This window comes from Panthera leo, chromosome A2 (assembly GCF_018350215.1).
Source record: "Panthera leo isolate Ple1 chromosome A2, P.leo_Ple1_pat1.1, whole genome shotgun sequence".
Taxonomy (NCBI): Eukaryota; Metazoa; Chordata; class Mammalia; order Carnivora; family Felidae; genus Panthera; species Panthera leo.
Genome location: NC_056680.1, coordinates 92,811,642 through 92,934,749, shown reverse-complemented (window position 1 = coordinate 92,934,749; position 123,108 = coordinate 92,811,642). Strand labels below are relative to the sequence as shown.

The 123,108-nt window shown below is 36.8% G+C and overlaps 2 protein-coding genes and 1 long non-coding RNA gene across 9 annotated transcripts; 1 reads left to right on the top strand and 2 right to left on the bottom strand.

Annotated features, from left to right (window-relative positions):
- Positions 1-4,373: 4,373 nt before the first annotated feature.
- CFAP69 (cilia and flagella associated protein 69) lies at positions 4,374-66,069 on the bottom strand. Of its 7 annotated transcripts, XM_042917312.1 has the most exons (24): positions 66,054-66,069; positions 65,593-65,714; positions 54,679-54,738; positions 52,793-52,858; positions 50,324-50,433; positions 47,610-47,686; positions 45,150-45,248; positions 41,611-41,760; positions 41,329-41,506; positions 39,137-39,260; positions 36,025-36,073; positions 35,812-35,933; positions 32,668-32,884; positions 29,651-29,815; positions 26,190-26,305; positions 20,898-21,016; positions 17,105-17,186; positions 14,002-14,194; positions 10,914-11,051; positions 10,212-10,288; positions 8,684-8,881; positions 6,895-6,981; positions 4,904-5,008; positions 4,374-4,591 (listed from the first exon to the last, which is right to left on the bottom strand). In XM_042917312.1, the coding sequence occupies exons 2-24, from the start codon at positions 65,710-65,712 to the stop codon at positions 4,421-4,423; spliced, it is 2,823 nt and encodes a 940-aa protein (XP_042773246.1). In that variant the 5' UTR covers positions 65,713-65,714; positions 66,054-66,069; the 3' UTR covers positions 4,374-4,420. The 7 variants fall into 7 exon arrangements, with proteins under 7 accessions (XP_042773246.1, XP_042773226.1, XP_042773235.1 ...); XM_042917292.1 differs by lacking the exons at positions 65,593-65,714; positions 66,054-66,069 and adding an exon at positions 65,331-65,528; XM_042917301.1 differs by lacking the exons at positions 65,593-65,714; positions 66,054-66,069 and adding an exon at positions 65,331-65,528 and having other exon boundaries at positions 41,329-41,503.
- On the top strand, positions 66,032-84,398 carry LOC122207341. The gene is made up of 3 exons (XR_006196781.1): positions 66,032-66,116; positions 66,492-66,557; positions 84,043-84,398. It is a non-coding gene; the product is annotated as an uncharacterized LOC122207341 (long non-coding RNA).
- STEAP2 (STEAP2 metalloreductase) lies at positions 78,548-93,865 on the bottom strand. The gene is made up of 5 exons (XM_042917359.1): positions 93,788-93,865; positions 86,885-87,409; positions 83,348-83,875; positions 80,767-80,931; positions 78,548-78,835 (listed from the first exon to the last, which is right to left on the bottom strand). The coding sequence occupies exons 2-5, from the start codon at positions 87,374-87,376 to the stop codon at positions 78,548-78,550; spliced, it is 1,473 nt and encodes a 490-aa protein (XP_042773293.1). The 5' UTR covers positions 87,377-87,409; positions 93,788-93,865.
- Positions 93,866-123,108: the final 29,243 nt, after the last annotated feature.

Sequence of the window (123,108 nt, the reverse complement as noted above, 5' to 3'; positions counted from 1 at the left end):
TCCTCACCTATTTTTTTCCTATTGTTAACTTTTTACATTAGTATGGTATATTTGTCATAACTAATGGTCCATTACTGATACATTATTAACCAAACTTCATATTTTATTTGGATTTCACTAGTTTTTCCCTGATATCCTTTTTCTGTTCCAGGATCCCATCCAGGACTCCATAATATATTAAGATATCATGTCTCCTTAGGCTCTAAGAAGGTGTTTTCATTCAACGACCTTGACAGTTTTGAGTGCTGATAAGGTATGTTACAGAATATCCAATTTGGGTTTGCTTGATTGTTTTTCTTACAGTTAGACTGAATTTATAGGTTTTTTGGGTGAAGACCACAAAAATAAAGTACTGTTCTCAGTACTTCAGATCAAGGGTATATGCTATCAACATAAGTTATCATTGATGATGTTTAACCTTGGCTAAGGTAGTGTATCCCAGGTTTCTCCGCTATCATGTTACTTTCTCTTCTGTTTCTATATTGTATTCTTTGGAAGCAAGTCACTAAGTATAACCCACATGTAAGAGAATGGGAAGTTATGTTCCACATGCTGAAGGAGGGAATATCTACATAAATTATCTGTAGATAATTTATATGGGAGATTTGTCTGCCCTCACTCCCCCCCCTTCTTCTTCCTTCATTCCTTTTCTTTCACCATTTATCATATCATTCGTCATCATATCAGTAGGAACTTAACAGGCATTTATTTATACTTTGGGTTATAATCCAGTACTACTACATTACTTATTTTGTTGCTGAAATTGTTCCATCTTTGGTCATTGGGAGCTCTATAGGATGTTCCAGACTCATCTTGTGTATTTCTGCCCCATCCCCAGAACCAGCCATTTCTCCAAGGAGCCCTGGTTTCTTTTATTGGAGAATATTATCAGAAATCAATATCTAGGCACTAGGTGTATCTATAGAATTTTGACTTGATAGTACCAGGCCAATTCCTGACTGTCAGGGGCTGCTTTTCTCTTTCTCAGAAAGCATCTTTGACTGTAAACTCAATATAAGCAACTATGAAACATAACTGCTAATGAAACTAATGTAAGCTTAGGTTCTGTTGGCAGAAAGTATGTAAAAATGAGGAATACTGTTTTCATTATAACCTCCATGGGACCTACAACACCTGGAAATCTTTGTTTAGTTTGTCTGGTCACAGTTTAAAGGAAAATTAATAAATGGTGGCACTTCAGAAGGGGCTAGCCAGATTCATAAAGTCTGGAATGATTAAATAAGAATGATTACAGAAGGGGCACCTAGGTGGCTCAGTCGGTTAAGCATCCAACTTTGGCTCAGGTCTTGATCTTATGGTTTATGGGTTTGAGCCCCATGTCAAGCTCTATGCTGACAGCTTAGAGCAGCTTACAGCCTGGAGCCTACTTTGGATTCTGTGTCTCCCTCTCTCTCTGCCTGCTCACACTCTGTCTCTCTATCTCTCCAAAAATAAACATTAAAAAAAAGAGGAATGATTACAGAAAATAGATATTTGACCGGAAAAGACTTAGGCTGAACACAATAGTTTTTTTCCTGTGATATGAAACATATCTTGTGCTCCAGAAGACAGAGGAAGAGATGAGTTATTCACCTAATTATTCACTGGTTTTCATCCAATATAAGCAAGAACTGGCTAATAGAGTTTAACCATGGGATGAGCTCCCTCATGTGGTAAAAATCTCATTATTGAAGCATGTTGAAACCATTTCATCTGTATTCACTAAACTCCATTTTTATTCTTTTGACTCTCTTTGAATTTAGTTTATTAGCAAAAGTTTCAGTTTGAGAGCTTGAAATTTTGTCTCAACTGACTCATGGAAGAAAATATATTGTCTGCCTTTCAGCCAGGCTGGATGGACTAGAGGGCTCAAGATTGGTGTAGGAGCACAGGATGTGAGGAGAGACAGAGACCTATTATAGTTAGTGACATTGTCATACTGGTTCACTTGCTTACTACAAAGGTGGCTGGAATTGTAATATGCAAACACAATGCACATCTGTCTACCAAGGTTAAGTGTCTGTATGAAGCAACACTATCCTCCATCCACCTACATTTATTTAGCTGTTAAATGGCTGCTAGGTAACAACCTGCCCTATTTTACCTTTCCTCTTCCTGATGGGTAAGATCTACACAGCAGAGGGGAAAGGTCCAGCGATATCACAGACTACTTTGTAGTCTGTCCTAATCAGTTTGGAGATATCGCATTGTACTAGATACAAAAAATTATATTCAACCAAGTAATATCAATTCTATTTCTACACATTGTTTGTGTAATCAGTTAATGTAATAGTATTTATGTCTTAAATACTTAAAATTCATTTTGGATAAAGTCTATCACTGTTATGGAGTAAATACATGTGAACTACCTTAATATACCTGTGTTTAGCATTACCTGTATTTTGTTGGCTGAATCTTCCTTTTGAGCTCAGAACTTTGCTGCATTTGCAGAGCTCAAGGGAAAGGCTGTCAGGAGCTGGGGCCACCATTACACTGATTTAATGATTTATTTACTGAAGTGTTGGTTTCAATAATGAATGAAATGTAGTTTCTACCTTGTGCTTAGGGAGCTTAGCATCTGAGGAAGAAGCATATAGTCTACAAAATGAGGCAAGATTTGTTGTTCTTAGCCATGAACACTTCATTTTGATTGTGTGTGTATCTGACATACTTGAGGTGTATCTGTTGCTTTTTTGTATGGACATCTCATCATTGCGTGTTCTTATCCACATCTTTTCTTGACCCAGTAACTACTCTTTCATGGACTCTTTGTGCTTAGGGCTTCCTGTCAAGAAGAGGAACAAATTATGATTTCTAATATCTTGGTGGTGGTGGTGGTGGTGGTGGTAATAAAGAAAAGGATTCGGGAGAGACAAAGCTGCATGGTAAGCTGATGCATGTTATCTATTCTTGTGGGCCACAAGGAGAATAGACAGCTGGGCCAGGATTAGAAGCTGCTGGCCAATGGTATACTGTCAACTCATTTTAATTAGAACATGAAAAACGTTGCACTTTCTCTCCTTTTTGCAGATGCTACTACCTTCACATGGGGATAATGGAAAGTTTCTGGTGGAATGTGAGATGAGGTAAGAGGAGGAGAAGGGAGGAGGAAGTTGGAGGAGGTGGGTCCAGTGGGGTGATGGAGCCTTCTCTTATTTGATAACATGGACTCTATGCAGGTCTTCCCAACTTTGGATTCAGTAGCATCATGTTGGTAGCTTGTAACTGGTCACAGTGGGAGTATTTACACCATGCAAATTGGCAAACACTACAAATAAGGGCTATTTCCTCTTGAAGAACCAGTTGCTACACAATTACCAGTATATTGCTGAGTGTGCCTATGGGCCTAGAATCTAGACTCAAATACCAGCATATTTTCCTATTAAAGAAAACAGGTTCTTGTCTCTCCATATCCTGGACATGAATTCAACTTTGTGGCTTCCCTGGAGTTGATGGGAATGGAGACAGTCTATGGAAACCTCATAATTGCATACATACATGGACACTCTGTTCCACATCCAGCATTAAGGCATCTATCTCCTGTTTTTTGGAAAGATATCTCCACCACCAAAGGAGGGAAAACACTTCCCAACTCTCCCCTTCCCTTCCCCATTAAAGAAGAAAATAGCATTAGAATTAACTTTGCATATTTATATATTAAGAGTAAAACCATCTGTATTTTTATTTTTATTGTTTAGCTCATGAATAACACTTGCTTTTTATAACAGACATAATTTATTTTACTTTGACCAACAAATTGTTGCAAATGTTTTTTCTGCCCAGTACTTACATGTACATATGATAACAATATCCTGATTTTCCAGTCCATCTCTATATTTTGTTTGGAGTTGGCCTGCTTCTGGCTCTGGGAGTAGGCAGTACTTAGATCTGGCCAAAGTCATGGTGGATGGCTCAGTGGGCATGTGACCAATCAAGGGTCCCAACATGTGGAGGCAGTTGCAGACATTGTGGAGAGACAGGCATGTATTTTTCTGTACTGGGTATCAATTTGGGAAAATATAATCCAGTAGCTGCTAGGGAAGGAGATTCTACTCAGAGCTTTAGTCCCTGGATCCAACAATGCCTGCAGTCTTATTTACTCCTAGATTTGATAGCTACAGAGTGCCTGTAAAAGTTTTTATTGGCTTAAACCAGATGGAGTAGTCATGCAACCAAAGGAGTTTTAACTGATACTATATGTTTTACAATTAAGAGAATTAGCAATCTTTCAAAAGAAATTGATGACAGCTCTTCTGATGCCAAATGTTGATATTTTCAGTACAAATAAATTGTGTGCTTACTTTTATTTTTTCTTAGTATTTCCTACAAAAATATTCCAAAATATTTGCTTTATAATTATAAATAAACATGTATTTAACTAAAATAAACAGACTTTATTTCAGACAGTCTGTATACTGTCTTATGTAGGAGCGATCTTCTTTGGCTCATTCACAGTTTTGGCTGCTCTCACCCTTTGTAAGGCTCCTCCTCGAATAGGCAGTTTTTTAAGAGCAATGTCTGTATCAGCCAGAGGTCCTCCCAGTAATCGGGCAGGAGTGCTTTCCACTGTTACTACCCGACCAGAAGGCACCTGGAAAAGCAAAAGGTATATATCTAAGAGTTCATTTGCAAAATTTCCCAATAAGAGAGAAACCCATTCATCCTTTAGCTGACTTTGGAAAAGATACCAAATTATAGCAGTTTCTTGGAAATCCTGGAAGGCTGATCTGGTCTAAACCAGTACTGGGTGAGAGTGGAGGTACTTTAGAGATAAATATGCCTTAACTATGGGAAATGTGACCAGTGAAAAGAACAAATATGAGACAAAACCCCATGGAAATAACATTCTATGGAGACTAAATTCAGTATCTACTAAGAAAAGTCATGAAGCAAAAACCCTTACCGTTGTGTTAAGGCCTTTAATATCTGTCCTATGAAATATTGCATTTGGAGGTTGCCCACTGTATCTAGAGGATTCTATAGCTTTTTCCTGAAGCCTCTTTGCTTTCTGAAGATTTTTAAATTAGAAAGAAAGTAGTATTAATTTCTATTAAAGCATTAACTATTGTACTTAGAATGAAGTATATGAAGTACATTTAATTGTGCCTGGCTTATACTTAGACTGTTCATTAAGTAGCCCTGTAACCTACACTTACTCCCTTAGGCTAAAAAGATCATTATTAGTAAGTTATATCTTTTATACAATGCAGAAGACACCAGTCACCTAAAACCATTACTGAAATTTCCAGAGGTACCAGTCATATATGACCAAGGAATAAGGCGGTCCTAAGGAAATCATGTTCAATTTTTAGCACATAATTTAATAAGCTACTAACTTGGGTGATGCATATTTTCAAAATATTTTTCATAAATTAAACTAATCAGAACACTTAAATGCTTCAAACAGAATAATATAAATTGTATAATTTGTTGCACTTATATTAAAAAATTTTTAAGTTTATTTATTTATTTTTGGGGGGTGGGGGAGAGACAGAGAGAGAGAGAGCGAGCAAGCGAGCATGCACACACAAGAACCATGGAGGGGCAGAAAGAGAGGAAGAGAGAATCCCAAGCAGGCTCTGCCCTACCAGCACAGAGCCTAATGTGGGACTCAAACCCATGTACTGCGAGATCATGACCTGAGCCAAAATCAAGAGTTGGACACTTAATCACTGAGCCACCCAGGTGCCCCTGTTGCACCTATAGTTAAACTCAATAGTTGAAGCACTGCCACAGGTGAAATTCAAGGTAACAAATGATCTGCATTCTTAAACAAATGAGGGGATGATTTTCATTAATTATTCCTTAAAAGTACAGATAGTTGTGAGGATGTTTTATAAGTTGGGAAGAATTTTTATTGAGAAGGGGGAGACATGGTACCTCAAGTGAGCTTTTGTTCTTAACTTTGGTTTTGCTACCTTAATGTGGTTTCACTATTTTCAGGGCCTAACTTAACATTCAACAATTTCATATCTAGTGGAAGAACTGTAACATTACATAAAAGCATATCCAAAGTATTAATGGAAAAAGTGGGAAAAGTTTATATATAAAAAAAGTTTACATAAAAGTATATCCAAAAGTATTAATAGAAAAAGGAGGTTTTGGAAATACTTGCTGCTTCTCACATATCTCAAGTAAACATTCAACATTATAAACTTTTTAGATTAGTTTCTAACTTATTCCTGAAACAGCTTACCACATTTTTCCAAAGGGATGTTTCTTCTCAATTCTCATTTAAGCTTTAATATAACGTTACTTTTGACAGTCATGGAAGGGAAATACCCTTAGGGGAGAGAGTACAGACAATTATTTTTTCTGTCCTTCACTCTACTTCTTAAAGAAATGACCAATGAATAAGAAGACTCAAAGTGGAAAGTAGGAGCACATTTCTCCTGCTCATTGCTGGCTAACTATCATCTCCTTTATGCAATCCAGGAAATCATCCTTGATTCCCATTGCTAGATCAAATAAAACTCCAAGTAGCGTCTTCTGTAATATGAAAATGCATAGTTTCACTTATTATGCTACATTGCGTGTGAGGATCTAACAGTGTTGGTATTCTATAGAAAGGTCAGCAGAAGGGGTACCTGGGGGGCTCAGTCAGTTAAGCGTCTGACTTCGGCTCAGGTCATGATCTCGTGGTCTGTGAGTTTGACCCCTGCATCAGGCTCTGTGCTGACAGCTCAGAGCCTGGAGCCTGCTTCGGATTCTGTGTCTCCCTCTCTCTCTGCTCCTCCCCCACTCATGCTCTGTCTCTCTCTCTAAAAAAAATGAATAAACATTAAAAAAAAAAAAAAAAAGATCAGCAGAAGGGCCAAATGAATATTCCTGAAAAAGTCTGTTTGTCTGAGTTGACTATTTGTTGTGGATATCACAAGATTTTAAAAGTCCTACCTTTAAAGTTTTAGCATTTGATGTTCTGGCCAAGAAATTTTCCCATGATTTACTAGCCAGTTCTCTTTGCTTGTGTGTGGCTTGTATCTGAAATGAGAAAGATAAGTAAGAATTCCAGTTTCTATGGAAGAATACCAAAGCGCTTTTTTAAAGCCATTACTTTGAAGGAAGACCTAGATTTTGCCAATGTAAATTTTAGAATGACTAGCACAGGATTAGAATATTCAGAGTTCAGCAAAAGTCTAAATATGGAGGAAAAATCCTTCCTTCACTATGTGGCTAAGGTTTGAACTGCTTTCCATGAAACGTAATATAAAACTGTTGTTATAAAAATATAAAATATAAAATAACAATAATCATTCTCCAAAGACTGATTGCTTTATGTGATTATCACTTGTGAAGACACATCATAATCCAGAACAAGCTAAGTAAATGACCCAACGGCAAATTCACGGGAGAAAATAGATTCCTACTGCCATTGATAATAGTTTACGCGAGGTTACTTCAGGAAAACTACTAATTTGTGACTGTAGCAATTTAACACAAGCAGTTTTGTGAGAGTGCCATGTTGGTTGTGGTGATGCAGTCTAGGGAGGTAACCACTAACTGCAGGCTACTTCTAAATTATAGAAACAATTCTCAACAGGCTATTTACTAAATTATAATCAGAGGACACATGCCCTTAGCATATATTATTAAATTTACGAATTATGAACCTAAGAGTATTTAATTAAACAACTACTTAAAAATAAATGGGGTCAAAGCCATGATAACACATCAAAAATAACCAACAAATCAACAGTTGTTAGTCCACACAGCAGACGTTCTACCATTCTACAGAACTAATGAGGCAGCAGGACTTCCAAGAGGGCTCTCCCGCTTAAGAGAAATAAATTACTTAAATGGCAACATCTATGCAATAAAACCTCTTAAAACTTTCAAGCAAATTGGTGTCTAAGATGGAGCAGAATTCACAGGTGGATGCAGACAGAATTCCTACTAGGCTGTAGATACAAACGTTTAATAGACTATGTGAAAGATCAGACAATAGAAAACTTTGGAAATCACCTTAAAGAGTTGTAAACATTTAATTGTAATCATAAAGGGTCACCAACCAGAAGTGGGGAATCTGCATCACCTTTGTATCTGGAGACAAGCTAAATAGCTACTTAACCTATTTGTTCAAAACTTCTGTTGTATTCAGTTTCTGACTGAACACAAAGCTTTAGGAGAATGGTTTATATTTTCCTGGAAGGTTTTTCTGATTAAAGTCAGAGGCCAGCTTACCTCTGGATTTTTAGATAGAACATTCATTGTAAGTTTTATGGTACTGAAATGAGGATGAAGCTTTATGGATATGCCTATGGTTGGCATGCCAGTAAGGGCCTATCACAGAGGGATGGATGAGGGCCAACTTTCCCAGTGAGGTTAAATGTACAGTCACAGAGATACACTATCAGACACAATTTGCCAAGTGTATACCCTTAAATAGACCACAATTTTTGGAACTGACATTTCAAAAAATGTATCTCAGTTGTCTATTTTTTAAAATGTAAGCCTGTAGAAATCAAATTACAATGCCATAAATTCATACTGAATATAGTAATTGAATCTCAGGCTCTTAACTCCATGGTTTCTTTAAAAATTTCACAAGAACACTGAAAATAACTATAAGAAAAAACTACACAATAACTCTAAGTGCTGAAACACAAATCAGGCAAATATATCCTCTGGTCAACTAGCTTATACAATGAAATTATCTTCTGCCTTAAAAGTATATGTGACTTACTTTTGCATATACTTTTTGTTCATTTTGCACATCTTGGTGTGCTTGGCTTTCAATCATCTCACTTTGAAGAGAAGCAACCATCTTTCCAATATTTTCTGATGCTGTTGTAATAGCTTCCAAAATTTTTTTATCTGTAGTGACTGGTCTTAACTTTTCTAATTTTATTTCTTCATAGATTTCATTCCATATTTCTCCAATCTGTTATAATAAAGTTTAAGTTTAAAAAGTTAAATTAACCAAAAATAAATGATATAATTTTAGGTAATCCTTTATTTGGGTGGTTGTTCCAAAGTTAACATCTACTGAACCACCCTTTCCCATCTTACTACTTGGGAATAAGTGCATTGGGAATAATTTGAGGCAATAGTTACATTTGAGTATTCAGAAGTAATTTATTAAATATTTTATAGTGATAAGGTATTTGTGGATGAGGCTCTACTATCTAAGTCTAGTTCACTGTCATTTTCACTGCCCTCTGGTTTATAGTCACACTGTTTTCATAGTTGCAGAAACTGCTGCTTTAGTCTCATCCTCTGGAACTACTGATGTTTTCCTCCCCAAACCCATGTATTAAAAAATGAGTTAAGGAGTGCTTGGCTGGCTCAGTCCATAGAGCATGAGACTTTTGATCTCAAGAGTCGTGAGTTCAAGTCACACACTAGGTATGGAGCCTACTTAAATAAAACAATAAAGAATATAAATTGCTTGAAAGAAAAAAAAATCTAAGTCAGGCTGAACTTGTAGGACATTGAGCATGGGGATTCCTGAGAATCTAGAGTCCTGTCTCTTGCCCCTTATTTTCTACCTAAGACTGAATCGTAAGCTGTTAAAACTCCACGGTTTCATCATACTGACAGCTCATATTCTAGGTTGTCTGGAAATTAATGTGCTTGAGTATGCTTATATTTGCAGAAAATTTATATATCCAGGATTGGGAAGAAAAGGAGCTTAGTTTTCATTTGAAAATAGGTTTATTCATTGGCAACATTCAAATATATAATACTAATATTAGTAGAAGAAAATGTACTTAAAAAGACGTTGCTGACACTTCAAAAGCATTTATTTGCCAATAAAGATATAACCATCAGGGTGAGCAACCTAATATCCTTTAACTGATATTTGATTACCATATAAACTAATAATAAAATCTTTAATAAATATTAATTGATTTTAATAAGCAATAATTCATTAATAATTCAATTAATTATAGCTCCTAATGCTCTATAAACAGAAGAAATTATATTTTAAAAATTCTGTAAAACTTCTGAATGCCTCTGTCAGTAACATCCATCTTCTTTTATAAATAGTTAGATGAAATCATATCCTATGGAAAATAGCCAGTTAATTAATTGCATGTTTCTGGAACAGTATCAGATGCAAAATGGAAAATAAAAACTATACAGTACATGGTTGACTGCTTACAATACATGGTTGACTGCTTACAACTATGAATATAGATCTTTTATTTCCCAATTGATTTTTTTTGTCATATCAGAGTGTAATAACAAGATTATAAGAAAGTACTCACTTTAAAATCAAGGTATCTATGTATGATACAAAGAGTGACAAAATCTTCAGCAGATAGGCCAGGTAAATTTTCAAAATCTAAACAAAGTTTATAAAGAAAGAATTACTGTAACAAAGCAAGTAATTCCAAAAAAAAAAAATAATAACCCCATATATCTATCATAAAAACTAATGCAAACAGTTATTTTTGTTTCATCTTGATTATGGAAAAGTTAGTTTTGTGAGCTTTTGGCTTCCTCCTATAAGAAACCTCTGCCAGGTCATCCTTATTGAGTCACTGCTGTGGTCAAGACAATGATACTGTATTTTCAGAGACTGAATAATGTTTGAGTACCTTTTCCCTTAATAGGAAGCAAGGACTAGAAAAAAAAAGAAAAGGGAAAAAAAGAAGGACTTTAAAAATGCAAGTATTTCAGAATTCTTGTGTTTAAGCCTAATCATCTAAACTAACCACTTGTAATCCTGGCTGCACCTAGAACTGCCTGGGGAGCTTTGAAAAATGCTGATGCCTGGGCTCCATACCCAGAGATTCTGATTCTAATTCATCAAGGGTGTAGGCTGGACATTAGAGTAACAATGAAACATGCATTTATCTGTATCAGGGGACTTTTTGATCATGTCTGAAAAATAGACTCCAAAGCAAAATGAACTTGCACACTCTGCAAAACAGAGGCTCTTATGAATGTGACAAGTAGCTTCTTACCTAGTTTGCCCAGCACAGCATAAATTTTTGCTCTGATATTCTCGGCAACATCCATAATTGCAATAGTTGGGCAGTTTGCAGGCAGTGGCATGATTTTTTGCTCTTCTTGGAAACTAGTAAATAGAGGTTTCTTTGTATCTACTCATTGCATATCATGAAAACACAGAAAGGACAGGTAAAAACATTAGTAAATTAATTTAATTTGAAATTTTACTCCAGACATAGAATATATATTATAAAATAGTGCATTGTATATGGTTATTCTTGTGAAAGCATAAGTAATCCAGTTATTCCCCATTCTATGGCAAAATTTAAAGCTTTTTTATTATTTACGTACAATATGAAAATTTCACAAAATAACTATTTTAGGGGTGCCTGGGTGGCTCAGTCAGTTAAGTGTCTGACTCTTGATTTTGGCTCAGGTCATGATCTCAAGGTTCATGGGTTTGAGCCCTGAATCGGGCTCTGTGCTGACAGGGCAGAGCCTGCTTGGAATTCTGTCTTCCTCTCTCTGCCCCTCTCACGCTCTTCTCTCTCAAAATAAATAAATAAACATTAAAAAATTACTTTTGGGGTGCCTGGGTGGCTTAGTCAGTTAAGCATCTGACTCTTGATTTCAACTCAGGTCAAGATCTCACAGTTCGGGGTTCAAGCCCTACGTCGGCCTCTACAGTGGTGGCGTGGAGGCTGCTTGGGATCCTCTCTCTCCCTTTCTCTGCCCCTCCCCTGCTCATGCTCTCTCTCACTCTCAAAATATATAAATACACTTAAAAAAATAAAAGTGATTCATCCTTATATACAACACCCAGCGCTTCTCTAAGTGCCCTCCTTAATAGCCATCACTCATCTAGCCCATTCCCCCCACCTCCCTCCATCAACTCTCAGTTTGTTCTCTATCATTAAGAGTCTCTTGTGGTTTGTTTCCCTCTCTTCTCTTCCCCCACCCCTTTCCATATGTTTGTTTGTTTTGTTTCTTAAGTTCCACATATGGGTGAAATCATATAGTATTTGTCTTTCTGTGATTGACTTATTTTGCTTATTGGTACAATGTATTTTTACTCCACGTCATTGCAAATGATATTTCATTCTTTTTGATGGCTGAGTAATATTTCACTGTATATATATACATACTACCTCTTCTTTATCCATTCATCAGTTGATGGACATTTGGGCTCTTTCCATAGTTTGGCTATTATTGAGCATACTGCTGTAAACATTGGGGAGCACATACCCCTTCAAATCTGTATTTTTGTATCCTTTGGGTAAACACCTAATAGTGAAATTGCTGGATTGTAGGGTAGATCTATTCTCAGTTTTTTTGAGGAATCTCCATACTGTTCTACAGAGTAGCTATACCAGTTTGCATTCCCACTAACAGTGCAAGAGGGTTCCTGTTTCTCTGCATCCTCACAAACACCTGTTTCTTGTGTTGTTAATTTTAGCCATTCTCACAGGTGGGAAGTGATATCTCATTGTGGTTTTGATTTGTATTTCCCTGATGATGAGGGATATTGAGCAACATTTCATGTGTCTGTTGGCCATCTGGATGTCTTCTTTGGGAAAGTGTCTATTCATGTCTTCTGCCTATTTTTCAACTGGATTATTTGTTTTTTGGGTGTTGGGTTTTATAAATTCTGTATACATTCTAGATACTAACCCTTTATCAGATATGTCATTTGCAAATTATCTTCTTCCATTCAGTCAGTTGCCGTTTAGTTTTGATTGTTTCCTTCGCTGTACAGAAGGTTTTTATCTTGATGAAGTGCACGTTTGCTTTTTGTCCCTTGCCTTCAGCCACGTGTCTACTAAGAAGTTGCTGTGGCCAAGGTCAAAGAGGTTGCTGCCTGTGTTCTCCTCTAGGATTTTGATGGTTTTCTGTCTCACATTTAGGTATTACATCCATTTTGAGTTTATTTTTGTGTGTGGCGTAAGCATGTGTATGGTGTATGCATGTCACTGTCTGGTTTTCCCAACACCATTTGCTGAATATACTGTCTTTTTTTCCATTGGGTATTCTTTTCTACTTCGTTGAAGATGAACTAACCATATAGTTCAGTGCATTTCTGAGTTTTCTCCTCTGTCCCATTGATCTATGTATCTGTTTTTGTGCCAGTACCATAGTGTCTTGATGACCACAGCTTTGTAATACAGCTTTAAATCTAATGTGGATGAATCTTAAGAACAATATTGAATAGAAGAGATCCAGTTGTGCTTGGAAAGGGTCTATGAGTAGGGTCTTTCTGGGGTGTTTACAATAGATCATTTCTCTTTGTTTTTCCTTTAAAAATCATTCCTATTGTGGTTTAACTTACATGCAACAAAATAATTGTAACATTTTATATATGTATTACATATACATATGCAATGTATAATGTAAACTGTGTATTAGTCACATAGATGTTGACTTTATAATAATTCATTAGACTATTCATTTGTAAAAAAAAAAAAGTAAACTGCATGAATATGAATCAACAGAAATGTGCAAAATACTATACAGACACTCTATTTATATCCCCAATTTTATCAGTAAATGAAATGGGTTGAATCTATTTGTAAAAGCAGGTAACTCAAAGGAACTTCTTTAGGACATGGTGTTAGGTTTTGTTTTGTTTTGAGTTAAACAATATAATCAAATACCACTTCCTGAAAATATCTATAAAAATATGAATCTGCTGATAATATACTTTTCTTCCATTCATTCAGAATTTATGATAGCAAGTTCTTCAAACTCTTGTGAAAAGAACCTTAAACAAAGGGGTGAAAGTTCTCATACTTCCCTCATATCTTAAAGATCTCTTTCTAAAAATATGGGTGAAAGATGATGAAGTCCTATGGATGTAATTAACAGGGTGGTGGCTATTCTAACAATATTTTATTATATATTTGAAAGTTGCTGAGAGTAGTTCTTAAAAGTTCCATCACAAGAAAAAGATTGTAACTGTGTGGTGACGGATGTTAACTAAACTTATTGTAGTAGTAATTTTGTAATGTATAAAAAACTAAAAAACTAATGCAATGTAAAATTCAATTATATCTCAATTAAAAATATGCATCTAATTGCTATTATAACAGTTATAAATACACTTACCAATGATCATCCCATGTTTATCACGTTTTACTCCTAGTTCTTTTTCTTCCTTTCTCCATAATTTAATTAAAAGACTAGCAGCTGTCTGGTCCTTCTTCCCTCGCCAAGCATTAACATGAGCCGTAGTTTTGGGATTATCACAAAATTCAACCATTATTCCAAGTACTAGATTACAGAATTTTTTTTGGTTCAACTTTTGCAAGGAAACAGGAAAGAAAAAAAATGCAATAAATTTTAAAAATTATTACCTTCAAAAAAGAAAACAAACATTTGTATTACTGATCAGTAACTTTCTTCTAAATGACTGCCTTAAAATTCAGACTGAAGTATGATTTGGGACAATCTCCTATTAAAAAGTATGTTTTCAAACATTAAGAATTAGAAAATATAAAAAGAAAAAGATTCAATATAATTCTCATATAGTCATGAATATATGTCATGACCAAAATGTAATGATTAGGTTCAGTCAGAAAAAGAGAGATTATAAAAATAAATGAAAATGTTCATTTTAGGTAGAGCAATGGCAACAGTACTATACATAGTTCACTGTATTTATAGGATCTTTCCAATTTACATGATTTATTAAGGTTTATAAAGACTCATATTAACTATAATCTCATTGTGATTAAGAAAATAACTGATGGTAATTGCAAGTGGAAGTCATATATGAAAATAGATACAAATGAGATGTAATTTTGTATTTTGAAAATCAGCATCCAAAACAGTAAGCATTTAAGAAAAATCATCAAGCTATTCCTTTGTTTTGCTACTAGTTTTCAGCAAACCAAAATTTAGGTATAGAAAAGTCCATCCACAATAATAGCCTCCTCCACACAATAATTTGTGTCTGAAATATTTTTTGTTGATTAACTCATAGTATACCACTAATAGAATATAGCAAAGGAAACATGTAACCTGTTGTTTGAACTGCAAACATTATCAGTTTCCTCTTTTATAAAATGAAAGATTATAATATTACCTGCTTTAAAGAGTTATTATGATGAATTATACAAGACTGCCTGGCACATAGAAAGTTCTAAATAATATGTAACATAATTAGCAATTATTGCATACTGAATAAATATTTTAGCAGATTGTATTAAGCAGAACTCTCAACTGAGTTTTTTATTCCTATACATCACTTTCAGGAAAAAGGGGCAAATGTCAAAGGTTGGAGTTGATCTAAAAATTTCATTAAAGAATATTTTTTATCTGTAATTAACTTGATTGGTTTGATCCACATTAAGTACAATCTAATAATTATATTCATAATAATAGAAAACACTTACATGGTAAAAATATGTCAGGCACTATTCCAAACAAGTGTGTATGTGTGTGTATGTGTCTGTCTGTCTATACACACACACACACGTGCACACGCATATATAATCACTCATATAAATCTCCCAACAGTGCACGGGGTAGATACTGTTATCTCTTTTATAGATGAAGAAACATATTACAGAGATGTTAAATACTTGTCCAAGGTACACAGCTAACAAGTATTGGAGGCCTCAATCAGACTGATTGCAGCCTATGCTCATAACCATTGTGCTATATATGGCTTCTCCTAGCAGTCTTCTTCATGCCTTTCCATCAGAGAAACCCTAGTGGTGAAGGAGAGTGAACACAATTGAGAAATGTCTGTGAAGTCTTTTATATAATCTTAAATATTCCTATAGAATTTATTATTTTATAATTATTTTTAATGTTGATTTTTGGGAGAGAGAGAGAACACAAGCGAGATCATGACCTGAGGCTTCACCAACTGAGCCACCCAGGTGCCCCTATTATATAACTCCCTACTTTTGAGTCTTTAAATAAAAAGATTCTAGGAAGATATGCCAAATTAATTCTGTGACTTTGAGAATCTCCTGACACATCACCATGTGTCTCTGGGCACACCTGTACTCTCATCAGAGAAGCATGGTGAGGTATACATCATTTAGTAGAGCCACACATATATTCTTCCATATTATGTCCAATATCTCTGAATTTTCCAAGGGTTTCTGGTCATGATTCATTCCTGTTTATCAAAGTTTATCATTATTTATGTTTTGTATGTAATTTTTTATATCTAATGAGTTTGCTCTCCTATCTGTAATGCCAGCTAATTTTCTTTCAGAGAGATGAAGGGACACAAATAACTGTAGTACATTTGCTAAATCCAATTAAGTTCATTATTCTGTTAATAAAATCATGAATGGTGGCAATCACAGGCAGGGACAGAATATCTCTCAAAGTTTTGCTGAAACCAAAATAACTTTTCCTCCCACATTGTCTTGACTATGGACTTACTTAGAATTCAGGCCAGTAGAAAATGACTTTGAGGATAATTGAGGGTCTTTGCCATTCTTAATTGGTATTAGATGGCAACTATATTTCCTGACAGGCTTAATATATCCATTCCTGTTCATTCTGTGAAATGGTCTATGACATACTAATTCCTCGCATAACCTACAAACTATACACAATTCTTAAAAAATACTGATCTTTACTCCTTTGTGTAATGTAGCCCTTAACTTTTAATACTAAAAGAAGCTAGAAGTTATCAATAATGATTATACATTTTGATATTGTCTAGCACTTCACACACTATTTCCTTAAAGGTTGGTGGGGAAAAGAAATCCCATAAAACAAATTATCTTTTGTTATGTGTTTGTGAGTTCTGACCTAAGTACACTGGTTTCTTCAGAGGAGGGATTTTCAGAGCTTTTACCTATACAAATGCAAATTATGATCTCCAGGTGAGATTTTGTTTAATGTTTACTTCTTTATTTTTGAGAGACTGGGAGAGTGAGCACAACTGGGGGAAGGATGGAGAGAGGGAGGGAGACACAGAATCTAAAGCAGGCTCCAGGCTCCGAGCTGTCAGTTCAGAGCCTAACGCAGGGCTTGAACCCATGAACCGTGAGATCATGACCTGAGCCAAGTCAGACACTTAACTGACTGAGCCACCAAGATTTTATTTAAAACAAACATTTAAACATGATTTGGGGACACATTTAATTACAGAATAGTGTTCTGTGGCACTTAGCTTTGGAAAGCTTTAATAAAGACATATTATTATTAGTATTTTATAATTGTTAACAATCATACTTACTGCCAGTAAATCCAAAAGGAGAAAAATGCCTTCCTTTTCAAGAAAATAATCCTCTAAGGGATAACATCCCAAAATACAGCACCTTAAATAAAAAGGAAGTTATTCCTTTAACAAGGATTCTACTATCTATATATATTGTCTACTTCTATGCTTTGACTATGTTAGATGCCTCATTTAAGAGAAATCATGTATAAGAGTTTTCTGTGACTGACTTATTTCACTTAGCATAGTGTCTTCCAGGTCCATCCATGTTGCTATAAATAGGATCTTCTTTTTTTTAAGGCTGAGTAATATTCCATGGTGTGTATATATACCATATTTTCTTATCCATTCATCTATTGATGGAACATTTGGGTTGTTTCCATATCCTGGTTATTGTGAATAGTGCTGCAATGAACATGGGACTGCAGCTATTTCTTTAAGATCCTGATTTCAATTCTCTTGGATATATACGTAGAAGAGGGATTACTGGATCAGGTGGTAGTTCTATTTTTAATTTTGTGAGGAACCTCCATGCTCTTTTCCATAGTGGCTGCACCACTTGGCATTCCTAACAATGTCAAGAGAGTCTCTTTTCTCCATATTCTTGCCAACATTTCTATATCTATATATCTCTATATATATCTACCTACCTGTCTATCTATTTACCTATTTTTGTTTTGAATAACCACCCTAGCAGGTATAAGGTGATATCTCATTGTGGTTTTGATTTGCATTTTCCTGATGATTAGTTGTTCCATATGAATTTTTAGGATTGTGTTTTCTATTTCTGTAAAAAATATCTTTAGGATTTAATAGGGATTACATGGAGCTATACATCACTTTGACTAGTATGACATTTAAACAATATTAATTATCCCAATCCATGAACACAAGAAGTCCTTCCATTTATTTGTATCTGCTTTCATTTCTTTCATCAGTGCTTTATAGTATTCAGGGTTTAAGTCTTTTACTTCCTTGGTTATGTTTTTTCCTAAGTACTTTATTCTTTTTGGTGCTATTCTCTTTGATGCTATTTACTTAATTTTCTTTTTGCATGGTTTATTATTGGTGTAAAGAAATGCAACTGATTTTTGTAGATGATTTTGTATCTTGAAACTTTATAAGCTCATGTAAGCTCATGTAAGCTCATCAAGAGATAATTTTACTTTTTTTCTGATTTAGATGCCTTTTATTTCTTTTTCTTGCCTAATTGCTCTGGCTAGTACTTACAGTATTGAGTAGAAATAGTGAGAGTGGGTATCTTTGCCTGGTTACAGATCTTAGAGGAAAAGCTTTTAGCTTTCCACCATTGAGTATAATGTGGGTTTTTCATTTATGGCCTTTATTGTGTTAAGGCAAGTTCCTTCTCTACCTAATTTGTTGAGAGTTTGTTTTTATCATGAAAGGGTGTTGAATTTTGTCACATGCATTTTTTCTAGAACTGAGATGATTGTGATTTTTGTTCTTCATTGTGTTAATGTGGTATATCACACTGATTGATTTGCTTGTATTGAGCAATTCTTGCATGCCAAGGATAAATCCCACTTGGTAATGGTGTATGATCCTTTTAATTTGTTGTTGAATTCAGTTTGTTAATATTTTCTATAGGACTTTTGCTTCTATGTTCCTCAGGAATATTGCTCTGTAGTTTTTCTTTTCTTATAGTATCTTTGTGTGGCTTTGGTATCATAGTGATGCTGGCCTCATAAAATGATTTTGGAAGTGTTCCCTTTTCTATATTTTGGAAGAATTTAAGGATTGTATTAATTCTTCTTTAAATGTTTGGTAAATTTCAACTGTGAAGCTCTCAAGTCCTGAGCTGTTTTTGTTAGGAGGTTTGTTTTTTGTTTTTTAGAGAGGGAGAGAGAGCACAAGCTGGGGAGAGGGGCAGAGGAAGAGAGAGAAAGAGAGAGACAGAGAGAGAGAGAATCTTGAGCAGACTTCACGCTGAGCACAGAGCCCACACAGGCTTAGTTTCACTATTGGGAGATTATAACCTGAGCCAAAATCAAGAGTCAGACACTTAACTGACTTAGCCACCCAGGTGTTCCAGGAGGTTTTTGATTACTGAGGCTCAGGCTTTCTAATTCTTCTTGATTCAGTCTTGGTGGGTTGTATGTTTCTAGGAATTTTACCTATTTCTTCTATATTGTCCAATTTGTTGGCATAGAGTTGTTCATAATAATCCCTTATGATCTTTTTTATTTCTATGGCATCTGTTGTGATATGTTGTTTCATTTACATCATTTATTTTGAATCATCTTCCTTCTTTTTCTTCGTCTAGTTAGTGCTTTGCAGACTTTGATATGTTTTCAAAACAAACCAGCTCTTATTTTTCTGGATTTCTTCCCAATCCCTCATTTATTTCTGTTCTAATCTTTATTATTTTCTTTATTCTGCCAACTTTGAGCTTAGTTTGTTCTTCCTTTACTAGTTCCTTTATGTGTAAAGTTAGGTTGTTTGAATCATTCTTCTTTTCTATCTAGGTATTTATCCCCATAAACTTCCCTCTTAGCACTGCTGTTGCTGTATCACATAAGTTTTGTTATGCTATACTTTCATTTTAGTTTGTCTTGAGAAATTTCTAATTTTCCTTTTGCTTTTGTCTTTGACCCAGTGGTAGTTCAAGGGTGTGTTAATCCCCATGCATTTGTGAATTTTCCTAACTTCCATTTGGTATTGATTTCTAGTTTTCTTCCATTGTGGTCAGAAAAGATATTTTGAATGATTTAAGTCTTCTTAAATTTGTTAAGACTTGTCTGTGACCTTGTAGGCAGAACCAGCCCCCCATCCTGTGGTTATCTAGGCGCTCTCCAAAAACTACCTCATTGACATAAACTCAGATGTGGTTGAAAGGGGCTTGTTATATATAACAAAAGACACAGCCTTCAAAAATTATTACTCTGGAGCTATTACAGGAACTGAGAATAAAAGACCAAATATTGTAACAAAACATGTTCTCATTGCTCTTTGTGTTAGATCTATAGTCAGTTTTTCCCCCCAGATATGCCGCAGTGGGGCTGTCATGAATCCCACCCAAGCAGAAAAAAAGAAATATGTTAAGTGTTAATGATATTTGAAACTCAAGTAATTTTCTCCAAGACAAAATTTCATAAATTAATGTTAAGAAAAGCAATATTTATTTATTTATTGCTATTTAGGAATGCTAAGACATTTGGGGAAAAATATTGGTTAGGAAATACCTAATCAATTGGTTTTTGACTCTTCAAAGAGGAAATGAGTGAGGAACTGTATGAGTAAAAGTAGATGCTTGTGTTTTTCCAGACCAGGCCAAAATGGAATGGATTCAAATCACAAAAACAAGAATTTAAGTTTATATACAAACTTGTATCCTGAGTTACAGACAAGATTGCTTTCCAAAGGATGTTAGTAAATATCATTTCTGGACTATTGAAAAAAGAAAAAGGCAAAAAGGCAAAAAAAAAAAGGGGGGGCATTGGAAGAGTTATCTTTATGGTGTGATTTTAAGGGAAGAAAAATTTTTTATGAATTTAGCAAAACTTTTATTGAAGCTTAAATTGTGGTACAAAAATACATTTCAACTGATTTAAGAGAGAAATTATTGCAACAAAATTTTCCCTCCTCTATCATACACACTAGAGTTAATTTCAATTATTATCCAATCTATAGTTTTAATTGTTCTAGGCTTTTATTCCATACAAATTTGTGCAGTTTTAAAAAATTAGATAGAAATCTTAAATCTATTTAAAAAAATCAGACCTCAAGCCAACAAATGTCATGAGGTAATTTTCTTGTATTACAGTTCTAACTTGGTTACAGTAATACTCACCAAATGCTGTCCAGTGTACTAAAAAGAAGTACATTATAGCCTAATCCACTCTGAAACTTCATGGGGTCGGTTTTCATTACATGAAGAATTATATCCACTCCTTCTGTTCCGAAAATTTCCTAAGAGATTTATTTAAAATTATGTTTTGAAATAATCTCATCCTTTTCTATTTCATTTTGTCCCCTAAAACTTTTTTTACCAGAGAAGCAGAAAACACTGTTACTTTATTACACAATTTTTTGAATTAATACTCAGTCTCAGGAGTTTAGGACAAATTATTATAAAGCTAATCATTTTAAGAAAGGGCATCAATCACTATGCTAGCTTAATGTCTCTTTATAATTTTTATTTTTCCCTTTCTTTAAAAAAAAAAAATAAACCATAAGCTTGCCCCATGATTTTCTTCCACATTATAATGAATGTAGTCCAATATCCTGTCAGATGAATGCTAGATAGCAAAAACTAATTTAAGAGGCTAAAATTCTATCATGGAAGATTTTTTAATGCTCCCAAGAGAGAAATATACATACATATATGTATACATATATATATTTCTCTCATATATATATATGAGACTCATATAAGGTTTTGTAAAACCTTTAATAATTTATATCAAGTTATTAACAGTTAATATTTCTCCCTTAACAATTACCTTTCCCATTGCTTTGTTGTTCATTTCTGCTACCCAGTAAGCAAGACTATGAGCATTTTTCCAGAAGAACACAGGCACAGGATGACAGAATACAAGGAAAAATTGCACCAAAGCTCAGAGCGAGGTGTGGATTTACTGTTCTTGCTGGCTTTCCCTAAAACCCCTCTATTGAAAACTTCATAATCTTTAATTTTTATCTTTCCAATTCTATCTTTTGCTATTTATCAATCTTAGAGACTCAGAGTTTATTATAGAGTTTAAAAAGATCAAAGGGAATTAAGCTCTTTTTTTCTAATTTTTAATTCTAGTTATGAATTCAATTTTCTCCAAGTTTTTATTTAAATTCCACTTAGTAACACAGTGTAATATTAGTTTAAGGTGTAGAATTCAGTGATTCATCACTTACATACAGCACCCAGGGTTTCACACAAGTGCTCCTTAAAGCCCATCACCCTGAATCAAATGTAAACTCAAAAAAACATTTATAATGCTACAGCCACTTTGGAAGAACTGTTTTCCAGTTTCTTAAAAACAGACACCTATTTTATGAACCATTAATTGCACTCCTAGGTATTTAGGAGAAATGAAAGAATGATGTCCACAAAAAACTACTATAAAAATGTTCACTGAAGCTTTCTACATAATAGTCCCAAATGGAAACAACCTAAGTGTTTATCAATAGGGGAATGGATAAAAAAATTTGGTATATTCAGAGTGAAATACTATTCAGCAATAAAAAGGAATGAACTGCTGATACCTGCAACAATATCAATATATTTCAGAAATATAATGCTGGATGACAGAAACCAGTTATAAAACAGTAAATACTATGTGGTTCCATTCATGTAAAGTAAATAAATAGGCAATATTAACTTAAGGGGATAGAAATCAGAATAGTGGTTACCTGAAGGCAAGTGGGGGGATGGCTGCTAAGGGGCATGAAAGAATTTTATAGGGATGGGGCACCTGGGTGGCTTAGTCAGTTAAGCATTTAACTCTTGATTTTGGCTCAGGTCATGATCTCACAGATGTGGGATCAAGCCCCACGTCAGGCTCTGTGGAGAGCATGGAGCCTGCTTGGAATTCTCCCTCTCTGTCCCTCCCCTGCTAGTGCTTGCTCTCTCTCGCTCTCTCTCTCTCTCCCTCTGTCTCTCAAAAATAAATAAATTAAAAAAAAAGAATTTTATAGTGAGATAACAATAGTCTGTTTTAATTGGGGAACTGGTTAAATGGGTATATACATTCATCAAAACCTATCAAAATATACACAAAATTATATATTTTATCGTATATAAGAATACTCTAATTACAAAAAAGAATATTAAAACTTCACAGGATTAAAAAAACACCAACATTTATGAACACCAAGAAAAAGTTTAGAGGGAGGACTTAAGGTGGCAGACGAGTAGGGGGACCAGGATTTCCCTCCTCCCTCAAACACAGCTCTATTGAGGTTAGAGCATTTGGAACACCAGGAAATAAATCTGGTGGGGGGGCGGGGGGGGGGGTTAGCAGAAGGATCTCCACGGGTTGAGGGAGACAGCTTAGTGGGTCAGAGGTGCATGTATGCAAACTGGGGGAGATAAAACAGTGTAGGCATGGAGGGGAAGGAACCTCTTCTTTGGAGAGACAAAAGGGAAAGACAGAGGCTGTGGAATTGTGGTATTGTGTTAGTACAAGAGTAAAACCTCTCCAGACCACGGACTGGGGAGTGAGAAATATGGAGAGTGCCAGTTTCTACCTTGCAAACAGCGCCAGGAGCTGAGGATCGGAGTTTTAAAAATTGTGTGGCTTTCTTCAGACTGACAAATTCCTGGACACTCACACACTACCAAAACTCAAACAGGAAGAAATAGAAAATTGGATCAGACCCATAACCAGCAAAGAAACTAAATTGGTTATCAAACATCTCCTAACAAGTAAGAGTCCTGGGCTAGATGGCTTCCCAAGGGAATTATGCCAGCTATTTAAAGCAGAGTTAATACCTATTCTCAAACTGTTCCAAAAAATAAAAATGGAAGGAAAGCTTCCAGACTCATTCTAGGAAGCCAGCATTACCTTGATTCCCAAATCAAACAAAGACCCTACTAGAAAGGAGAATTACAGGCCAATATCCTTGATGAACATGGATGCAAAAATTCTCAACAAGATACTAGCAAATCAAATTCAATAGCATATAGAAAGAATTATTCACCATGATCAAGTGGGATTCGTTCCTGGGCTGCAGGGCTGGTTCAATATTCACAAATCAATCAATGTGATACATCACATTAACAGAAGAAAGGATAAGAACCATATGGTCCTGTCAATAGATGCATAAAAAGCATTTGACAAAATACAGCATCCTTTCTTAATAAAAACCCTCAAGAAGTCAGGATAGAAGGAATATACCATAACATCATAAAAGCCATATTATATGTTATAATATAACATAACATCATGAAAGGCCCTAATACCATCCTCAATGGGGAAAAACTGAGAGCTTTCCTCATGAGATCAGGAATACAACAGGGATGTCCACTCTCACCATTGTTGCTTAACCTGGTGTTGGAAGTTCTAGCTTCAGCAATCAGACAACAAAATGAAATAAAAGGCATCCAAATTGGCAAAGAAGTGAAACTTCCACTCTTTGCAGATGACACGATACTCTATGTGGAAAACCCAGAAGACTCTACCAAAAACTACTAGAACTGATACAGGAATTCAGCCAAGTCTTAGGATATAAAATCAATGTACAGAAATCGGTTATATTTATATACATCAATAATGTAGCAACAGAAAGAGATATCAGGGAATCAATCCTATTTACAATTGCACCAAAACCCATAAAATACCTAGGAATAAACCTAACCAAAGAGATGAAAAATCTATACACTGAAAACTATGAAAAGCTTATGAAAGAAATTGAAGACACAAAAAAAATGGAAAAATATTCCATGCTCATGGACTAGAAGAATAAATATTGTTAAAATGTCAATACTACCCAAAGCAGTCTACGTATTCAGTGCAATCCCTATCAAAGCATTCTTCACAGAGCTAGAACAAACAATCCTAAAATTTGTATGGAACCACAAAAGTACCTGAATAATCAAAGTAATGTTGAAAAAGAAAACCAAAGGTAGAGGCATCACAATCCTGGACTTTCTCCTGTTTATTACAAAGCTGTAACCATCAACACAGTACGGTATTGGCACAAAAACAGACACATCGACCATGAATAGAGAATCCAGAAATGGACACACAAATCCTTTGTCCTTTGACAAAGCAGGAAAGGGTATCCAATGGAAAAAAGACAGTGTCTTTAGCAAATGGTGAGGGGAGAACTGGACAGCAACATACAGAAGGAAGCTGGACCACTTTCTTACACCATACACAAAATAAATTCAGAATAGATAAAAGACCTAAATGTGAGACAGGCAACCATTAAAGTCCTACAGTAGAAAACAGGCAGCAACTTCTTTGATATCGGGCACGGCAACTTCTTACTTACATGTCTCTGAATGCAAGGGAAGTAAAAGCAAAAATGAATTATTGGTACCTCATCAAGACAAAAAGCTTCTGCACTGCAAAGGAAATGATCAACAAAACTAAAAGGCAACCAACAGAATGGGAGAAGATATTTGCAAGTGGCCAATCAGATAAAGGGTTAGTATCCAAAATCTATAAAGAACTTACCAAACTCAACACATGAAAAACAGATAATCCAGTGAAGAAATAGGCAGAAGACATCAATAGACACTTTTCCAAAGAAGACATCCACATGGCTAATATGCATATGAAAAAGATGCTCAACATCACATATCATCAGGGAAATAGAAACCAAAACCATAATGAGATACCACCTCATACCAGTCAGAATGGCTAAAATTAACAACTCAGGAAACAACAGATGTTGGCAAGGATGTGGAGAAAGGAGAACCCTCTTGCACTATTGGTGGGAATGCAAACTGGTGCAGCCACTCTGGAAAACAGTGTGGAGTTTCTTCAAAAAATTAAAAATAGAATTACCCTACATCCCAGCAATTGCACTACTAGGATTTTTTCCAAAGGATACAGGAGTGCTGACTTGAAGGGGCACATGCACCCCAATGTTTATAGCAGTGAAATTAACAATAGCCAAATTGTGGAAGAGCCCAAATGTCCATCAACTGATGAATGAATTAAGAAGATGTGGTATATATACATATAATGGAATACTACTCTGTGATGAAAAAGAATGAAATCCTGCAACAACACAGATGGAACTGGAGGGTATTATGCTAACTGAAATAAGTCAGTTAGAGAAAGGCAGATATATGATTTCATTTATATGTGGTATTTGAGAAACTTAACAGATGATCATAGGGGAAGGATAGGAAAAATAAGATAAAAACAGGGAGGCAAACCATAAGAGACTCTTAAATACAGAACAAACTGAGGGTTGATGGAGGTGGGTAAAATGGGTGATGGGCTTTAAGGAGGTCACTTGTTGGGATGAGCACTGGGTATATATGGGAGTAATGAATCACTGGAATCTACTCCTGAAGCCAAGATTACACTCTGTGTTAGCTAACTTGAGATTAAAAAAAAAAAAAAAAAAAGTTCATAGTGCTAGGTGATTGGGAGATCTGAACAAAACTTGGATTCATAGGCATACTTACCTTTCTAGGAATATGATGTTCACAAAGACCAGATAAGATAAGTAATATATCAGATTGAATTTCCAAAACAATGGCTTCTTCTTTGTCATGAGACTTGATTATATTTTTAAAAATGCCTGGTATGAAAAAAATCGAAAGAATGTAAACTTACTGGACATTGTATTTTTATTTTGATCAATTACTGTTTTGAAATCTCTTCTTAAAAAAAGAAAAAAAAGAAACTCCTTATAAAATTTCAGCTAGAGCAACTATTTTAAAAGGGGCTGTTTTCATTGCACAGTTACTTAGAAGCTGTAGACAGATGATGATAAAGGGACTCTTTGAACACTGACTACAGTCAGTAGCCCCATATGTAGAGCATGTCTAGTACAGAATTAATGGAGTGACATTAAAAGATGCCCTAACAACCTGATACTTTGCCCAGCAAACAAAACTCTTTAGAAATATACAGAGTGCCATGAGGCAGAGATGAGTGCTGCTGCAAATATATGACTAAAATGCCTGATCCCAACTTGCTCATCTCCTTATGGTTAACAGGGTCAATTTTAGGCAAAGGTAGATCTCTCTAAATGTTTTATTTCTCTGTTACTTCTTTCTGCATTTTCTCCTTATGTCTACCTGGAGGTGTCTTCAACAACTTTAGATAGCAGTATTCCCATGTCCTTTGAAATCTCTCCCCTGCTTTTAATAAAAAATTAGAAAGATTGGAAAAGAGCCACTTACACTGATGGAATGACAATCACAATAAAATTTTGCCTCAAAAAGAAGTTTTCCTTCAAGCTTTAAATGAGGAACAAAAGTCATTGCTTCTCTGTTAAAGAAGTCCTTGGCATTAGCAGGAAGGGGTGGAGTTATGTTCCAAACAAAGTAAGAGGGCCACAGAAATCACAGCTTATTTCCATAGCTAGCCCTGAAGGGATGATTTTTGGTCCCATTAGAACGAAGGACAGGTGCTGGATCAATCTCTAGGGGGCTAGTTGAGCATGCTGGAGGCCCGGTTTAGGAGCATGCCAGGGACAGATGGGCCAATGCTCCTTTATTAGGAACACCTAGGAATTCAATCTCATTAGCCAGGGGTCAGATTCTCCTTTCTAGAGGATTTCATTTTCCTTCCTACTTGAGTGCAGGTATGTTACTTTTCATGTTGTCTATCCCACATGTTATGTTAATATTGAATTATTTCCTTCATATTTCAGTATCTTTTAGCTCCTTGCCTTTATCCTCTCCTTGTTCTATTCTTTTTTTTTTTAATGTCTATTTTTGACAGAGAGAGAGAGCGAGCGAGCGCATGGGGGGGAGGGGCGGGGGTGCAGAGAGAGGGAGACACAGAATCTGAAACAGACTCCAGGCTCTGAGCTGTCAGCACAGAGCCTGATGTGGGGCTCGAATTCATGGACTGTGAGATCATGACCTGAGCCGAAGTCGGATGCTCAACCGACAGAGTCACCCAGGCGCCCTCTCCTTTTTCTAAGTCATCAGATATATTTATTCCAGGTTCCTTTTCCTAATACATCATTATACTTAACTTCCCTAATCAAAACCACTAATGGCTCCCCATGCCTAAAGACAATGCTATTCAAAACTCTTTCTAGCTTGGCTCCTAACTAGACATATTATATCTCATATTATTTGTTTTCATAAAACACTTATTTTCAATTTCTGTTTTTTATTACTTTTAAATTGAAGTATAGTTGATGCATATGTTCAGTTTTATGAAGACTTCACTTAAGCTAGTTCAGCACACATTATCATACATATTTTGACACCATGTCTCTGCCCCTGCTCTTCCCTTGCTTGAAAAACCATCTCCTTTATTTTTCTGTTTCAAAACTAGCTTTACCCTCCTACCCAAGCTCAATAAAGCTTCCGGCTTAATCCTGCCAAGATTACCCAGCCTTAAAAACTATTGATAACCTCTTAGTTTCTGTGGTATTTACTCTCTGTATTACTCATTAGGGGCCTTACTGATGGTGTTAGGTAACACATGCTATTTTTCTATGATAGACATCTTTTCTTTTGTTCTCATTAAGGCCAAGGTCCTGTGCCTGCACAAAGAGTATTATAAACATTTGCATTTACAATGCAATTACTATTTGTTGAACAAACTATTTGTTGAGCCTTCTGTTGGATTGAGTAAGGGAAGGCCACTACTGCCTCTAAGAACTCACATGATAAAGATCAGCTTCTTTCAAGTTAAAGGGAAAGGATTTTAAGAAGAAAAGAATCCTTCTACATTTGTTTTCCCTTGTCTCTACCCCACTTCCTACACAAGTAAGATTAATACTCCTTCCTGGACATATGAAAAATTGTATTTTCTAGACTCCATCCAGTTAGGCTGGTACTGAGTTCTGTACAATGGAATGTGCATAGAAGTGATAATATCTACTTTTGGGTTTGGTCATCCTGAGTAAAGTCATCAAGACAGTGAGTGTTTTTGCTTAGCACCCTTCTCAATATCCTCATTTTAAAAGGCACCGCTATTAAAGGGTACCACTCTACTCCACTAATGATGGAAGAGTAGGCACTTTAACTTAACATTGAGAAGAGTTTTTGAGTAGGCATTTGTAATTAATTGACATCCAACAAATTATCTCTTACTCATGAGGCAATTACTGAATTTGAATATAACCAAAATAGCTCTTTTCAAAGTCAGGAAAGGTTAGGGCCAGAGGACTATTTATTTCTTAACTAGAAAAAGGTAAAAAGCTTTTAAGGTGTTCTGAGTTTATACTGAGCTCACATGTATGTACTTTGGGGTAAGGTGATTCAACAGTCAAATCTAAGTTGAAAATCAAGGATATGGGGCACGTGGGTGGCTCAGTCAGTTAAGCATCTGACTGGCTCAGATTATGATCTCATAGTTCATGGGTTCTAGCCCCATGTCAGGGGTTCTAAGCTGACAGCTCAGAACCTGGGGCCTGCTTCAGATTCTGTGTGTGTCTCTCTCTCTCCCTCTCCCTCTCCCCTGCACGCTCTCTCTCTCCCTCAAAATAGCCCCCTCAAAAATGAACATTGTTTTTTTTTTAAATCAAGGATATCCTGATATTTCATAACAGAAAAGAATATCCTATGTACATATCTGTATATCCCAGCATACCAGTGTTCTGGTATGTCAGATACACTGGAAAATGGAATGTTATCCTCTTCCTGGCCAAAAAGTAGTGATCATATTACTAGAAAAATGAAACAGTAGCCCATTACAAAAAAAAAAAAAAAAAAAAAGATAATCCTAAATGAAATAGTATCTGAATTGAGTAAACAGATGTTTACAGAATGAGTGATCATGATGTTTTAGTAAAGACAAACTGTCTTATATAGCAACAATATGAAACAAAAATCAAGAGAGTATTCAGGGGTTTTTAAGCTATAAAGACAAAATAAATTTGTAAGAAATATTTCAAACAAAACCTCTAGTTTATAAATATTCTACTTTCATAAGTATACAAACATGTTATGTTTACCTATCAGTTGCTGAATTGTTCCCTTTTCACAAAGATCATTGTTTATAGTCTCATCCTCAAGATAGACCATGGCTCTCAAGAGTCTTAAACTGTAACGCATCTGGGCAAACTTGTTGCCACGGCCGCCTGTACCATGATAACTATTACCATGACTAAAGAAGGAATCTGTGGAGAAATATTAATAATTTAATACTTTGTATCAACTTACAGCATAAAACATTTCAAATAAAATAGAATACATCAAATACCGTATATATGTATGCTTAATTTTAAAAAGATGTTAAAATTTTGTCATACTTGTTTTTTTTAGAGAAATAAATAGTATCCCTTCCCCCTTCTCCTTCTCTTCCCAGAATGGAAATATGCTTTAAAATTTTACTCAAATGTATCATATTGTGTGTATCTGTGGTAACTTGCTACTATTCTTCAGCATTACGGTTTTTAAAGTAGTCACACTCTTACAGACTGAAATATTTAATTGCTTTCAACATTCATTTTATAAATAAATCACAGTTTATCCATTCAGTAGTACAAACTGCTACAGTGAACATTCTGGTTCATGTCTCTTATTCCCACTGAGAAAGGTTTTGCCACGTGACACCAGAATCATATAGGATATACCCACATTGAATTTTACTTAAATTCCTAAATTGCTTCCCAAAGTGGTTATATGGATACAATGTATAAGACCAATAGATTTTCCCCAATCTGTTAAATGGAAAATGATAGTTTGTTGTTATTTGAATTTGCATTTCTCTGAGAGTACCAATAGGGTTGAATATCTTTTAATGTTTTTTTTCCTTTTTTTTAAATTTGAGATTTTGTCTGTGATTTGGCAGTCACTATTCTTTGTCACCTTCTCTACAGAGTTATTTTCTTCTTGAGTTCTTTATGAGCCAGGACTCTAATCTTTTATTATTCACAGAAGTGATAAATGTATTCTCTCAATTTGTAGATTGTTACTTTATTCAGATTTAGTCACACAGGCAATTCTAAATTTTACATGCATTCATCTTAAATTTATTATTAAATGCATTCATCTTCTGTATAGTTTAGGCTCTTCTGGTTTTTAAGTCTTTCCCTACCCTGTTATCATGAAGATATTTTCCCATGTTTTCTTCTAAGATTTTTACAGTTTAACTTTTCACATTTTGGGCTTTAATTTATTTTGCATTTCATTTTTTTTAACAAGGTGAAAGAACCTAATTTTTATTTTCACTGAAAGCAATATCATCTCTGATAATGCCAACCTCCCATATATTCTATTTTCATTGATCTATTCCTTGTCTAATACCGTACAGTTTAAATCACTATAGCTTTATGGTAGGTCTTGGTAAATAGCAAGGCTAGTTCTCCTTTCTTTTTTACAATAATATGCATTCTTTAAGAGGTTCTTTAGGGGTACCTGTGTGGCCCAGTCAGTTAATTGTCCATCTCTCGATTTTGGCTCAGGTTGTGATCTCACAGTTGTGAGATCGAGCCCCATGTTGGGCGCGCACCTAGTGTTAGGACTGCTTGGGATTCTCTCCCTCTCTCTCTCTGCCCCTCTCCTGCTTGTGCGTGCTCTCTCTCTCAAAATAAATAAACAAACAATTTAAAAAATAAAAGTGTCTTTAGAAGTAGCATTTTGTTTAAAGCTAAAATAACGTTCAAAAAAGTACTGTTGTGAGTATTGTGTATAGGTTAAAAATGGGTTTCTGGAGCTAGAATGCCTGCATTAAATCCTGGATGTGCCACTTCCTGTGTGACCAAGAACATGTTATTTTTTTTAAATTTATTTAAAAAAATTTTTTTAAATGTTTATTTATTTTTGACAGAGAGAAACAGAGCGTGAGCAGGGGAGGGGCAGAGAGAGAGGGAGACACAGAATCCAAGGCAGGCTCCAGGCTCTGATCTGTCAGCACAGAGCCTGACGCGTGGCTCAAACCCACAGATTGTGAGATCATGACCTCAGCTGAAGTCGGACACTCAACCGACTTAGCCACCCAGGCACCCCTGTTGTTTAACTTTTTTGATTAAGTTCTACCCATCTGACCAACAGGGATAGAAATAGTACCTATAACCCCTAGATTTGTTGTGAAGACTAAATGAGTTAATACTTGTTAGGTGTTTAAGGCCTTCCACACAGTAGGTACTCAATAACTGTTAGCTCTAAGTCTTCCTCATATTAGGCAGCATTTCCTCTTTTTCCTTATAATCTTTTGTAAACATAAATGATATAAAGAATAGACCGAAGAATTGTTTTATTTAATGCACAGCAGTTTACCAAGAAAAAAATTAGTAACTCAGCATATTAGAAAATAGAGGATAAAAAAAATCAGCTATAATTTTTTCCCTCTCTCATGGATATATGATTTTCTTGATCTACTGAAAATGTATCATACCAAATTATTTCTAGAGCAAAACTACTACAAGAATTCAGTATCTTCCTTATAAACGTTTTTTTTTTTTTTTAAAGAAAGTCATTTCTCATTTCCTTTCTGAGAATGATGAGAATTGAAATAAAGTATTTGTATAAATTGGGAGTTTGCTAATTTGGTAGGCTATTTGTGGAGTCATTACTTCTGGCTGGAGATTTTAAGCTCCATGAAGGTAGAGATTTTATTTTTTTGAACATAAATGTATCTTTAGCAGCTAAAACAATATCTATACCCAGTAAGTATTCGACAAATATTTGTTGAATAATTAAAATATTTCCAGGACTTAGTATAATTGTTGGATAAGCCTAATGATACAAAAATTTAAATCAGGTTATATGAATGATTTCTTTTACTGAGAGGTACGCGTTACCTATAGTTAGGATATTTACTAATGTGTCAGACTTTAAATGAAATCTCAGATTTTTTTCCCTTAAAACAACATGTAAACACATGAATATATTTACATGAATATAAATCACAAGAAACCAGATATATATTTTTATTTCTTTGCTTTAATTAATTTTATTTCTTTTTCTATGCATATATTGAGAGTTCCGTTGAAATTTGTAAATTAGAATTTTCACAGGGATCACTCACCTTCACTCTCACACCATTGTAAGAATGCAAGGACTCGAGCATTTCCCTGACACAACATATACTCTTCTGTTAGTAAAGGAGCCACTGATGACAAAGTGGCAATTGCGTGCAGTTGTAATTCTTCATACTGTGCTGCAGACCATTCAATTGTTTTCTGTTTCTCAGGTTTTTTAACATAGGTAAACAAAGCCAAGATAACTTTGCCATCAATTAATAGCTATGAGAAAGGGCAAAAAGTACTTTATTAGAAGCATAATTAAAACAGTTTTATTTAATCTAAGAAAATTAAAAATTTCCAATATTATGTTTTATTATGATCATTAAAAAATTATTTCCTTCCTAAAGATCCCAGCCTATGTTAAATAGCAAAACAAAAAACAAAAACAAAAACAAAAACAGCAATCGGCTATGATCCCCTTTATCTGGGATATGCCCTCTCTAGCTGACAATTGTATAAAGCAAGTATTAACGTTTTCATATATGCTGCTTATATATGTAATTTAGCTTCTGCCTATTATTAAACCACAGTAGCAGAAAATTTGGAGCAAACAAACTGCTGCCATTTCTCTCTTCCCTTCACTTTTTGAAAAAGAAACACTTCACAGACTCAATTGTATACTATAAAGAAATCAATTTTATCCAAAATAACGACTATGGCTAACTTTTAAGCACCTGCAATATAACTTATATAAATTTTCTATTCAATGAATTCCACTCAGGTCACAAGCCATATTTATAATTACATGTCTAGAATTTTAAAATGGTACTGAATCCATTATTTCACTAAAACAGAACAAAAATGTATAGGTATTAGAATAGGACAATGTTGACAGTTGACAATTGTCAATGTTATAGCTAATTCTTTTTCTTTTCTTTTCTTTTTTCTTTTCTGTTTTGAGAGAGAGTGTGTGCCAGCAGAGGAGAGGGGCAGAGGTGGGGGGAGAGAGAATCTCAAGCAGGCTCCACACTCAGCTCAGAGTCCAACATAGGGCATGATCCCACAACCCTGGGATCATGACCTGAGCTGAAATCAAGAGTTGGACACACAACTGACTGAGCCACCCAGGTGCCCCACGGCTAATTCTGATTGATGCTTATATATGGTTCACAAGATAGCAACACATGATATGCTATATTCTATTCAATTTTCTTTTCATTTGGTATTCTTTTTTATTTAATTTTTTTTAATTTGTTTTTAACATTTATTTATTTTTGAGACAGAGAGAGACAGAGCATGAACAGGGGAGGGGCAGAGAGAGAGGGAGACACAGAATCTGAAACAGGCTCCAGGCTCTGAGCGGTCAGCACAGAGCCCGACGCGGGGCTAGAACTCACGGACCGCGAGATCATGACCTGAGCCGAAGTCGGACGCTTAACCGACCGAGCCACCCAGGCGCCCCTATTTAAATTTTTTTTAACATTTATTCATTTTTTGATAGAGACAGAGCATGAGTGGGAGAGGGGCAGAGAGAGGGAGACACAGAATCTGAAGCAGGCTCCAGGCTCTGAACTGACAGCACAGAGCCTGACGCGGGGCTCGAACTCACGGACCATGAGATCATGACCTGAGCCAAAGTTGGATGCCCAACCAACTGAGCCACCCAGGCGCCCCTTCATTTGGTATTATTCTATAAAGATTTTTTCACAATAACATCTATGATTATTTTCTAAATTTTCTACTAGTCCATGTGGAATGAACACAAGATATAGATGTGAGAAAATAGGAATAAGAACAACGGCTAGTTCTAGCATTACTATAAGTACTAAGTAGATAATGTTTTCTTAATTTTTTCAATGTTTATGTATTTTTGAGAGAGAGAGAGAGCGCGAGCGCAATTGGGGGAGGTGCAGAGAGAGAGAGGGACACAGGATCCGAAGCAGGCTCCAGGTTCTGAGTTGTCAGCACAGAGCCAGACGTGGGACTGAAACTCACAGACCCTGAGATCATGACCTGAGCCAAAGTGGGGAGCTTAGCCGACTGAGCCACGCAGGTGCCCCTAAGTGGATGTTTTCAAAATACTCCATGAACTTCAAATAATAGGACATATATTTATCATCATTACTATTAATGGACCACAAACTTACGACATAAAACAAATTAGTTGATTCCACTGCTTACATACTGTATTAAGAATCTCACCACAGTTGTTATGCTATTTGACTCTGTTGTCAATTAAAATTGGTTTGTAAATTGTAGTGTACATTTTGTCTCCATAGCTATCATTTTAATAGTTATAGAAGACTCCACTGTACTAATAAAACCATATTTTATGGAATGATTTTCTATTTGGCAATTCAGAAAATACACTTAGTTTCTATAGAGTATATATTTTTGATGTAAATAATAAAGCTATGGGACACCTGGGTGGCTCAGTCAGTTAAGCGTCTGACTTCAGCTCAGGTCATGATCTCATGGCTGGTGGGTTCAAGCCCCATGTCAGGTTCTGTGCTGACAGCTCAGAGCGTGGAGTCTGCTTTGGATTCTGTGTCTACCTCTCTCTCTGCCCCTCCCTCATTTGTTCTCTGTCGCTCTTTCTCTCAAAAATAAGTAAAACATTAAAAAATTTTAAAAAAAGCCATAACTTTAAAGACAATTTTTCTTTCTCTGGGCTTTTTTAGTGTGTGTGTATGTTTTTCAAAGTTGTAATACCGAAAAATCCTGAGCTCCTTTAACCCTCATAATAATTCCATGAGGTAGGTGTTATACCCATTTTGAAATTAAGATATCTGGGATTTTTAGAAACTAGACAGCCTATGTGGGATCACGTTGCTAGAAAATGGCAGCAATGCATTCTGCCTGACTAAAGCCTTAGTCATAATATGATCAGAGACAGACTATTAGGCTGGATGGGCCTATATGGATTTTCTTTAATTTTTTTTTCTTATTCAAGAGATCTAAATACATAAATAAATCAGTAAGGTTCTCCTGCTTTTATTTGGTTTATGTGGTTTAAATTTAGGTAAATTCACTGTTTATTAAACAGGTAATCAAAAGAAATTTTGCAAAGATGAAATTCTGCCCAATAAAAGTTACTTTCTATAGTAAACCTATGTGTTGATAAAAGATTTGCAGTCATGAGTTTTAAAAAGTTACACTACAAAGTGAGGCAATTTTAGCTTTGTTTTGATTGTTTTTCTTTTTACCTGTATAGTAGGTAAATCTTTACATAAGATCACAATTATATTGAATAGCAGTTTCTTCAACTCAAAATCTTCATAGGAATTAGAAAGCTTAAGACCTTTTACCAAAGGATTTTGACTTTTAACTGTTAGGAGAAAAAAAAAAGAAAATAACAGCTAAAATAATGTATAAAACTCATCAGGATAATTATAGGTTGAAAGCTTTATAGTTTTTACCTTCATTAAAAGTTGCAAATAGTATCAAATCCCTGGTAAAGCCACATTCCTAATAATAAATACACAGAAGGATGATTTAATTAGATGGAAGTTACAGATGTCTATATTTACTTAATATTTAACTATCTTTATCAGATTCCCTTTGTCATTTATTTGACTTCATAAACTACTCATAATAGAAAGGGATGAAAGCAAGAAATGTGAAGCCAGATAAACTTGTAATTTATTTAATATAAACTTCCTTCTATTGGTTCTAAGAAATATTTTTAGATTATTCTATATCTTATAGGATGCTATTTAAAATTTGGTAAGAACCCAAAATGTATTAAGACTATAAATTACTCATGTAATTTATTATTTATACCCTTAAGTGACAAAATGAGGGAGAAAGATGTTATTTTCGACAGCTTTTCTTCTTAAACAACCCTGCTTCCCACCTTTACCCCAACCAATCTCATTATGTCAAAGGTTTGGTCAAGAGATAACATAACATTTCCTAGTTAACATTAAAAGCCCTGAAGAATAAACAGAATTGCAAACATTTCAGCATGAGGTAACTCATTACAGACAGAGATATCCTAATTGGACTTTGTAATTAGGGAGAGTTTACAGGGACAAACCCTGGGCTTTAGAGCTTGCAGCATTTCATTTGTACTGCTTTAGGATCCATACAGTTTCTTTAAAAAAAACTTTTTTTAATGTTTATTTTTGACAGAGAAAGAGACAGAGTACGAGCCGGGGAGGAGCAGAGAGAGAGGGAGACACAGAATCTGGAGTGGAGTCCAGGCTCTGAGCTGTCAGCACAGAGCCTGATGTGGGGCTCGAACTCACAAGCTATGAGATCATGACCTGAGTCAAAGTCGGATGCTTAACTGACTGAGCCACCCAGATGTCCCCCTATAGTTTGTTTAAATGTGAAGATGTTATATGACTCATAAAATGCACCTGGATGTTTGCAAAGATGCTAATGAGAACTTATTAACTAACCAGGGGCTTCCAGAGAAACATACAGGTCTACCCATACATTGCAGCCTTGAGTAGGAAGCTATGGAGGATTGTTGCCCCATTTGCACATTATAAATTCCATGACTGTTCTTTGTTGGGATCATTTGATAACCATTGATATGAGACTGAGGCCTTCGCTCCCAAATTTCCTTTAAGCACAACTTAGAAAGTGTGTAGCTGATATGTGAATGTCATTGCCAAAGATCTCTACTCTGGGATGTCAATCATTCAGTGAGGTTTACATTATAAAATGTGGGAAGGCTCAGCTTCTGGGATGGCAGAGTAGCTCCTATAAAAAACCTTTCTTCAGGTAACAATCATAAACCCTGACCAAAATATAAAAACAATGGTTTTGTGACCAAAACCAAGCAGACGCTGGAAGGGACTCAGAACTTTGAAGAAAGAAATGGATTTCCCATTTTTTAAAAAATGCAAACTGCATGGGTTTCCCTTTTTTAAAAAAATGGCTTTTAGGGGCGCCTGGGTGGCGCAGTCGGTTAAGCGTCCGACTTCAGCCAGGTCACGATCTCGCGGCCCGTGAGTTCGAGCCCCGCGTCAGGCTCTGGGCTGATGGCTCGGAGCCTGGAGCTTGTTTCCGATTCTGTGTCTCCCTCTCTCTCTGCCCCTCCCCCGTTCATGCTCTGTCTCTCTCTGTCCCAAAAATAAATAAAATAAAAAAAAAAAAAAAAAAAAAAAAAACGTTGAAAAAAAATGGCTTTTAGACTGAGGCCAGGCCCTAGTCTACACCTTGTATGGATGATACAACTCAGAGTAAAGCTGTAATCTTAGTGGTTTGAAGACTCAGAGGGCAGAGGTAATCTCAGGGCAACTGCTACTACTGGAATGTGAAGAGAGAAATCCCACATAAAGGAGAGAGCCACAGAAAGGGAACCTCAACTTCTGTGTATAAACTCCCAAATCTCTGGCTAATGCCTGAATCATGCCAGGGCAGGGAATTCTCAAGCATCCCAAGTGAGGCCAAAAGAAATGAACTCAGATTTGACCTGTCATCCACCATAGGGATGAGTAGCCAAACTAAATGCCTATTAATACAAAAAAAGTATATATTTGTCAGAGGAGTACACCAGAATCCATGGTATAGATGCTCATAATAAACCAAAAGACAGGAACTCTCAGCAGAGAAATATAAACTATAAAAAAGGAAACAAAAATTTTTTTAAAAATCCCAAAAATGTAACATCTGAAATAAAAATGTACTGGATGGAATTAATAACAGAATGAAGAGGATAAAAAAAAAAGTCAGTGAATTTACATATATAGACCAATACAAATTATTGAATTTTAAGAATAGAAAAATTATTGAAAAAAGTGAACAGAGCCTCATGACAAACATACATGTAATCTGAATTACAGAAGAAGAGGAGAGAGAGAGGGGCTGAAAAAATACTTGAATAATGGCCCAAAATTCTCCCAATTTAGTAAAATTAAATACTCAGGAAGCTCTATGAATGAACCTCAAGCAGGATAAACAAACACAAAACCAAATCTTGGCACATCATAGTGAAACTTTTGAAGACCAAAGATAGAGTGAAAATCTTGAAAAACAGCCAGAAAGAAATGTGATACACTGTCCATGGGGAAACAAGTTGAAATAATAAATATTTCTTATCAGAAACAATGGAAACCAGAAGATGCTAAAAGATAAAAATGTTCAACTTAAGAATTCTATATTCTGTGAACACAAACCTCAATAATTAAGCTGAATTAAGGATATTCTCAGATAAAAGAAACTAAGGGAATTTACTGCCAGCAGCCAGCAGATCTCCATCACAAGAAATGGCAAAGTAAATTCTTTAGGTGAAAGAGAAATGATGCCAGATATAAACTCATATTATCAGAAAGCAAAGTAACGTATCATAAATGGTAAATATGTAAGTAAATTATAAAATATTAAGAGAATCTCAGGTTTCCAAAAGGTTGCAAAGAAGAACTGGCAGAGTGCAAGGGTATTGGTGACCATAATGACATTACAATATACCTGGGCATCACAACAAAGTTCATAACTATTACAACATAGTTTAGGACTCCTTCCCCCCATACCAACTACTTCCACAATTAAAATTAATGCAATTTGATTCATACTTACAATCATTGGTGCTCCAGGATTTTGAGCTATAATTGTAGTGATTACTAATATATCATTTCTAAGCTGACGATCATAATGACTAAAACCTCTCATAAACAGATTTTTAAATACTTCCTTCAAAGTCCTAGAAAGCAAAATCATATCTTTAAAACCATATTTTTGTAAATGCTACTTAAGTGTCTACCAACAAAAACCCCCTTTTTATTTTTATTTTTTAATGCTTATTTATTTTTGAGAGATAGAACACAATCAGGGGAAGGGCAGAGAGAGGAAGACAGCGGATCCGAAGTGGGCTATGCATTGTTAGCACAGAGCCTGATGCAGTGCTCAAACTTACAAACCCCAAGATCATGACCTGAGCTGAAGTCTGAGGCTTAACAGACTAAGCCACCCAGGCACCTCCCCCATTTTCATATTATGCTATTCATTTCAAAGTATTTGTAATCTTTTCTACATTTCCAAATCTGCCTCTACATAGGATTCAAATCTCTATCACATAAGAATCCATCAATCCAAATCTATACAAGGTGGGTACAGTGCTCTAAAATAAAGATTAATTCATATCATTTTCCTTTGTAAACTACTTAAAGGCTTTTCTTTGTCATTAATATTAAAAAGTCCTACACCTCCTTACCAAGGCTAATCAAGCCTTTCATGTTATGGTCCCTGCTAATTAGCTTCATCTCTCCCTATTCTACTATTTTCTGCTCTCGATATATTGAATTTCTTTCAGTTTTTTGTTTTTTTTTTTTTTTTTTTTTTAATGTTGCTAGGTTCTATTTTCACTTCTGTTCCCGTCTAGGACGCAAAACTCTTCTCTGTTGCCAATTCACATTTATCATTCAGATACCAAATTAAGGTTCATCAGGAAATATTTATTAACTCTCTAAATCTACATCAGGTTTCCTGTACAATGGGCATTTGTTGCTTTGTCTTCTAGCACTCACTTGTCCTTCTTCTTCTTTCTCTTCTTTCTTTCCTCTTTCTTCTCTTTCTTTTGTTCTCCTTTCTTCTTCCTCCTCCTCCTTCTTCTTCTCATTATTATTATTACTATTGAAAGATTTTATTTTTTAAAGTAATCTCTACACCCAATGTGGGGCTTGAACTCACAACCATGAGATCAAGAGTCTCATGATGTACCGAATGACCCAGCCAGGTGCCCCTCACTTGCCCTTCTTATGATAACACTACCCTTATTTTTATTTGGGCATTTACTCTTTCCCCATTTTTGGTCTTGCAAAGATGCCTTCAGCTTCCTTTTAGCCAGAACATTTCTTTGTCACTAGTAATTCATTCTGGAATGGCATATAGCCAATCCAGACTACACAGGGCCTACAGGGACTCAATTCGAAATATTTTCTTTGGACTTTCAGAACAGCAAGTCTTTTCTGCTTCATTTGGGGTTGTGACGATATGAACGTACACTTCCTAGGTCTCACCATGTGGATCTTGGGAATAAAGACAACACACTGGAAGACTGCAAAGGGATGACGAGGGCCCAACTCCTTTTATTTGCTGAGCCTTGACTACAACTGCCCACGAAACAAGTTTTATCCTTGACTTTGTAGTTACATAAGCCCATAAATATCCTAAATGGTTTAAATCTGTTGGTCTGGGTGTGCTGATTCACTCTTTTCTAAAGAACATGTAGCACCTTGTGATAATGTCTTTCATAACATTTAGTTGCTATTGACTTGTCCATCTCCTAACATCATGCAAATTCCATGAAAGCAGAGACCATGTCTGCATTGCTTTCATTTGTATTTCTATGGCCTAGTAGTGAAGTTGGCACAGAGAAGACAATTACTTGATGAATAAATGAATAAGTAACTTAAAGGCTCACTTATATTTCTTGTTAATGCTTATTGCAACATCTGGAAGACAGTAAGTACTCAAAAATAAGTTTAGTGAATGAACAAATGAAGTAGTTCTTTTAAATGTCTAATTTTACTTTATACTTATTCAGAGACATAACTTAGTTTTAATTAATCTACTTTAAAAGCTTTCCAAATAGAAAAAAAATGGCTTGATGTGCAGATGCATTTATACCACAGCATAAAAGTGATGTCCTGAAACATAGCCATTACATGACTCAAAAGCCTAATTAAATACATATTCAAACAAGGATGTTAGTGATGTCACTGGCTATCATTTTAAGGTTAAAAAGCATTCCTATCTAACTACATACTTACAGCAAACATTCCAAGTTACTAAGCTGTTGTATGATTTCTTCCTTTGAAGATTTTTCCAATAAGTTCCAAAGTATTTCTGATGAACGAAACAGAAGCTGTCCAGAGGGATCTGGGTCATTGAGGTGGGCACAGATTCCACTGGCTGCTTGGGCTTTCATCATTAAAGTACAATTAACTTCTTAAAATAAATTTAAAAGTTATTTATGTTGTATAGTTTTGGCATTATTAAATAAAAACAAAAATAGTTGAGAATGAAGTATTTAAATTTAATAATATACAAACCAGAAGTTGAAAGATGTTGCAGAGCTTTAAGTACCCAAAGCTTCTCAACAAGTTGATTTTCAAGTAAGGCCAATGACTGGACCATTTTTTTTGCCAATCCTCCAACTTCAGCCATCTTAATCTTGTATGATGAACTTGCTTGCTGGTAACCTAAAAACAATTAGTTAAAAAATATGTACAGTTATTTCACATAGTAATCATCTATGTTCAGACAAAGGAATGAGTAATTTATTATTATAAACAACAGCAATAACAACTTAAAAAGTGTATGGCATTTTAAAATGGTATAGCACAAGGACAGGAAAACTTTTTCTGTAAAAGGCCAAGTAATAAGTATTTTAGGTTTTGCAAGTTATAAGGTTTCTGTCTCAAATACTCAACTCTGCTACCATAGCACAAAAACAAGCATAAGTAATGCAGAAAATAAATGGATGTAGCTGTGTTCCAATAAACCTTTATTTACAGTGGGCTGATTTTAGCTTTGGGGTCCATAGTTTGCTGGTCCCTGGTGTAAAATTTGAAATAGGACCGCAGATCCGAGGGGGCACATCTTGAATTCTAAAAAAGAGCAAAATATTTCTTATTTGTCCATAGATATGCCTCCCCATAAAGAAAAGTGGTATGATTACAAATACTAAATGTTTTCACTATTTAAGTCAATGCATTACTTCAGTTGCTTTCAAGGAAAAATGATGATGTGACATGACAATGACATAAGTGAAAATATAATGCTGTTTTGATAAATGCTAGTGAATAGAATGGTATTTTAGGGAAGTGTGATTCTTGGCAACGCATAAGAATTTCCTTCTGCCTTAGTTCCTATGAGAAACATTACCTCCTCTTTTGACATAATTGCACAGGTGCCTGCCTGACTACATTCAATGAGAAACATTAAATAAACATTAGAGGGTACTTGCTCACTTGATGCAGCTATTTCCTCTCTTGGTGCTGTGAATTATCTAGCTCCCTGACTTCTTCACTTTTGAAACCAATGAAGTTCTTTGACTTTGCCATAGTTCTGAGAGGTCTGTCAGTTTGTGTTATCTTTCTGAATCTCATCTTTGGCAATGGACAAGGCCCTGTTCATTTCTGGGATGGGTTCTCTACGGTATACCCTAGTTACTTACTTTAGGAATTTAAAAAGTATGGAGAAGAAAAAAAAAAAGAGTATGGAGAGGAAAGCAAAAATTGCCTGTAATTTCACTATCAAGAGATAGCAACATTAAGATTTTGGTATATTTCTTGCTAATATTTTTAATGTACGCATATAATTTTAACAATATACTTATATGTGGAATTTTATATTCGATTGCAGCCACTAAACATTTTTTAAGATTCTCCCCATTCTGTAAAATATTTTCCCAAATCATGATTTTTAATTCCATACTAATCTATCATATGGATGGACCAAAATGTACTTTCAAACTCCCTATATCTTTTTCTATTGAGTTCTAGTTCTATGGAAGCATACAGTAATATTAAGGCTCATGGACTGGATTCCTGTCTCCAGGGCTGTCTCTTAAATTGTTCTACTGAGGACTTTTCTCTGTGGTTCCAGATGTCCAGCCATGCCTACCACTAAAAACCAACTGTGTGACAGTAAGAGCATTGCCTAGGGCTCCTAAATTTTGGAGCCTGATTAAATTAAGGTCAGCCTCACCACACTTTAACTACTCTGTTTTATCTTAGACATCATTTGTCACCCTTTCTTTCCATCTTAAAGGGTGCCTGTCTCTTGCCAAGGTTAACCCTATCCCTGTGCTCTTAATTCCATCCTCTTCATGCTTTCTTTGGGACTTTCACCCTCCCATTTTTGAGTTACTAGCTTCTTGTTCTGTCTACAAACCTCATTTTCCCCTCTCCTATAAACAAATAAAAAACAGTAAAACCCAAATATCCCTCTTTGATCTTCCTACCAGCTCAGCTCTTCTCCATCTTCTTCTTTTTTCTTCACCACCTGATCTCACAATTTAAGTAAGCATTCACTGCCTCTACTCCCTTACTCCCCCTGCCTCTCTTCTGACAATCCTGTACCTGCCCTGACCACCTCATGGCAATACATCCACCAAAGGCTAGCTACAACTTTTCAGGTACCATATTAATTTGGCCTTTTCATTCATCAATCGCCGAAGCCTTTACTACAGTATTTGATGCTAAAACCACTTCTTCCTTCATCAAATTTTTCATTCATTGGCGCCTAAGACATAACAGTCCTGAGGTTTTCTTTCTCCTCATTGAGCCTTTCACTGCTGATTTCTTTGGGTCATTTTTTTCCACATGTCAATATGGGCACTGTCCATGCTGCCATTCTTGCTCCTTGGCTATTCATATGCTTTATCTCCAGGCAAACTGAACTATCCTGATGGCTTCAACTTTCATCTCTATTTGTATAAATTTCAAACCTGTATTTCTGGTCTATTCTAAGTATCCACTGTCTACTATCTACCAAACACTTCTACCTGTCTATATCACCAATAATTCAAATGTGACATTTAATAATCTCCTTACTCTGTGCTTCAGAGGTCTTTCCATTTTCCTTAGTCATAAGTAATCTTTCTTTACTACCATAGCTTATTTCCTCATCTCTTAAGAAACATATCACTTAAATTATTTATGTCTTCTCTCCCTTCCTATACTGATTATAAATTATAGAAACTATGAAGGTAGGAACTATGTCCTAAATAATATCATCCACAATGCAAGTGCCCCCTGGCTTGATACCACCCATTTCAGTGTGACTCATTTTACCATTATATATTAAGATCCCTTAGCTATAATATACAGAACTTTCTTCCCAAAGATGAGTGAGAATGTTATTAGCATTTAGAATTTAACATCTAATTGGGTGGAAAAGATATTGTGAATAATTATAGAAGGGTTAGAAAAACAATAAATAATATCATTAACAGTATTAAATAACATTAATAATAATAATTACAATTAAACTAATTTAGGCATTACTTTTAAAACTGTATCCTAAATATTTAGTATTAGAATAAAAATATCATGCAAATAATTACATATATATGTGTATATATATACATGTGTGTATCTATCTATCTATATCTATATACATATACACATACATACATACATATATATCCTTCTTATAAAGGTCATGGATTTAATGATTTCTTTGGAGTCTTCCAGAACAACAGACAATATCTTAAGAGTAATTGGGTGAGGTTTTCCAAGAACCACTGACTCATCAAGACCCCTGGCTCTAGGGTGTAAGTGACTTATGGAGATGTGCACAGGACCACAATCCTCAATAAAAACCACAGGCCCCAAGCAAAGACAAGACTCATTCTTCTTTCCTTTATGAGTCTCCCAGATGCTCTATCCATATTTACACTCTATGTCTTCAATAAACTCTGCTCTTACTACCTCTCAGCTTGTGTTTGAGTCCTGTGGGAATACCTCTGGGTCCTTGGATCCCACTAGCTTGCATCAATCCCACCATGTCTTTGTAGGTTCAAAGAGACAGAAGAATGTTTTGTAGACGTAAGTTGTTACTAAAAGACCATTGAAAACTTCACCTGTAATATGCTTCTTTGGTGGTTCTGCATGATAGAAGTCAACAATACACTTACAAATTTGTATCCTCAATTCAGAATTTGGTATTTTCATTAATTCACCTGCCAGAAAGATAAATGAATGCTATTTAATAACACTGTCATAAGTTTATTTGCAAATTTAAATGTGTGAGTAATATGATTAAAAATATCCTCACTGGAAATTCAAGCTGGATCATGTATTTTATACATGCACACACATACACAACATCCATACATGAAATACCTTGGGTCTATCCTTATAACATTTGGCCCCTCAATCAACTCAACCTCTTCTTCCCAAGGAGAAAGGAATGGTGATTAATAGCATAAATGCTGGAACCAGATGGTTTTAAGATTAAATACTGGCTCTGCCGTTTACTACCTATGTAAACTTGTATGTTTTCTCATCTATAAAATTTGTATAACAACAGTTTCCACTTTAAAGATTGCTGTGGGGATTAAATGAGTTAATATGAGAAAAAGATGAGAATAGAGTCTGGCATATAATAAGTTACTATTATTATTTTGGCAAGATATAGGTTATACACACACACACACACACACACACACACACACACACACACACACACATATATATGCACATGTGTTCGTGTGTGTGTCCCAACTGGAGACTGGAGTTGGGAGAATCAACTTCAGGGCTGAACCAGATCTTGGTGGAATCTGTGAGGGAAACAGATAATGAGGTGTTCCTGGAAAATCTGTGATTTGCATTAGGATTTGCACAATGTTCACCTCTGGGAGTGGTCAGTGAGTAGGGACACAAATGGACCAAAGGAGAAAGCACATAGGAAAGCTTCACACTTGCTTTAGGAGTATCTATCTGCAAAAAATACCACTAAAATAAAAAAAAGAAGAAGAAGAAGAAGAAAAGAAGACAATTTCCAGATGATTCCCTTAATTTTTTGAACACTTCCTTTTATGTTGAAAAATCATTACATTTTGGAAAAACTTAGTCAACAGAAACAACTAAACTTTTCCAACAAAACTAAACAAGTTTACGGGAAATTCTAAGGTTTCTCATCTGCTCCCCACCCTTTTAGTTCTTGTAAGTTTAGATCATTTCTCACGGTTTCCTGTTTTATCTCAGGACAGAGTACCAACATTTTCCCTCATACGTTTCCAAAATCCTGCTCTTGAATCAGAAATAATTATCACTTAGAAGAAAAAAGTAATATGACTTACTACTAGGAAGAAGCTGGAAGTTATTAGTAAAAATGAACATTTGTTCAACCCCTTATACTCTATATAATTATTTTAGCTTAAAACTCATCTTTTCAGCAATTAAAAAATAAGGGACAGGACAGTAGTATTTGCAGTCAATAATCAGTGAAGGGAGCTCATTTTAAGCAAAGAGTTCATACTTCCTTCACTCTTCTATAGGCAGGCAAGCAGTTATTCAGCAAAGACCAGACTGACACAGTAATAAAGAGACATGTATTTATCATACAAATGCCTGCCAACACTCTTATGGAGGCAACATTTAAAAACAATAAGGGCAATAGAGGCATTTTTTAATGTTATCATCCAAACATGCATCTTTTTTTTTTAATGTTTATTTATTTATTTTGAGAAAGAGAGAGAAAGGGAAAGGGGCAAAGAGATAGGGAAAGAGAGTATCCCAAGCAGGCTCTGTGCTTGGGCCCAGTCCCACAAACCATGAGATCATGACCTGATCTGAAATCACGAGTCAGATGCTTAACTGACTGAGTCACCCAGGTGCCCCCAAACCTACATATTTTATGTATTAATGTTATCATGTCCTCCTTTGGGTTGGCTTCCCATTGTAAATTTCCACTGATGGTAGAGATTCACAGAGTTCAAGTTTCCTATTAGTTTCCAACCTGCCTGCTCCTTAAGGTCATCTTATCTAACTCCCCACATTTATTCTAATTTCCTCGACACCCTTACTCCATTCTAGCCCATAATAATTTCTCCCAGAATCTACCATAGAAGACTAATGAAACTTATTTAGATATAAAAGGATGTCTCACCATTTTATGATTTTATATAAAATTTTAGATTATTTAATGAACAATTTGGATCCCAATGATTCTAGCAATCAATTAGACTAGCAATTATGAGAGTTTAACATTGAAAACATTTTTGTGATTACTGAGAGGAACACATGTCTGATTTACAAAAAAAGTTAAATATTTCAACAAACTAAATAACATCAAGACAAATAAACATCTGCCAGTCCTTAAATTAAGGAACACAGAATCTTGTTGGTATTATAAAATGCCTAAGTGGATAATGATAACAAAAATTATCATCAAGCATGCTATGATTAATTCCCAACCAAAAACAAGAAAAGAACCTACATTTGAGGGACTCTAAGACTTAGTATATAAGACACTTTTTTCTTGACAGTAGGGCCTGTCATATGTTACACCCCTCTACCTTAAGCAAATCTTAACTTACCCAGAAGAGCGATTGAATTAGCAGTATCTTCAGCATATGTTATTTCATCCGATACTTTCTTTTTCAAAAATGGCAAGCTTCAATAAGAATGAAGAACAAATGAATTATGTTTAATAAAGTCTGTAATTGAGCCATTTGTAAAGTATGAGAAATTTTCCTTTCTAAAGGAAACAATGAAAATAATATCCTATTCTGTAGCCCTGGGAGAATTGGCAACTATCAAAAAAATTTTTGTTTCTAACTAAGTGACCAAAAGGAAAATAGGTTTATAAAAATAAAGAGAGATGGACATAAAAGGCAAAGGTTAAGAAAGCCATCTTGCAACACTGTATAAATAAAAACCTTAAGAATCCTCTTTTCTCTCTGAAGGCAAAGTAATAATGGATTACACGTATACCTCTATCAAAATTAGGAAGACACTGAATAATCAGATACAAATCACAGACCTCGGCTTACCTAGAACTTGAAAACTGCTCTGCTCAGGGGCTTTTAAAGTTCTGAAAATCTGATAGATGAATGGTCTATTTGTTCTCAAAGGTTAGTGACCTTTTCCTTATTAACTGGATTTTCCTTATTAACTGGATTAACTGGATCCTTGTTACCATCCACAAAATAACAAATACACTTTTTAAGACTCTAAAGAATCCAAGTTAACAAATATTAATTATATTAGACTTCTATTTCACAGCTACTATAGCAAAGCTATTTGAAAATAGTTTATTTAAAAATCATAAAAAGCAGGGCATTCAAACCTAAGTCATTAGTCTAAATGTGAAAGGAGAGATAAAAGTTATTTCTTAAATACAAAATATTAACTATTTTGGCATTTCATGAGTTCAAAATTTGAATCTCCTGTACTATATAAAGTATAATATATCCTCTCTATAGGACTTTTAATTCATGCTTGTCAAGAAAAATTTAAAGGTATTTCAAGGGAAATCTTTGAAAAGCACAATTTTATAAATGCCACAGAGATTCATTTTTAGTGTTTGTTAGAACTTTTCATTTGAAACCAATAACTTATTACTTGTTATCCAGCTCGTTGTTGAATCTCTAAAGTGAAGAACTCTAAAATTACTTTTTGTCCTCAAACTTTTCTACCAAAGAAAACAACCTAAAAGATAAAGCTAGAAAAGTTCCCCCCAAAAGGTTATGAAAATAATATGCATTATATCTCTGATGTAGTGAGAAAAACATAGGCACCAAAAACAGAAAGGCTAGGTTTTATTTTTTATTTTCAATGTTTTTACCTCCCAAAAATGTCTTGAGGAAAGAATCAATCATGTGAGGGTGAGGTATGGAGAAATGCAGGATGAAAGCAGAAATTATGAAAGAAAACTATTAAATAATTTGAATAATTATGAAATATGAGGGAAAGTGAAGAGTGCAATTCAAGTCTGTCATATTATGTAAGGAAATATTCAGTTGCAGCTTTCACACAGAACCAGTTCTTGGTCAAGCTCCATAAGAGCATTGCTGTTGAAAGTAATGCTTATAAACCTGGTATTCTAGGACTTGCAGAGCCTCAGAATTTGAAATGATAACAATATAATCCACATCAATATCATAATTTGCAATTAGTACATTAAAAAAAAGAGAGAGAGGGAGGGAGCCAAACCATAAGAGACTCTTAACAACTGAGAATAAACTGAGGGTTGATGGGGGGTGGGAGGGAAGGGAAAGTGGGTGATGGGCACTGAGGAGGGCACCTGTTGAGATGAGCACTGGGTGTTGTATGGAAACCAATTTGACAATAAATTTCATATTAAAAAAAAAAAAAGTTCTTTAAAAGCACCAGAGTAATAATTTACTTCTTTTTTTTTTCATGGTCTGTATTAAAAAGTAAGGTATGGTAAAGGTATTCAATAAATGATTTTTGGTTATTTTATTCAGATATCAAAGAAATTAAATGTAGATAGTTATAACATTTTAAAATATTATTGCTACTAAACCTAAAAGTGAGAGTTAAAACTACCATATATATATGCTCCTACTAGTGTTATTTGTGTATTAAAAGAAACATGCTATTTAAAAAGTTGAATTGTTAGAAAGATTTAGAAGGTTAAATTATCAGAAAGGTTTATTGCTACTTTGAGAAATCTCCTCTACTATATTATATTGAAACCTAAAAATGGATGTCTTGATTAGCTACTATGTGGCAGCAAGGAAGCAGAAGATATTCCTAGTTGCCCCAAATGGGTGAAGAAACAATAGTATGGAGGATAGAATATATTAATTTTATAATGCTGACCTCTAATTTACATTTAAAATATACATAGAAAAATAACTGGTGACATTTTATTCTTCATTGGAATTTGAAAAATCAATAAAACATGACTCAGAAGTTAATATATCTTTGAGAGCCAAATTTTCTAAACAGAGAAAAAAATACTAGGCAAACTATTTAGTATTGTTCATAAATTTTCTCAAAAATTCTCTAAAAAAATCATAATTTCTTGCTTTCATCTCACATTTATCATTCACTTGAGAGCAACTTATTGTGAGAAAAAATTTTATTATAGTTTAATCTCTTGTGGCTAGAATCTCCCATTACAATAAAATTGACCACCTCTGAAATATCAACTGGAATCAAGTGATCCAGTGAAGTTTTGAGTTCTTTATCACATACTATACCATGATGCATATCTTTGTAATATAAAATAAAATAATATGCTACATGCTAATGTAAAATAAAGTTAAAGAAAAAAACTTACCCACATAATTTTAGGATATTAAATGCAGATTCTATAAAGTGGGGCTGGTTTTCAATTTTTTCTGCACACAGATTCAGAATTTTAAATATTTGTGCTAAATCCCTTAGGGGCTTTAATATTTTTAGTTAAGAAATAAAATTAAGATTAATATTTTTATTAACATACTCTATAGCACTTCTCTCAAGAAAGTCTATAGAATTCCATCTATTTTGTTAAATGTGGTTGACACTTTTATTTTTTATTTTTTGACACTTTTAATTATACTAATTTTGAAGTCTAAAGAGGAAAACTTGGAACCATATATTTTTTAGGAATATTATTTAATTTTTGTCTCAGTAATCGCTTATTCAAAATATCATTTTCCCTTACCACACCTTTAGAATTTGATTACCAACTACTACACCATGGATTCAGCTGATCAATAACTTACTATTGGCAATAAGAAATAACACATAGAAAAAAACAATAGCTCAATTTTATACTTTGTTTTTCCCCCACCCACACACAAAACATACACTGCTCCAGAATAAGCAACCCAAACCTACCTTATTTATTTTATTAACATTATTCAGATGCATGTTCTTATTTTTATGTTGTAAATTGGCTGAGATTTTATTTCATTTAAAACTCATGAAATGAGAGGCACCTGGGTGGCTCAGTCAGTTAAGCATCCAGCTTCAGCTCAGGTCATGATCCCATGGTTAGTGAGTTCGATCCCTGCATGGGGCTCTGTGCTGACAGTGGGGAGCCTGGAGCCTGCTTCAAGTTCTGTGTCTCCCTCTCTGTCTGCCCCTTGCCCACTCATTCTGTCTCTCTCTCAAAAATGAATAAACATTAAGAAAAAACTAATGAAATAAAAATTTTGCTTTTATATTAGTCTAAAAGCAAAATTTATCTTCTCTAAATCTTGAGGTAACAGCACCTTTTATCTATTTAAAAACCCCAATTGGTGGGTGCCTGGGTGGCTCAGTCAGTTAAGCATCCAACTTTGGTTCGGGTCATGACCTCATGGTTGGTGGGTTTGAGCCCCACATCAGGCTCTCTGCTGTCAGCACAAAGCTTGCTTTGGATCCTCTGTCCTCTTTCTTTACCCCTACCTGGCTCTGCTCCCACTCTCTCCCTTTCAAAAATAGATGAACATTAAAAACAAACAAACAAACAAACAAAACCCCACCTGGTGCATAACAGCCAGTTCTGGAACTCTCTGTTACCAATCTGGTAAGATGACTACAGGGAGTGAGTTTCCTGTGACAATTGCATTGCCTTTTATAATAGCTAATATATGCAAAGGTTAAAACAGTAACAACAACAACAACAACAACCCAACAATAAACTGGTTCTTAAACACAGTTTTGAGCTGCACTGGTTTCCACATATTCTGATCAGGGTGGTATATACAGTGGGAATAATATATTTATACAATGTTTTGCAGGTTATCAAGCACCTGCATGTACATTATCTAGCCTTCCTAACAACATGATGAGGTGCTGTTATCCCGATTTTCTTAAGAGGTGGAGAAGTTAATACATTTATCAACAGTACAAATAATCAGGTAAGTTGGTAAAAATAAGACTTTGACTTGACCCTCCTAACTACATCCACTGGGGCACCTGTAAAGTGACTCTTTTGGCACAGGTCATAATCTCACAGTTGTGAGATCAAGCCCTGCATTGGGCTCAGTGTGGAGCACAGAGCCTACTTGGGATTTTCTCTCTCTCCCTCTCTCACTGCCTCTCTCCCCTGCTTGTGCTCCTTCTCTCTCAAAATAAATAAATATACTTTCTAAAAATTGCCACTATCTGTGCAGAGTTAATCGCATTATAGTGTTTCTTCAATTTTATATTCCCTGGTAAACAAAACATATAATTCTGTGAAAAATACAAAATGTTAGATATTTTCTGTGGTAGACAGGATAATGGATTGCCCAAAGTTGTCCATACCTTAATTCCTAGAACTTGCAAATGTTACCTTACATGGCAAAGGGACTTTTCAGATGTGATTACGTTAAAAGCCTTGAGATGGGACTGTTATCCAAGATTATCCAGGTAGGCCCAAAGTAATCACAGGGGTTCTACATGGGAAAGAGAGAGGCAGGAGAGGATCACAAAAGATGTGACCACAGAAGCAGAGATGAGAGTGGTGCTACTCTGAGGAAGGGGCCATGAGCCAAGGAATACCGGCCACCTTAAAAGCTGGGAAAAGCAAAGACAGGAATTCACATCTAGAGCCTTCAGAAGGAACCAGCCCTGCCAACACCTGACGTCAGCCCAGTGAGGCTGATTTTGGACTTGTGACCTCAAGAACTGTAAGAAAAAGCTTTAGTATGTTTGGTGACACTAAGTTTGGGGTAATTTGTTATAGCAGCAAGAGGAAATGAATACATTTTCTAATAAAAATTCTCCCATTTCAGGATAAATGAAACAAACACGTAAAGATCTAGATACAGATATAGATATATGTAAAGGATACAAGTCCATTCTGATAACACTGCACCAGTTTCTTGACAGATTTAAGTTGTTCTTCTTCTAAATCATCCTAAAACAAGTTATCTATTTTAGTTCTTTTGTACTGTTAAATATGTTGAGATATTAAAAATTTTCCTGAATATAAAAAGTAAATTGAAACTGTTAATTATTAAATTCCTATATTATAATGCAAGCATTATAAAATACTTCCTCAAACAGTGAAGGTAAAAATAAATATATCATTTAAATTTGATTAGGAAGGGGCACCTGGGTGGCTCAGTCGGTTAAGTGTCTGACTTCAGCTCAGGTCATGATCTCACAGTTCGTGGATCTGAGCCCTGTGTTGGGCTGGGCTCTGGGCTGACAGCTCAGAGCCTGGAGCCTGCTTCAGATTCCATATTTCCCTCTCTCTCTGTCCCTCCCCTGTTCGCACTTTCTCTCAAAAATGAATAAACGTTAAAAATATTTTTTTTAATTTGATTAGGAAATTGAGAATCAAAACTAGATTAATATAAAAGCAGCATTTGTTTCCATTAATAATATTAACAATACTTGAATTCACTGAGCATTTTTCTATGCCATGCACCATTATGCTCTATTGATGCATGTCATTTAATTAATTTTTAAAATAACCCTATTAGGAAGGTACCATTACTATCTCTATTTTCCAGAATAGGAAACTCAAGTGGAAACGCTAATTTGTCCAAAATCACCTAGCTAGTAACTGGAGGTGTTAGGAGTCAAAGTTGGCTATCTGACTGTAGAAATTGTATTTTTAACTTCTAAACCAAGCCCAGTGTAATGGCTCAAACATCTTCAGCAAATTAAAACAAAACTCAAAAAACAAAACAAAACAAAGAAACAAAAACAAAACTCAATACAGTGATATGTTTGTTTTCACAACTGAATCACACTGTCCTTTTAAAGTTCTTAAATTGTTCATAAGAAGCTGTGGCATTTTCTATACATTTTTTTTTTTTTTTTGGTCTGCCTTTATTTAAAAACTAGTTGGAACTTTATGTAGTTGGGTTTTCTTTTTTTTAATGAAGGCACATTCAAAATTAAAAATAACTTTCACAACAAACACAGCCAGCAAGAGATAAATTATTCTTATAAGGGCCATTATTATTATTGTGCTTTTTCTCTATGTGAAAATGTGAGACTAAAAAATGCTAACACAGTAACTAAATTTTTGGCCTACTAATCACTAGACACTTTTTTTGATTGGCTCTACCATGATCAACCCATTTTCCACATATTAAAAGCATGAAATCTTCATCCTGTAGTCATGTTATAGTGTGTGCTGGCTTTTAGGCATGCAATCGATTCTTAGGTAATGTCAGGAGAGTGTGGTGTGTGAGCATGCATAAAATGCATTTATTATCCTTCCTCCCAATGCCTACACTCTCCACTTTGAGGCTCAGATCTGAAATAATTTTATTTCCATTCCATTCTGTATAAGATCCCTCTCAAAGTAGATTAACTTATGAATATGTCTGAGTGTGTATATATCCAGATTTCATGTCAGGAAATTTTAAGTAGTACATCATGAATCACTTTTTCTACTCTTGTTCCCCACATCCTTTTTGGTAACAAGCAATTAATAGAGGCTGGAGGAGTCTTCCTGTACTCTTGATACCTTCTGTTTATATCTACCATGGATTTGTCCATCCCACAAAACCAAATGAAATCTCCTCCTCCAGCCTCCATACCAGGTAAAACACATTCATACTAAATTCAAACAGTCCTTGAATATGAGAAATGTTCCTATTTGAAATGTTTTCAACAAAAAGGAATAAACAAGACTTATTTTGGGGGAATACATGTTACCTTTCAGGGAAATCATAGTTTATAAGTGATACAGTAGAGAAATTTTCTCTCAAAGCTTACTTTATCAGTTTCTTCAAGGAGTTTGATGACACGATTTAGGTCCATGGTCTTGAAAGCACCCTAAAAAACATACAACTCTTACAATTCTGTGTCATGAGAGTCAAGAAATCACATCAAGCACACTATTTTCCTATGATATTATCCCTCAGCAACTTAAAAGTATCTTATGACAAAAAGATAGTGAGGAGAAAGGGATAATGGAGGGATGGGCAAAATGGGTGAAGGGGAGTTAGAGATAGAGACCTCCAGCTATGGAATAAGTTACAGGGATGAAAAGTACATACAGCATAAGAAATAGAGTGAATGGTATTCTAACAGTATTGCATGGTGACAGACAATAGCTACACTTGTGATGAGCATAGCATTAACTATACACTTGTGGAATGACTATGTTGTACACCTGAAACTAATGCAACATTACATGTCAACTATACTTCAATTTCTATAAAAGATATGGAGGGAAGAATGAAAAGCAGATGAGACCTTATAGGAGTAAATAAATTTTGGAGTTGAAAAAAATAATAAAAATGCCTCTTGAATTCTAGTATTATCTTATAATCTTATGGTCTTTAAATTTCAAAACACCTGTAATAATCGCACTTCCATGCTTTGGAAAATGAAATGATCTGGTACATACATATTCCACATCCCACACATGCACAATACGTTGAGTTTGTCTATGCAGATATACATAAGACTCGCTTCTAAACTACAGGTAGGAGATCATCTTCCTGAACTAGGTATCCCCTTTCTCAGTTGGTATCAGCATTCTTACAGTCATCAACATTAGAAAACAGAATGTCCAAGTTCTATAGATTTTACATTTTAAATATTTCTTTTTTTTTTTTCTTTTTTTTTTTTTAACGTTTATTTATTTTTGAGACAGAGAGAGACAGAGCATGAACGGGGGAGGGTCAGAGAGAGGGAGACACAGAATCTGAAACAGGCTCCAGGCTCTGAGCTGTCAGCACAGAGCCCGACGCGGGGCTCGAACTCACGGACCGCGAGATCATGACCCGAGCTGAAGTCGGCCGCTTAACCGACTGAGCCACCCAGGCGCCCCATTTTAAATATTTCTTGAGCGCAACTGATTTATTGACAGAGTTGTGAAGGTATCCTGCTGTTCTCAGTGCCTCTACTCTCCCACCCTTCATGGTCCTCTACTCTATGGTGAATAATAAAACTCAATTCTGAACATAACCCATCTAAATCATTCAGTTACTCTCCATTAGTGCCCCTCACCCCTCCTCTATTTTCCTTCCCTTGGTTAAACCCCACGGGTGCTTCAAAACTCAGCTCAGGTGTTGCCTCCTCAAGGGAAGGAAAAAGAACAAATGTCCTTCCTTTGTGCTCCCATAGCACCCTAAGTTCCTTATCCACTACAATTCCCATTATGGTTCTAGAATGGTTTGCATGTTTATCCCCCGCCACACCCTACCCAAAGCTCACTCAAGGCAAAGACTTTTGTTTTCTGGCACCCCAGCTCCAGAAACTGGGCCTGGCATATGAAGTTATTTGTAGGTAAGCGGAGAAGGAAACAGGAAGTGCTATCATCCCAAATTTAAGTACTTATACAAAAATCTCCACATTTTAAATTCAGTTTTGGGGATTAATGCTTTGTTGCATGACGTTTTCTTCCCTTTTTTTTAACCTTTTTTAAGTTTATTAATTTATTTTGAGAGAGAGAGAGCACGCACATCAGCACAGAGACCACTTCAGATCCTCTGTCCCCCTCTCTCTGCCCCTTCCCTGCTCATGTGGGCTTTCTCTCTCTCAAAAATAAATAAACATTAAAAAATTTTTTAAATAAAAAAATAACTTCAAAAAAATTATATAAAAGATGATGATATAAAAAAATTCAAAAGGGAAGAAAATCCTACTTATTCCTATCATCTAAATACATCTACTTTTATATATAATTTTGTTTTTATATGTTTATTTTTATATGCTACTTTTTGTTTACATGTATAAATATATAATTTAACTTAGTGTTAACACCATTGTATTTTGATTTCTAAATCTATAATACATATCTTTCCCTATGTCTACATAGATATTATTCTATTGCCTCTTAAGTCTAGAATTTCCTTTCCTTTCACAATTACAAACTCATATATTCTAATCTCAGGCAATGTCTTTCAAAAACAATTTTCAGGGGTGCCTGTGTGGCTCAGTTGGTCAGGTGTCCTGCTCTTGGTTTCGGCTTAGGTTGTGAACTCATGGCTCGAGTTCGAGCCCCACATCCGGCTCCACAATATCAGTGCAGAGACCTGCTTAAGATTCTCTCTTTTTCAAATAAATAAACTTAAAAACAAACAAACAAACAAAAAAACAATTTTCAGTAAAGTGCTCTAATTTTAAGTTTGTAGGGTATCTGAGTGAGTTTAACTCCAAATGCTTTTTACCAAAAAAATTAATAATCAAAAAAGATTTTCTAAATACTGATCTTTACCTGGTATTATGGTTATCCTTAAAAACTGTTATATTTTACTGTTAAATTGTTTAAATTATTAAATTTACTGTTACCAAAAAACTTGATAAATAGAATTTTGTCTTTTAAGATTTGAGTTCAGTGCCATCTGCCACTACCTCAGTTGTCTTCTTTCTTCCTCTTGGAAAAAATAGGTTTTTGTTTTAAGATTTTCTGCAATATTGTTTTTGAAGGCTGGAAAGCATATTGAAATGAAAGTCAATGCAACATTTTCTTTTTAATACCTGCATGTATTATCAGAATTGTTTTTCCCAAATGAGCAGGTATAACTTTTATTAAGAAACAGAGAGTAGTAAAGGTTAAAGCATAGATTCCTTTCAGATTTATGTTGATTACTTCATGCTACTCTGTGTGTTACTTGCTTAGCATATATTATATTTTTAAGATTTCTCCTGCCCTCCCTCCTTTAGCCCGTTCCTCCTTCCATCAATATTTAGAAGCAGCTTCTATGTTTCAGAAACTGTGCTAAGTGTGGGGAACAACACTGCTCTGACCTCAAGTAGCTATCAGTCTGGCATGGAATACAAGTAACACAGATAAAAAGCTACAAAATGCTCCCTGGATGCTGAAAGGCGTGCTCTGGAAGCACACAGACTGGAAGCACAGAAGGCATGACACAGTTGCTGTAAAAAGTAATTGGCAGGGAGAGGTGAGAAGGAGTAGGATCTGTGAGATGAACTGAAGGTTTGAGAGGTGGAGACAGGGAGTAGCATATGTGAAGGCCTGGAGGCAAAAGAAAAGGCATTTTGAGGATGGGGAGGAAAATATAGTACAAAGGATAGTGGCTACAGATGATGCTAATTGGGTAAGTAGAGGTCAAATCATGAATAATAACAATAATGATCATAACAATGATGGTGATGTCTATTTCCAGGTACAGTTGTACTTTCCACGTATTTGCTAATTGAATTGTATGAGGTAGATACTATTATTAACCCCACTTTACAGAATGCCTTGTACGTATCCTATGCTAAAGATCTTCAAAAATATTGAATGGTTTGAGAGACTGGATATATAAACAGACAATGGCCAGACTACATATGGCAACAGAACTCTAGCCTGTAATCTCTGCAGCAACCAAACCCAGGAGCTATTTGCTCAGGAAAGTCAGAATTTGGCAATGATTGCCAGATTCCCTATTTTTTGCCCCTCATATTGCTATGTAGGACCACCAGAGAAACCCAAATATGCTTCCCAAATCAATCACATAGAATGCCCTGTTTGTAGCTAGCCCACCTCCAGCTTCCCCATGGCAACAACCTCCAAACAGAGCATACCAGAAGCTTTCCCTTTTTTCACTACAAAGCTTCCCTGCCTGCCTTAGAGTCTCTGCCAAATGTAAGTAATGTTAGCTGACTTCCTATATAGCAAGCTCTGTATATTAAATAGTGCCTGCTTATTCTCATCAGGGTGGTCTTTATTTCCACAGGCTTTAACCAGAGGAGTGAAACAATAAAAAGGCAATTTTGTTTGCTGAGTAGAGACTGAACTGGAAAGGTCTAGGCTGAACTGGAAAGGAGGTAGGAGACATCTGTAACTTGAGGCCTTGACTAAGGTACTGGCAACCCAGGCCGACAACAGGGAATGGAATGAAAAACATCAAGGAGGTAGAGTCTGTGGGACTTAAAGAGTGATTTGATTTGGTGGGAGAGAGAGGAAAAGGTGATGATGCTCCTGGGCTTGGGCAATTATAGAAGTAGTGTCACCCTTTGCTGAGACAGGGAAGGCTGGAAGAAGAGGCCTGTGTTGAGGCTGGAGATAAGTTAAATTGGGGGGCAGAGATTTCCAAATCAGAGACTTAAAGTAATAATTGGAAGAGTTTGGGTAAATGAGATCACACAGCAGAATGAAGCAAAAGAGGACATACAGATGTAAACATGAAAATAATTGCTGTTAACATAAGATGTTTATAGAGAATTGTAAAAACATTTAACAAAACATTTTAAGATCAAGTCTAATAAACTGTTTTGAAGAAAATTAAACCTTTACTTACAGTTACAGGATAAATTTATTTTCCCATTTTACCAAGGGACAGGTCAAAGGGGAGAAATCCTGCTCATTTGATACATGGTTATGGGGAAAGGAACTAATATTTACTGTGGTCCTTTTATGTGTCTGTCTCTGGCACTTTATATCCTTTTTTTTCTTTTTTTCCTAAGTAGGTTCCATGCCCAACATGGAGCTTGAACTCACAACCCTGAAATCAAGAGTTGCATCTTCTACCAACAGAGCCAGGCAGGCCCCTCCACCCCCTTTTTTAAACTTTATATCTTAAGTAGTCCTCGACTTTACCATATAGAGTTGATGAAACTGGGGTATTGAGACCTAACTTGTTAAGGTCACATAGCTAGTACCTGGGCTAGCAAGTCTGTCTGATGCAGGAGTGCTGGTTCTTTGCACCTAAGTTCTCTGCCTGACTTCTCAACTGACCACAGAGGTTATGTCTAGCAATTACCCCAAAACCAGGGTAGGCAATTTTAAGGACAGTCCATGGCAGTATTACATACAGTGGCAGGATAGGACTTCAACTAGAAGATTGTGGAGGTTCTCAGAGGAAGAGCAAATTTGGGCAAGGAAGCTAAGCCATGATACCTATGCAGGCCAAGTAATCACAATTTATTTATTCCACAAACATTTTGGAGTATCTACACTGTGTCAGACATTGTTCTAGTTGCTAAGGATATGGTATTGAATAAAACACAAAATCTCCTGCTTTCCTATGACATCAATATGTTTTGTCTTGCACAGCAAAGAAAACCATCAAGAAAACAAAAAGGCAACCTACTGAATGGGAAAAGATATTTGCAAATGATATATCTGATAAGGGGTTAATATCCAAAATATATAAAGAACTTTTACAACTCAACAGCAAAAATCCCCAAATAATCCAATTAAAAAACGTGCAGAGGACCTAAACAGAATACATTTCTATAGACATATAAATGACCAACAGATACATGAAAAGATGCTCAATATCACTAATCATCAGGGAAATACAAATCAAAACCACAGTGAGCTATCACCTTATACCTGTCAGAATGGCTAAAAACAAGCAAAAAAAAAAAAAAAGACAACAAGAAATTACAAGTGTTGGTGAGGTTGTGGAGAAAAAGGAATCCTCCTACACTGTTGGCAATAACATAAATTGGTACAGTAGGGAGGTTCCTCAAAAAGTTAAAAATATAAGAACTATCACATGATCCAATAATTACACTACTGGGAATTTACCCAAAGAAAACAAAAACACTGATTTGAAAAGATATATGCACCTCTATGCTTATTGTAGCATTGTAATGTTTACAATAGTCAAGATATGGAAGCAACCTAAGTATCCACTGATAGACAAATGGATAAGGAAGATTTGGTATATACATGTAATGGAATATTACACAGCCATAAAAAGTACGAGATTGTGCCATTTGTGACAACACAGATGGACCTAGAGGGTATTATGCTAAATGAATTAAGTCAGACTGAGAAAGACAAATACCATATGATTTTACTCACATGTGGAATCCAACAAAAAACAAATGCATAGGGGCACCTGGGTGGCTCAGTTGGTTACATGTTTGACTTTAGCTCAGGTCATGATCTCAGAATTCATGGGTTCAAGCCCTACATCAGGCTCTGGGCTGACAGGTCGGAGCCTGGAACCTGCTTCAGATTATGTCTCCCTCTCTCTCTGCCCCTCCCCTCCCCCTGCTCACACTGTCTCTCTCTCTCTCTCTCTCTCTCTCTCTCTCTCTCTCTCAAAAATGAAAAAATAAAACAAATGAATAAATCAACAAATAAAAAGCAGAATCAGACCTATAAATACAGAGAACAAACTGATGGTTGCCAATGGAGAGAAGGTGGGTGAGGGAAAGGATAGAAAAAATGGGTGAAGGGAAGTGGGAGATACAGGCTTCCAGTTCTGGAATGAATAAGTCACAGGGATGAAATAGAGAATATAATCACTGATATTGTAACAGCATTTTATGGTAGCTGATGGTAACTACACTTGTGAGCACAGCATAATATACATACTTGTCAAATCACTATGTTGTACACTTGAAACTAATGTAACATCATGTTACCTATAATCATATAAAAGTTTTTTAATGTTTATTTTATTTTTGAGAGAGACAGACAGAGAGAGACAGAACACGAGTGGAGGAGGGGCAGATAGAGGGAGACACAGAATCCAAAGCAGGCTCCAAGCTCTGAGCTGTTAGCACATAGCCTGATTGGGGGGGGGGGGGGGGGGGAGGGGGGCTCCAACTCAGACCATGAGATCATGACCTGAGCCAAAGTTGGACACCTAACCGACTGAGCCACCAGGTAACCCACAAATAAAAAAATTTAAAGTGAATTAATATGCTTTGGAGGAGACAAAAATCACTGTTATATAGTTTACTACAAGATGACATATCTTTGGAGGAAAGAAAGTAGGAAGTGTTAAGATGCTTAAGCAACGGTCAGCAAAAGACTCACAGGGAGGGTAACATTTCAGCAAAGTCTTGAAGGAGGTATGAAAAATAGGGGAAAACTCCCGGGCAATGGGCACACCAAGTGCATAGGCCCTCAGGCAGAGGTATAAAATACACCCGGCAAGGTTGAAGAGAAGCCAGGAGGCCAGTGTGGAACACAAAAGGCTTTGTAAGTTATTTATATGAACTTCAATTTCTACTCTGAGCTCAGAGTCAAGGAAGGAAGGACACATAGGTATTAAGATATATTTCCTACACTTAAGGAATCCATATTCTAGGGAAAGAGGCAAAATTTAGACAAACGAAACAGTTGCTAACATAACACAAGTGATAATTAGGTGACAAATGGTGTGACTGAGACCTAGGACTATATTCATTTATGAGAAGATCTGTGAGGGTGAAAATAAATGCTTCCTATTGGGAGAGTACTTTACGTTGGAGAGTAGGGAGGTAGGGTAAGTTTTAAATTCAGAAAAGGGGGAAGGGCATTCATTTAGTAAATATTTAATATCACCTCCTGTGTACCATATATTGTGCTGGGTGCTACTGGGGAATACTGGAAGATAATGGGGGACACCACAGGAAAAGACAACAGGCAAGAATTCTATCTTCTTGGAGGTGGCACTAAACTGAGAATCTGGTACAGATTAAGTACAAATAATACATTGGGAAACCCTGAAAACACAACAGAGAAGTAGACCTGAGGCACTTTAGGGAAGGCAGAGACCTTGGATATCATCTAGTTCAGTGGTTTTGAGGCTAAAAATCACTCGAGAGAGTTTAAAAAAAATAAATTTATTTATTTTGAAAAAGAAAGAAAGAGAGAGTGAGTGGGTGGGCACAAGCAGAGGAGGGGCAGAGAGAAGGAGACAGAATCCCAAGCAGGCTCCACATCATCAGGGCAGAGCCTGATATGGGGCTTGAACTCACAAATGGAGAGATCATGACCGGAGCCGAGACCAAGAGTCGGATGCTTAACCAACTGAGCCACCCAGCCCCTTGAGACAGCTTTTTAAAAAGTACCAGACTCCACATTGGGGATTATGAGTCAGTAAATCTGGGTTAGGAATGAGCTATGTACAGTTTTTTGAACCCCTCAGATGACTATGATGGTCACCCAGGTTTGGGGCACGCTCCTCTCAAACAGGCTTGCTTTACAGAAAATAGAATATTAAGTGATTTGATCAGGGTAATTCTGTGTGGTGACGTAAGCGATAAGAAACTACTGTGGAATCCTGAAAGAGGTTGTGAGGCTCAGAGGGAAGAAGGAGGACCATAAAGTGGTATTTATGGAAAGCAGTTTGGGAAGAGATGAAGAGGTACTGACTAGAAGGATGTGACATTCATCCAAGATCAACTGAAGCTTTGTGGTGACAGGAAAAGAGAGCAAGTAGTTCTTTTAAACTCCATTTGACATCTCTTGTTTTTTAACACACAGTCTGGAACAGTGGGGGTAGGGTTGGAATTTTGTTTTATTTTTGTTATTATTTTGTTTTATAATCTGAATCCACATGAAACTACTTCCTACAGCTATCCAGGAGTTAAATGTTGTGAAATTCTGTAGCACTGTTCATACTTTACTGCAGCTATAATAAATTAAGCATTGCTACTTCAGGTGGGAAATGAGGTCCTTCAACCAGTAGCAATGACATCACCCGGAAACCTGTTAGAAAAGCAGAATCCGGGGCTCCTCCCCAGCCCTACAGAATCACAGTCTGATCTTGATAAGATCCCCAGGTTTTCCAAATGGACGTTAAAGTTTGAGAAGCACCTCTAGAGGGCTTCTGATTCTTTAGAATGAGAACAACATTAAAACAAATAGGAAATTGGGGCGCCTGGGTGGCTCAGTCAGTTAGGCGTCCGACTGTTGATTTCTGCTCGGGTCATGGTCTCATGGTTGGTGGGTTTGAGCCCTGCCTTGGGCTCTGCTCTAATGGCATGGAGCCTGCTTGGGTTTCTCTCCCCCTGTCTCTGGCCCTCCCCCACTCATGCGCGTGCTCTCTCTCTCTCTCTCTCTCTCAAAATAAATAATTTTAAAAATAGGACATAAAGGTAAACAATTTGTGATTTCAAGCATAGAATGGAGCTGACTTAAAGCACTGAGATAGACTCTCCAAAGTCACTTTTAGCTACCAGTATATACTTACTGTCTCTCAAGTGTTCCAAGGGTTCCATGAGTCTTTCCTCTACTGGTCTAAGGCAGAGGTCTAAAAGGTTATCATTTCAATGATGGCAAAGATGGCTAGACCTCACTCCGATTAAAGAAACTAAGTAACTCTCAGTTAACGTCTCATGGCCTCATTTGTAAGAACAACTACAAAGAATACCCAAAAAGGTTGAGTGATCATTTCTCCTAGCTCTAAAAAAGTTTTTATCTCCTTTCTTTTGGTAGAAACGGCCTTCTCCAGTACTTTGAAAAATATTAATGCTTCTCCAAGTACTTATTAACAAGCTAGGAACTCCAATTAATACAAAAATAGTTCTACCTGAAAGAGAATCCAAGGCTCTGTAAGGAGGGGTAATAATGAAAGAAAAGGAAAAAAGAAAGGGAAAAGGGAAGGGAGAAAGTACACACACATATACACAGGTTTACTAGTTTTGCTTTACTTGATATGTTGTGGACTACTCTGGCTTTGGCCTGTTAAAAGCATTTCCCTTTTTTTTTTTCTTTTTAACCCATGCTAGCCTGCCTCGTGTAACTGTGCCCCCCATCCCTGCCACCTCTTTTACAGCGAGTGAAGGAACAAGAGCCATTAGATACCAAATTCACCTACTTCTCAGTTGTGCCCGGTTTCTGGGCACAATGGCGGTAACGTTGAGCCCCCCTGCAGCCTTGGGAGTGGAGAGCTGCTGCTCCTGAAAGTCTTTCTTCTCCCTACCCTATTGGAATACGTCCACAAAACTGATAAGGTAAATTCCCCGTTCCTCCTCATGCAAAATTGCTGTTGCCCACAGTTAAAACCGTGCAAATGTCAGAGAGTCCTCAGGTAGTTCAATCTTATTCCCAAAGAAGAGGTCCCCAGTCAACTGGCCACTCCCAAGGAACTCTCCAAGGTTCCAGGATGTGGACGTAGGAGACAAGGTTCCTGACGCAGCCTGGGACTCGCAAAACCTCCACAGGAATTCCCATAGTGACCCCACGTCATCAGTGTGAAGAGGTAGGGTAGGATTCCTCCAGAGAATTCACGCTTTAGGGTTTGATCAATACTCTCTAGGGAGGGGCAATGGAACCCTAGTATGAAACAAACGACGTGGAGTTTACAAACACTTCCGCCACGAATGGAGATCCAGCCGAGGGTTCCGAAGTGAAATATCTCAACAGACCAACTTAGAAGAACTAATTTTGTATTCCTAATAAAAATAAACTCAAAACCAAATACAAGTACAGTAAAATATGTAAATTCTGTTCTCTCTCAACTCCGGCTCCATAACCAGCCTCCAATTTCATATGAAAATGAGGCTACTTTCTAATTTTGACAGATTTTCCTTCCCTCCAGGTGTAGGTTTTAAAGTGGGAGCTAATTTAAACACGAGAGATTTTACCCCTATGTCAAGAACATCACTTAGTAACAGGTATCTACGTACAAGCCCATTGCAAACAAAATGCTCATTAAATCCATGATTTTGCTACAAACGTGTCCTTTCCTCCCACGCCCTTCGTGGTCACACTTTTCGAAGAAAAGCGGCAAAACCTTGCTTATTCTGTTTAGTGGGACGGTCCGGGAGAACCTCGCGCCACAGTCCCCAGACAGGTTGGCTGACGACAGCTGGACCCTCCCTCCGGCGGCAGTTCTCGGAAGGATCGGCGTTGCCTTGGGAACCTCCGTCCCGCGGGCTCCGAGTGTTTCCACTTCGGCCCCCATTTCCGCCCTTTGCTGCCCCCAGGCCTCTCCTCGCCCCCCCAGATCCCAACCTCCCCTCCACACTTCCCAAAGCACAGACACCCGACCATACCTGTGCGTCCTCGTCCTCCGTCACCACCCCGACCACCGGGATTTGGCGAGGGCTGCCGGACCTGTTCCTGCGGCCCGGTTCCGGGACCTCGGAGGTCCCCGCGGCCTCAGCTACCGACATGGCTGAAGTGGGAGGGAGGGAGGGGTGGGGGGCGGGGGTGGTCCTCCAGTCCTACACAGTTCCCTTAGCCTCAAGATCCACAAAGTCCCCCCCACCAAGAAGAGAAAGCCGCCGGAGAGCCGCTAGGGTCGCGAAAAGCCTCGGGAGTCCGGCAGTGGCCTCGGCCACCACGACGCCACCCTTATTATCAAGCCACCGCAGCCCACCGGCGGACTTCGGCTCCCGCGGGCTGGCGGGTTGTTAACAAGCCACAGCGTTGCCAGGGGCGGGGTCGGGGGCGGCAGAATCGTCGGCTCCTACGGAAGCCTGGGGAGCCAAACTACCCCAAACCCTAAAGGCACCTCCAAGTTGCGAGTAGCTCAGTTTGGTCGCTGGCGGGAGGGAGGCGGGGGTAGACGACCCCGGTACGTGGCAGTGGCGTGTTAGCTTGGCGTCATGTGTTCTCAGTCTTGCTAGTTTGCGCCGGGCCTTAAAGTAAAGCAAGAGTGGGTGGAGAGATGAGGGGTGGATGTGGGTTGTAAGAGTGATGGATGATAGATAGGTAGTTTTAGAGGTGGAGCAGTTTATCTCACCTCAGAGGAGTGACCCGTGTCACCTACAATCCCTGCCTTTTCCCTCTTCTGTGCTTTCGTGGCTCTACCAGATAGTTAAATAACAAACAAGGCATAGTACACAGTGTTAGAGGTTTTGAGTCAAATCATGGAATCTAGAGCAAGTTAACCCCTGGAAGCCCCACGTTCCCCCTTTTCTCATAAATTTTTAACATTTCTCCTCAATAGGATTGCTGTGAGAAGACAGAATGAGATGGTAGTTTGCAGATTGGCGTTTTGCACTTAAGTACCCAGGTAAATGGACAATATTATCATTATCTTTATTATTACTGTTATCTATCCATTGTATTCTGAGTGATGACACAAGGAGGGTCACGACTTTAATGGAAAGCTGCTTATGATAATCATCAGTATAACTTAATCACCCCAAAGGCCATGGCTATGAAAATATCTTAAAGTCCTTTAAACCTTTTCATCTTTTTTTAGCCTGAAGAAACTCTTCAAGATTCATATGTGTTTTTATATTATCTATAAAGTTTATGGCCTTAAAAATTACGGATAACAAACTGCATGAAAATAAATTTCACTTCACCTCTCAGCATTTCTCTCTTCATTTGTAGAATGAGCTGGTCGATCAGTCATTTCTAAGTTTCTTTAACCAGTTCAGACACTGAATGACATTTCTGATGACACAAATAAAAAGAAATGGAAAAACTAGATTGGGCATGCCAGCACTTGATGTAAATCATAGCCAAAGAAACCAAGCTGTTTTGAAAGAGAACTGAGTGTTTCTAGTCTCCATTTCCTCACTTATATTCATTCTTCCACTTTCCTCATCCTTTATCCCCTGAAAGTGCCCTGGGGTCACCACTACATGTGGCCAAAGTCTGTGGACCCTTTCTTGTCCTCATCTTGTACGTATCTCTAGTATTTCTCCCCTTCTTGAAACTCCCTTGCCTGGACTTCAGCTCTCTTTTTGTTTTCCTTTTATCTTTACTCATTGGCATTTTTAGAGCTCCTTGAAGGCCTTAACACCTAGAGGTGGGTCCAATAGGTGTAAGATTGCTATTACTCCAGGAGAGTATAAAGGTTGTGTCAAGTGTATTAACATGAGCTAAATTGCTGTTGCACATTCCAAGTAAACTATATCAAAAGGAGACTGAAATCACTTGAGTAAACACAAGGGGATCCTGTGAGAATGGCACCCAAAACCAAGATAGTAGTGGAGAGCTGACAGTCGGATGATTTGTTTAATCTTTTTTTGTGTATTGAGCCTGGCATCTCCGGATGAGTAAAGATGAAGAGGAGGGACTGTCAAAAAAATTTTTCCACTTAAAGCAAAGTTTATCTGGGAGTTATCAACTGACTATAGTGTTTCAGTGCAAAAGGTGAATCTGATGAGAATCCATAAACCTCAGTGACTGGAAAGTCACACTCTCCTCACTGGACTTAATTGCAGACACTTTCCTAACAAATGAACAAAAAGATTTTTATTTTACTTTAATTGTTTACAAATCTATATATTCATTCTGTCCTATATCCACAGTACCAGTTCCCAATGCTTAATTAGCATGACTCCTGTGAACGCTCCCTTTCTAGCACTTAAAAACTCTTTTCCTGCTCAGTGAAGTCAGTGAAATTCTTCATAGGAAGGGGTTCCCTTACCTAGGAAATTAATAGATTCAACTTTGTAATTTTTTTTTTTTTAGCTCTAATGGTATTTGTTTTTGTTTGTTTTTAATCTTTTTAATGTTTTATTTTATTTTTGAGAGCGAGGGACAGTGTGAGTGGTGGAGGGGCAGAGAGGAAGACACAGAATCTGAAGCAGGCTCCAGGCTCTAAGCTGTCAGTACAGAGCCTGTCACAGGGCTCAATCCCACAAACCACGAGATCATGACCTGAGTTGAAGTCAGACACTTAACCCACTGAGCCACCCAGGTGCCCCTAATGGTATTTGTTTTTATTATTTGACAAATGAGAGACAACCAGGATGGAAATCCTAACACCCCACATGCAAGCCATCTTGAGTGAATTATTTGTTGTTTCAGGAAGGTTCCAAGCTTCTTCCTGCATTACCTTTGCATATTGTTGTACATGGGACTGTCTTCAAATATCTAGCTCCCTGTGAAACCCAGCTCATGTGACTTTTTGGGGGAACCTTCTTTACATCCTCTGTTGGATGCCACTTTATCATTATGGTTTTGTTCTTACCACATACTTAATGGTGTTTATTGACTCAGGTGCCCAACCCCTTCCTCTAGAGACTTTGAAAGCAAGGAAAGTCATTTCCCCAGATTTGCACCCCAACCCCTCAGCATAGTATCTAGAATAGTGTTTCTGAAAGCTTAACATGCATCAGAATAATTTGGAAAACTAATTAAAACCGACTGTCTGAACCACACCTCCTGAGTCAGCTTCAGTTAAGCCTAGGGGAGGTCCAAGGGTTTGCATGTGTAACAAGTTCCTAAGTGATGTTATGCTCTTGGTCAGGCTAATGGTATTCAACAAATGTACATTAAAGATTTCAACGATTATAAATTGGTTTTTAAATTTTAACTGAAGCCAAATTAAGGCATTTCATAAGTTACCCAGAGTAAGGTAAATTATAAGTCCTTGCTGCTCGAAATGGGTCCTTGAACTACCTACATAGGCATTGTTAGGTAGTTAGGGGCTTGTTAGGAATACAGAAGTTCTACCCAGGATGGACCTCCTGAATCAGAATCTCCATTTTAACCAGACTGCCAGGTGATTAGTGTGCATATTGAAATTGAGAAGCACTGGTCTAGCGTGATGCGTGTATATTTTCATTAATGTTGTTTGGGAGTAGTTTTAACGATCTCCATAAAATTGGCTTTCACTGAGTATCCATCTGTGTATTTTCCATTTCCTTTGTTTTCTTACTGGTGATAATATTTGTTTTTCTTTTTGTTAAGTGCACCAAGTTTAAGCTTTTAAAAAGCTTTAATTGTTTATATTAGGTAATGAATTTAATTTTTTTTTGATATTTTATTTATTTTTGAGAGAGAGAGAGACTGAGCACAAGTGGGGGAGGGGCAGAGAGAGAAGGAGACAAAATCCGAAGCAGGCTCCAGGCTCTGAGCTGTCAGCACAGAGCCCAGTGCGGGGCTCAAACTCATGAGCTATGAGCTCATGACCTGAACCAAAGTCGGATGCTCAACTGACTGAGCCACCCAGGGCCCCGGTAATGGATTTAAGTTTAATCATTCACTGAACCTTTTAAAATGTATTGTTTGAAGACTCTAAGTTAAGAGCACAGGACAGTTTCCTGACACCACAACACAGAAGGATCTAAGGGTAAAATGACTAACTATTGAAATGGTAAATTATCTCAGCAAAAAGATAAATTAATAGTAGAGAAATGTATGAGAAATAAATTATGGAGAATAGAAATGTTTCAGTCTGATAACAATTTTGCAGAATTAAACATCTGTTTAGTTACAAATTGCAATTCCTTAAAAGCAGCTATAGATTGAAGATTAACTTGACATTTTAATAATATGTTGTCCTATGTACACTTTTTACTTTTAAAATAAAGCTAAGTATATTTTTTATTTATTTATTTTTTGGTTCTAGTTCAGATTTTTTTTAATGTTTCAAGTTTTTAAATTCTGGTTAACCTATAGCATAATACTGATTTTAGAAATAGAATTTAATGATTCATCACTTACATATAACACCCAGTGCTCACACAACTACCCTCCTTAATGCCCATCACCCATTTAGCCCACCCCCCACCCACCTTTCTCCATCAGAAAGTTTGTTCTCTGTCATTAAGAGTCTGTCTTATGGTTTGCCTCCCTCTAGTTTTCTTTCCCCTATGTTCATCTGTTTAGTTTCTTAAATTCCACACATGAGTGAAATCAGGGTATTTGTCTTTCTCTGCCTTACTTTGTTTAGTGTAATACACCAAGCTTCATCCATGTTGTTACAAATGGCAAGATTTCATTCTTTTTGATGGCTGGGTAATATTCCATTGTGTATGTGTGCACACACACACATACACACACACACACACATGCACACACACCACTTCTTTATCCATTCATCAATCAATGGACATTTGGGCTCTTTCCATAATTTGGCTATTGTCGATAATGCTGCTATAAACATTGGGGTGCATGTGCCCCTTTGAATCAGTATTTTTGTATATTTTGGGTAAATACCTGGTAGTGCAATTGCTGGGTCATAGGGTAGTTCTATGTTCAACTTTTTGAGGAACCTCCATACTGTTTTCCAGAGTGGCCATACCAGTTTGCATTCCCACTGAAACTAAGGATATTTTGAACATTAATAAATGTAGTATTAAGAAATAACATTGTTCTTCTGATATTTTTTCCTGATACTTGTTTGCACACTGCCTAACTAAGCAATATTTAGTAAAATTGTAATTATTCATTAGCACAACTTAAGAATGTTTCTAGTAAGTATTTTAGATTACATATGAATTCGGTAGTCTCTAAATAATGCCAGATGTTCCAAATGTTCAAACAAATGTTATTCTTTTGTGAGTCAGAGTAATTAATTTTAAATAGAATTTTTATAGCACATAAGAAATGTAATTAGAGTATAGTCTTTGTAGGTTAGCTTTAGGGGAATTATGTAACAGAAAGAAAACATATAAAGCTGGCATTTTATCTACTTCAGTGTTTTAAAAAATCTTTCAGTTTGTGACAGAAACAAAGCTTAAAAGAGAAACAAAATAATTACCTCTTTCTGACAGAATCATTAGTGCAAATTTGGGCGTAATAAATACATGGGACAGAACAAAAGTAAAAGATCAGCCACCTCTGAAGTCAACTATTCTAATAAAAAATGTACTAATAATCCAAATTGCAAGTGACTTTTAAATAGGAAGATAGAAGAGCTATTCATGTTTAATGGAGAAGCTAAATGGTAATATGTAAATGAAATGAATTTATGGAGTGATTTGTACCTAACCAAAGCTTCAGTCCTGTGACTTAGGAATATTCCATGAAATGAAAATGTTCTCCAGCTTTTAGAACTAAAAAGAACTATTGTGTTCACATGGTGGGGGTTACAGTGTAGTAAACCCAGGATAGAACTGTCTTTATTGTGGAGCAGGATTAATCAGACAAGTGTATTCCAATGACATTAATTATTCAAGGTTTATAACTGACTTGACTTGCTCCAATTCCATGGACTCTGTATTAATTTGCTAGGGCTGCCAAAATAAATACCACAGACTGGGTGGCTTATACAACAGAAATTTTATTTTCTCACAGTCTGGAGGCTAGAAGTCCATAAGGTGTCCAAAATTGGTTTCATTCTTGAGGCCTCTCTCCTTGGCTTGTAGGTGGACATTTTGTCCCTTTGTCATCACATAGTCTTCCCTCAGTGTCTTTATCTCCTTTTTATTTTTAATGTTTGTTTATTTATTTTGAGAGAGAGAGAGAGAGAGAACGGGAGAGAGAGAGAGAGTGAGTGGGGGAGGGCCAGAGACGGGGAGAGAGAATCCCAGGCAGGCTCTGCACTGTCAGCACAGAGCCCAATGCGGGGCTTGTTCTTAGGAACCATGAGCTCATGCATGACCTGAGCAGAAATCAAGAGTCAGAGGCTTAACCAACTGAGCCACCCAGGTGCCCCTTTATCTCCTCTTCTTTTAAGGACACCAGTTATCCTTGGATTAGAGCCCACCCATATGACCTCATTTTACCTTAAATACCTCTTTAAAGGTCCTATGAATTAATATGAATTTTAGGGGGATTTAATTCATCCCATAACAGATCCCAACATACTTTGGGCTATAATTTGAATTCTTCTAAGAACAAATTAAAGGATAGAATATGCTTAGTTAAGGCAATACTGGTATTCTTACCTATAGGACATTGATTATTTCTCACAGAAATGACAAATGACTATTCTGATTTAACAATCACTATACATTTGATCTACATGAATCTGTCCCTGGGAGATGCATCCACTCTCAGAGCTTTCAAGTGATCTGGATTTTGAGCCTGCGGGGGGCCCTGTGCACGACTTTGTCAACATCATTTATGTCATGTCGCATTTTCCATTTGAAGAATCCTCTACCAAAGTTAATTTGCCAGCCTAGGTTCCCTAGAGCCTGCCTTAAACAAACAAACAAACAAACAAACAAACAAACAAACAAACATTTACTTGCTGCCACTTTATTAGTGGGCACTGTCTCTGGAAAGCAGGTGAGGAAAAGATAGAAGTTGAGGCAGGCAAATATAGGTGTTACTTGAGCTGGCCATAGCTTTGGAACAAATGCAGCCAATTGCTCAGTCTTTTATGATGTTTTCATGGAGGCCTTAAGCATTATTATACTATGGAATAGCTAGCTTATCTGCGGGAAAGGAAGGGAGAATTTATCTACCAGCTCCCTCTTGTGCTGCATCTCTTTGGTCAAAGATCACTCCTCAGGGAGAGTTGCCAGATTTAGCAACAAAAAAGTCCCGTGCAATTGTAATAGAATTAAATAAAAAATTATTCATTGTTTGTCTGCATTTCAAATTTAACTGCGTGTCTTGTATTTTGCCTGGCAACCCTACTCTCAGGACATTAACGCCCATGCATTCCCTGGCAGCTGTCAGGGAAGCCAGAGCTTCCACAGATCCTGCGCACAGGCACCAAGGTTGGTTTCTCCTCAGTACAGCAGTGTGGCGATGGTGGCAGCCAGGAAGCAAGGCAGGAGGTAGAGACAGTGATGGGGAGGGGTGTGGGCAGGAGGATGCAGGCACAGCTGCATGCATGTGGGGTGATAAATAACATAATTTTCTCTAAAGATGAGTCAGCATTCATTATCTCATTAGTATCTTCAGGACCATACTGCATTAGACACTGGGAATACAACAGTGAATAAGATACAGTTTCTGCTTACAGAATACAGCTCAACTATTATGTTGAGTCCTGGTTTAAAGATACTTAACACTAGTGAAATGAAATAATATTTTTTAAATTTTTTTAATGTTTTTATTTATTTTTGAGACAGAGAGAGACACAGCATGAGCAGGGGAGGGGCAGAGAGAGAGGGAGACACAGAATCCGAAGCAGGCTCCAGGCTCCGAGCTGTCAGCACAGAGCCTGATGTGGGGCTCGAACTCACGGACTGCAAGATCATGGCCTGAGCCGAAGTTGGACGGACACTCAACCTACTGAGCCACCCAGGCGCCCCTGAAATAATTTTTTTTTAAGTTTAAGTAACCTCTACATTCCACGTGGGGCTTGAACCCACAACCCCGAGATCAAGAGTCACACGCTTTTCTGACTGATCACCAAGGTGCCCTGAAATAATTTTTAAAATACCACCTCATTAGATAGATATCTTCCTAAATGACTACTTTGGCAAAAACAAACAAACAAAACCTCCAAAAGCCCAAAACCATTTCATGTATTGCTTTCCAGATGCTTCTAGAAAGAAACAGACGGCCTTCATCAAATACGGGAAGTATTATTCAGTAAGAAAGAAAAATTCATTTGTATGTAACACTTCAAAAAAGAGGTTAAAACACATTAAATAATACTTTTTATTTAGATGCTCATAAGGCAGATCTATGAGAATGATATAAAAAATGGCATGTAATTTGATAGTGATATTTTGGCTATTACAGAGTTTTAGCAAATAGCTATTACACAGTTATAAAGAAAACAGTATTTTCCAAGCAGATACAAAATATCAAATGAAAGATCAAAGGCAAGAAATTGAGTATCATTAATTAACAATGGAAAATCAATTCCAATTTGAATTGCACATTATCCTTGAAAAACTTTTAAAGATAAGAATTATTGCAGTCTAGTTCATTCAGTGTTAAATAGAATCATGACAAAGAACAGAACACCAGAATGGATTAGTCTGACTTCATATAAAGAAACCCAAATGCACAGTGAGTTAAATACAGGCAGAGGGAGTCAAATAGTGAAGTAGAAGTTGTCAAGATCTTTTTAGTTTCTAATAGGCTTTCCTTAGGGTGTGGCCTTGGTCCTCTTAGACTTTTGCCAGGTCTCCTATTGTATCCACAATTACGGCAGCAAGATGGAGGAATAAGATAAAGAACACGTGCTGCTTTTCTTTGAAGAGACTTCCAGGAAGTCAACCACAGTGCCCCTACATCTCACTGACCAGCTCTCAGTCTCATTGTTACACCCAACTGCCAGGGCAGTTGAGTAATGTGATGGACAGCAGCTTTTAAAGAAGTAGGGTAACCAGACATTGGGAGACAACTTCCAGGCCCTGTGTAGGCTGAATGTCTGCAAAGCTATGAAAGACCTTCAAGGAAAATCTTAAGAGAATTAAGATTGAAGTTGACAATTTGAAGTCATAAAAAAGCACCTGTCTTAGTGATTTAATTTAGCCTGTCCAGCCATGGGGAGAGTCCTATATGTATAGTCTGCTCTAATTGTGCATGACTGCATGATAGAAAGCCAGTGATTTGGAAAGTTAAAAAAATCTCGGTATGTTTGTGTGTTAGGCTGAACTAACCAAAATACTGTTTTTGGTATCATATGGACAGAATCTGTGATTATTAGCACTTTATAATTTTCTTGCATTAAAAAAATTAAAGAATCCATTCATTCCTATAAAATCCACTGTTCAAAGGTAAGAACAGACTGTGTTTCCACTAAAATCAGTACATGTTCATTTAGAGCAATTACATATACTGAATATCCACCAGAATATTTTTTTACTCACTTATAAACAATTAAGGGTAGAGCATCTCATTTTCATGATGACACATCACAAATAGAAATGTTAACACCGGATCAAGGCATGAGCACATGTAGCAATGCTTTAGGCAAAAATTCACAAAATAATTTCAACACCACATTTTAGGCTATTTGAATACTTATTTCAAAACAGAGATTCTCTAGGCTGACACAGGTTCAGTGTTTATAATATTCCTAAAGAAATACTTATGAGTTACATTTATGGTACTTTATTTAAAATATCACATAAGAAACCTTTACATTTCACAAATAAACCTCTATTTGGGGGAAAAACTCTTTGTACAGAATTTATTATGAAATAGTTTAATGGCAAAAGGCAATTAAAAAGAATTAAAATTTTATCATATTATGTAAGAGATAAACAATACAAAAATCAGATATGATATTCTTGAAGCCCTTTTACACAAGTAATTTTCATAATTTGAAAGTATGAATATATCTTAAATTGCTATTATCAAATTAATGTTGAAAGTAAAATTCCTTAATCAAGTCAAGATTATGCTAATTTACAAGAAATTAATCAGATTAAAACGGAGTTCACTAGCCAATACTGTATGTAGCAGAAAATAATTATCTCATAAATACCTATAAATATAATTTCTTCATACCTTAAAATATTTTAAAATTTAAATAAAAATCTCTATATGTAGATAATCTGGGCTAAATTTCCATATGTGCTTTGAAAAATATATGTTAGCATGAATATATTCTTATTTAAACATGATTTTAAATATTCTTCATAGAGGAGACATATGAAATCTGCACACAAAAGCTAAGTAGCATGATTCAGCTCGTGATTACTTCCCTGTTAAGAAAAAACTTACTTAGTTTTTTTGCATAGGATTAAGACTGGGTATATTTTCTACATTCTTTTAATTTTCTCAGGGGCACTTCTCAAAATACAAACCCCTACTACTTTCAAGTTCCTACCACTTTCTCACATCTAGCAAGAGCAGAATTCAGTTCTACTTCTGAGGCCAGAGTAATGATTAAAAAAAAAAAAGTGATTATGAGAAATAATGATTAAGAAAAAAAAATCAGGTAGAAAATGGTAAAATAAAGCAATTAAGAGTCAATTAAATAAATAAATTAAAAGTCAATATTTTTGCAGTATTAGAAAGGTTTTTAAACATTTAGAATTAGAATTAGAATGCATATATTACATTTATTCTAAAACTTCAAAATTATTTCATCTTTGTAGTACTGAAAAAGAAGAATTTATCATTTGAAACAAAAGTTATATACTATATACATTTTCATAAAGTTTGTTTTTTCACATTTTCAAAGGCCCCATTTATCTGTAATAGTGTTATATTATTGGCTACTTAATATACACATGCAACAATATAATTCAATAGTCATATAGCTTTTAAAAATGTCTCATTGTATTTTCACATTAAATGGTGAAAGCACTGGTCTTGACAGAGGGTAACTTGAGGAACAAATTGAAAATATGCTATTAATTTCACTAGTGTGCTACAACAGTGTATGGGTGTTTCCCTTTAAAAGTTATCACCCAAGGTAGTTCCTACTAAAAACTAGCAAGGAAGTGATTATCAAGAGGGAAAAAATAGAATTAAAATTTTAAAAAGGGGGAGCTCAATTAAGAAGTACAAGATACTAAAATTCACCAAGAAGAGAACACCAGAGAATCATGAGTGATTTACCAAATTGACAGGGTGCAGTAGGAGGGAAAGAGCCAATGATGGGAAAGGTAGCCTCCACTAAATAGAACTCCTTTTATTTTGGCAGTTGCATTCAGTAGTACTTCAGTGGGTATAAGTTTAGAAATGTTATAATTTCAGGATATATAATTACATAATGCATATAATTGTATCTTATCTGCAGTTTTCTATTTTAATAAGGAAGGAACAAATGAAAAAAATGTAGGGCATTCTAATCAAAGTTTGAACTAAATGCAATTTTAATGTGGAGTGTCAGCACTGAAAATTTTTATGAATAATTTGTATGATTATATGTCTCTAGAGTAGATTTATAATTAACCACTTTTCTTAATATCCTTCATGCTTCCAAACTGCTCCCTCATGAATGGTTGAACAGGCAGGAGGACTTCTCAGGGAGAGAAAAAAGGGATGACCAACTCTTCAGGGACTTTTAAGATTCTGCAGGTCCTTAGCCATTCGTTAAAACTGCTATGGTCCTACCCTGCTGGAGTCCCTCACTGCATAGGGTCATATGGACTGCCATAGGTCTCCAGGGTCAGGTCCCAAGCAAGAGCCTCTTGCAAGGTGAGGAACTGCAGATTATCCCACAATCAATAATAAATTTATGACTGTAATATTTTCATATATTTTTGATACCCACAACACACTGTGAAGAATGTCAGTGCCTTTACTGACAAAAGAGGAAGCATCTAGATTGGCATCATGATGGTAATGAATGCATAAGGATGGAGCAGGGGCCATTAGCCTAGTGGTTAAAACCGTAGCCTCGGAAATATGACTGCCTACATAGTAAATGCTGGCTCTGGCTCTTACTAACTGTGTGACCTTGGGCAAATTGCTTTTCTGTCCTTCTGTTTTCTCCTGTGTAAAATGAGGATATAACAACCTCTGTCATGGAGTTGTAAATATTAGATGGGACAGTACGCGTAAAGTGCTTAGAACAGTGCCTGGCATATTATAATCCCTCAATGAACATCAGTAAAATCATATACCAGAGAGAGTGGGGACTGGCTAATGTACAACAACATAGATCAGCTGACAAACAACCCCTTGTGTATAAACTTAATACCCTCCCTGTCACTAGAAACAACTGTAAGATTCCCTGGATTGGTACTATAGTAAAAAAATCAGTTTTGGAAGCCAAATATCACGGTCTTCTCCCAAATCAACATATTAATATGCAAATGAAACTGCTCTGTAAAAAGGAATGAAATCTTTCATAAGGTACATATTATCAGTATGTATTTCATGTCTCCTTTGCATTTCAAATACGTCAGATTCAATTTGTTTTTTTAATTTGTGTTTGTTCACAAAGCACACTGGTTCATACAATTAATTACATTCTTCAAACCCTATCTTATGAGAAAAATATAGGAATGTTACCATTCACCCTTACCTAGATGCTAATGTCACATGTCCTTTCTTAAAGTTAATGTATGATTATGTGTTTCTATTTCTTAAGCTGGATGACAAAACCTTAAGTAAGCTTCAGGGAAAAAAATGCATCCATTCAATTATATTAACACTTAAAATTCTGCTGGTTTGTAAAGTTTTTTTAACATTAGGTTACATCTATATTATTCGCCATAAATATTTTTGCCTGATTATGGAATACAGTTTATTAAAATAACAAGAGTGTTATGGTTGTGTAAAACAAAACATATAAGTTGACCACAAAAATTCATATTGCCAAAATTGATCTCTGTGAAAATTAATTTCAAGAAAGTTCTGCCACTAATTTGATTGAGATCTTACTGTAAGGATTTCAGCCCACGTCAATTTGACAATGCACTTGCAAATGAACATAAAGGAAGTCATAAAAATAATGGCATGAGCAGAATTCTATATGGCATCAATGAGCACCATTTATCATCACATTACTGTAACCCTCTCTGGTGAGAGATGAGGAACTGCTCCTCCAATACCTTCTTCCAGAAATTGGCTCTTTTCCCAACCTTTTTTAATTCTCTTTAGCTTTCGGCTTATGCATGGAAGGAGTAAAATGATCTTACCCAGAATTACAACTGAGGGCAAAACAAGAGCAAGAACAAAGTTTGGTGGTGTATAAAACCTGTAGTACTCTTCTTCAAAAGCCCGTTTCCATCCATAAATTAAAACATGGAAAGTACTTATGAGCAGAGCAACGTATCCAAGCGTAGACTTGGGTAGAGGAGGAAGAAAAAGAAACAAAGTATAAGAAGTTATTCAAACTCATAAATTAACCTATCCAGCTACACCCATGTTTATAGTGTGCTAAAACTATTTCATCTTAAATTATTGAGCTACGCTTTGTTCTCTCCTGAATTAAAGAATTTTAATATCTTCATATATTTCATATATATTTATTTATATATTTGCACATCTTATACAAATAAGACCATACTGCATATAGCTTGATACTGTGATTATTTTATATCAAGAACTTTCTTCTCATGTCATTAAATATGAAAAATTTGACCCTAATGTTATGTAATATTCCACTGAATGGATGTGTTACAATTTACTTGACCATTCCTTTTTTGTTTACTCATTTACTCTGTTTCCAACTTTCCTCAACTATAAGCCCTTCTCTATATCTTGGTTTATTTTCTTATAACTTGTTTCTAATAGTGGGATTACTGGTGAAAACATCTGGGTTTTCCTTAAGGATACTGATGAAAACTGCCAAACTTCTTTATGAAGGTTATCCACATTTCCACCAGTTGTGTGTATTAAAAAAATAGTATGTATGTATGTGTGTGTGTGAATGCTGAAGGGCATTCTCATTCATATACACTCCCCCCCACACCCTGCCTCACATAAATATACTAGTTGAAGGTAAACATGTAAATATTGAACATGAAAAATATTATAGTATTAGTATATAATATGAATAGCATTTCAAACATGTGGCTTTATTGACCACATTAAATGAAATTTATATTAAGAGTACTTCTGTTAGTTTATAGGCAAAAATCTAAAAGGTCAGCATTCTGGGTTCCCTAAATTATTACGTTTGATTGCTTACTTTGACAAAATGGTCTGTGTAACATTACATCAGTATAACGATGTAATGTCTAACTTCACTGGGAAAGGATCAACTAGCAGAAAATTGTCCTGTTTGGCAGTTACTCATCTCTATTTAATGATAATTTGCATCTGTCTAACACCCTTTATCAGAGGGCCTTCTATCTCTTTTCAGATGCGATTAAGCTAACAATGGGAAAAGTTTTCACATTTTCTTGCCTTCAAAAAGGAAAAGTTAATTTAGACAGGGATATGCCCTTAACTTAAATGAGTTCTTTAGATGAATTGAGCAAATAGGCAAAAACAAAACAAAACAAAATTTAGTGTACTACCCAATGACAGTCATCCACATATTGTGCTATAAACCATTTGGATACAACCATTCCTGACTTTGTGATAATATAGGTAGGGTCTAAGTTTGAATTACATGTTTTAAAAATAGGCAAATTTATTAAATAACCATTACTGGAGAAGGTGAATTGTTTATTAAAGAACACAGTGCTACTTTGAAAACCCTTTATATGTACTCATATACACATATATACAACTCATATATTAAATACGTATACTAACAAGATCCATAAGGCTGGTTGCTTGTCATAACCCAGCAGCCCAGTTACCTAATTTGCCACTGCTTGTGTTTGTGTGTATACACACACCTTTCTTTTACAATATTCAGACTGACCTTCTCCCCAACTTGAATTCAAATTAATGAGATTTTTCTAGAAAGATCAAGGTGGCTCAAAATGTAAAATAATTATTCACTCATTGGTCTAATAACAAACTGACTTTTGGCACTAAACTTGATCTAAGCTTACCCGTCCCCACTTTCATTTTTTTTCTTTTTAAAATAACCTTAACCCGTAACATAGTAAGCAGTGCTATCAGAGTCTTCTAGTAGAATCCTGTACTGGTCTTTTACTTACTAAACCCAAATGGTCCTAAGCTGGCTTCCAGCAGTTTTTGTTCCTTGAGCTAGATGTATAAATGCAGCCCCAAAGGCACTCTTTTATAAGAAGCATATTTAAAATTAAACTGTATTTAACACTTAAATTCTATGCCGCCCAATCCCTCAACCCACATACCTGAATAAAACTGAATTCCCTCCAGTTTAAAGCATTGCTCACTGAAGGGATAGAGGTGACTGCCAGGAGGGAGAGTAAGCCAAGGCTCATTATGCCAAAGGAGATATACATTTCAATCCTCCAAACTTCTTCCTCGTTCCAAGAGTTCTCGATATTTGCATGAACCTAATGAGAGCAAATGTGAATTTCTTTTATTTGGCAGAACATTAACTGATTCAGCACCGTTCACTCTTGGCATGAGAATACATCATATATGGATATATTCAAGTTGCATTATTTCAATTTAAGAGACTATGATGGAGAACCTATTAGTGGATGTTATTGTTCCAGGTGTGGGGAAAAGAGAAGAGGGAGTTAAATAAAAGGAGGACTAAGACTCTCTCTTTCCTTGCATATGTGTAAGGGGGTGAGTAAATCTACCATCTGCATTATAAATCACCACCATTCCTGGCCTGAAGTCCCAAGACCATGAATGCCAAGTGGTTGGTTCCAAGGTGACATAAAAAACGTACTGGCAGTTACAATTAGTTTTGAGGGACTTCTCCAAGTTGGTTTAAACTCGGTTAAATATTTTGGATACATTCTGGTCTTAGATCAACTTAGAACCCAGGAAGAGAATTTCTAAATTATGTCTCTATCTTCCTCTCTCACATGAAGAATATTTATATGTTAATTTATCTCTTTTTTTTTAACTTCTTTTCTTCAGGAAGCTGAGATTTCCATATGGATAAAATCATACCGAACGCAAATATTTATTCTCTTGAATTGCCTCATCAATATACTTTTCCAACTATTCAGTTGCCTCACTCAGATATAGTACTTTTCCAAATGTCTTTCCCTTACATTGATAATACATATATAATCAAGTCTGACTTGATTAACTCTGAATGTGTGGTATTCTGCACAGGGATTACTTTTAGAATTGTCTATTTACTTAAAAAAAAGGTTTATTTACATGTAAACAATATGATTAGAGTATACATCAAGGGTTGGACTCCTTGGGTTAAAGCTTTGTTTTAAATAAAATCTGTTCATGGATAACAGACTCTAACTTAAAACAGTTTAACTTTGTCCAGTTCCAGTTAACCAAACAAACTTGAAATAAAAAAAGAAAAGCTAGTTCTGAGCATGAGGTCCCTGGAACAATCATACCAACATCCCGAAGAAAGCCACAGAGCTCCTCTTTGGAAAAAGGCTCTTGTTTGATACCTTTTTTGACATCTATACAACAATACAGAACAAGGACATACCTCAGCAGGACATACCTACAGCTTACAACCTGGATCTACCTGGCCTCCTGGTTCGTTCATTCATCCCACAAATACACTTTGGGAGTGCCTTACTACGTGCCAGGCACAGTTCTAGGCATTAGGCATCTATCAGTGAACAAAATGGACAAAGGTCCCTCCTCTCATGAAATAATGTTCTGATTAAGAGGAGGCAGATAACAGTAAATATAATCAACAAGGAAAACATAAAGTGTATTAGGAGGTGATAAATGCTATTGAAAAGAGTGAAGGTAGAGCAGAGGAGGAGGGACTGGAGGGAGGAGGAGGGACTGGAGGGAGGAGGAAGAATCTAGGGGTTGAATCAGAAGCACATAGCAGAATTTAAAAGGGTGTCCAGGCTCAGCCTCCCTGAGGAGGTGAGATCTGAGCAAACAACTTAACAACCAGTGAGGGAGCTGGTGCAGCAGATAGCAAAGCCTTAGCATTCAGTTAGCGGAAGGGGTATTTTTACAGAGACAATGGCTTCAAGAACATCAATTTACCAAATTTTTTTCAAATAATTTTAGGTTGAAATTGTTGAAACAGGCCTAAGTATCTAGTGCTACAAAGCTGGATCATGATGCCTTGGTTCCTTATAAAACGCAAAAGCTCACATTTGTTTTGGTGCAGTGTCCTTGGCTGTCACAGGTAAATGCTACAGCAGATAACTTCAGTGAAACCCTTTACGTTACATTTGCTCAGTGGGAATTATTGAGGAAAATCATACTCGGCTCCATCATCAAGCTCCTTCCATGAAGCTTTCCCTGAGATTTTCTTGAAGAGCTAAGTGCTATAAAGGTTCACCTGAGGAACTAAACCTTCACCAAAGTATCTTTTCAGCTTTTTTGATATCAAAAACCTTATAAATGTATGTCTCCTGATCTTGGCTTCCTATTCTGTTTTGTATTTTCACTAGTTGTAATTTTGTCGCATATGTTTACTGAGAGATGCCTCATTGTTTCATGGAACATGGCCAATCATAAAACATTAACTCAATGTTTAATGCTGAAAACAATCACTGCAATCATAACATCAAAAAAAAAAAAAAAATGAAAGAATTGAATCCTTTATTTCTGTTCTTACTCTTCAAAGAAAGGTATAGTAGCAGTTTTTATCCTAAATGATTTTGGATCAGCCACGTAATTCTTAAACAGAAACACTGTGTGAAGAATAATTCTTTCCCCTCCCTAAATATACCAAAATTTCTATTACAAGATGTGTAAAAGCTCACAGGACTTTAAATCTTACATTTTACAGATGATACTGATAAGGTATTTTACTAGTATCCAGTAAATAACGAGCACATTCCATACCTGCTGATAAGCCATGTTGAGAAACAAGTATCTCTCTGACCTTCTCATTGGTAAGCAGAGGCTGTAGGCAACATGGACCGAAGCGAAGAAAAAACTTAGTAATCCAAGCTGTTTTCTACACTGTAACCAGGTCTCCAACCAAGGTGGAAATTTCCTATATTTGGTGCCGTAATAAAGCTGATACGCAGCTGCCAGGAGACCTGCTAGGTATACCAGGGACAGCAAAGTAATGGCAACTATGGGCAAGGTTTTATTCACAATCTCAATAGGAATCTTGTAAAAGTCACTCTGCTGGTTTCTAGCATATGGGTGTATCACATCTCTGACAAAGGAATAAAGAAAGAAAAACGTGGCTAGACTTATGGCTACCACCACTGGCCCTCTCCAGAGAGTAAATAGTTGCAGGGGTAAATTTTCAATCTCCCTGGCTGATGATAATGATCCCAAGTCAACAGGAATGAAATTCAGCTGACGGGCAAGTTCAATAACCTGTTGTCGAGCTTGAATATTGTTGCTGCATATATAGACCTGTGGCAAAAACAAAAGACTCATCATTACTATTGTTTGTAAAAATGGTGACAGTGACGATCGCATGCTCCACTTCACCCATGGAACGTCATTTGTGACGACCTTGAGGGAGGCAAAAAGTTAAGGAGGTAAAGCATTTATTAACATATTCGTCTATTTATTAATAGGTTAAAACTGTCATAGAAACAACAAAGTCCTTGCTACCTGTGGTGACCTGAAAATAAAATGCAGAACAATCCTGCTAGAGCCTGGGATCGGGAAGTCCTCACGGGAAGAAAGCCAGGAGGAAAGAAAGGTTTCTAGACCACGTGTTTCGGCAGCAGTGGCACGGTAAGGTTGAGGTGGAGTTTGGGCTGCTGGCCCTCTCCTGCCCACTCCAGCTCTCACTCTCACAGGCATCAGGGTGGGGTTGGCTTCCTGGACTTTCGAGGACAATATTCAGTTCTAGGACTGTAGTGATTCTGTCTAGTAGAGGGATTACAAGTACTGTCCTTTATAGATATTCAGCAAGAGAGAAGATGGGCATGAATTCTGGGTGGTTGAATTTGCAATTAAAATCTCTAACTTATGTCACAATGACATACTATTTATAAAATTTATCTTTGGTTTAGAAACTGATTGACCAAGTATCTGAAGAACCATGAATCTCAAGTTATTATTATTATTATATTACTTCACTGGTCAGAATATGAAATTCTTTCATCTATAAATAGTGATACTATACCTATGTGGGGGAAAAATGGTATTATAAGGTTTAGTTAATTTAAATAGTAAAGCAACTGCCATTTTCTAACACTAAGATGTTACCTCTGTATAATATAATGACGTGATGAGTGGGGGGTGAGGGTGGACTTTCAAACTACACAAACCTCTTAGATAAATTACTGTAACTGAGAATTTAACAAGTATTTGTGAATTGTCACCAATTCACTGCTGAAGTGAGCCAGTATAACTTACGGGGAGGTCATCTTACTCAGGGCTAGAAAAATATTGCTATAAAATCTCTGGGTAATGTTTGGGGAAAACAAATTCCTAAATATATCCCTGAAGATGTTTATATAAGGTCTCTGGAACAGACCACACTAAAATATTTGCATGCTAAAATTTGCATTATGCTAATAATGTAGAGCTCTTCCAATTATTAATTTTACTTAACATTAACCAGAGGAGTAACAGACTCTATACTATTATACAAATGTTCACAAATTTCTAAAATGGAGTGGGGAAGAATACATATTCCAAAGAAATAAGGAAAAGCATTCTAAGGTAATTTATTACAGTTTTGACAATGGTGACCTTTTTTTTTTACTTCTTGTTAAAAAACCCTAAAGTAATAAAATTTAATTATAGATATAACCTATAAACTATAACATTTATTTAAATTTAAATAAATTTAAAATTTATTTAATTTATAAACCTAAACGTATAAATCCAACTTTTGTAATAAAGGCAGAGGGCCAAGAAATACAAACAAAACTATTTATGTAACTCACTTTAAATTTAATTATTTGTTCCACAGTTGTTGTTGATGAATTAAAATTATCAAGGGGTGCCTGGGTGGTTCAGTTGGTTAAACATCCGACTCTTGATTTCAGCTCAGGTCATGATCTCACAGTTCATGAATTCAAGCCCCACACTGGGCTCTGTGCTGACAGAGCCTCTCTGCTCCTCCTCTCTCTCTGCTCCTCCCCTGCTTGCTCTCTCTGTCTCTCTCTCAAAATAAATGAATAAATAACAATTATCACAATTATGGGCAAAGGATTAAATTTAGGTTTAAATTTAAACAAATTTAAATTTGGTATGTATCCATTCCTAAACTTTGATAGATATACAAAAGAAAAAAGGATTTAGAAATGACCTTTGGAAAGCTGGAAAGTATATAATCTTTTCCAACTCTTCCAAATCAAAGACCTGAAAGTGAATGGTTATCATGACTGGATATGCATGCAGTGGTATAATACTTGAATTTATTTTTTAAGGCATTTAATCTAAGGCATAAACTGTCTTTATCGACAAAAATAATAAAAGTCTTTTACCACCATGATTAACTATGATGCATGACTACACCTTTAAAAGATTTTTAAGGTGCACTATTTTACACGTTTACTTCTAAAAGTTCTCATTCCATATAGGCATTGATGGAGCTCCCATCTGCTTTATTCTCAAGTTGAACTAGATAGAACCCATATACTAAAAAAGAACCTAAGAAATCCAGTCTGCCTCTCCACACAGATTAAAATTTACACTTTAAATAAAATGGGCTGCACTATTTTAAATTCTATGAAGAATCTATGTAAAGTAAAAAGGTACTACTAAAGAATTCTTCTTGAGGATCCTACTAAATAGTGTTTCATATGAGATGGAATCCTGTTATCAAACAGCTGCCAGGAAGGAGAAGGGAGGAAGAAAGTTTGGGAGATAGAGGAAGAAAAAAGATATGTTTGTTATTGTTTCTGTTTTTGTGGAAGCCAGGAGAGACTCAAGGCAATGTGTCCCATTATTCATCAGCCAACTTTGCCTTTCCCTGAATTAGCTGGTGACAGGAAAAGTCAAGTGACAGGAAAATCCAAGTAATTTTCTTAGCTTTCCACATTATTTTATAGGGGTAGAAATGTACCCTTACAAGGTCAGGACACGATTTTTCAGATGCTCCTATACAGTTTTCAAAATGATAATCCTTGGAGAGTCAGAATTTGCTTTTTAGAAGTATGACATTTTTTTCACCACTTAAATTAGGGATTAGGAGGTACAAACTTCTAGTTATAGAATAAGTAAGTCATGGAGATGAAAGTAGAGATAGGGAACATAGTCGATAGTATTGTACTAATGTGTGGTGACAGATGGTGACTGCACTTCTCGTGGTGAGCACTGAGTAATGTACTGAATTGTCAGATCACCATGTTGTACACCTGAAACTAACAGAACACTGCATGTCAACTATACTTCAATAATTAAAACAAAGAAACGAAAATTTAAAAACAAATTTAAAAAAACACAAAAAACACATACCTGCCGGCTGGCATCCTTAGGTCCTAACTGAAGTGCCCAAGCTGAGACAACATTAAAGCCTTTGACAATCAGGGAATCTGGGAATAATGAAGCCAAATATTCAGCGTTGGATTCTGGATATTGGTTTATCCTCATGTTATTGCTCACATCAATCAGGATTTTACCCACAAGCAGATGTCTCAGGTCCCACAGGGAGGTGTAATGTTCTCTATGTATAGCAATAAATATTATATTTGTTTTTGTCAGAGCATCTTCATGATGAGTGACATCTACCACATGAGGAAAAAATTCGGAAGCAAATTTAGGATTTCTACTTCCTATAACCACATGATAGCCACATCTAATAAGTCGAATCGTCAGCGATTTGGCAAAATCCCCACTTCCAATGACACCCACGGTGACCTTCCTTGCATCTTTGATACCATTGATGCCATTAGGCAAAAAAGTTTCGCTAAGGTTCTTAGGGCTTCCCATCATAGAGATCGATTCCATGATACAGGCTCTTTCAAGATCACCAGAGATATCCTAGGGGAGAGAAAATAAAATCTTCATCAATTACTTATGACCAAACATTCAAACACTTCTAGACATTAAAATACTACCTCTCATTTCTAGAGGTGAAATATTTTGGCAAGGTGTATAAAACCTAGAACCCAGCAAGACACAATTTGTAAGCTAAAAAAGGATGTCAGAGTAGAAAAATGAACTGTCACAAAGTTGATATGCTAAAGTGTGGCTTCTAAATTTTTAATGGACACATGAATCACCCAAGAATCTTATTAAAATGCAGATTCTGACTCAGTAGGTCTGGAGTGAGGCCCAAGATTCTCCATTTCTAACAAGGTGATGCTGATGCTGCTGGTCTGCTGACCCCTCATTGAGCAGCAAGACACCATGGCACAAAAGGAACCAGACTGAAGTTTTCACCTAGAAACATGGTTCTAACAAGTCTGATTCCCCAGTTTGGCAACAGGTCAGAGGGAACCAATCAGAAATGCCACTAGAGGTAGAGGGGACCGTGCTGGCATGTGACAGCTCACATGACAACAGAAGACAAAAAAGCCACAAAAAACAAAAAAAACTATTTAAAACTGGCTAGACTCATTTAGGATGGAGTCAATCAATGATCCTATACACCTCCACAGCTAATGAGTGACTTTATTCTTAAATGAGAGATAAATCAGCTAATAAAAAATGAACCCCTGCATTTAAATAAGAGTTAAAGAAAAACAGGCTTTAAAATACAACAAAGGATTCCACTGACTTCTGTCATTCACCCTATATCCTATACTTTACTGAGAAAGACAGCATCCCAATGAAAACGGGGTTAGTAATGTGTTTATGGTCTTAAATTACACAATACTTATGAAATCTTTTTCTTCCCCTTTTATTTGTTGGCTTCACAGAATAGGATGCAGTTTATTTTCCCTGAAAAAATTTATCAAATTCTTTTTTACTTAAGTAACATCTGAAATGTTGATATGTGTAATAACTTGCTCAAGAAGACACATCAGATGGCCATGAATCAGTGTCACTGCTGGATCTGAACAAAAAACACTCTTCCACTCCATCCCCATTGCGCAATGTCTTTTATGCTTACAGCAGATGGATTTAATGGATTTTACAGGAACAGGTAGAATGCTTCAAAAAACATGTTTTTGGGGTTTTAATTAAATGACATTTGAAATGTAGAAGAAAGCCAGAAAAACTCAACTTCTTACCCTAGAAATGGATCACAATGACTCAAAAAACCTGTAAGTTAATCTTCAGAAAAACAATAATAATATTGCCTAATACTCACATAACACATTCTATCTGCCAACTGTGCTTTTTTTATTCACTGACTGAACCCTGCAACCACTCTGTGAGACAGGTGCTAATGTTGCCATGCCCACTGTGAACAGGAGGCACCACACATGCAGTAGATGACTAATTTGTCCAAGGTGAAAGGTGAGAAAGTCAGGAGCCATGATTAGAACCCATGCAGTCCAGCTAAGGCATGTTGTCACTTTGGTGCATGTCAAGAATTTAAGAGAGGGCTTTTTCTTTGAGTGGGGGATGACATGGAATAGTTAGTTATGGTTGTGCTCAACCACAGAGTAGTATATTCTCCTTCTCTGGCCATGGTTTGCTCCTCAGCATTAGCTAGTGATCTTAATGTCTAACTCAGATCCTGGGAAGGGAGAAAACTCCCTATTTTTGAATCTATTACACGTTTCCTTTCACACTTTTCAAGATAGAAGGGGGTGGTAATTATCTGCTTCCCATGCACTCAGAAGGCCAGGCAGAGGTCAGAGGCACCAGAGTAATACAAAACATCAACATCCTCTTGGAGAAATCATGGGCTATCTTGGGAATCAAGAGCAGTTAAAAAAAACAGATATAATTAAATCAATGGTCATTTCATTCAACAATGCAAGGTGAACTGGCCAACTTGACCCTAATCGTATATGTTACCTAAGGGGGAAAGAGTTATCAGACTCACACACAGGAACCCAAGTGTCCTGTTTCCCAGTCCTGAGTTCTCCTGAGTAGAGATTGTGGCATCTCCTAAATACGAAAACTGCCCCACTGGCGTGACCTGAGGTTTGCTGACTCTGCTTGGTGCTATGGGAGTAGTAGGGGATCCCAGCACTTGAGTAAATGAAGATGCAGAAATCCAATCTCAGAGCTGCTTCTTCCCACAAGGGAGAATGGCCTGCTAAAGCAGTGGTTCTCAGCTCTTGCTGCACACTGACATGACCTGAGGAGCTTTCAAACCCAGCGATACCCAGTCACCTCCACCACTCCACCCATTTTTGTTTAACTGGTCTGCAGTCCAGCTTAGGCATCAGGATTTGTTTGTTTCTATGTTTCTGGAGATCATCAAGTGTTTTAATTAAATGCAGCCACGCTTGAAAACAACCCTACTAAAAGATTCAGGATTGAAGCTAATACTTAAATTTGGTATTTAGAAAGAACAAATGTGGCTTTTTGATCCTCAATTATGCTCGTTTTTACACTGTTGCTCGTAATAATGAAAAGTAACACTAGCAGAGTAACGGTTGCCCTCTGGAGCAGAGGAAGCTGAGGAAATGCACGCTGTCCTTTCCCCTCTCCTTCTTGGGCAGGAGCAGAATCAGAAGGTCCACTCACTATTTTGCAATTTCCCTTTTTCCACTTTCTGGAAAGGGCAGTACTGCTCTTGAAACTGTGTCATCCCACTGCCCAGCATACTTTGTTCCTGTTGTTTCATCACATTCAACATTTGGAATGGTCAGTGATGGTATCTTTTCTTTCTGTCTGCAAAGGGACTCCTCAACTCTCCAGGCATCAGGGGTTCTGCTGATTGGAGCAGATGGGAGTTACTGACTTGCTCTGGAATAATGTCTATCAAACTTTAATGTGAATATGATCACCTGAGATCTTGTTAAAATGCACTAGGTCTGGTGTGAGGCTCAAGATTCTGTGTTTCTCCCAAGCTCCTGGGTGATGGCCCTGGTCCTTGTAGTTCATGGGCTATAATTTGATTAGCAAGGTCCTGGAGTCTCTCTACCTTCTCAGATCAAAGAATTGAGAAGACTATGTCATTTATGGAAAGTTTTGTTTATGTGGTGTTGAGGAGAAAAGACAGGCTGAGGCCTCCGAAATCACCTTGTTTCCTGAGTCTCAGTTTCCTTTGTTAAATGGAAAACAAAGAGGTTGTACTTGACTCCTGCAGTCCAATACTAAAATCCTTTTGTCTCCAAGTCTTAAGGCTATATAATAATAGTAATATCACTACTTTATATTTCACACTGTGACACTTCAACTTTATGAGCTCGATTTAAGTGTGATGTAAGTAGCACATGGGTGGGTTCCTTGAAATTTCAAGGTCACAGTTTTTCTTGAATGGCCATTCAACTTGCTGTTTGCATTTAATACTTGAAGTGTATTTACCATCAAGGTAAAAAAATTGGATTATACTCAGCTATGTGGCCTCCCTCCTAAGATTTTGTTTAGAAGAGTTTCCTTGACATTCCTCTGGCTGAATGGCAGCTGTTATGCTACATAAATAGAACCTAATTTGTTTCACATATAAACATCTAGGGCATTCATTATTGATGACAGTAACTCTGAAAAGGCTGACCTCAGATATCTTGATAACATTCACAACCTGATGATTTAGATATGCTACCAAGAAAATGTAATCCCCCAGGACCATTATGTGGGGTAGGTGTATTTTTGACTTTGCAAGGCCACATCTGAACCTTTCTTCTCTCCTGCAAACACTTGGCTCCACTGAGGCTCGTGGCACCTCATAAAACTTTCTTATAAGCACTGCTTTTATCTACTGACTTCTAGCTTATTCTTTATCACTTAGTGCCTTTAGCCCCCAATACATACACAGTCTTCCTCTCTACACCAACAGTGGTCATCCTTCTCCAGTATGTCATCATTCAAATGGATAAACCATTCAACCTCATGGCCTCTTGTTTCTGTCACTTATTCATCAAAAATAATGAATCTCTGCCTCCACCCCACTCAGTCACTCATTTTCTGAGCCTTCCAATAATCCTAGTCAAATATTCAAAGTGATAATTCTAGACAGCAGAAGAAATCTGATGCATTGACCCACTGTTTTCTCACTCTCCTTCGACCTCCTCCTGGTTTCTCTTTACCCATCCTAAATTCCAAAGGATATAATTATTGTCACTTGCTTAAAAAGATTAACTCTTGTTAAGGACTAAATGTTTGTATCCCTCCCCGCCCAAATTCTTATGTTGAAATGCTAACAATGGGAAGGTATCAGATGGTCTGGATTTTATAAGGTGATTAGGTCAAGAGGGTAGAACCCTCTTGAATGGAATTAATGCCCTTATAAAATAGACCTCAGAGAACTCTTTCTCTCCTTCTGCCATATGAGGACAACAAGATGATAGTCCATGAACCAGGAAGTGGTACCTGAATCTGTTCTGTAAATAAGAATGCAATAAATATTCTTGGGGCACCTGGGTGGCTCAGTCAGTTAAGCATTTGGCTCTTGATCTCAGCTCAGGTCTTGGTCTCAGGGTCATAGGTTCAAGCCCTGTGTTGGGCTCCATGCTGGGCGTGAAGACCACTTAAAAAAAAAAAAAAAAAAGAATGCCATAAATAATCTTTGTTGAATGTATCAAAAAAAAAAAAAATGTGAGGTCCAGGGGCACCTGGATGGCTCAGTCGGTTAAGTGTCTGACTTCAGCTCAGGTCATGATCTTGAAGTCTGTGAGTTCGAGCCCTGTGCCAGGATCTGTGCTGACAGCTCAAAGCCTGGAGCCTGCTTCAGATTCTGCGTCTCCCTCTCTCTCTGCCCCTCCCCCACTCACAGTCTGTCTCTGTCTCTCAAAAATGAATAAACGTTGAAAAAAAAAAAAGTGAGGACCTAAAGAGATGTAAAAAGTCTATAGGTAAGATCCCTCTCTTTGCTGATCAAGACATGTTAGCCCAAAGTGAGTAAGTGATATGCCAGTGTCATGGTCACTGGCTGAGCGCAGAAAAAACATCCTGATGTTGATTGTCCTGATTGTGTCCTTTATTGAAACCTCAGTCCTAGTCTTTCAAACTGGTGTACCCTCTTTCTCACCTTCCTTACTTATTATCCTTTCTTTAAAAAATGTATTTGCCTTCGTCTGTGCTTTTTCAGTATTAAAATATAATTATGCTTATTCATTACAAGTATTATTTTCCATGTCTCCAGTAAAATAAAAAGTGACTTGAATACAGTTTTTCATTCCCTTTTTGCACAATTAGCTCAATTTATCATTGTTTATAAAAGTGTCTCAACCTCTTACCCCCTCCGAAAGACTGACTAGCTAAGAGAAAGAAATTGCAAACCATTTCTAAATACCCTGCAAAATATCTAGGATGGGTATTTTTCTTCTGTAAATAGCTTTTAATCTATGAAACAACAGAGGGGGAAATGCTGAGTAAAAAAACAAAACAAAAAACACTTCCTGAAAGAAAAAATAAATACAGCAGATCAGCACAACAAAGAAATAATAAAGGTGGTAAGAGTGTGTGGGGGTGGAGTTGCCTGAGATGGGGTGGAGGAGGTGGTTTGGAATTTTCAGGGTTCCCAGTAGTGGAGCTGCTACCAGGACTCATTAGTCTTGAGGGTGGGGGAAGAGGCAGGAGTTCAAATTCAAATTCTGCTTCTCCCAATTTCACCCGCAGTGATGAGTGATAATAACCATGGCTCGGAATAAGTTTTTCCATCTAAAAAATGAACTGCCTGAGGAGTAAAAACTGACACCAATCCTTCTCCAAGGGGTGGGGAAGATAATAAATGGAAATCTCTGGACAAAATTCTCTTTATCTCTCTGCTCTATTTTAAGAGCAAGATTTTTAGGGCATAATTTTCAACAAGTTTTGGCTGAGGCTGAACACAAGGCTGAAAGACGATTTAGGACACTCAAAGAAGCAGCCAATTACCTCCTAACACATAATGGCCTAAACACCCCACGGGTGCATAATTGGCTAATAAACAGAATGACTACTAGAAATACTTTTTCGCAAAGCAGCGCCGCGTGATACTCAGTGAGATGCGCTACATGAACCCAAAGTGATAGGTAGACGATCAGGAAGGCTAAGGTAACCTGCCCGTCCTTTCCCTTTGGGGCACATCCTACCTGGGACGATGTCTCTCCTGGCCTTTCTCCTGGGCCCAACCTCAGGACTTTCTGGGAGCTCGTGGAAGACCAAGAGGAGTAGAGGGCGGAATAGGTGAAACAGACACCCTTCTCCACCCTTCCCACTCCTGACCTCGAGATGCCAAGAGATCAGGACTGACGCCCGCAGAGGGCGCGGAATCCGGGGAGGACGGACGCAGCGCGTGGCGCCGACTGCATCTTGACCCTCAACTCCGCCGCCACCACCTGGTCTCGCGCTCCTACCCGACCCGCTCACCTCTGCGCCTCCCGCGCCGGGCAGGGACGAGCCTGGCAGCTCTGCGGACAAGGCGCCGACCCCAGGGGCTCTTCCGCGCTCTAGGGCCTAGGGACCGCGCCTCCGACCGGCGGCTGCAGGGTGGCTGCCGCGGCAGTCGCGCTCCGGCGGCTTCCCCGCCTCCCCGAGCTGGATCGCGTATTGCCGGAGAGGAGGAGGACGAGGGAGGCGCGCAGAGGCCGGCCTCGCAGTGACGCGCCGCTAGGGGCTGCGCGCGGGGAGGGCGCTGAGCGGGCCGGGAACGCTAACTGGAGGGCCCAGCGGGCGGAGGTGTGGAGCCGTGCGGCGTCTGGAGGAGTCGGGGAGCTCGGCGGGGTCAGGAGAGGGCGCGGAGAGAGCTGGGGAGGACTGAGAGAGAGCGCCGACCCAGGCAAGCAGTGCCGCGGGGAGCCCGGCTGCCTCGCTCCAGCTTTGAGTATCCCCTGGACTGGGAGCTGCTGAGAATCCGCCTCTCGCCTGCGGCCCCCACTCTGCCCTCAGTCTCTGCAAGGCTCCCCCTCGATTCCTTTAGAAGCAGCTCTAGAAAAATCAAGCCCACTTTTCTACTCCACTGCTTTTGTGCTGCGTAGTCTCCTTTCCACTCTAGACTTTGCTTTTTATTACGCCGTGCACCACCCCCTCCCCGTTCCCTCTTCCATACTCTCAGTTCCTGACAAGTCTCCACGAAACTGCGCTTTATTTCCTCTGCGTGTTCCTTCCCTCACCTTTACCCACCCAAACCGTCTTTTGTCTGGATTGTGTCCTTGTAATAAAATGTTTAGAAATGCCCTTTCATGAACCATATTTAAAAACTCCCTCAGATAGAAGGATCCTCACAGCCTGCGGAATGCAGATTAGTCTGTTGACTTTGACCTTTACTGTAGCTGGTGCCGAGCTAGCTGTGGAGTTGGGGAACAGAGGGGTTAGACAGGGAGTCAGGAGAACTGTGTTCCTAGGAAAGCCACTTAACTCTTGGGGCCTCGATGGCCTTGAATGCCCAGGGAATCTCTGAGCTGTAAGGACTCTTTTGGCTTTGGGATTCTGTAAATTTTCTCCCTGCAGATTACCTAGTCAGGACTCCTTTATCTTTTGCAAGAGATCTTTGTTTTCACAATTAAAATCAATTTGGGAAAATTCTCAAATCCGGGTAACTTTTTTTTTCATACGTTAATTCTCATTTCAGCAAATTAAGTTTAAAAATGATCTCTCCTGGTGGTTTATTAACCGGAGGTGGGGGGGGGGAACCGAGAAGGGGGTCTCTGATCGATCATTGGACAACTGCACTTTCCCCTCTGTAGTCCATTCACAGATTAACCTTTGCAAATGCTGGTTTGGAAATACATTCTTTGTTTGACTTGACATTTGCCCCGTCCCCTACCGCCAAATATTATTAAGGTTTAAAGTTTAGGCATAAGCTAAGCTTTTAGTGATGTTGGGGTATTGACAGCTGGTGAAATTCTTTCCATTTTGGTAACTGGAAAAAAAATAGTTAAATTTTATACCAATTTTTATTATTTTGCTTCAATTGTACTCTCAATGAAATTAGCATTTTTTAGCACTCTGGAGGACAAGGGGAGGAAATTCATGAATCTTAGTTGTTAATGAAAAGCATGCAGCTTCCTCATGTGTTTTTTCAGAAAAAACAATAGCATTATAAACTTTCACAAAGGGTTATTTAAAAATGAAGCATTTTCTAACTATCCTAAAGCTCTTAATTATTGTGCAAAACATGTAGGTAAACCATATATTTTATTATTATTATTATTAATTATTTATTCTTAAAGATTTTATTGTTTTAAGTAATCTCTACGCCCAACCTGGGGCTCGAACTCACAACCCCAAGATCGAGAGTCATATGCTCTACCAACTAAACCAGCCAGGCACCCCTAAACCATGTATTTTAAGTATTTTTAAAAGCTATCTTAACATTGGACTATCCCCCTCCCACCCAAAGGTCAAGTTATATGCAAAATCACTTAAAAGAGAATCAGTCAATAATTTGCAATTGCCAGAAGGAATGTCTGCTTTTCATATTTGAACTATTAAATATCCCTGATGGAAAATCTCATGTTGCCAATTGTGTCCCCCAAAATTGTTGGCATTGATGCAAAGCATGATTCCTTTCAGCTTATTCCAGGGTAACTGAAATTTTTACTACTGTTTTTCAGTTGGAGTTTTAGAATATAAAAATTATTTTGCAAGATTTTTCCAGGTCATGATGTGCTCTCTGAGAAATCTCTACAGTTCCCTGAAGTAGTAATTGATTCCACTCAAGTGCAGCAATAATTTTATTAAATGGATCTCTAGTGGCCTAGAGGTGTTAACACAAGTTTTTTTTGAAGTTATTACACAATTGAGTAACTTTAGAATGGTAGTTCTTAAGATGTGTAACCATGCACTGGTTCCTCAAGATGCTCTACCAGTAATTCATTCACTACAAAAATATTTATTGAACTCCTACTATATCCCCTGGCTGCGGCACTAGAAACAATGAAGAACACAGATAAACTTATCTGTCCTGTTAGAATTTATAGTTTGGTGGGGAAGCTAAATTAGTAAACAAATGCAAATAAGATTTATACGAATTGATTTATGCAAGTAAAGTAATATAAATCATGATAAAAACAACAGACTTTGAGATAAATAATAAAAAGAACTTTTTCATTTTCATGATTCACAATGCATATTATGGATTAGAGGCTCAGAATTTCTACTGTAAAGACTTACTTAATCTATTTTCCACAAATTCCCAAATTTATTTTGAGCACTGAAACTTTGTGAGGAATACTTCTTCATAAAATAGAACCATTTTTTGTGAAACTGCTTTTTTGAAACCAAAGGATCCAATGAACATACTTTTTTTGTCAGTGCACATTCATATATTTTAATAGATTTATAAATATACATACCATCTGTTTAAAATAGGTTTAGTTTGAAGACAAAATTATATAGAAACATAAATACATTTGTATATTTCAATAGATTTATAAGAATATATTTTATGGATATTGTCTGAGGAAAAAATGACAGAATATTTCTAAATCTATTAAAGTATATGAATATGCATCTGTATTAAAAGGTATTTTGTAGAATGTATTTCCATATATAAACATGGTCTAGATAGTTATAATTCTTAATCACTATATAGTTCATTATATTGCATAAAGCCCTACTTGGGACTTGATCTCAGGACCCTAGGGTCATGACCCTAGCCAAAATCAAGATTTGGACACTCAACCAGGCGTCCCTGGGAATATTTCTTTATTAAACATTTAAAATGCATATTTTAAGGGATGCCTGGGTGGCTCAGTCAGTTAAGCATCTGACTTCGGCTCAGGTCATGATCTCACAGCTTGTGGGTTCAAGCCCCACGTTGGGGCTCTGTGCCAACAGCTCAGAGCCTGGAGCCTGCTTCAGATTCTGTCTTCCAATCTCTCTCTGCCCCTCCCCCACTCATACTCTGTCTCTCTCTCTCTCTCTCTCTCTCTCTCTCAAAAAAAAATAAACATTAAAAAAAGTTTTAAATGCATATTTTAAACTCATTTTTATTGTTTTATCATGATAAGTGTATGCTTTAATTCCCATCCCCTGTTTCTCCACACACATTTAAAAATGTGTTTTTTTAAAGACTTTTTAAGGTAATCTCTACACCCTATATGCGGCTTGAATTTATAAACCCTAGATAAAGACTAACAATGCTCTACTGATGAGCCAGCCAGGCACCCCTAAAAATGTGTGTTTAAAAATAATGAAAAAAATTTTGGTACAAGCAGATTTGATTCTGGATCTCATGGATGACCATCTTATAACTCACAATAACCATGCAATTTCAGATCCCATTTTTTTTTTTTTTTGCATTTTTTATTGCATTGGTACCTAGCAATATTACCCTGTCAAACCTTACTGAGAGAACTCTTACAGCTGACCAAAAAAAAAGACAAAAAACCCAATTATAAAATGGATGAAGGATTTCAATACATATTTCTTCAAATAAGATATGCAAATGACCAATAAGATCATGGAAAGATGCTCAACATCATTAGTCCTTACAGAAATGCAAATCAAAACCACATGAGATATCATTTCACATCCACTGGATGGGTGTAATCCAAAAGTCAGTATCATAATATCAATGTTGGCGAGGAAGGGGAGAATTTAGAACCCCTATACATTGCTGATGGAAATGTGAAATGGTGCAGCTACTTTGGAAAACAGTTTGACAGTTCCATTTCTTGGTGTTGAAAACATGTCTACAGAAATACAGAATACAGAAACTTGCACACAAACGTTCATTGCAGTACTATTTAAATAGCTCAGAACCCAATGTCTATCAAGTCTATCAAATAAGGAATGTATAAATAAAAGGTAGTATATCCATATAGGGGATATTATTCACATATTATTATAAAAAGGAATGAAGTACTGATACAATGTGTGGATGAATCTTGACAATGTCTGCTAAATGAAGGCTGCCAGACTCAAAAGCCCATATATTTTATGATTCCATTATATAAGTTGTCCAGAATAGGCAAAGTCCATACAGACAGAAAATGAATTAGGAATTGCTAATCTACTACCTGGTGAGGAAGGGGTAGGGAATGACCATTTAATGGGTAGGGGCTTACTTTCTGAAATGATGAAAATATTCTGGAATTAAATCGTAGTGATGGTTGTACAACTTGGTGAATATACTCAAAACCACTGAATTGTACACTTTAAAATAGTTGACTTTATAGTATGTGAGTTATATCTCAATAATTAAAAAAAATAGTAATCAGGGATTGTCTCAACAAAACAAAACAAAATAGGGGCGCCTGGGTGGCTCAGTCGGTTGAGCGTCCGGCTTCATGAGCTCAGGTCATGATCTCACAGTTTGTGGGTTCAAGCCCCCTGTTGGGCTCTGTGCTGACGGCTCAGAGCCTGGAGCCTGCTTCAAATTCTGTGCGTGTGTCTCTCTCTCTGCCCCTCCCCCACTCATGCTCTGTCTCTCTCCTTCAAAAGTAAATAAAAACATTAAAAAAAATTTAAAAACCCCAAAACCCCCAAAACCTTAATGAGTGAGCAGATGTAGACAATTTCTAACAAGGCATCCCCTTTGAGTGAAGACCAGATAACATTAAATCTGTGCTCTACTAAGGTATATTTAGCGGTTGACAGAAGAGAAAAAAGTGATGGAAGAAATTACTCACTCTTATTTTATTTATTTTATTTTTAAAAATCTCTTTAAAATGTATGTATGTATTCAGAGCACAAGCAGAGGAAAAGGACAGAGGGAGAGAGAGAGAATCTTAAGCAGGCCCCATTCTCAGAAAGGAGCCCAATCAGGGCTCAATTCCATGACCCTGGAATCATGACCTGAGCCAAAATCAAGAGTTGGAAACTCAACCAAATGAGCCATCCAGGCGCCCTACATTTTAATTTATGTATGTTAAACCCTGAAGATCTACAGAGTTATAGTTAGTACCATGCCCACCTTTTACAAGCAGTCATTTAACTTCTATCAAACAATATTGTTCTTTACATTCACTTAATTAGCTTTGAACTTTTTGTGAAAGCCTGTTCTCCCACTTACAATTGTGTGACACAGAACAAGTTGCTCAGTCTGTTGCTGACTCTTGTCTCAGTCTCAATTTCCTCATCTATTAAATGGGTATAATAATAGTGTCCACCTAACAGTGGTTGTTACGAATATTGAATGAGACAGTGTAAGTAAAGAGCCTAGTACTTATTAACTAGTGTAAATGCTAGATATTATTTAACAACTTGCAAACTTGTTTGGTTTTATAGTTGTGTACATGCTCTAAGCATAAGAAATTTATACTAAGTTTTACATTGGAATATATTCTCGTAATTAAAAAGTTTTTTTTTAATGTTTATTTATTTTCAGAGAAATAGAATGTGAGCAGGGGAGGGGCAAAGAGAGAGGGAGACATAGACTCTGAAGCAGGATCCAGGCTCCATGCTGTCTGCACAAAGCCCAACGCGGGGCTTGAACTTATGAACCATGAGATCATGACTTGAACCTAAGTTAGGTGCTTAAGTCCCCCAGGCTCCCCTATTCCTGTAATTTTTAATAAAAAAATGTAAGTCCACAACATGGCTATTGAGGACTTGTCCCCCTTCTTTTTTCTTTAAAAAGATTTCATACTTCAAGTTTGGGAAACACTGGTTTAGAAGAAGCTTAGGTTTTTTTGTTTTTGTTTTTTCTCTCCATACATCACTCTATACTCTCCACTACCTCACTGCCATCACTTTTTAAGTCTTAAAATTTAATAAAGATCAACCATACCCAAGTTTAGTCGCCTTGTTCATAGCTTAGAGTTTGAGTTGAAATACTAGTAGGTAAATGAAAAAGGCAGCATGTTGCAGTGCAAATTTGTAGAATAGGAGTTAGAAAGTCTTCAATGACTTATGTGAACTTTTAGCAAGTTGCTTATTACTCTGGGTCTTAGGTATAGTGTCTTGACTACGAAGACTGATCTTCAAGTCCCTTCAAGGTCTAAAATTCTGACATTTTCAGTATACCAACTATTGTTCTGTGATAAGTTGTCATGTCACCTAGTACTTAATAGAGAGATGTGCCTTTCAAGGTGCCAAACTTTCATGTGGTATCACCTAGTTGGAAGGTGATTAGTGGTCTGCCCTTTTCTCATTTGGTATCAGTTTGAATACACAGCAAGATTCTCCAAAGTAGCAGAAGGTAAAATGGTCAGAAGTAGAGAAGATATGGATTATTTAAAGATTGAAAAATTAACTAGAAAATTCACACTTGGCTGCACAGTATTAAAGAGTCATTCCTGATTTTTTTTTTCTTTTTTAACCCATCATATTCTTTTGATATCATTTTAGGCACCATCTTAACAGCCACCATGTAAAATGTTGTAGAAAGTTCTTGTGGTAGCTGGTCTTCAGAGATGGCCTCCCAGTGAATTACACCTTCCGGTATTCATGCCTTTGTGTAGTCTTTCCCCACACTGAACCTGGGCTGGCCCCATTTAACAAATAGACTGCAGTAGTGGTGATGCTTTGTGACTTCTAAGGATAGAACACAAGAAGCCTTGTAGCCTCTGCCTTGGTTTCTTAGAACTCTTATTCTGGGGGAAGCAAGCAGCCATTTGAAATTTACCTTGAGACCACCATGCTGTGAGGAAACCCAATCTAGACTCATTGAGAGCCCACATAAAGAGACAGACACCTGACCAGTCTGCCCAGTTAAGGTGTAAATCATGTGAGGGAAGAAGCTGTCTTGGATGTCCAACACAAAACATCAGATGAAGTCAGCCCCAGCTACCACCGGATGATGAAAGCATGAAAGACTCCAAAGGAGAATCACCAGAATGAGGTCAGTCAACTCACAGAACTGTGAGAAGTAAACAATTGTTGTTTTATACTGTCAATATTGGGGCAAGGTGTTATGCAGTGGTACAGTAGCTTGTTTAAGGACCAAAAAAAGTTCATTTTCTTTTTGATCAGTAATACCCATTTTACATCTCTCTCATAAGAACTCCTTAAAAAATATCTCCATTAGCACTTTTTTTCAGGAGACTATTTCTTTGTTTTATTATTTTAAAAAAATCACAAAGACATTATTTCATGGTTTCATGTCATTTCATCATTTTTTAATGCCTGGTTTAAGATGTAGGTTTCCGGAATAATTGAGTTATCTCCAACATTACAAATCCTGTCATTAATACTCATGAAAGAAATCAGCTTCAAGAAACAAAACCCAAGTGCTAGTTCTATAAACATAAATGTTTGACCCTATGACTATAAAGGGATCAGAGAAGATTAGGAAAGGAAGAGATATAAAACAGGAGTCTATTTTATAATCACTTTTATTTTTTTAAAGTTATTTTTAACCTAGTTTATTTATTTTAAAACACATTTAAGTAAAATTGTAATGCACTTTGAAATGTTGGAATTTTATCACTGTAAATCCAACTATCTCTAAAAAAGATATGGCCATTTCATTTTATACAAATGTTATAAGAACTGACCACAGCATTTGTACATGACAATTGTTTTATAATACTTAATTTCCTATAACACTCCAAAATAAATTCTATTTAGGTCAAAGGGTCAAAATTTAAGTCATATGATAAAGAAAATCAGATAAAACCAAAGTGAACATTAGTCATATTTCTAGTGGGGAAAGGATTCTTTGTGTTTGAATAAATGGAAGCAATCCCAAAGATAAAGAATTATAATTTCAACTAAATAAGAGTTAAAGTTCTGTGTTTTTAAAAAACATACACTGAGGGGAAATGTTTGCTGTAACTTAACAAAAGATTAATGTCAAATATTTAAATAGCTCACACAAATTCAAAACAGAAGCAACTTTAGGCTCCAATAAAAGCACAAAAGAATTGAACATTTTAATAAAGAAGATATAAAATTGTTTAATAAACAGAGACACTGGGAAAGATACCATTTATAGGCTTTCATAATCTCTTCACTCTTCTCCTGTTGGTTAATTTTGAACAATCCAGTATTTATGCAAATCATCAAAGGTTTTACCTTTGTAGGTTTTACCTTAAGGTTTTACCTTAAGTAGGCCATTGGCTTAAAAATGCTGGGACAACATTTCTTTTGTTCTCACCTTTATTATGCAGTTATGTAATAAAGAAATTTCCAGACTTTCTAATCTTCAATGTATAAAGTTCTTCCGTAAACTTGGGTAGAAAGACTCAGTATCATGAAAATGCAATTGTCCCCAAATATATCTATAAATTCAGTGTGACTCCAATAGGTATCCTGTCAGGATTTTTCATGGAACTAGACACATTAACTCCAAGATTGACACGGAAGAGCAAGAGGTCAAGGACAGGCATGAAATTCCCAGAGAAAAAGAATATAGATGATTTTTCCTTTCAGACACAAGGCTAATACAAAACTGTGAAAACTGTATAACATAGGGTTAGACAAACAGGCCAAGGTAATAGAACAGACAACATCTGTTCCCTGGGCACAGAGAAAAAAAAGTGTGATTTATGGCAGAGCAGGCCTTGTCTGTCAGTGGGAAGGAAGTGCTATTGTTTATATTCTTACACAAATTCATTTTATGAAAAAAAGTGAAGTTGTACTTTATCCCACAAAAATTAGTTCTAGGAAAACGAAAGACTTACTATGAGAGGGAAACTTGAAAACCTAGGAAAATATCTTTAAGGAAGAAGACACAGGATTTCACTCATATGTGGAATTTTAACAAATAAAACAGATGAACATATGGGAGGGAGAAAAAAAGAGAGGGAAACGAGGCTCTTTTTTTTTTAAATACAATTTATTGTCAAACGGGCTTCCATGCAACATCCAGTGCTCATCCCAACAAGTGCCCTCCTCTATGCCCATCACCCATTTTCCCCTCTCCTCCACCCCCTATCAACCCTCAGTTTCTTCTCTGTATTTAAGAATTTCTTATGGTTTGCCTCCCTCCCTCTCTGTTTGTAACTATTTTTCCCCTTTCTGTTCCCCTCTGGTCTTCTGTTAAGTTTCTCAAGATCCACATATGAATGAAAACATATGCTATCTGTCTTTCTCTGACTGACTTATTTCAATTAGGATAATAGCCTCCATTTCCATCCACGTTGCTGCAAATGGCCATAGTTCATTCTTTCTCATTGCCAAATAGTATTCCATTGTATATATAAACCACATCTTCTTTATCCATTAATCAGTTGGTGAACATTTAGGCTCTTTCCATAATTTGGCTATTGCTGAAAGTGCTGCTATAAACATTGGGGTACAAGTGCCCCTATGCATCAGCACTCCTGTATCCCTTGGGTAAATTCCTAGCAGTGCTATTACCGGGTCATAAGGTAGTTCTATTTTTAATTTTTTGAGGAACCTCCACACTGTTTTCCAGAGCGGCTGCACCAATTTGCATTCCCACCAACAGTACAAAAGGATTCCTGTTTCTCCACATCCTCGCTGGCATCTGTCTATAGTTTCCTGATTTGTTCATTTTAGCCACTCAGACCGGTATGAGGTGGTATCTCCGTGTGGCCTTGATTTGTATTTCCCTGATGATGAGTGACATTGAGCATCATTTCATGTGTTTGTTGGCCATCTGGATGTCTTCTTTTGAAAAGTGTGTATTCATGTCTTCTGCCCCTTTCTTCACATGATTATTTGTTTTTCAGGTGTGGAGTTTGGGGAGTTCTTAATAGATTTCGGTTACTAGCCCTTTGTCCGATATGTCATTTGCAAATACCTTTTTCCATTCCATCGGTTGTCTTTTAGTTTTGTTGATTGTTTCCTTTGCAGTGCAGAAGCTTTTTATCCTCATGAGGCCCCAGTAGTTCATTTTTGCTTTTAATTCCCTTGCCTTTGGAGATGCGTTAAGAAATTGCTGTGGCTGAGGTCAGAGAGGATTTTTCCTGCTTTCTCCTCTAGAGTTTTGATGGTTTCCTGTCTCACATTCAGGTCTTTCATCCATTTTGAGTTTATTTTTGTCTATGGTGTAAAAAAGTGGTCTAGTATCATTCTTCTGCATGTTGCTATCCAGTTCTCCCAGGACCTCTTGCTAAAGACACTGTCTTTTTTCCATTGGATACTCTTTCCTGCTTTGTCAAAGATTAGTTGGCCATACATTTGTGTCCAATTCTGGGTTCTCTATTCTATTCCATTGGTCTATGTGTCTGTTTTTGTGCCAATACCATACTGTCTTGATGATTACAGCTTTGTAGTAGAGGCTAAAGTCTGGGATTGTGATTCCTCCTGCTTTGGTTTCTTAAGAATAGAGAACAAACTGACAGTTGATGGAGGGAGGTAGGTGGGAGATGGGCTAGATGGGTGACATGGATTAAGGAAGGCACTTGTAACGAAGAGCACAGTAAGTGATGTAAGAAATAAATTACCGAATTCTACTCCTGAAACCAATATTGATTGCACTGTATGTTAACTAACTAGAATTTAAATAAAAATTAAAAAAGAGAAAAAACATAGGAAAATATCTTTGTGACCTTTGAGTAGGGATAGATCTATTAAATAAGACATACGTACAAAGATGTGAACCGAAAGAGGAAAAGATGTATCCATTTGATGCAGAAATTAAAGCTCCTTATGACCAAAAGAAACCATAAAGTGATTGAAGAGTACTAGTCATGTTGTAAAAACATACGTGCTATGCGTATAAGCAAACTATTAGCATCCAAAAATAAAAACTGTACAAATTTATAAAAGCAATGGCAATCCAAAAGAAAAATGGTTGAAAACATGTGCATGGTATTCACCCTAGCAATACTATTCCTGTTATTTGCCTCAGATACTTTTGTCTCAGAACCTGTTTACACTCTTAAACATTATTGGAGAACCCCTAAGAGTTTTTGTTTCTGTGGGTTATATCTATCAATTTTTACCAAATTAAACCTGAGAGATTTAAAAAATATTTATTATTTAATTTCAAAATAACAATAATAGACCAATTACATGTGAACATAAATAAGTTTTTGAAAAATTAGTGTATTTTCCAAAACAAAAAGTGAGAAAAGTGGCACTGTTTCATATATTTTGAAAGATTTCTGTAATGCCGAGCTTAACGGGCAGCCTGATTCTCCTAGTTGTTTCTGTACTCAGTCTGTTGCAATACCACAAGTCATGTAGCCTCTGGAAAACTCCACTGTTCACTTGTGAGAGAATGAAAGTTAAAAAGTCAAATAACATCGTAGTATTATTTTGGGGCACCTGGGTGGCTCAGTTGGTTAAGTGTGTGACTCTTCATTTCAGCTCAGGTCATGCTCTCATGGTTCGTGGGGTCGAGCGCCAGATCGGACTCTTTGTTGACAACTCAGAGCCTGCTTGGGATTCTCTTTCCCCCTCTTTGCCCCTCCCCTGCTCACACTCTTTCAAAATAAATAAATAAGCTTTAAAAAAATCTTTAAAAAATAGTAAAATAACATCTTAGTATTATTTTAAAAGTAGTTTTGTACAGGGATTTATACATAGGAGCTAAAATCATAAAGGAAAGCAAGGGAATGATTGACCAAAAATTCAGGTTGCTGTCTATCTCTGGGGGTGGGAGTGAGGAGCAAGCTACAATAAGGAGGGGCACTTGGGGCCTTCTGAGACACTAATATTTTATTTCTTAAGCTGGATGTCTGTCACATGAGTGTTAATTTCATTATTATTTTAACTGTGCATTCATGTACATATTTCATACACACATACAAATATATAATTAAAAACATTTTTATAATGTGACAAAAATCTATTCAAAATGACTACAACAATAAAAGAAATATACTGACTTTCATAATTGAAAATCCAATAGGAGAGAGTTTCAGGTATGGTTTGATCCAGAGTGCACTCCTGTAGCTTGGGGAACAGGTCATGTTCCTTCAGAGCCAAAGAGCTTTGGGAAAGGCTGAATGCCAGAATGATGAAATTACTGAAAGAGGAAAAATGTAGGCAGGAAAAATTAGTAAATGTTCAGAGCCACAAAACATAAAATAGGTATGATAGGTATTTCAGTTAGCACTTCTTATCTTATACCCAACTATTAAAATCCTTGTTTTTCCTGTTTGACTTTTGCTAACCTGAATTTCTAGCTATAATGAACCTATTAAGAGGCATAATGATTTTATTAAATCCTTCTATTAGTCTATAACCATAACATTCCAACTTTGTGCTTTAAATTTAAAGAATTCCAAATTTATGCTTTAAATTTTTGCTAGAAAGAGATTTTGATTCAATAAGAAAAGCTCCTTTTAAGTGTGTTGGCATTTGGACCAAGAAATAGTGTTAAAAACTTGTTGAAATAGTGACTTCTATGCCTGTATCCTTGTGTTCCAGATGTTTCTATAGGTCATTCTTAGAGTCATATTGACTTTTGATATAATTGCAACTTTCATTCTCTTCTTATTTATTTATTTATTTATTTATTTATTTTTTAATGCTTATTTATTTTTGACAGAGAGAGAGACAGAGCATGAGCGAGGGAGGAGCAGAGAGAGAGGGAGACACAGAATCCGAAGCAGGCTCCAGGCTCTGGGCTGTCAGCACAGAGCCCGACGCGGGGCTCGAACTCACAGACAGTGAGATCATGACCTGAGCTGAAGTCGGACACTCAACCGACTGAGCCACCCAGGCTCCCCTCTTCTTCTTTAAAATTTTAATATTATTCTAATTGTTAAAATGTTGTAATAGACAACTTTCCCAAACTCTTATTGTCACAGCTTATTATTTTGAATAATTATGAAATTATTTAAATAATTGAAAATTTCTCTTTGAAGTCTGAAGGTTTTTTTAAAAATGTTTATTTTGTTTTATTTTTAAGAGAGAGAGAGAGAGAGAGAGAGAGCGCACAGGCAGAGGAAGGGCAGAGAGAGAGGGGGAGACACAGAATCTGAAGCAGGCTCCAGGCTCCAAGCTGTCAGCACAGAGCCCCACGCGGGGCTTAAATTCATGAACTGTTAGATCATGACCTGATCCAAAGTCCTACGCTAAACCGACTGAGCCACCCAGGTGCCCCTTAAGTCTGAAAACTTTTTAAAAAAATATTATTGATAGTAATCTCTCAAGCCGTACTAGACATATTAAATGCTATGTAATTTTATGTTTTCTTTATGATGCAAGGTCATTAGGAATGTAAATTACTTTGTTATAATTACAATGATTTTAGATGCAAGTAGCTGTTTGTTTTATATGTAAGGGGATGACTCTAACAACGAGTGTACATTTTTCATACTTTTTAGGACTGTTCTCACCATGAGCTTTAACTTTCTGATATTAATATGCCAGCACCTAGCAGTAAAACTCCTCTAAGTCCTTGTATCCAAAGTGCAATAAGCTGATAAACTAGATAAAAGTTTGATATAACCACGTCAAAAGTATCTGTAAATGGGTTTTGAATGACGTTCTCCCTAAAAACAATGTAATTTTAGAGCAAAGATTTTTGATACATTCCTTTTATATCACAAGAGTTTTTACATTTTTATTTATAAATTTTCCTTCTTACCAAGTTCCCAGTTATATCTTACACATTTAAATTTCTAAGAGATTTTTCTAGGCAATGAATATGCATTGTTTTATAATCAGGAAAATGCACTAAATGTGAATAAAAGTGCTAAATTATTTCAGTTATATAATATTATTACTTTTTATGGTCTAACCACTATACTGTTAGAATCTATGCTTTCTCCTCATCATGCTGACTCTGACCTTTATTACTTCCTTTCTAAGCTATCTGTGATTTTGTTTAAAAAGATTATTTTTAATTGTCTCTTTTTCTCCAAAAATTAGTTTAGTGATTTAATTATTTCTCATTTTGATATGAAAACACTATTTCACAGATGCTCCAAATTTTAAAAAAAATCTCCATTGTCTATAGGATAAAACACAGACTATTAGAACTCTTCTCTAGTGTACTTCCAAATTACTTAGCTTCTTTCACTTACTATGCCCTTGTGTAATCTCTCTTTTTACATCTTTTTGGCCTACAATATGTCATTTGCAGTCCTATCCCCTGATGAGACTCGACCCACCTCTACTAATGATCTACTGTTTTGATCTCTTTCCTTTAGGAAGCCTCTCTTGTGTTTTCCCAGCCCACACAAAACTCTCTCTCTAATTACGTATGGCACTTATTATCCTATTATTGATGTAGAGCATGCTTACTATTTTGTATTGCTTCTCTTTCTAGAATAACCTTTGGATGATTTTGTATATCTGCAACACCTCGTACAGTGTTTATCATAATACCTAGAACAGTGTTGTGTTTTATTAGACACTTGGTAAGAAGAATGAAATGATGGCTGGGTTGATTTCATTTAGAGTACATGCCAGTTGTCTATCTGTTATCATCCTTTCATGATGAAGAAGTGTGGGTTTTCTTTTGGCGAGGCATCCTTGCAGTGAGTATAATGTGAGTAGATGTTTCCATCAGGAAAGCAAAATAGAGACTGTAAGCCAAACTCAAATCATTCTGGCCAAAGACATAAACAGCCAAATTCTTTCAGAAATGGTTTCCTGGAAGCAATTTGCATTGACTGTGCTTTTGTCCAAAGAGCCTCCTTTAAAAGTGACATAGCAGTATTGGGACGCCTGGGTGGCTCAGTCGGTTAAGCATCCAACTTTGGTTCAGGTCATGATCTCACAGTTGGTGAGTTCGAGCCCTGTGCCAGGCTCTGTGCTGACAGATCAGAGCCTGGAGCTTGCTTTGCATTCTGTGTCTCCCTCTCTCTACCCCTCCCCTGCTCACACTCTGTCTCTCTATCTCTCTGTCTCTGTCTCTCTCTCAAAAATGAATAAACATTTAAAAAAGTGACATAGCAGTATGTAGTAAATCTAATCATTGTAGATAACTAGATTGGAGTAGCAGTATTTATCTCTTGGTTAAAATCATCTAGATTATTGTGTCAACAATTCACTTCATTTTAGAAAGTTGCAATTCATTTTATGCAGATATGTAAGAGAAATTATACATATTTTTTAAAGTTTATTTATTTTGAGAGAGAGAGAGAGACAGAGAGAAAGAGAGAGAGAGTATTAGTGGGGTTGGGGCAGAGAGAGAGGGAGAGAGAGAGAATCTCAACCAGGCTCCACACTGGCAGCACAGAGCCCAGTGTTGGGCTTGAACTCACGAACTGTGAGATCATAACCTGAACTGAAACCAAGAGTTGGATGTCTAACCGACTGAGCCTCACAGGCACCCCAAAAGTACACAGATTCTTAGAACTGCAGTACTTTCCTAATTACTGAACAGCTCTTTCTCTGGTTGAAGCAAATGTGTTAAATGGATTAAAAAAAATACATGTGAGTGTCATTGTACAGTGACTAAAGACTCAATAGAAACTTGGTATTTTTTTCCTTATAGTACAGTGATCAGAGTCAGATTCCCAAACTGGGTTAAAGACATTCATACCTATACATATACAGGGTTGTATGATCAAAATCAAATAAACACCTGTTTATTAATTGTAAGCTAAGCCTTACTTGCACTGAAAAGAAATACAAGCCATGATCCTTGCCTTTAAGAAGTTTGCAATCTGGATAGGTAGATATAGGTAGATAGTATGTGTTATTTATTGAAATATGAATTCATGATAGAATAAAGTAGTGCATCATATTGGTCATATAATAATACAACAAAAATGTTATTCTGAGGAAGAAGGGGAGAGGAGTTCCTTTGGGATGAATAGGATGACTTTAGAAAATTAAATGGAAGTAGACTTTGAGTTGTACTTTAGGATGAGTGGATTTTGAATAATGAAAGAAAGGTGAGAAAGACTTTCTTGGAGAATAAAGGATGTGAACAGTGTGAGCAAGACCATGGAGACAAAGACATTTTTGGAGGAGAGTGAGTAAATCAGTTTTTCAGAAAGGTGAAAAATTGCAGATTAGGCTAGAAAAGCATTTTGGGCAAGATTGTGGAAGAATGTGAATGCCAGATTAAGGACTAAGTATTTTGTAAGCAGTGAGGAGGTATTTGGGGAAGATCTTGATAAAAGAAAAAGCTTGATCCAAGTTGGGTTTCAGAAAGAGTAGTTTGTCAGCTATGTACCACTTGAAAAGGAGGGCAAAATTTGCAGCAACGTGGATGGAACTGAAGGGTATTATGCTAAGTGAAGTAAGTCAGTCAGAGAAAGACAGATCATGTTTTCACTCATATGTGGAACTTGAGAAACTTAACAGAAGACCATGGGGGAAGAGAAGGGGAGAAATAGTTACAAACAGAGAGGGAGGGAGGCAAACCATAAGGACTCTTAAATACAAAGAACAAACTGAGGGTTGATAGGGGAGTGGGGGAGAGGGGAAAATGGGTGATGGGCATTGAGGAGGGCACTTGTTGGGATGAGCACTGGGTGTTGTATGTAAGCGATGAACCATGGGAATCTACCCCCCAAACCAAGAGCACACTGTATACACTGCATGTTAGCCAACTTGACAATAAATTATATTTAAAAAAATAAAGCAAGCATAATTCCTTTGATAATTAGAATATGCAGAAAATAAACTGAACTTCAGTTATTAAAAAAAAGAAAAGAAAAGGAGGGCTAAGAGACAGGGTAATATGAGGCTGTTCGAGACAAGCAGTTGAAGTGCAAGGTAGAGCAGCAAACATAATGATATTTTTCTGTTTGGTATTCCTTCCTTTCTGATTCAGTGGTTCAGCTGGAGAGGGCACAATTTCCCCTCAAGAGCCACTGGTAGGCACATGACCCTGATCTACTCAACTAGGAGAGTCCATTCCTAGGTTATAATTATTGGTTCACAGATGGGCACATGATCTAAATTGAGCCAATTAGTTTTACCTCTAGAATTTTTTTCTGCTAGACCTATTAGGAAAGATACCTTCTTCCTCGGGGACCCTAACATTGTCAGTGCTCATCTTTCCTGTCACATTGTTTGCTAGCTAGACCCCAGCATTGTCCTAAAGTTCCCTCCTGACATTCACATGCTTGTATAGTCTCCTTCGTGTTGTATTAGGGTTGGTCTTTATGATACATGAGTATACAGCAGAAGTGGTGGTATTTTATATGTGAAACTGGAAGCTACAGATTCCAAAATGGAATCAACAACACTTGGTAATTGATTGGATTTTTAGACGTAGGAGAATGCAAAGTTTTCAACTTTGACAAAATGGTTATATCATTAGCAGATGTAACAATGTCTGGAAGGAGGATTTGTTATATTGTGCTAGATGAATAGGAGGTAAGAAATTTATCATCAGGTTGAGGCTCTAGGTAGCAGTTTTAGGAACAATGGCTGGTATTTAGAAAAACGAGGTAGACTCACAAAATAGTGAGTTCTCTGTCACTGTTCGATTCCTTATTGCAGATGTTGGAGACTGGACTTATTATAATAATACAGCATCTAAAATCACTTCTGAGTGAGTGATTTGATTGCTACTAGTTGTTACACACACACACACTCACACTCACACTAAAGGTAAAGGTAAATGGAGGCAATAGCCATAATCTCTCCAATCATAGAGCTCTTAGCAGTTTTCTCCTTGTTTCTCACTGTTGCTTCAGGTGAATTATAATCTCTGTTGGAGCACCTACCCCAGTTTACTAGACAGGCTGGAACCAGGATCAGGGGACTCCTGGTCACATCCATCCCTTAACTTTGCAAACTACTTTAGCTCCATTTCTACTTGATTCCATGCTGTATAAAATTGGCATTCTCACAAAATACTCAGAAAAACAGGGGAAACCAACAGGCACTCCAGCAAACGGACAAACTGTGTTGTTTATATGTGTTTTTACCACTATGAGTTTATGACCTGTAAACATTTTTCTGATAGTGCCCAATACACTTCAATTCCCTTCTCCTTGAAGTTTCTTTTCCCTTAAAAAAATGTTATCCTCTGGGCCATTTTTCTAAAAACATTTCTCCTTTTCTCTAACATGATCCTGAAGCAAACACAATACATGGCTTGGGGAAAATAAAACAGAAATGTAAAACAAGGAAGTTAGACTAGATAATTGCTAAGATTCCTCTTAGCTCATAAATTTAAATAGCAAGTCCTAAGGATTTTGTATGTAGCATCACTGAACCCCTTTAGTAATAGTTTCAAGTACTTGTAGTGATACAATTATGCAAGCTATATTTTTAAATGCTTTTTCATCAAATTGTTGTAAAATTCTGTGAACACTTAAAAGGCATTTATGGGCTTGAAAGGGCTAACATGGTTCTTTATTAAGTGTCTTATTCATGGGAAGCCAAATCTTGATATTCAATAGCGTTTGTGCAACACAGAAAACAAGGAAGTGCAACAATGCAAAGAAAGCAGGTCCATCAGAGTCTTGCCTCATTCTCTTGTCTCCCTTAATCCATGCCTTGGATTCACTGAATGCTTTTTTTCTTTCAATTCTGGAAAAATCTCTTCCACTTGCAAGATTTGGTAGATGCCTGCCTTAGAGATTTATTATGTACTTTCCCTGCATCCACTTGAATATTTTAATGAAAAATAGAGGCTATCTTTAAAAATATTTGTTTTGGCAAGTGTAAAAGGATTAGCAAAAGCAGTGATACTTTTAATGATTTGTAAAATCACACAAGAGACTTGTTCATCGTTGGTGATACACTTAGCATTTTAAGGTTTTCTTATGCCACCTAGGAACGTTCAAAACACCAGGCTGATGCAATAGTCACTCATCAGTTGTTTAAAGAAAGTAGGGAGTTTCCCAATCAGCCGTTTCTAACTACACGGTACCTGGCTAACAGGGCTATTTGACTTTTTAATTCTGTTTGTATAAATAAAATGCAAACCAAGAGAGTATTGTGACTCAGTTGACTTCATAATTTTCCTTTCCCTCTGCCTCTCCAGCCTCCCTCCTTTTTGTTGACAGTTTGTTTTACCATAAGCTATTATAACATAAAGATATTATCTTTCAGGATAAAGGCAGAATGCCAAATTTGGAGGCAGAATTTTGGCAGCATTCTGGATGTTCTTAAAGACGATGTGCATTCTTCTTTCTTTATCCCCTTAGAGGTGAGAAATAAATCTCACCAGCTCTTGTGGAACAAATTTAGCTGAGCCCTCAACAGACAAAATGTTCCTTTGTCTATAGTTACCTCAGGGAGAAGATTCCTAAGCGTTCATTGTATAAGACTGTTTTGGAAATATTTTGCTGTTTCTTTTGGTATGATTTGTGCAGTATACTTGTGTAATTTAATAATAAAATTCCAGTTTTCATGTTGCAAATCTGGTTGCCCTAGTTTAAAATTATATGTTGAATTATGAAAATCAAGCCTTTGGTTTCCAGGGAGAAAAGTGATTTCTATCTTGGAATTGTTTAACTATACAGGCCTGGTGTATTTCCCACTCATATTTTCCTTCCAGAAAGTTGTCTGGAAAGCCATTCCTTCCCTACTGGTGACATTGCACAAATGTAGTGAAAACTTGAAATGATTTTGGTTTTCACTGACTTCTTATGCATTAGTTACACTTTCTGTCTTAGTCTCTGAAAAGAACAAAATGATGTTTTTCAAAGGACTATTATGAAGAAAGAAACGTGGTTTGGGTTGACTAACAGAGATAGGAAAAGTGGGTAGTGTGCTGGTCTATATTAAAACAATTGCCCTCAAAGAAAATTCAGAAAAACTAAATTTGCCTTATTTAGGTAAAGACAATATTTCATTTTATAATCACTGTAATATAGATTTAGGAAACTCCAGTAAGTATTGAAAAGTTAGACATTAATAGGTTATTTTGCATTTGAATTTCAGGTTTTTAAAACAATATTTAATAAATTTCACATATTTGCTTTTTAGAAGATTTAAATTTTTTAAAAACTTTTTTATTTATTAAAAAAATTTTTTTAGTGTTTATTTTTGAGAGAGAGAGAGAGAGAGAGAGAGAGAGAGAGTGGCAGGGTGAGAGTGAGGGAAAGGCAAAGAGAGAGGGAGACACAGAATCTGAAGCAGGGTCCAGGCTCTGAGCTGTCAGCACAGAATGACCCAAACCGAACTTGCACATTTACCTAACTGAGCCACCCAGGAGTCCACCCAAAATATTTTCTTTAAAGGAAGACATGGTACCGTTTGTTTATTATTTTTTTTTAATTTTTAAATTTTATTTAAATCCAAGTTAGTTAACATATAGTGTAATAATGGTTTCAGGAGTTGAATTTAGTGACTCATCACTTATGTATAATATCCAGTGCTCATCCCAACAAGTGCCCTCCTCAATGCCCTTCACCCATTTAGCCTATCCCCCCACCCAACACCCCACCAGCAGCTCTCCGTTTGTTCTCTGTGTTTAAGATTCTCTTATGGTTTGCCTCTCTCTCAAAACGCAGTGCCTTTTAATTTAAAAGCATACCTCACTATTTTGACGAGTCCACGGGATTTTGCTGATTATTCTAGGGTTGCTCTGAGGAGGAACGATTGCTAGAGTTACTGTTTAAATTTTACCTATGAGGCCCAGGGATCTGAAAACCAAGATGAATCAGGAAATCATGGTGGTGATTAATGGGGGTGTGAAACTGCTTCTAGCCTTCTGTCCCAACAGAAAGAAGAATTTTGCCACAAAGTATTTATTAGTAGTCATTGAATAATTCCTAGCCCTGGGTTTTCAGGTAGCCCTTTTCCCGGCACTATTATGCCCTCACCCATCTGAAGCAAATTCAGATTTCCTGCCTCTGAGTGGTAAGCTTTGGTGAGGATTTCTGCAAAATACAGGGAAATGTGCTTGTTTTAAGTCTCTGGACTCTTTGCTGACACTTGCAATGACACAAATGCCCATCCTTCATCACAGAGGAGACCAAACACAAGCACGTAGAAGGATCAGTGCTAAGCTCTCAGCATGACACAGTGGCTACAAAGTCAGGGGCCCTGGGTCTCAGGCCTCTTTCTGACACCTGCAACTGTGTGATTCCGGAAGAGTCTCCTCTTTTTGGCCTCTGTGTCATTTGTAAAATGGGACTTCATGGAGGATTTACGATACAAAATTATGCTACTTATTAGAATTTACAGAAATTATTTTGGATTACAGATATGTAGACATTAGGAGGTGACTTTATAAACTCTGCTTCTTATGTGAGATGGATGTTAGACTGATTTTATATGAAAAGTTGGGCAACAGTGCATTGATATTTTAGCACCGGTTCATTTACAGCAGAGACCAGAATTATGATGGCCTCATTCCTGTCAGAACATGAAGCTTTAAGAGGAAAGTAATAATTTTAGAATCCTTAGCTCATTATTAATGACACCCCTTCGAGTTATACCATCTACTACCCAGCTTTTTTCTAAAGCCAAATTTTAGCACTGCATAACCACCTACTCTCTGCTCAATTGCTTGAACCTTAGATACTTTTTTCTCTAAAGTAAATAATCTGTTTTTTCCCTATAGAAATTTTTGGTTTTTCTCCCCCTTATCCTTGGTGGCCTGAGAGGTGGCAGGAATCCACACCTATACAGTCTCTAGCTTCAGAAAATTTCTTTTATTATTTATTTTCTCTTTTTATTTTTTTCATTCCATCCTGCTAAAGCTTACATGAGAGGTATTTGAAATCACCTAGATGCTTTTCCATGTCTCTTAAATTTTCTTTAACATTTTCCATTTCATGAATTTTTTCTTTTGCACTGCCTTTTGGAAACCTGTAAATTAATCTTCAACTATATCTATTCTGGAATTCCATTCTTCCATTAATATTTAATTTTTTTTCCTTTTTGAATCCCGAGTATAAAGAGTTGGCTTAATTGTAACACCTCAGTTCACAGCACAATGTTGTTATCATTTGTCTGTGTAAGAGTCTTATTTCATTCTCTTGTTTTTCAAACCTTCCTCCCTGATTTGCATTCCCATTCTTCCTACCATTGTTTTTATTTAAGATGTTTGATGTATGTTCTTAAATGTGCATGTAATTCTGCATGCCAAAATATGTTGTGTTGTCTTCTCTGCATGCTTTTTTCCTGAACTGATAGACAGTATTGTGCTATGCAGCATGGCTTTAAAAAAATTTTGCAGTGAAGATCTAATTCCAAAGAACTCCAATTGCTTCTTTTTCTTTTCTTTCTTTTTGCTTTAGAGAGAGAGAGAGAGAGAGAGAGCACAAAGCAGGTGAGTGGGGAAGAGAGGGAGAAGGGCAGAGGGAGAGAGAGAGAGAGAATCTTAAGCCGGCTCCATGCTCAGCACGGAGCCTAATGTGGGGCTTGATCCTATGACTGTGGGATCATGACCTGAGCCAAAATCAAAAGTCAACCAATTGAGCTCAACCAACTGAACCACCCAGGCACCCAATTGTTTCTGTTTTTTATAGCAATCCTGTTTTTGCTAATGAATGTAGTATCTTCTAAGATCTCTCCAAATAAATTACTTATACTTATTTATATAAGTCTTATTCTGTTGCCTCCATTATTTTCTGTAGGGTTTAGTTGTTCTGTTATTTGAATAAGATGATCCTTTCTTTCTTTCTTGTTTTTAATGTTTATTTATTTTTGAGAGAGAGAGAGAGACAGAAGAGTGCGAGCTGGTCAGGGGCAGAGAGAGAGGGAGACAGAATCCTAAGCAGGCTTCAGGCTCTGAGCAGGCAGCACAGAGCCTGGCGTGAGGTTCGAACTCACAAGCCATGAAATCATGCCCTGAGCTGACAATGGATGCCTAACTAAGCCACCCAGGCACCTTTCTAATGGTGTTAATTTTCCTCAAATATTTGGTGATGATTGACTGTTCTTATTGTTGGTGTGGATGTATTTCCTTGGCCGCATGAGAATCTCTGTTTACTTGTCTATGAAGGCAGGTTCCACTTTTGGTGATAAAGGGGAACACAGTGGAATATGTGGTCCAGAGGGCTGGTGTACTAGTTTTCTAAGCTTGCCCTAACAAAATACCCCAAATTGAGTGGCTTTAAAAAAGTAGAAATTTATCCTCCCACAGCTTTGTAGACTAAACATCTAAAATCAAGGTGTTGGCAAGGCCATGCAACCTCCAGAGCCCCTAGGAGGGCACCCTTCTTTACCTCTTCCATCTTCTGGTAGCATCAGGAGTGTTTTGGCTTATAGCAAAGTAACCCCACCTCTGCCTCTGTCTTCACTGTGATGGTCTGTGTGTCTCTTTGTCTTCATGTGGCCTTCTCATTTCTGTGTCTCTCTCCTTTTCTTAAAAGGACACTAATCATATTGGATTAAGGGCCCATTATACTCCAGTATAGCTTCATCTTCACTAATTATATCTGCCATCATCTATCTCCAAATAAGGTCACATTCCGAGCTACCAGGGTTTAGGACTTTAACATATCTTTTTGAGGCACACAATTTTACCTACAACAGCGGGTAAGTAGCTTGTCCACTTAGTAAAAGTGGGCTTCTCATCCCTTCCCTTGTGACATAGTCCTGCTTCTGCAGTACCAGAAACTACTCTGGGAGTCTCTAATTCCGGAACTCAGTTTGGAGACCTGTGCATGCCAGTTTATCATGGTGCAAATGTTTGAGTCAGGATGACCTTCTATTTCTGTCCTCTGCTGCCATTGTGGAAGTCTTGCTGGACTCTGCTTCTCAGGCCCCAGCACTGAAGCCAGGAGCCTTTCCCAAAGTTTTTTAGCTTTGTTTATAAATGAGGTTTATGGCCAGCTGTTCAGATCTTTGGAAGAAAGGGTCACTGGCCAGATTCTCTGATTGGTCCTTTAATGACTCATCCAATGATTTCTCCAGGACTGCTTTGGTTTGGTTAGCTTAGAGCATAAAACTCATTCAGGGTTTTCTTAAGAACTTTTGCTTCCTTTTGCAATAGCTTGTATTTGAATCTTGTGTTGCAGCTTCTCCCACTTGTTTCTCTGTTAATCTGATCTCATCTGTTTCCCCTTACCTCCCCAAAATGTTTTTTTTTTTTTTGTATTAGAAATTTCTAAAGTTTTCTGGTCCACTGAGACCACCCTTTCTTGTTTTCTGTTATGTATCCTTCTTTAACCACAGGTTTTCTTTAATTTCAGTGGCATTTAGTGGGGAAGGAGATAGATGTATGAGTTTATGCTACCATCATGACACAGCGTAAGGTGCTGATCTAAACTAGAAGTCATTGAAGGGCCAGATAGTAAATATTATAGGCGTTTGGAGCTATGAGGGCTCTGTTGCAATTTTTGACAATGCTGTTTTAGTGCAAAAATATATAGACAAGATGTAAATGTATGCAAGTGACTGTGTTTCAATAAAAATTTACTTACAAAAACAGGCAGTGGGCCAGGTTTGGCCTATCCCTGAAATCAGTGGTTCTCAAAGTTATCTTGCAACAGAATCTATGGAAAGACTTGATAAAATACAGACTGCCTCCTCACCTCCAGTTTTTGACTCAGTGGGTCAGGGGTTAGAGGGGGTGTCCCAGAATTTGCAATTTTAATAAGCTCTCAAGTGATGTGATACTATTGGTCTATGGACCATACTTTGAGAACCACTCATCTAAATAATTTTTATTTCCTAAACACCACCATCTCAACCATTTTTTGACAATACAACTGTGTTCCTTATTCAACCATTCATTTGTTGGTTCATTCAAGTATTTATTCATTTATTTTTAAGTGTTTATTTCTTTTTGAGAGAGAGAGAGAGAAAGAGAGAGAGAGAGCACAAATGGGGGAGGTGCAGAGACAGAGGGAGACACAGGATCCGAAGCAGGCTCCAGGCTCTCAGCTGTCAGCACAGAGTCTGATGGGAGGTTTGAACTCACAAACCACGAGATCATGACCTGAGCCAAAGTCAGATGCTTAACCAACAGAGCCACCCAAGTGCCCCTCAACTAGTATTTATTGAGCTTTTAATATGTGCCAGGCTCTGTTCTAGGTCACGAGAACCTTGTCATGAACTAGACACAGTGTCTGTTCCCATGAGTGGGGGAACCAGATGACCAGACAAACACAAGTTATATCTAAACAAGATACAATATTGGATAGTAATAAGAACTACACAAATGAAACCAAGGAAAAGGAGACAGTGATACAGGAAGAGAACGATGTTAGACAGGACAGTCAGGGAAGGTCATTATGAAGAGATGACATCTCAACATAGATGTAATGATGTAAAAGAGTTAATCATGGGAAAGGTAGAGATTTCCAGGAAGAGGGAATAGCAAGTATGACTACAGTGGCTTGGACTGATATGGGTTTTAGTAATGAGACACAGCTGGATACAAATTATATTGTGATGGTCGAGCCAGCAGAATTTGCTGATAAATTGGATGTGGAATGTGAGGGAAGAGCAGTATTAAAGAAACTCCTGAGTGTCCATCTTGGATAACTGGGTGGAGATGGGAAGGAGCTTAAGATTTTATTTTTAGCACTTTATGCTTGAGATGCATTTTAGACATTCAAATAAAGTTGTCAAGAAGGTAGTTAGATGTAATATGCTGGAGATCAGGTGAAAGGTCAAGGCTAGAAATAAAATAGAAATTTGGGACACATCAATATGCTTCCAGTGTTTTATATTTAAAGGCACAAGTCTAAAGGAGATCACCCACATTGTGGGTGTAGATAGAGAAGGGGGCCAAGGAGTTGACCTTGCTAACTGAGATGATGGGAAGACGAGGAACCAGCAAAAGACACAGAGAAAGCATGGAGGAGAGAGTATGATTTCTCAGACGCCAAGTAATGAAAATGTTTCCAGAAAGAGTCTCCAACTTGTCAAATGGTACTGGGTGAGCAAATGAGATGAGGGCTGACACTTGATCACTTGGTGATCTTGACAAAAGAGCATACAGTGGAACAGTGAGAGAGAAAGCTGTTCAGAATAGAAGCCAGAAAATGGAAGAAGAGGACCGATGACAATAAACAGTCAATTCTCTCCAGTGACTTCTGCTTCTGGTAATGCTTGCTGAGTTATATGTACCAATACTGAGAACCACTAGAAAAACAAGCCTAATTATAAAAACTATTTGCCTGAAGGTATTGGATAGCTAACAAAAGGGTGAAGGATAATAAGTTTTGGAAGAAGAAAGAGACCCAGAGAGACAAACCCAGCACCAAAGTCTATTTTTTAATTAGATGAGGTAGCTGAGAGGTTGAGAAACTCAACAGGATTTTTAACAGCCTCAAGAGACTGTTAGGACAAAATATGTAATCCAGAGTATGCCAAGGGAGAGAGCTAGGTAGTCACCTTCTACCAGGTTTTGCATTTGAATCCCAAGGAACTGACTCTAAGTAATAAATATAAATCAAAAGTAGTTCAAGTCTGGCAGCGACTGTAGCCCAGCTTCAAATAATCTCAATTCTTAAAATGAAATTAAGGAAATCTTACATTGCTAGTGCTCTTAACTACCTGCCAGAAGAAAACATAACTTTGTTATGGAGTAAGACAACGTAATTTAAGCCTCAAATTATTTTTACAATGTTGTAATATACAGTGTCTGGCAATCAGTAAAATAACATGTCGTATGAGGAGATAAAATGACAGGAGTGAAAACCAAGGGTGGGGGAAACTCCTAATAGTAGAAATAGACTCATAGGAGCATCATGAACTTATCTTTAGGATTCTTAATTCATTCAAGGAGATTAAGGACAGATTAGGGAATTTGACAGGAAATTGTAAACCATGAAAACAAACAAACTGAAATTCTAAAACTGAATTTACGTGGTTACGGAAATTAAAAACTCAATGGATGGGGAGCACCCGGCTGGCTCAGTCAGAAGAGCATGTGACTCTCGATGTCGGGATCATAAGTTTGAGCCCCACACTGAGTGTAGAGATTACTTAAAATAAATAAATAAACCTAAAAAACCCCTCAGTGAATGGATTTAATAACTGATTAGACAGAGTTGAAGAGAGAATTAGTGAATTATGAGATTGGCAAAAGTGATTGCCAGAATAAAGTATAGAGATGAAAGGTATGGAAAATACAAAAAGAATGTCATAAAATAGGAGCTATAGTGAGAATATTGGCGTGAATAATTAGGGACCTGGAAGAAGCAGAGGAGAGAGAAAATGGGACATAAGCAGTATTTGAAAAGACAATGAGAGTTTTCCAAGTCTGTTGATGAATATCAAACCACAGATGCAAGAAGCACTAAAAACCTCAACTAGGATAAGTAGAATGAAAACCACACTTAGCCCAATTATAGTAAAATTACCTAAAACTAAGACAAAAAGAAAAAAAAATCATAAAGTAGCTGTAGGAAACGCATGAAGCAACAGAATGAGATTTCTCTTCTTTCATGACAACAGTGGAACTTTCTACAAAGTTCTAAAAAAAGTAACTCCCAGACTAGATTTCTTTCTTTCTTTCTTTCTTTCTTTCTTTCTTTCTTTCTTTCTTTCTGTCTTTCTTTCTTGCTTTCTTTCTTTCTTTCCTTTTAGTATTTTATTTATTTATTTATTTATTTATTTATTTATTTATTTTGAGAAAGAGAGAGAGAGAGAGGGAGTGGCAGGGAGAGAGGGAGAGAGAGAACATCCCAAGCAGGGATTCTGGCAGCATGGAGCCCAGTGTGAGGACTGATCTCACCAATCATGAGATCATGACCTGAGCCCAAATCAAGAGTTGGACACTTAACTGACTGAGCCACCCAGGCACCCCTAAATGCTATCATTAAAGGCAAAGGTTACCAGATTGGATAAAAAATAATAACTGTGTGTTGCTCTCAAGAGACACACCTAAAAATATGGGAAAACAGAAAAGGTAGAAATAATAGGATGAGAAAATATATGACATACAAATATTAATCAAAAGAAAGCTGAATAGATTAATATCAAAGTAGGCAAGTCTTTGGAGGAATTTTAAGTTTTCTGAGGAATGGGTCAAGAACTAGAGGGGGTTCAAACTATTTTATTTATTTATTTTGTAATGCTCGCATACTGACGGGAAGACTACAGCAGAGATGTGGAGACTGATGACACAGGAAAGATGTGTATAAGCTGTTCGAGTAGAAAAAGGGATGAGATTGGTGCTGAAACAGAAGAGTTGGCCTTAGGGACAGGGACAATGTTTTACCAAGCAGGTGCCAGGTACCAGGTGCAGGTACATTGGTAGACAGATCTTTTTAGAAGATGAGACAGTTCTCTTTTGAGTACATCTATTTCCTAACAAAACAAAACAAAACAAACAAACAAACAAACAAAAGTACCAGTTAAGTGTAGGAGGAGAGGTTATTAGGTTATTATTGTCGGAGCAGAGAGACAGCATGATACAGTTTTAACAAGAGGAAAAACAAACTGACTATGGAAATACACAAAGGCTGTAGGCTGAGGGTTGAGAGTTCATGTATCATTTGTTATCATCAATTTAAAGCAAAGCTTGTCAGTGTGGTAGTTGTATGTGTTTTCCAGACAAGCCCATCTGGAGTGAGGATGAAGAGTAGGTGAAGAGTTTAATCTGTGCTCAGGTAAAGTGAGGTAAGACGTCTGCATAGTTTCTTTTTATAAACCTACATCTTCCAGACCAAAGGAGGCCTTCGCCCCTCCCTCTGTCCTCTTACAGGTATTGGCAATGTTGAGAAGTTTTAGTGTTGGTTCTGCTGAAAAGCACCTCTCGGCAAACCCCATCTGATCCACAGCTGCTTGTTCTCTGAAATTAGAAGGAGGACTACTTAGCGCTTTTGGTTCTCAGCTGTGGGCCTAGTTGCCAAACTTGAGAAGAGGGGAAGAACCCATTTTGAACTTCACATCATGGTTACATCTGTCTGCAGAGATGGAACAAGCAGATGCACTTAGATCCTGTCTTGTGGGATCCAGCCCTAGGGCCTGGAAGGATAAATCATTCCCTTTACCTGTGGGTCCTATCAGCATTTCCCTTTTATTTATTTTTTTAAGTTCATTTTTTGTGGGGGAGATAGGGCAGAGAGACAGACAGAGAGAGAGAGAGAGAATCCCAAGCAGGCTCTGCATTGTCCGTGCAGAGCCCGATTCAGGGCTCAAACTCATGAACCTCAAGATCA

Bases quoted from the DNA above. Each gene is read 5' to 3' on its own strand.
- CFAP69 (XM_042917292.1), bottom strand. From the start codon at position 65,501: ATGGGGGCCGAAGTGGAAACACTCGGAGCCCGCGGGACGGAGGTTCCC. The intron at 54,739-65,330 runs GTTTTGCCGCTT...TATGTTTTTTAG, and splicing joins CACTAAACAGAATAAGCAAG to GGTGCTTTCAAGACCATGGA. The intron at 21,017-26,189 runs GTAAGTATGCCT...TAAATCTCTTAG, and splicing joins AACATCATATTCCTAGAAAG to GAAATTTTCGGAACAGAAGG.
- STEAP2 (XM_042917359.1), bottom strand. From the start codon at position 87,376: ATGGAATCGATCTCTATGATGGGAAGCCCTAAGAACCTTAGCGAAACT. The intron at 83,876-86,884 runs GTATGTGTTTTT...TTTTTGCCACAG, and splicing joins CTAAGGATGCCAGCCGGCAG to GTCTATATATGCAGCAACAA. The intron at 80,932-83,347 runs GTATGGAATGTG...TGCTCTCATTAG, and splicing joins TCAACATGGCTTATCAGCAG to GTTCATGCAAATATCGAGAA.